This window comes from Pan paniscus, chromosome 12, assembly GCF_029289425.2.
Source record: "Pan paniscus chromosome 12, NHGRI_mPanPan1-v2.0_pri, whole genome shotgun sequence".
Lineage (NCBI taxonomy): Eukaryota > Metazoa > Chordata > Mammalia > Primates > Hominidae > Pan > Pan paniscus.
In genome coordinates this window covers 106,168,905-106,287,148 of record NC_073261.2, presented here as the reverse complement: position 1 = coordinate 106,287,148, position 118,244 = coordinate 106,168,905, and the positions used below count along the sequence as shown (strand labels likewise).

Genomic DNA, 118,244 nt, shown 5'->3' with positions numbered 1-118,244 from the left:
GGTGAAACCCCGTCTCTACTAAAAATACAAAAATTAGCCAGGCGTGGTGGCGTGCGGGTGTAATCCCAGCTACTCCGGAGGCTGAAGCAGGAGAATCGCTTGAACCCTGGAGGCGGAGGTTGCAGTGAGCCGAGATTGCGCCACTGTACTCCAGCCTGGGCAACAGAGCGAGAATCCATCTCAAAAACAACAACAACAAACAAAAAACAAAACAAAAACGCGCTTACTTCCTACTGGCTTTACAGTGGTGAGCATTACCTAAGCACCTAACTTCAGGCTTTGGGGTAGAGAGAAACACACAGTCTGGCCTTCCAACAACTCACAGTGTGGGTGGAGAAACGTAAGAAAACAAGCCATTGCAATAATTTGCCATCACCGCCATCATGACCTTGTGCCTGGAGGAGCTGTCCCTGGAATCTGTCTAGGGAAGCTCCAGGGCTGGCTCCAGGAGACGAGGAGGAACTGGCTGGCCAGAGACAGGGGCAGTAGGGTTGTCAGATTTAGCAAATAAAAACAGAATGCCCAGTTAAATTTGAATTTCAGATGAACTTTTTTTTTAGTATAAAATGTATAATTATGTCCTATGCAATGTTTGGGATTTATTTATACTAAAAAATTTAGTCGCCCCACCTGTGGCTTTAGGGCCGACTTGTTCAGGAAGGGAAGAGGAAGAGCACAAGAAGGTTTGGTGCAAGAAGATGGGTTCGGTTCCGGACATGTTTGGGGAAACGGGGCCAGTGGCCACGTGACTGGATATGTGGGATTCCAGGCTGCAGGATGTCAGGGCTCGGGCTTTAGGGGCGAGGCCTGGGGTCTGCGGTGGTAGGATGTTATGGGAAGTGCCCTGTGATGAGGCTGCAGGCGGTCGTACATGGCAGTTGAGTGGGATGGGTAGAGTTCTTTCCTTGTTCGAGAAGGCAGGGTGTGTCTGAGCAATCCCGTTTAGAAAGATCAACTCCAAGTAATTTAGACGAAGAAACTTCGGAGCTGGACGGATCCCCCAGGGTGCGCCGCGCCTGGACTGGGAAGGGCCCCCGGACCCGCGGCGCAGGGGAGGACCGGGCCGCCAGGGGGCGCTCTCGGCGGGCGGGGCGGGGGTCCCCCTTGGTGTCTCCCAGGCAGCTTCGCAACAGCCCTGCTGGATTAGGCCCCGATGAGCAAACTGAAGCCCGGGTGGGGAAAGGGTTGGGGGGGCTTGAGGGTGTCACCCAGGCGGGTCAGTTGCTTTTTTAAAAAAAATTATTTTTATTTTTTTTATAGGGAAGGCAGGGGCATCTCGCCATGTTTCCCAGGCTGGCCTCGAACTCCTGGACTCAAGCGAGCCTCCGCCTCGGCCTTCCAAAGTGCTGGGATCACCACCGCGCACAGCCAGTTTTGCAGCTTTCTAAGGCCGCCCCCAGGCCCTTGCCACCCTGCTGCGTGAGCCAGGCTTGGGCCTGTGGGGAGGGCTCTAGGTCACCTGGTGGCTGCCGTTGTGTCTACAGCTGCCTCTTCCTGTGACAAAGCTGCCTCTTTGTCTTCCAGGTCCCTTCTCTAGTTTTCTACCCTACTCTAGAAGAGGGTGGGTAATGGAATATAGATGAAGCTGTCACCCTTCCAAACTCTGGGGGGTGACCCCCTCCCTCCTCTGCTCACAGGTGCCTTCCAAGCCCAGACTCCAGTGCTCAAACCAGAACTGACTTTTGAAGGAGCAGGGCAGAAGAGGCCTCCCAGACACCCCTCCTCTTCTCCAGGGCGAGCCCATACAAGTGCTTTTGTCCTCATCCCTGCCATAGGAAGGGGCCCACCAGGTGTGACCCGGCTTTCCAAGGCTTCTGGCCATAAAAGGCCAGGGGTGGGAATAAAGGAAGAAAGAGATGAGACTCCGCCCGTGTCAGGGGGAGCCCCTCAGCTCTGTAACTGGCACTGCTACCTCCCCTGCCTCCAGTCCCTCTCTACTGCTGCTCTGCCAGCCTGTGCTGGGTCCTCCACACCACTGCACTTGTCACTCCCCTGCTCAAGAATCTGTGATGACCCCTATTGTTAACTGAAGCATTGCTTGTATCAAGAATCTCATTCTGTTTCTCCCGCCACTGGGGTGTGCGCCTCTTGAGGGCTGTATCCTCAGCAGCAAGAATACTTGACACAGGCCGGGCACGGTGGCTCATGCCTGTAATCTCAGCACTTTGGGAGGCCAAGGTGGGCGGATCACTTGAGGTCAGGAGTTCAAGACCAGCCTGGCCAACATGGTGAAACCCCGTCTCTACTAAAAATACAAAAATTAGGCTTAGGTGGGCATGGTGGGCCACGCCTATAATCCCAGCTACTTGGGAGGCTGAGGCAGCAGAATCGCTTGAACCTGGGAGGTGGAGGTTGCAGTGAGCCGAGATTGTGCCACTGAACTCTGCACTCTAGCCTGGGTGACAGAGCAAGACTCTATCTCAAAACAAACAAACAAAAAATGAAACCTGACGCAAAGTAGTTGCTCAATAAATAAGACTATGAAAATGCACTGGCTGCTGCACCCACCTTGCTCTCAATCCCCCAAAGCCATCCCCTCATCCTCTTCATTTTACCTTTCCCTTCCAAGCCCAAGGCACTGATTAGTTTTGAAATCTTGATTCCTGTCTAGATTTAAAGGCTTTGAGTTAGGAATTACTTTTTTTCCCCCCGCCTAGGACCTCATGCCTTCTCAAAAAATAGGTAAGACCAGCCAGACACAGTGGCTCATGCCTATGATCTCAGCACTCTGGGATGCTGAGGCAGGAGGATCACTTGAGTCCAGGAGTTTGAGACCAATTCAGGCAACATGACAAGACTCTGTCTTTACCAAGAAATTTAAAAATGAGCTGGGCATGGTGGTGCATGCCTATTGTCCCAGCTACTCAGGAGGCTGAGGTGGGAAGATCGCTTGAGCCTGGGAGGTTGAGGCTGCAGTGAGCTGTGATCACGTCAGCGCACTCCAGCCTGGACGACAGAGTGAGACCCTGTCTCAAAAAACAAAACAATACAAAAGATAAGACTGAATGTTCTCCATATGGTCCTATTTGGTCATGGAATGATTTGTGGTGGATTTTCCTCCACTCTTCAGCATTCCTTCCATAACCTGTTTCTGGCCATGAGCTACATGCTGTTTACACAAAAAAGATACGATCCTGAACTGGGTGGAAGGCTTCTGCTCAACTGCATGGGCACCAAAATGTGTGCTGAGGGAAATCACACATGATCTTCTCAAGCAGCTTTTGACTTCCCTCAGGATCCTAGATGGCCATGTTCATAAAGAATTATTGGCCAACATCCCATATCTTCTGACTATGAAGGTGAAAACGTGTGCTTTGCGTAGAGTTGGATGAGACCCTTGTTTCTGATTTCTAAATACCTACTGCTTTGAGGAAGCTTCCGTCATCCTAACTTCGTTGTCCAGGCAGAGGTTGAGAGGGAAAGGTTTAGAAGGCTAACAGGCAAATCTTTCTCAGTTCAATGCCTTCCTTGCTATAAGCCAAGTTGGCAGAGCTTTATTAAGGAGTGTCACTGTGGCTTCCCTCAAACTTGATGCATCAGTTGGATGGACCCTTATGGAGGGCTCTTCCTCACTTGGCTACAACTATGGCTCAACTCTCAAACAAAGCAGACATTTATAAATAATTGGACGTAGCTATTTATTTATTTATTTATTTTGAGATGGAGTGCAGTGGTGTGACACTCTGTTGCCCAGGCTGGAGTGCAGTGGTGTGATCTTGGCTCACTGCAACCTCCGCCTCCCGGGTTCAAGTGATTCTCCTGCCTCAGCTTCCTGAGTAGTTCGGATTACAGGCGCCTGCCACCTTGCCCAGCTGATTTTTGTATTTCTTTTCTGAGATGGAGTTTCACTCTTGTTGCCCAGGTTGCAGTGCAATGGCTCGATCTCAGCCCACCACAACCTCCATCTCCCGGGTTTAAGTGAGTCTCCTGCCTCAGCCTCCTGAGTAGCTGGGACAGGCATGCACCACCATGGCTGGCTATTTTTTTGTGTGTTTTTAGTAGAGACAGGATTTCTCCATGTTGGTCAGGTTGGTCTCAAACTCCCGACCTCAAGTGATCCGCCTGCCTTGGCCTCCCAAGGTGCTGGGATCACAGGTGTGAGCCACCACGCTCAGCCTAATTTTTGTATTTTTAATAAAGATGGGGTTTCACCATGTTGGCCAGGCTGATCTCGAACTCCTGACCCCAGGTGATCTGCCCACCTCAGCCTCCCAAAGTGCTGGGATTACAGGTGTGAGCCACTGCGCCCGGCCTGGAGGTAGCTCTTTAAATCAAACACTCAGCAAAGAATTGACTGATTTGCAGGCCTGTTCTTTTACTGAAGCATAACCATAGCATCAAGAGGCTTCCAAACTGGTGAAAATCATGCAAGGGATGGGGTAAGAAATGGCAGAGATCAGGTGATGGTCCCGAGCTACTCTGACCTCCACAAAACCTCAGCAGCTTCTAGGTCTCTAATATGCTTTTGTATGTGTTTGTGGGAGATATACCGAGATTTCCCATCACAATGTCTTCGATTTCCTTGCTCTTCTCTCCATCCTGGCAGCTTGTATACATCAGGGCAAATCTACACATGACTTAATGATTTATCTGCAACTTGAATCAAGAGTTTTGCTCATTTGCAGAAACATAAATGATCTCCAAACCATGTTTTGAGGCTGCATGTAACCGAATTTTAAAAATGAAAACTTATTTTAACCAAGTGATGCGCACGAGTTGCTTTAGTAGCTAACATGTACCAAGTACTTGCCAGGGCGCTTCAGGTCTATTCTCTTTAATCCTTACAATCTCAGCAGGTCACCATTTCCTTGACTTACACAAGGAAACTAAGGCTTAAAAGATGAAACCACTTACCTACTAGATATGAAGCTAGTGTTTGGCACCTGGGCAGTCTAATTCTAGAGCCCAAACTCTGAATCATTACTTTCTGATGCCCAAGAAAGTTTGAATCAATCTTTCTGTTGATCTTTCTGTTGTTGGGTTTTCCGGTAAAAACTGGAAAACCTGCTAGACAAATTCTAAAAGAGCTCTGACATTTGAATCCATTTTAATCCAGCCAATTGCTTTCCCTTAAACTACCAAATACAAGACTATTTCACCTGGTTTTAATTCTTGGTAAATATATTTTTTAAAAGTTCTATGGCACTTCCGCCTCCGCTGAGGTGGTGCCAGAGCCACAGTCATGAGTTGCTTCAAGTTTATCGGTAAAAGGAGCGTTTTCCCAACTCACTGGGTCGTTCTGATCGGTCCAGGGTGTTGCTCACCAAGGCCACAGGGCCCAGAACTTGAGCTCTCCGGCTTTGTAAGGGTTGAAAGGGCCACTCAGTGGAAGAGGGTGCGGGAAGGTTTCTGGGTGCTGGTAATGTTCTGGTTCTTGATCTAAATCCTGGATTCATGAGTATTTATTTGTGAAAATTAACAAGCCGTACAGTTATGATTTTTTTGTGCTCTTTTCAAAAAAAAAGTTCTGTGAATGGAACATAGCAGAAACTGGAGAAACTGCCTACAGGAGCTATCTTGGGCTGTCTTGTCCTATATTGTCTTAAGAGTTGGCCAGGTCTGGTGGCTCATGCCTGTAATCCCAGCACTTTGGGAGGCCGAGGCAGGTGGATTGCTTGAGCAGGAGTTTGAGATCAGCCTGGACGACATACAGACCCCATCTCTACAAAAAATAAAAAAAGTAGCCAGGCATTGTAGCATGAGCCTGTGGTCCCAGCTACTTTGGAGGCTGAGATGGGAAACTTGCTTGAACCTGGGAGGTTGAGGCTGCAGTGAGCAGTGATGGCACCACTGCACTCCAGCCTAGGTGAGAGCCAGATCTTGTCAAAAAATAAAAATAAAAACAACATACTCCTCAGCCACAAGGTTCTGTGGGAAAGTCAGGATAGGACCCTACAAGTAACAAAGGTCCAGCCCAGTCCTGGCCCCACTCCTTCCCTCTGCAGCGCAGCGCTTAGAACAGCCTCCTAGGGGTGAGCCCTGAAGCCTCAGCACTCTTTTCCTGCTCAGCTTCCTGTTCATAGACAAATTTTCTAATTTCTACCAGGCAATTCTACCAGGCATGTTAAGCTAGGTACTTTTAAGTGAGGTAGGGAAGATGGACAGTGAATATGGCTCCTTTAGGGGTTTCTTTGTCCCCTGCTGCTTTAAAATCTTCCAGAGAAAGTGTCATCGAGGGCATCTAGTCCCAGGTGAATTTAGGAAACTGCTTTCCTTAGGTTGGCAAGCCAGGGTGCGAAGATGTGGTTATTTCCTTGTTAAGACCTTTTAAATTTCAATACAATGTGAGGTAGTATGTCAATAATCCAAAAGGGTTGCTCAGAAGAGACCCAAACCAAGACAAAATTAAATTTCAGGAAATACAATGTGTATGATGACATTTCTTTTTCCCACTTAGCTTTATGTAGGTTTCCATTTTGGAGTCTATCAAATTGTTCTGGCTTTTTTTCTTTTTATAGCTGTAGAAAGAATGGGAAAAACAGAAATGGTATTAACAAGCAATTCATTAAGAATTAGGTTCCAGGCTGGGTGTGGTGGTTCACGCCAATAATCCCAGCACTTTCGGAGGCCACGGCGGGCAGATTACGAGGTCAGGAGCTCGAGACCAGCCTGGCCAATATGGTGAAACTCCATCTCTACTAAAAATACAAGTATCAGCCGGGTGTGGTGGTGTGCACCTGTAGTCCCAGCCACTCGGGAGGCTGAGGCAGAAGAATCACTTGAAGCTGGGAGGTAGAAGTTGCAGTGAGCCGAGATGGCGCCATCACACTCCAGCCTGGGCGACAATGCGAGACTCCGTCTCAAAAAAAAAAAAAAAAAAAAAGAATTAGGTTCTTGGCCAGGCATAGTGGCTCATGCCTGTAATCCCAGCACTTTGGGAGGCCAAAGTAAAAAGACCACTTGAGGCCAGAAGTTCAAGACCAACCTGACCAACATGGCAAGAATCCATCTCTTAAAAAGAAAAAAATAGGTTCTAGCCATCTTTTTGTATATTCTCCACTGTTAAAACTAATGAGTTAAGTAGAATTATCCCTTGATACAGACTAAGGGCTCAAGGTTTAGAAAAGTTCACAAGGTGTGTAAATAAGGTAAACTTTAAATCCACATCTGAACTTAAATTGTTTACCTTTAGACAACACTGCCTCCTCGAGTTCATGTGAAAACGGGCTAAAAGTTTTATCCTATGAAGTATGCAGTTATAGGTCCTAAATACTAATCAAAGGATGGAATTAATACCATCAGAGGAATCAGTGGCTCCAGAACAGCACCCGTGTGTTAAAAATGTATTTGTTTTCCTTACATCAGAGTAAACCTGAATGGGCAATCAATCTTAAGTTATAACTGAGGTACAGAGGGGTATTTTATCTAGAGAAAAACACAAGACCAGGTTTATTTCATACAATGTTATTCACACATTTTTCATTTTCTAATTTATACATAATATACAAAGAAGTGAAGTTAACATTATTTCATATGAACCAATAAGAGCCAGGACTTAGACAAACTGGTCCAGAAACAATCCCTATCAAAAGGAGACACTCAAGAATAAAGCCTAGGTAGTTTTGCCCAATTGTTTTATTCTGAAATGTGATTTTCAGATTTTACCAAAATTTCATGCCAACTTACTAAAAGGTAAAAATTGGGGTGGGCACCCAAAATGGCAGACTGTAAAATTTCTACAAGAACAGGTACTTTTGTAGAGCAGGCCTGAAAGTATTGGGAAGATTGGGTTGTCAGCACTGGGACAAATGGGAATGAGTATCAGGACCCCAGGAAGAGGGTTTAGTTTCTCAATGTAATATTCTCTGCTTGTCATTTTCTAAAATTGCAGAGATAATGCCTGTGCCAACAGAGAGCAAGGATGAAGGAAGACTAGGAATTCAACTGTACAAAGACAGGAAAGCCATTACCAATCTCCAACATGACAGCTTTGATCCTGAAACCATGGGCTGATACTGAGAACAAAAGTTCGACACGGGCCGAAATACTCTGAGGTTGGTAAAGTAGGAAAAAGTGAGACAGCGGCTTTGTGTGGGTTTAAAAAAAATGAAACAAACAAACACAAGGCGTTGCTGCAGTGACTGGGACATGCTGATGACCCAGAGTGACTATGAGAAGGAACGGTGACAAGTGTTTGGATTTAATGGTCTCACCAAGGAATGTTGGGTTAGAAAAGTAAAATAACTCAACACCAAACATGAAAAAGTATGCCTGGCATCCCCAAACTTTATGCCATTATTTTTAGGTTCATAATATGAACAACTAAGTGATAAAACCTTTAGATTCCATATTGTGCTCAGAAGATTGCGTTTCTTCTGCAGATCTCTAGTAAAAAAAGATCTCTTCCATATTCAGCTGACAGAATAGCATGTTCATTTTAGTTTTCAGCACTAAACATAAGTGGGTCAACATAAATGTTTATACAAAATACTGACTTCAACAAAATACAAAGCACTTTCTTTATCTTTCAGAAACTGAATATACACAGCAAGTTTTTTTCCAAAATATTTTCATAGGCAAAGGATTAAAAACGATTTTAATTATACACATATGGTCACAATTTTGCCTTAAAAAGATTGTTGGGAAATGTACATAAGGCCGCTTGTAAATGTACATCGTGTTACTGTTATGTCTTATGTCCAGAGGAAAAAATGTTATCATACAGATTTGCTCTTACTTGGGAGTAGGCTATTCAAAAATACAGTACTCTTCTGTACAAAGAAAAAAGTCACATCACATTTAATAAGATGAAAAAAGCATTGGCCTCCATGGTAACCAAATATCTCAGTCCAATACTTTCTATTATGCACAATACCCTGACTTCAATTGAAAGTGATCCAAATTCTAGCATGTCCATATTAACAGTCAACAACTATGTTATAAAACAAAATGATCTCACAATAATAAAAAGAAAGCTGGTTCATACTTCTGAAACCATATAAAGATAAAAAATTTTTAAAAAATCACTCTCGATTTGGAGAAATAAATTTACATTATACAACACTATATTGCCAGGTCAAAGGGCAGGGACGTAAATGTACACTAAAATGCAAATGTATCCCAAAGAGATAAAACAAATTCCATTTACAGCATGAAGGTTTACAAATGTACACCTGTACAACCAAGGAAAGCATCACTACTAAATTAGCAAGGCTTTTATAATAAACATTGAAACAAGATTTCCTTTCAAAGTGTAAACTTACATCTATTACTACACACACAATGCATATATTTATAGAAAGCAAAAAGAGCTATCTGAATATGTAATCATGCTTAAATGCTGAGCTATCAAATTCACTTTTCAGTGGCCCCTTTTCATCTCTATCTGGTTCCTACTTTCTGCCTCTATGAAAAAGCAAAATAAAGCTCAACACTTCCTCAACATGTCTGTAATTCTATAAGCAAAACAAAATACAAATTTCCACTCTTTCTCATTGCAAACCAAACTGAAAAGTTAATAAGTGACTTAACTTTTCATTTAGTGCACTTAATTGGAAGTGTCACCATGATTTTGTATTTAACTCTTACAACAATTACATATGTAAGTATATACAATATTTCTGTACATTGCCAGAGACATTTTAGGGCAGTAATTGTATTAAAACCACATCTACTGTAAATAATGTTAGGTTCTTTTCATCTCAAACCACTTTATTCTTGTCTACTTGCTCGTTATTTGCATGATAGTTTGTGAATTATCAAAATACAACTTAACTCTTTTTAAAATATTAATAATATTTATGCAGTTGATTGTTAATCTGTTATAAAAGGTTTCACGCAAAGGAAAAAAATAAGGACTATAATTCTATATACATCTCTATAAACCTGTTGTGCTATGGGGTTGTAGACCTACCAGACTGTGAGCCAGTTTATTAAAAGAATACTGTACTTTTTCCTTTAAAAACTATTTTTGTGACTTTACAAGGTAAAAATTTACAAAATATGTGACAGCTTTTTATTTTTGATACAGTTACATCATATACAGGCATTCTGTGCTTTGCCAGCAATCCAATCTGATAGGTCTCCACTCAGGGCTGAATATAATTTATAATTCATCCCCCACCCCCCAAATATACACAAGAACCTTAAAAAATTTACAAATGGATGAATAAAGTCAATAAATAGTTTTGCTTTAAAAAAAAATTGAAGATTCATAGTTGAGTTGTGTTTTGATAATTCACACACAAAAAAATTCTTCTCACATGGTTAAATTATCTTCTTTCTCTTGCTCCTGTAATTTACAGCATTCCATTTGGTGGTCCTCCAATAGGTCCTAGGTCCGGGCTATTCTTCAAATAATACTTTTCCAACTTGGCCAGTATATGCTTCCCGTATGTGTATTTGCGCAAAGTAGTAATGTGAGGTCGAATCTGAAAAACAAATAATCTGCTTAGAAAATCTAAGTCATTTTAGTTTCTGATTTCTTAAAAAAGCACCCCCAATTCTGGGTAATTTAGAGGAATAACTGCAATTAAAAAAAATTTAAATCCAAAGAAAGCTACTTTTTGCAAAAGCAGTTGTGATCTGCTCAATCCCTCCAAACATCTGTTCTCGAAATTGTTCAATGAATAAAACACTACATCTAACTATGTCACGTGGAAACAGGCAGAGGCCCCAAACATAGCAAGAAAGTTACCCAGTAATTCCACATCCAGGAATTTATTCCACCAAAAAAATTACAAAAAGACTTTTGTACAAAGCACTACTTATAACAATTAAACAATTAGGGAGGATCCAAATATAATAAATATGATACCAGTTAAATAACTAATGTAGCTGTTAAAAATGATTGCAATTTTTTATATTCATTAGTTTACAGCAGAAACACTGAATTAAAAGATAGGTAGACACTTAGAGGCCAGTACTTTGGGAGGGTAAGGTGGGAGGATCACCTGAGCCCAGGAGTTTGGGATCAGACTGGGCAACATAGCGAGACCGCATCTCTACAAAACATAAACAAAACTATAAGCATGCATGCCTGTAGTCTCAGCTACTAAGGAGACTAAAGTGGGAGGATGGCTTGAGCCAGGAAGTTGAGGCTAGAGTTAGCCGAGATTACACCACTGCACTCCAGCCTGTGCAACAGAGGCCCTGTCTTGAAAGAAAAAGAAAGGAAAACTTACATCAAGTTGAAGAATGAATTTTAAAAATCAGAAGGCCAAAACACTTTTACAGATGGAAGGAATCCTAAGATATCATTTTTCTCTCTGTATGAGGAGAGGACCAAAGGGGTTATGTAATTCATGTTTTGTAAATGAATTCATTAAGATCAAGAGTATTCAAAATAAGTGTTTTTTTCAGTGTTCTTTCAGTTTTCTTTATAAGTTTTCCTGCTGCAATTACTAATTTCTTAAAGGATTATTAGATTCTAGGAGGAGGATACAGAGAGGAAACAGCTTAAAGGGAATTTTATGAGTTAGTACTACCTCCCCACAACATAAACACAAAATTCTACTTAGAAAAATGTATTAGGTTAAAATCAATGTTCAACCCATGTATTATGGTAAATTAAATGTAGTTTGCCATCTGCATATGTGGATTCAACCACTGATCAAAACTATTTTTAAAAATGACAAAGTTTGTATTAAACAGATTTTTTACTTATCATTACAGTATGACTATTTACATAGCACTTACATTGTATTAGGTATCATAAGTAATCTTGAGATGAGTATATGGGAGGATATGTTTAGGTTATATGCAAATACTATACGCTATTTTATATAAGGGACTTGAGCATCTGTGAATTTTGGCACAGGAGTGGGTGGGTCCTGCAACCAATCCCCCAGTTACTGAGGGGCAACTGTACAGTTAAATAAGATGAAGGCAAAAAGAACAATGTAAAACATAAGTAACAGATGAGAAATGAATATGATTCCTTAAGAATTTCTTTTGAATGACTGATTTATTTTTTGAGACAGGGTCTTGCTCTGCTGCCCAGACTGGAGTGCACTGGCATGAACACAGCCCACTGTAGCCTCAATCTCTGGGACTCAGGCGATCCTCCCATCTCAGCTGCCTGAGTAGCTGGGACCACAGGCATGTATTGTCATACCCAGCTAATTTTTAAATTTTTTGTAGAGATGGGGGTCTATGTTGTCCAGACTGGTCTTGAACTCCTGGGCTCAAGCGGTCTCCCACCACAGCCTCCCAAGTAGCTGGGACTAAAGGGTTGCACCATGATGCTTGTCTAATTGTTGTTGTTTTTTTTTTTTTTGTAGAGGGAAGGTCTTGCCACATTGCTCAGGCTGGTCTCGAACTCCTGGCCTCAAGTGATCTTGTCACCTCAGCCTCCCAATCTGCTGGAATTATGGGCAAAAGCCACCGTGCCTGGCCGTGATAACCTTAAGCATAAAAATGGAAACCATACCAATATATCTGCCAAAGGATATCCATCGATTTTAATTTTTCCTCCAGTTATAACATACGGGAGGAAATGAAAGCCCAAGGAGGTTAAATGTGTAGCCTAAACACAAAGACAAACAGTTATCTGAGTGTTATATGCTGTATTACCTTGTGCATGATTATCTTTCTCTGAGCAGGTTCAGCCATATCAATCATCTTTTGAACCACGTAATTGGCATACTGGTCCTTCATCATGGTGTATAAGGCACTGTGAGGACCATCATTCTGGCAGCAAACCTCGTCAATCAGTAAAGCTCTCTCAGCACGGGAGGCATGAGTAACACACTTTTCTACTACATTGCTAAAAATTAAAGCAGATAAACAAAGATTTGTTATTTTTTTCTTCACAGCAAAATTTCCTTGACTTATAGAAAGAATCTTCTCCAATGAACAATAAAACAGAAGTCAGGATGGGATTCTCTTGTCTTATGATTACTTTTATTTTATTTTGTTCTTTTTTTTTTTGAGACAGGGTCTTGTTCTGTCACCCGGGCTGGAGTGCAGTGATGCTATCACCGCTCACTGCAGCCTTGACCTCCCTTGCTGAAGTGATTCTCCCACCTCAGCCTCCCCCATAGCTGAGACTACAGGCATGCCCCACCACGCCTGGATAATTTTTTGTAGAGAAAGGATCTCCCTCTATGTTGTCCAGGCTGATCTCGAATTCCTGGGCTCGACTGATCCTCCTGCCTCGATCTCCCAAAGTGCTGGCTGGGATTACACGTGTGAGACACTGTACCCAGCCAATTACTTTTATAACAGAAATTGGTATCTTGGAACAACCTACATCATTTTGACATCCACAAGTTTAATTACAGGTCTCTTAAAATTGTACTTCAAAAAAAGGAAACCAGATCATTAAAGCTGTGAGGCTTTCAAGAAACATGTACTAAATAAATCTGCATTTCCAGTGTCGGGAGTAATTATTTTCCAAATACAGATTTCATAAATGAACATATATGGGCAAAACAAATTTGTTATGTAGATTTTTTTAAAAAACAAAAGCAATGTTCCATAGGTGCATTTTAATGATACCAAAAAAAAAAAAAGACTACAGTTTAATGCTACATGCTACACGTATTTCTGTGATAACTAATAAAAGTCAATGAGTTGAAAGAATTGACCCTTAAAATTACAAAGTATTACAATACCTGGCAAATTTGTGTTGACTCAGGGCTAAAACCTTTCCCCTGATTTCGGAAACAATTTTGCTCTTGTCTTCAGGTCGACCGTGTTCCAGTACATGCTGAATAACGTAATTGCCATACTGATCCTAAGACAGATATTTAAAAATTACTTTCCCTAAGTCATTCCTTAAGAATGATATTCTTTAAAGACATGTTAATCATTTCATCTAAAAGTCCAGTAGGATAGTTAGGAGAATACAACAGGCTTTTGTCTCACTCTTTCTATAGTGTGTTTAGTAACAAATTGTATTTCTTTTAAAAATTAAAACAATTTCCAAAAATATATAAACATTTCAAATTATTAGGGAATTTATACCTGTACCAACTGCTCTGTATGTTGGTGGAGTTCTTCTAAGATAGGTAAGGTCTGTTCTGCAGTGCAATGCTCTAGGATGCGCTGAATTACTCTGCAGCCATAAGGATGAGTTGAAAGCACAAATACCTGAGGACAATTAGAAGAATTAAAATTTGTATTCTCTGACATTTTTGAACAGTTCTATGAAGCAGACTGGTTTTTTGTTTTTTTTTTTTGACAACACCTAAAAGCAGTTTGAAATAGAAGGGTGATTAACTCACATTTAATATGACTACCACCATGTTAGCAAAGACTGGAGAGTGGGGACAGGGAGCACTCCATTTAGGAGCTGAAGATATTTTGATCAAAAGGAACCTAACCAGAACTTTACCTGAACCTGAGGTTATGTAACAATGGGAATGAATGGGTGAAAAGAGAAAGGGTAGTTCAGCATTAAGAAATATTAATTACTATGTATTAGTTACAAATTGCTATGTGTTTTCTGTCTTATTATACAGTCTTACGTCTTTCTCCAAACCTCCTTCCCTTCTCTGAGTAAACCTGAAAACATCGTTGGGTATAAATAAAAAACAATTCTAACAGTGATTACCTTTACTTCTTAAAGTAATGTGATTAAACTATTTGTTTTGCAGCTTTAGAAAAATGAAGCTATCTACCGACTATGAAAGAGGAAGAAATTAATGTACATTTACTGTTCTGTATCCTATTTTTGTATACAAGTGCTGGGTATTATCTAGTGACTTATGAAAAACATGTTGATATTCAAAATTCTAAAATAATGCCCTGCTAACAAATTATAAGCCAAAACTCAAACATACTTGTCCCTTGAAAGCATCAATGATGAACTGTAGTGACTGTGGCTGAACACATTCGATACATTTTTGTACAACATGGTTTCCATTCTGATCTTTCACACATTTGAGCACATGACCATCCAGCTCCTTTACCATTTCACTCTGCAAAAGACAGGACGTCATTTAAATTATTACCTCAAACGAGAAAATACTAGTATATTTTATCTCAGTATTAAAAATTAAGAATATTAAAAATCTCAGTATATTTATCTCAGTATTAAAAATACTGAGATGGGAACAAAAATATATTCAAAAATATTATTTCCTGTTTGTCAAGGGTTTAAATTTTTTTCTCTTGTAGTATAATTAGCAGAAACCATTGAAAAGTGAAAATTACTAAAACACACTGCAGGATTATAATGTAAATGATATACGTTGAAACAACGTAGTGATGCTGAACTTGCTGTATTTAAACTGTCTTCACTGTGTAAATCATCCGCTAATATTTATCGGGCCGTAACTAACATGACTAATTCAGAATTCCACACTTTTGCCTTACTTAGTACCACCTCCACCACCAAAGGAATTATTTTTAATGGCTGAGTGAGTTTATCAAGTACATAGAAAAGGCTAAGAAGTTGATGACTACTTATGGGCTATGATTTTTACATATTATCTCAATAATTCCCTAAGGGAAGAATTAATGTCAGGTATCTTTGTTCTTTTATAAAATGCTCTTACAATAAAGTGCTTATAGCCAGGTGCGATGGCTCACACCTGTAATCCCAGCACTTTGGGAGCCTGAGGCTGGTGGATCACCTGAGCTCAGGAGTTTGAGACCAGCCCGGGCGACATGGCTCCGATTACTACCAAAAATACAAAAAACTAGCCAGACGTGGTGGCGCATGTCTGTAATCCCAGCTACTTCAGAGGCTGAGGCAGGAGAATCATTTGAACCCGGGAGGCAGAGGTTGCAGTGAGCCAAGATTGTGCCACTGCACTCCAGCCTGGGCGACACAGCAAGACTCCGTCTCAAAAAAAAAAAAAAAAAAGAAATCCAAACAATACTGTTATTCATTAACTGTTTCAACAAAGACTTACTGCTAATGCTTTTATTTTTAAATATCAAAGACATTTTAAAAATATCTATACCAGTTAGAAACTTGTGGCAGAGAAGTTTCTAAGCTTTTAAATAATTAAATGTGTTTATATTTCTCCATTGTGACACACATTAAAATTACTGTAAAACTCAGAATTTCCTCTGGAGGAATAATAGTATTTTCTCACAGATTTTAATGCAGTGATGAATATATACACATATATAGTCATCCATCCATATATTACTATTTATTGAAATTTTCTTTTATTGTATGAGTCAAAGATAATCTCTTTCCAAACTTAAACTACCATTACCTTTTAAGAAATAATTATTTCCTTCAGTCTTATGCTTTCATTGTAATACATAAATCATGTAGTCAGAAAACAGTATTGATTTGGGGCTATAAATTTCTTATTAAAAGTCTGTTTAATCTTATATACAATAACCCCACTAATTAGTGTTGCTTCACAGTGTATTTTAAAAATCTAGTGGATCAGCATTTATCTTCATCCCCTACTCTCAATATTCTTGTCTATTTCAAATGATTTTAAGCATTATTTTGATCAACAATTCCTTTATTAATGTGAAATATTTAGACTTTCCATCCAATAACACAGAATATTTCTCATTTAATTTATGTGTTCTTGTTTTTCTCAAAAAATTATAAATTTTTAAAGAGGATTCTTAAGTTACTTTTCTGCTGGGCTATATTTTTAAAAAAACATTTTCATATATGTAAATAAAACTGACATATAGTAATGCTATTGGTTCCAAAAATTTTCTTCTTATAATAGAAACATTAGACACCATCAAAATAAACACTGGAAAATAGTAACATGCATTCTCACATTGCAGAAAATCAAGTAAGCAAGTAGTAATAAAAACACTCATCATTTAACATTCTGCTTGCCACATAGGTGCTAAAATATCTTCATTTAGAAATTATCTACTTTGTGACTTCTAATTAGTAGTGTGCTATTTAGGACACAGTAACAACATTTTAGTCTAGTTGTGGAAATATTTAAGTCTTTTCACTTCAAGATTACTGTAAGATTAAAAACATGTAATAATTTAAAAATTGAATAAAATAATACAAAAATTTTGTCTTAACTTACAATTACCTGCTGGTCAGAAGAAATAGATTCTAATGCTTTCTGAATAACGCGGCAGCCATACATCTGCAAGGCTAAGGGTAGAACATGACCACGAATACGAGTAGCCAGGGCTAATTTTTGATCCAGACTCCCAAACTGACAGAAAAGATATAACATTAATAACAAGTGACCTTAATATTGCTTTGTTGAACTTGAGTAAGGCAGTGTTTGCAGTCTATTCATTCTATCAGTAACTATGTAGGGCAGGGGCTTTAAGGTAGAAGCTAATTAAGATAGACTGGGAAATGTTTGCAATAATAATTTTTTATTACTTCTTTGGGTTAAGTCTTACTAAAATTTCCTTGTTACTAATATGTTAACTACCTTTTAAAGAAACACTCTTTTAAAGTGAACATCTTTACAAAACCCTTCATCTTTAATATATAACTTTCTTAGCCATACGTTGACCACCAAAACTCTTCACCCAGATAATCATCAAACTACATTCTGATATGATTGAGGAAAAAAACTGTTAAAGTCATTAAGCTACAACACAGATGCTTATAAATTTAAAAATTGGCTAAACTGTAAAATAACACACATCTATAAATCCATAGACTATAGTGTTATTCATTAACTACTTTACCAAAGATTGACTACCAATGCTTTATATTTTCAAATATGAATCAGGATTAATAGCAAATTTTCATTTAAAGTGGTTCATGTTAAAATTTTTTTTGTGACAAACTGCCATTTGAACCATTTTTAGCTAGGTGATTGAGTAGCATTAATTATATTCACACTGTTGTGCAACCACCATCACTATTTGTTTCCAAATCTTTTCCGTGGCCTCAAACACAAATGCTGTATCCATTAAATGGTAACTTTCTAAACCCTTCTTCCTCTAGGCCCAGTAAGCCCTAATCTACTTTATGCCACTATTAGTTATTCTAGACATTTCATACTGGTAGATCACTATCAATGTTTGTCCTTTTGTGTGTGGCTTGTTTCACTTAAGTTAGTATTTTCAAGGTCCATCCATGTTGTAGTATGTATCAGAACGTCATTCCTTTTTATGGCTGAATAATATTCTATAATGTATACATATACCACTTGTATTTATCTACTCATCTGTTGACGGACACTTGGGCTGTTTCTGCCTTTTGGCTATCGTGAATAATGGTGCAATATATACTGGTGTTCAAGTTCCTGCTTTCAGTTCATTTGCTTTCAATTGTACCCCTAGGAGTACAATTGCTGGATTGTGTGGTGATTCAATATTTAATTTTGAGAAATTGCCAAACTGTTTTCCATAGCAGCTACACCATTTTACATTTCCACCAGCAATTTATGAGGGCTCTAATTTCTCCATATCCTCATCCACATTTGTTATTTTCCGATTTTATGTTTTCCGATTACAGCCATCTTAGTAGGTATAAAATGGTATCTCATTGTGAGATTGATCTGCATTCCCTGATTAGTAAGGATGTTGAGCATCTTTTCATGGCCTATTTGGCCTTTTGTATTATTTTACATAGAGAAATGTCTATGCAAGTCCTTTGTCCATTTGTCATTTGGGTTGTCTTTTTGTTGTTGACTTTTTAGGAGTTCATTACAATATATCCTGGATAAAATGTTTACTGCATATATAATTTGTAAATATCTTATCCCTGGCTTATTATCTTTTTTTATATGAAAATGACTTTACCCAACTTTCAGAGCTTTTCTTAGCATCAAGTATACAATAGCTGGATGGGCGGATATACAAATATGCATGAATCCTTACCTCAAAAAACTTCTGTATAACATAGTTGCCAAAAACATCAGTCATTAATTGATAGGCTGCTTGCAGAATTTCATTAAATACCATCTGTCGCTCAGCTGGAGTAGCTCTCTCTAGCTTTTGCTGTATGAATCTACATAGGGAACATTTTTAATATGACAATATGTTTTTTAATACACTTGAGTATTACACCCTACCCTTCCACATATATGCACTGCAAGTTATTTCCATAAATATTAACATACTTTATATAGTAGACAGCTAACTTACAGCAAAAAGGACAAAAGTTACGTAGCATTTCTTTATAACACCTTATCTAAAGATAGAGTGACAAAAAACCTGGATATAAAGATGTTTAATCTTTCTTAGGTTGGTTACATTATAATCAATAAGAAAATTACGTAAATTTTGCTGCTTGTTCATTTATTTTTCATAATATACAATGTATTACTAAACATCTAACTTTTAGAACATAATAAAGGAAACCCTTAGAAGTAAAATTCATCCAACATGAATGAATTCCTAAGCAAGAAAGCCATTCTGGGTGACACAAGGCTCATTTGTTACTCTGAAGGAACTGCCAACTACAGTCATGCACTGCTTAACCACATTTCAATTGACAACAAGCCACATATACAATGGTGGTCCCATAAGATTATAATGGAGATAAATTCCTATTGGGTAGGAACTGTCATAACATCATAGTGCAATACGTTACTCAGGTGTTCATGATGATGTAAACCTACTGCACTGTCAGTTTATAAAAGTATAGTATGGCCGGGTGCAGTGGCTCACGCATGTAATCTCAGCACTCTGGGAGGCCGAGGTGGGTGGATCACCTGAGGTCAGGAGTTCGAGACCAGCCTGGCCAACATGGTGAAACCCTGTCTCTACCAAAAATATAAAAATTAGTTGGGCACGGTGGCAGACGCCTGTAAGCCCAGCTACTCAGGAGGCTGAGGCAGGAGAATCACTTGAACCCAGGAGGCGGAGGTTGCAGTGAGCCGAGATCATGCCATTGCACTCCAGCCTAAGCGACAGAGTGAGACTCCGTCTCCAAAAAAAAAAAAAAGTGTAGTACATATAATTGTGTACGATGAGTATCTGATAATAAACAACTGAGTTACTGGTTTGTGTATTTAGTATACTTTTTATTGTTATTTTAGAGTGTATTCCACTTGTTTAAAAAAAAAAAAGTAAAACACCCTCAGGTAGATTTCAGAAGGTATTCCAGAAAAAGCACTGTTATCATAGGAGAGGACAGCTCCATAGGTGTTGCTGCTAAAGATCTCCTAGTGGAAGAAGACACGGAGTTAGAACAAAGTGAAACTGATGATCTTTACACTGTATAGGCTAATGTGTGTATTTGTGTCTTAGTTCTTAACAAAAAGTTTAAAAAATCTGTAAACAGAAAAAGTCTCATAGAATAAGCATACAAAGGAAATATTTTCGTACAGCTGTACAATGTGTTTCTGTTCTAAGCTAAGTGTTATTACAAGTCAGTAAGTTAAAAAAAATTAAAAAGCTCAAATGTTACAGTAAACTCAGCCTGGGCAACATAGTGAGACCCTGTCTCTACAAAAAAATTTTAAGTAATTAGCCAGGTGTGATGGTGCGTGCCTGTAGTCCCAGCTAGTCGGGAGGCTTAGGTGGGAGGACTGCTTGAGCCCAGGAGGTTGAGGTTGCAGTGAGTGATGATCATGCTACTGTATTCCAGCCTGGATAACAGAGTAAAACCCTGTCTCAAAGTGGGGAGAAGTTACATTAAGGTTAATTTATTATTGAAGAAAAAAGTTTTAAATAAATTCAGTGTAGTTGAAGTGTACAGTGTTTATAAAGTCTAGAGGAGTGTACAGTAATGTCCTATGCCTTCGCATATACTCACAACTCACTCACTCACCCGGAGCAACTTCCAGTCCTGCAAGCTCCATTCACGTTAAGTCCCCTACACACGCATATGATTTTTTAATCTTTTATACTATAGTTTAACTGTATCTTTTCTATTGTTTATTATGCGTAGGTATACAAATACCATTGTTACAAATGCCTACAGTATTCAGTACAGTGACATGCTGTACAGATTTGCAGCCTAGGCGCAATATACAGAGTAGGTGTGTAGTAGGCTATGCCATCTAGGTTTGCATAGGTACACTCTTTGATGTTCACACAACAACGTATTTTCTAGAATGTATCCCCGTCATTAAGTGATGCATGACTATATAGGGAGACAAAATTTGTACACCATCTAATCTAAAATGACTTAAAAACTTGAGGTTTACCTTAAAGCTATAAAGGGAGAAAATATCTTAAATTTATCAAATGTGTTACAATTCTATTTTCCTTTCTAAGCTATCTTTACAATGTTAATTCAGATGTATCTCTCATGTATTACATTCGTTTTAATGTAAAAAGGCACCAAATTTTCCTATAACAAATGTGAAATGTTTCAATCTAAGCCAAGTCACACTGAATACCAACCTATAATGCAACACAAAGGCATTTAACATTGTTTGCTATATTTTTTAAACACACCATGAGGGTCACTTAAGCCCACAAATGTAATACAGAGCTGATGTAATCAAAATAACCCAATGGAGGGGGCCCTGCTATATTCTCATCATAACAATATTCTCACTGTAAAAAACTGGAAAACTATAAAAAATTAAAACCTGTATTTTTATAATTTATCCTAACATGAAAGAAAAAACATATAATCCATATTGAATTTTAGCTCTTAAAAGCTTCCAACTTTAATGCAGACTAAAGCCCAGAAAAATTTAAGCTTTTATAAGGCAGCAATTTCCAAAGCAAAAATGAAGTGAGAAATATCATAATCACCTACCTAGAACCATGCTGGTCTTGAGAAAACTCAACTATATGTCCAATCAAGTCTCTAAGTTGAAGGTTTGGGAAGCGGTTGTTTCTGAAATCTTCCAATAATCTACTGCGGCCAGAAGGCATAATATCAGACCTATTATACCGAAGCCGGGAAGGAGGAAAGAGCTGGCTGCTGGAGCTAAATAGACTGGAAGTGCTTGAAGCACTTCGATATTTTGCTTCTGCTCCAGGTGCTGCAGAGATATATCGACCACTACCATTTGTCAGTCCTCCTACAACAAAGCAGCTATGGTCAGCAAGTATTTTTGACAAAGTTATTCCTCAAATAAAATTTACTTTAGCTACAAATTCAGTCAATAAAGAAATATTTCCCCCCACTAATTCCTACTTGTTATGACAGAAAATTAAAATTGGGAGGGGAAAATCTCACCCATATACCTCATGTATGTGGCTATATGATAAAGAGACTAGAAAACATGAGAAAAATGTGTGTATTTATTCTTCAGCAGCTTAGTTTAAAACTTAATTATATGATCTAGTGTCATATGCACTCATCAATGTCAGAACACTGAAACTACCAACAAAATTTTCAGTTACATTAACAAGCAGGTTTAAATTGCTAGCAAACTTACATTTTAAGCCACTGAAATAGACTGAAATTCATTATAGCATTATTAACACAATAACATTGAATGTTAAATCTCTAGTTTTTGCATTCGGTCATATATACTTCTATGTAAAAATAAATCAATTCTTAAACCACTGATGGTATGAACTTTAAAAAGCCACAATGTTAGGTAATAAATCTAAATTATACATTATTTTAAGATTTTAAAATTTTTATTTAAAATATTTGACATAAGGTTGGGCGTCGTGGCTCATGCCTGTAATCCCAGCACTTTGGATGGTCGAGGAGGGCGGATCACGAGGTCAGGAGTTTGAGACCAGCCTGGCCAACGTGGTGAAACCCTGTCTCTACTAAAAATACAAAAATTAGCCAGGCGTGGTGGCGGGCACCTGTAATCCCAGCTACTCAGGAGGCTGAGGCAGGAGAATCGCTTGAACCTGGGAGGCGGAGGTTGCAGTGAACCAAGATCACACTACTGCACTCCAGCCTGGGTGACACAGCAACACTCTGTCTCAAAAAAAAAAAAAAAAAAAAAAAAAAAAAAAAAAATATATATATATATATATATATATATATATATATATATATATATTTGACATAAATCCACTATTTCACAAACAATAGTATTAATAAACAGCAGTTATTATTCCTAGAGCCTTATCATTTTCAATAAATAAAAAACATTTTTAACTTACATTCCGTTCCAAGAAAGAAAATCAAAGAGCAGTCAATAGAAATAAAAATAAATACATGCAGGAAATTTTTTAAATTACAATTAACAGTTTAAAAGTACTTGACAGTGTCCTTTTAAAAAAGAAAAATGTATAGATAGTTGTAAAATACACATTAGTAGAGTTCAGAAAAACAAAATCCACTACCAGCATCATGCTATTATTATATGCAAAATCTATGCAGAGTAGTACTATATATACAATCCAGGCCACAGGGTAGAGATGGTCCCAAGGATACACCGTCAGTGCAAAGCTATACAGAGGTATTAAAGGTTGAAAAGGACTACAAGGACAGAGAGCAGTAAAACAGTCAAATCCTGGAGGGCAAATTGGGTTAGAACATTCCTCTTTCACTTTCTGTCCCTACTGTCCTAGCTTTACTTTTTTTCATTGAACTTCCTATTACATAGCATATCATGCGTTATTTATTTGAATCCCCAGCCCCATCTCCAATCCAAGAGCCATAAAATTAATTTACATGCTAGCTACCTGGTGCCTAGAACAATGTCTAGACCAGCCTGACCAACATGGTGAAATCCCACCTCTACTAAAAATACAAAAAAAAATTAGCTGGGCGCGGTGGCGTGCACCTGTAATCCCAGCTACTCAGGAGGCTGAGGCAGGAGAATCGCTTGAACCCGGAATACAGAGGTTGCAGTGAGCAGAGATTGCACCACCGCAGTCCAGCCTGGGCGCCAGAGCGAAACCGTCTCAAAAAAAAAAAAAAAGGCATGTAATTTAAGAAGCTATCTTACACACCAAAATCACTAAGATCAAATTCTTGTTTGGTCCAGTTATACATAACTATCTCAGCACCCATGCATGATATTCAAAACGTTCAAGAGTTCAGTGTTTCAATACTGTCTCACTACTGCCAGCCTTTACACTTCCATTATTTGTTTACGTATTTCTAACTGTTCGTAACAATAATTGATCACTAGCCCATCTGATTCTTTATAATTGAGTCCTTATCACATCCTGCACAGCCACTGGGTTTTCTCTAGCATCTTTGCCCTTTTAGAAGGGCAGGGGTGCTGCTTATCATTTCAATCTGGTTAAAAATTTTTTTCTTAATCAGCTGACTTTAAGATTCACCAATCCATTTTTATACACATCAATTGTATTTTTCCTTTCAAAGTCCATTTTTGATGATGTCACTTTATGATAAAAACCTACAGCATCCTGATAAGAGTACATGCTCTAAGATCTTCAACCTAGTTTTCAAGTCATTACTCCAAACCTATTTTTCACACAAATTTCTTAGTAGTACCCTAACTGTTCATACCCCCCACCCCACTTACTCGTTACTATTTCTTATCATTACCTCAAACATACCCTTAATGCATTAAAGATTTTCGACACCAAATTCAAAATAAGTACTCACCCCAGGAAATGAAGAAGCCGGTTTTATTTGGTACCTCCCAAATATCCTGCCAATAAGCAACAGGAATTTCTCCCATATCTAGGTATTCTTTTATTTATATTCTATCAGCTCCTAACAACAGAACTCCTGTGCACATCGTATACAATATCTAATAATATTACACTGCCTTGAATTTTAAAAAACCATAGACATTCAGTTCTAGAAGACTAAGTGGTCTTCTCATATATGAAATTTACAAATTTGGCCAGGCGCGGTGGCTCACGCCTATAATCCCAGCATTTTTGGGAGGCTGAGGAAGGCACATAGCTTGAGGTCATGAGTCTGAGACCAGCTTGGGCAACATGGCAAAACCCCATCTCTACAAAAAATACAAAAATTAGCCAGGAGTGGTGGTGTGTGCCTGTAGTCCCAGCTACTTGGGGAGGGTGAGGCTGCGAGGATTGCTTGAGCCTGGGAGGCAGAGGTTGCAATGAGATGAGATTGTGCCACTGCACTCCAGCCTGGACAACAGAGCAAGACCTTGTCTCAAAAATGAAACAAAACAAAACAACAACAACAACAACAACCCCCCCACCAAAAAAAAAAAAAAGAGAGAGAAAAAGAAAAAAATATTCTCCAGAAACTAATTCACTGAAAGGACGAACTATCACAAATTAATTTCACCCAGGGAAGCATACCTTTTCTCTCACAAATAAGTGTGTAAAACTCAATTTTTAACATAGACATTTTAAATTTTGTTATCTAAATATTGAAAGCAGGTCATCTAAAATATCTGGAGATTGAGACATTCTATGAAACAGGCCTATACCCTTTAAAAATGTCAAGGTCATAAAAAACAGAAACAGTTCAAGATTAAAGAAAAGAGCAGTGATGAAAGTAATCTGTGATCCTCAATTTGACAATGGGCCCCCATTGTCAATCTCCCTTTCTCTTTCTTATAAAGGTAATCAGTGTGATAAGTAGCAAAGTTTGAATAAAGTTGGTTGCTTTGATTAGTGGTTTATCAGTGTTAATTTCCTGACTTCAGAAATTGTGGTTATATGAAAACATATACTTATTGTCAAGAAACATACACTAATGTACTTTTGAGTAAGGGACATCATGCCTGCAACTTTTTTTTTTTTTTTTTTTTTTCAGACAGGTCTCACTCTGTCACCCAGGCTGTAGTGCAGTGATGCAATCTTGGCTCACTGCAATCTCCCCTTCCTGGGTTCAAGTGATTCTCCTGCCTCAGCCTCCCGAGTAGCTGGGATTACAGGTGCGTACCACCATGCCCGGCTAAGTTTGTATTTTTTTAGTAGAGACGGGGTTTCACCATGTTGGCTAGGCTGGTCTCAAACTCCTGACCTCAAGTGATCTGCCCGCCTCAGCCTCCAAAAGTGCTGAGATTACCGAGGTGAGCCACCACGCTGGCCCACTTGCAACTTCCTTTCAAAAGTAAACCCAAATAGTGTTGTGGATGAGGGGAAGAAGAGAGGGAGAGAGAATCATACAGCCAATGTGATAAAGCGGTAACATCTGGAAAACATGGGTGAAGGGTATAGTTTTGCAATTTTCCCATTAGTCTCAAATTATCCCAGAATTGGTTAAAAACAAACACATAAACAGGTCATCCATATTCATACTTCTGCTGCTGGTAGTCTAAAAGCAGCTATGTTCTGCACCAAAAGTATTAAAGAGATAAGGTCTTTTCATTTCGTCATTCAGTCCCCACTATCATTCATGACTGTTTAATCACTATCTGCCTAAGAGTGTATATAGGACATGTAGATCAGTACTATAATTTCACAGATGAGGTCACTATGGTCCAATGGTCCAAAAGGTATGGGACATGCAGCTAGTCAGCCAAGACCCTTAGGCCAGAGCTTATCTCATACGACAGTGTGCCAATCTTCTGTGCTATTTACATCTTTCATGTTCATTCATGAGAACTTTAATTGGTTCCAGGACCCACACAAGAAACCAAAAATCTGTGGAAGCTGAACTCCAGTAGTTTAGCCTTATGTAAACTATGGATACGAAAGGCAAGACCTCCGTATCCACAAGTTTCACCTTTATCCAAGGATGCAGAATCTGTGGAGATAAAGCAGGTCCTCCGCGGGGCAAGGGGTGCTGGGGGAGACCGTAAGTGAAACAACCACAAAATAAATAAATCTGTCTAGCCTTCATTTTTCATTATTTTCTACCCTCTGGGATTGGAATGACAGCTACTCAATCTATGAGGCCTGTTTAAGAATACAGATTCCTGGCCGGGCGCGGTGGCTCACGCTTGTAATCCCAGCACTTTGGGAGGCCGAGGCGGGCGGATCACGAGGTCAGGAGATCGAGACCATCCTGGCTAACACGGTGAAACCCCGTCTCTACTAAAAATACAAAAAAATTAGCCGGGCGTGATGGCGGGCGCCTGTAGTCCCAGCTACTTGGGAGGCTGAGGCAGGAGAATGGCATGAACCCGGGAGGCGGAGCTTGCAGTGAGCCGAGATTGCGCCACTGCACTCCCGCCTGGGCCACAGAGCGAGACTCCGTCTCAAAAAAAAAAAAAAAAGAATACAGATTCCTGACCCTTACTTAAGACATAGATAATTACTCCTTCTGGAAAATCCACCTGAAGGATATTCTGATAGAAGAGTATGGGGACTAATTAATTAGAATAAAAATAATTTAATGCTTCATTTTACAACAGATTTTCAACTACTAATTGCAAATAAAAATGAAAGTAAGTATGCCCCATGAGGTGGCTCAGGCCTGTAATCCCAGCACTTTGGGAGGCTGAGGTGGGCGGATCACTTGAGGTTAAGAGTTCAAGACCAGCCTGGCCAACACAGTGAAACCCCGTCTCCACTATATATATGTGTAAAAAAATTAGCTGGGTGTGGTGGCGTATGCCTGTAGTCCCAGCTACTTGGGAGGCTGAGACAGGAGAATTGCTTGAACCCAGGAGGCGAAGGTTACAGTGAGCAGAGACTGCACCACTGCACTCTAGCTTGGGCAATAGAGCAAGACCCTGTCTAAACAAACAAAACAAAACAAACAAAATATATATATATATCTATATATGTATGTATGTCAGATACATTTAATACAGCTCATGCACACAGGGTGAATGCTGAAATAAAAATATAAAACAGAAGTTACAGAAAGATAGCATTTCTTTCCAGATTAATATATAAATGACTCAAATGTGAGGGGCATTTTCATTTTTTTCCCTCAGAATTTAAAATTTTTTGTATGTCTATTGCATGTAAAGTATAAATCTTTTTTTATGTTTCTGAAATGTGGCAGGTGGTTGGACTATTATTTTATGATACATCATTTGTAACACTGCTGTCTGAGAATGCTATCCTCTTAATAGCCTATGAGGCAGACATATCTCCATTTTACTTGTGAGACAACAGCTTAGAGAATCTAAATAACTTATCCAAGAAAGCACAGCTAATAATTAGGCTGAATTTTTGTTTACCATTATGTCTAAAAAATTCATGTAAAGTTGTCAGTCATACTCTGCTATGCTTCCTAGAGAATGTTTAATCTCACATGCCATTCTGAAGTCTGCAAAATGACTGAAGCTACATAAGGTATAAACTGAATAAAATTTTAATAATAATAATAATTATTATTATTATTTTTGAGACGGAGTCCCACTCTGTCACCCAGGCTGGAGTGCAGTGGCACGGTCTCAGCTTACTGCAAGCTCCGCCTCCCAGGTTCACGCCATTCTCCTGCCTCAGCCTCCCGAGTAGCTGGGACTACAGGCACCCGCCACCACGCCCGGCTAATTTTTTTTATTTTTAGTAGAGACGGGGTTTCACCATGTTAGTCAGGATGGTCTTGATCTCCTGACCTTGTGATCCACCTGCCTTGGCCTCCCAAAGTGCTGGGATCACAGGTGTGAGAATACTTATAATAATTATACATTTGCCATATAAAGACACAACAATTTTATTGGAGGAAAGACTAAGACTACAATGAGTTTAAAAAAACAAAGTGGGCATATTTAAAAGTATAATCTTCCACATCATTTTAATAGGCTGATATAAAAATACACACATGTCAAACGTACTACCTTAAAACTGTTAATTTTATGACAATATGCAAGCGAACATTAGATGCAAATTACAAGCCAAGTGTTCTAAAATACAAAATAAAAATCTGTTGTTTCCGTTTCTATTGCTTGTGATTCTTTTCTATCAGCAATTTTAAAAAATCTTACCTTTTATTATAGTCTTTACTGGTTAAACTTAAAAAAATAAAGGGCAGACTATCACCATACAAGGTATTTAATAATCTTCCCTCATTCATCAAGGGGAATTTAAACAGACTAAGTAATAACATACTTAGTTAACATAACATACACAGTCTTCAGACTAGTTATGACATCATTTCCATCAATAACCCACCCTGTCAATTTCCATTACCCTATCAAAAGGGGGTAATGTATAGTTCCAAAAATTGCCTCAATTTTTTATCTTTAGTGAAAACTACCTCCTCTTGTGACTGATGGACACAAGAACATTTTAAAAAACTTACCCCTGACCCCGCAAAAGAGAAGTAGTAGTAGGGTGAGTTCGAGTAGCCTAATAGGAACTTGTTGGCTTTTCCCTGCATATGTCACATGACCCTGTCAGATTTGGCCTAAATTCTTTCCTTTGGTTAATACATTTGGTAATAAGTTAACAAACGAGCAAGCCATATCTGAATTTCCTTTTAAATATTCCAGCTGAGATTTCATGGCCAGTTGCCTTTCTGATTGGAGTGAAGAAAAATTATAGGAGCTGGGATTGTTTCTCTTAAACCATAATTACTAAGGATTTATGCAATCTTAAAGCTTGCTTCAAAAGTTGTGAATACCGGAATAAATTCTGATCCTACACAAACATTATGGGTACATTTATTGTCTCTCTTGATGGGGTCATTGTGGTGGTGGGAAGAGGGCTGAAGAACTGGGAAGGTAAAAAACAAATAAACACACACACACACAAAACAAAAACTCCACAACTGACTGTCAAAACTTCATTTTCATAATGCAATGTTTTAAAGAGTATGATCTTGGCACACTGAACAAAGAAAACACTGATTGAGAACAGCCAAATAATGCTTTAATATAGTAATCTATGTAGGATACCAAGTAATTTTTAAAAAGGAAGTGTCCTTACTCAATAATAAATTCATCAATAAAACAAAGAAACAAAACCACTCAAATTCAATTACCCAAACATTCAATGAAATCTGAGTATTTTTGGTTGTAGAAAAAGGCCTGGGCTTTCTTGTTTCTAATCTAGTGGAGAAAATAAACCTAGAAACAATTCCATTATAATCCAATGTGTGCTAATTTTGGTTCAAAAAACCCATAAAGGAAAATAATTCCAATGAAATCACCATGTTTCTACAGAATAAGATTATGAAATAAAGTGAAATAAGACAAGAACATTACAATCATTATATTGTAACTGCTGTTTTTATCTGTATTTACCACAAAGCTACAAACTCGATGACAGTGAATAAGGATGTTTTTTTCTCCTAGTCAAGCAGAGGCTGGCTTCAATATTGTATTGAACACAGATATTCAATATTGAATAAGTAAAAATTTTAATCACATAATTCTAAAAAGGAGTCTAATAAAACTATAGAAAAGATAAAGTAGCAATTACTTTCAGTAATTAGAAATAAAAACAAAACTTGCTATTTATATACTATTTACAGTATTTTAAAGTATTACAAACAAGATTCTTTTCTGTTTTTTTGAGACAGGGTCTCGATCTGTCACGCCCAGGCTGGAATGCAGTGGCATAACGTCGGCTTACTGCAACCTCCGTCTCCTGGGCTCAAGCGATTCTCCCACTTCAGCTTCTCAAGTGGCTGGGACTACAGGCACATGTCACCGCACCCGGCTAATTTTTGTATTTTTAATAGAGACAGGGTTTCGCCACATTGCCCAGGCTGGTCTCGAACTCCTGAGCTCAAGCAATACTCCCGCCTCAGCCTCCCAAAATGCTGGGATTACAAGCATGAGCCACTGTACATGATCAGTTTAACTTAAAATTAGTAATGAAATATTTAAAAGACCCTTAAAGTAAATAGCATTTAATGTGGATTAAAGATCAATTGTTAGCAAGTGAAAAACCACAAAAAAGCCAATAACATTGACATTCAAACTCACTTTTTCCACAAAGTCACAATAGGTTAAATTATATTTTACTACAATTTTATAAAAAGTTTACAAAGATGTGAAACATAGGAAACATGGTCCTTTTAATTTATTCGGATAGGTATTAGAAATAAAAGCATCCTGATCAGGCATGGTGGCTCACACCTGTAATCTCAGCACTTTGGGAGACCGAGGCAAGTGGATCACCTGAGGTCTGGAGTTCAAGACCAGCCTGACCAACATGGTGAAAACCCGTCTCTACTAAAAATACAGAAATTAGCTGGGCGTGCTGGCAGTCGCCTGTAATCCCCACTACTCAGGAGGCTGAGGCAGGAGAATCACTTGAACCTGGGAGACAGGCTGCAGTGAGCCAAAATCGCACCATTGCACTCCAGCCTGGGGGGCAGAGCAAGACTTCGTCAAATGAATGAATGAATGAATGAATACATAGAAAAGCATCCTTTGAGAAGCAGTACAACATCTGGAAGAAGCCAGATAAACGTGGGCTCAAAATTTTGGTTCTGCCTCTTACTAACTTCATGAATATAAGTCACGTAATTTCTTTGAGAATAAAGCGTGTTTGTGTGCATATGTGTATGTGTGGTGTGAAACAGAAGTCAAAGTTCATTCCCCCTCATTTGGATATTCAACTACTCCTGCCCAAGTCACTGAAACACCTGTTTTTCTCATATACACTGGAGTGGCAACTTGGTCATTAGGTATCTAAATGAGTAGGTCTATTTCTGGATGCACTACTCTGTTCCGCTGTTCTATTTATTTATCCTTGTGCCAATACCGTAGTTTTAGTTACTGTAGCTTTCTAAGTTCTGGTATCCAGCAGTATTAAGTTTTCTAACTTTGCTTTTCAAAACTGTCTTCACTACTTTTGGTTCTGCTTTTCCATTTTCATTTTTTGCATCAGCTTATCAATTTCTTTTTAAAACCTAATTTTATTGATAGCGTTCAATCTTTAGACCAACTAGAAGAAAGCTGGTATCTTTATAATAGGGAGTCTTTCAACCTCAAATATGGTATGTCCTTCCATTTATTTAAGTCATCTGTAACTTCCATCAGCATTTTATAGTTTATAATGTAAAAGATCTTGCACTTCTTCCGCTGGATCCATTCCTAGATATATCACAACAAAACCAACTCCAGTGAAAATATTCTCTACATATAAGAAACAATTTTTCAATGCCATTCTAAGAGATATATGCTACTTTCATTTTTATGTTATTTGGCTAACACTGCAAATCTCTCATGAAGCACATCTGCCTGTATTTTAAAGGCTACCTTTTGATCCTTAGGGTACCTTATAAGCATGGTGGAATGGTGTAAATTACAGGTGAATTCTTGGTAGATTAAAATAATCTCTGCCAGCTACAAATTATTTCAAGTCAGTGTCTCCATGTGGAGGCTACTGAAAATTTCAGTGGGACGAAACTATTTTTGTGCTGACTATGCAAAGTATAACATCTGGCTACCAGGCATTTAATGCCAATAGAATCCCCACAATCATTCTAACGAGCAAACACTGTTGCCACACATTTGCAAACTGTTCACATCCTTGTGAAGTCTACTACTAGGCATTTTAAACAAGTGGCCCGAGTGATTCTGATGCCAAAACACAGGATGGGATCAAGTATTTTCTAGTCTTCAGTTTGTGATTATCTTAACTAAGTAAATTAACTGGTGAAAACTCTCTCAGACATTAGAACCACAATGTCACTGATAATGTTATTAAAGGATAATAAATAAAAAATTAGTAATCTAAAACAAGTACAACCAAGATCAAGACATTTTTTACACAGAAAACCAAACATCACAAATTCTTCCATACAACTAGTAATGTAATTTCTTCATAACATTATTTCCTACTCATCAGCAAATAAATTACTTCTAGGTCTACCAGAGGGTTGTAGCTGTTTTTCAATTTATATTAACATGAGAACCTGTAAGTAAGATTCTGTTGAGAGTCGGGTGTGCTGCTCTATACACAGTCCCTAAATTGCCTGCCTTAGATTAACAAGTATTCTTATTACAAATAAGAAGTACAAATATAACATATGTGCTTAGACAAGTATTTTTATCTAAATCTCAAGAATAACTAAACTGAGAAAGGAACCTAAAAAGCTGGTAATCCTATACATACTTTAACCAAAGAAAAGCATAACTTATACCATAATGAGGTAATCATTAGATTCTGAGAGGCTAATTAGAATAAGTTATTTATATACTTTGTAAAATTGTTCAGTTCCTATAGAATAGCATAATGGAAAAACGAAGAATAGTATCACGAGTCAGAACTGGATGCTAGCCTTAATTCTGTTATTTACTGGTTTGGGAAAGTCTATTAATCAACTGATCTTTAATTTCTTCATCTTTAATCAACAAACCACTCTGACAGTCTATGCCAACAATTAGGATGAAATGAAATATGAATATGAAGGTGCTTTAAGAAAAAAACTATCGAATGCTATTCAGTTACAGAGAACTGTAACTGCTAAAGGATAACAGTATTTTCAGTGAATGCTTCAAATAATTCATATTGTTTTCTGCTTTCATTAATGACTGTATGTGAAACTCAGAAAAATGGCAGGTGGCCTTACTATCAACTTTGCTGTACTAATTTTACTTCTCTGAATATTTTATCATAAGAGAAGCACAAGACTAAGTCTGCCAAAGGCCAGCAATTTTAACAGAATGATTCTAAAAATTTATAATATCTTGCCTATTATTAAAATTTTCTGTAACTGGAAGACAGGTTATGAAATTTTATAATCCACAGCAAACTAAAGCACAGCCGTTTACTTGCTGAATACATGACATTCTTCAGACTTGATAGTCCCCTTTCAATAAATTTTACTGAGTTCAAAGCCCACATTACACTTTAGCACCCTTTTTGTTAAGAAAAAAATAGCTAGTTCAAAAATGAAGAGGTACAGGGCAAGAAGCCATTAGTTTGTCAAAACCTAAGTTAAATAACAAAAATACGAACACTGCTTTATACCTAGTAAGTTCCACATCAATCAAATTACTATGAGCATAAAGACTGGAGTTAAAAAAAATTATCAACACTATATTTAAAAAGTTTATTAGAAGAAGGAAAACAAGGAAAGAACTAGTCAGCTAGCTCCAGGTAGAAAAATAAGGCAATACTAGAAATATTTAATGTTCTTCACAAGGAGTGAAGTATCTCCAAAAAAAAAAAAAAAAAAAAAGATGCTTACTTCTATCCTAGACAATGATGTATAAAACAACTGTAGGTAGATTGCCCCCTCCTATAGATTAATACAACATGAGAAAATAACTCAATATTTAATATTGAACCTGAAGCCCAGAATTTTGCACTGTTCTCTGCATTTCAGAGTAAAAACTATTAATCTTAAAATTATTCTCTCTCCAAGTTGTTGTCAACAGGAGAATCAATATAAAGGGGCTCCAAGGGGCCAAAGAAGGTGTAATTTTAGAATCAAAAATAGATATAAAATTGATGTCTTACACTGCAATGAACTGAAACATATCAATTATCCCCAAAATCTACCCATTTGTAGATAACAATGAGGATAAAAACACGAGTCATCTTTAAAAGTTGCTAGGGCATCAATGTTATTCTGAAAGTAAAGGAAAGAATCTTGCATTATTCTGACTCTTACATGAACTGTCATCAGTTGTAAGCTTACAACTGATGAGGGATAGCTATTCTTCTTTATAGAAAAGTTCCAGGTAATAAATGAATAAAGAATGACACAATTAACAAATTATCATTTTGCAACCTCTGGAAAAAAAATTATCAAAGGCTGCTAAAACCATTAGGTGGATCAGGCTGGTCACCTCACAATGGAGACAACCAAACACGTGTCTCCCGATACAGTGCAACAAAAACTAACAGAACCCCATGTTGTCAAAATAAACCAACCAACCCATAAACTATCTGACCAAGCCTCTAGATCGAATTCCAGTTTAGAGGAAAGAGACATAGGAACATCTTAAATACTACTATGGGGAAGCAATCAGCAAGGTCAAGAGTGTGGGAAAATAAATAGGATAAAGTTTCTTCATCAAATAAATGGAAAGGGAAAAAAAAGATGAAGGAAAAACAATTACACATTAAGACATATCAAACAAATGCAATGTATGAACCTTATTTTGACTGTGATTCAAATGGAACAATTGTTAAAGACATTTAAGTCAATTAGGGAGATTAGAGTTAATAATAAATTATTTTAAAATGTATGATATACTGTAGTTATTGTTTTGAAATAGAACCTCAGATATTACACTATAAAAATGGAAGAATAAAATTATTTTTTCATGCATCTAACTTTAATATATTAGAATAAGCAACAGAGTTGCAAATTTGAACAAGTGTTTTAGATTTTTATAAAAAAATTAACACCCCAAAACTATGCACTGAAATTCTTATACTTCAACCCAAAAGTGATTACTAGTCATCCTGCTAAAAATACATGTGTTGGTTATAAGCCTATCTTAAAAAATGAAAACTTTTTTTTTTTGAAAGACAGCACAGACTGTTGCTACTGGGCATTTTCTGTGAATCTCAAATAACTAACACTAACAAAGGAACATACTTTGGGGACGCAGATCTCAAGCCTTACAGGTAACTGTAATGGTTGTAACATTCACATCTTAAAATAAAATCTCCCAGGAAAATAATCTGGAATTAATTCCAACCAATTCTAATGAGAATTGAGAGAACTTATCTCTATCTTATGATTTCATATTCTTGATATGTGAGCTCAGTAAAATTACTTTAAAAATATGCGAATTCCATTTCCATAGGTCTTTTATATTATCAGCCTTGAGACTTGATTCATAAAGAAATCCACTTCATGGGTACATAATTAAAATATTTTTCTTTTTTTTTGGACAGCCTTGCATCATGATCCATTCATAGGGAAGTGCAGAGTAGATTATTTCCATGAATAGTATGCAAAAAGAAAATTTATGAAATCCTTCAAGTTATTTTCAATCTGGTATGGGTCTAATTGTTGTTAACAATGTTGCCAGTCATACTACCACTAAAACTATGGGAAACTGGGGGTCACAAAACGAAAATAACACAGGTAATTGCTAATTCCAATCAGAGGTGTATTAAAATATCAGATTTCAAGCTGAAGCTATGTTAGTCTATAATGCAGAATGCTGGCCCAGTGGTGATTATTTCCCACAACTGACCAGAATTCCTTCCCTAAGCATCTATTAGGCTGCTTTCTTTACAACCTAAAGAAAGGTAGAGAAGCACATATCTAGATTGCTGTTTAATCATAGAGACATCTAAAAAGTCATTTATATCCGATTTCTAAGCAAGCTGTGTAGAACCTATTTACTGCCATTTATACAGGCACTAAAGCACAACACAGCAGTAAGAGCTGAACAAGAATCTGATCTGAAACTTACCTATGAAAAGATGACAGGACATGACAAAATCTTAACAATAAAACAAAAAACTATTATGATAAGTCTTAGATTTGTTGTGTTCCAAATTTTTGTGTCCATTTCATAGGCATGTCTTATGAAGGGAGGATGCCTGGGCAGTAATAACAGAAATCAGGAGCTGAGCAGCTCCTGCGACTAAGAATACATGATAAATGAAGAAAGGTATTAGGCTAAAGATAGGTAAATCTACACATCTAGTACTGCAAAGTGGATCTTAGGGCTCCATTTGAATACATTAATTGGCTGTATATGTTCAGTATCAATACCCCAAATGAGCAAAGGCCCAGAATTTGGGGTGGAAGACCAGAGTCTTTAAAAAAGAAATCTAGCCCAGTGTGTGTGCAATAATGTAAATCAAAATGAACACTGCAACAGATACCTTTGTTACATGGACATTTATTGTATTAGTAAGTTTTTTTGTTTGTTTTTGTTTTTTTCTTTTAAATAGCTATACCCATGTAATTGGAGGGGGTGGTCAAACATAATCACTAGCTTACAGTACATCTGCTTACAGTAGCAACATTACTTTTTAAAACACAAGCTGATTTAAATCTTTCCAATTACATAAAAGCTGGCAATAGAATCCCTCAGTTTCAGCTGAATAACTAGAATTATAAAAATTCAAAATAAAGTTTTAAAAAAATAATTTCTTTGACAAGATAGGGATTCATACACAGCCTCTGATATCCAAAGCCCTTCAAAACATATTATCTACATGGATAAATACTTCCTGGAGAGGGAAAAAAGGTAATCACCAATTTAATAATTTGGGGGTGGGAACAATTTTAATATACAAATATAAACAAAGTTCTCAACGCTCCAACTTCAGGGGTACAACAAGCCTAAAACATTTTTTTTTCTTTAACATATCCAAAAGAGAAGTATATGGCCCAAGCCTATAAGCTTCCTTAAGTGACAAATACACTAAATTCAAATTCACTGAAATAATTATCTGGTAAAATGGCCAGGCATAGAAAGACCAAAGCAAAAACCAGTGTACTAACCTAGTTCAGTAGCTATGTAACTAATGTTTTTCTTATGGTGTGCAAATCTTTTGATAGTGAAATTTCTCTTTCACTATTATGTTTAAATAGTTGACTTTTCAGATGCTCTAAAACACACAAATCAAAAGCACAGACAAGAAAAAACACACCATTATATTTCATAAAAAAAACATAAGAAACAATAGGGGGGTCTTTACCTTATTGTACATTAGACCCTCACTTTGAATTTTCAGGAAAGTAGAACTTTTTCAAAAGACTAATATCTAAAAGCAAAAGCAATTTGGCATGTTTTAACCAACATTAAATATTTTACATATATTATAAACACACACACAAACACACATACATGTATACATACAAATAAAAAGGGTTTTGGGTTTTTTTTTACCTAAATGCAAACTGGATGAGGATCCATGTGATGAAAGTGATGGCGGTGGCGTAAGTGAATGTCCTGGAGTTTGGCTTGGCAGAGGCATGCCTATTGGACTTGGAGAGGAGGAAAATCCCAGACTATTGTAAAATGGTTGCCCTATGGGTGCTAGGCTGCTACTAGATCTTTTGTACAAGTCAGAGCTAGTAGATAGAGACTCTCTCCTTGTGGCACTACTACTTGCAGAACTGCCAACTGAAGAAGAAATAAAAAAAACCCTAATTACATACAGTGTTAACTGAATAAAACCTATCCCCAACTCTCGCTGGGCAATAACAGAAGTGATCACAATAATTATTTTTAGAAACATTTTGGAGAAGATAATTACTGTGATAACTATATATACTAACTTATTAATCATAAAAGGGTATAAATGCACCCCAATAAAGAACCAAATACTTAACAGAGCAGTCATATGATTCATTATTTCACACATATTTACCACTGACACATCTGATTACTGTGCTTTAATACCCTGGTATGATTTATAAACCCTGGAATTGCAAGTTGTCTGCATTAGGACATGCTAGAGATTAAATTCCATTAAGTTTAAATTCTGATAGTATCCTAATCTCTGAAACCTGCTTCTTAGACTTTAACTCAATGCCAAGAAAAGATTATATGAATAAATAATTAGTACATTTCCTTCACCATTCATATTTAATTTGTCATCTAGCTGTGTTCAAAACATAGCCCTTTAAGTCCATATTGGCCCGAATATTGATCAGTTGTGAAATACAGTGAGCAGCTAACTCAACAGTATTTTTTACACTACACATTCTCCCTTGTTCTTTAACTACATTACAAAGTAACTCAACTTTTCTAAAATTAATAGCTCTCACTGTTATCAAACCAAAGACATACTTTCACTTATCCCACAGGACTCTTCTACTCCTAAGATGCTAGTACTACTGCCTCCTGAGCCCCTTACTCAAGGCTGATCAGGTTTTTGTCATTTGATAATAACACAATTTCTCTTACTTTACATCCCTTAATACACTGCATACCGAATTTTTACTTAACACCAAATGTAACTATTATCCTTCTAATCCTTTTTCCTTTTATAGTGCAGAAAATAAAGGCCATGTAGGCCCTGGTGAGCTATACATGCTCAGAAGAGCTAATCAAGATCTGGCTGTTAATCAACACCTGTCTGGATAATCAAATTCCACAGCATGCATCTCTAAGGGCTGTCCAAACTCTCAGTTCTCAAGTCTCACTTAAAGCCCATATATTCAAGTATGTTTCCTTCCTATTTCTAAGCACTAGCCTCTTTTAACTGAATAACTTTTACATCTAAGAAAATTTCAAACCACATTTCTGAACCTGCCAAATACATTTTTAAATGACAAGCTCTATATTCGGACCAATATGGCAATGCTTTTCAAGGGATCTAAGTTTCTATTAAATCTTATTTAAGCACAAGTCATATATAAATAGGTCATACAGGGTATAAAGAAAAAAATTAAGGAGAGTACATCATGGGTAGACCAAGGTAAGAGTATAATACAGATGGAAAACTTAATTACGTTGGTTTTGCCAAATTCAAAATTCTATAAAGGGGTAAAAAAACCAGGCTTATGCTACCATATTAGGCAAAAGATTATAATGCTATTCAACCTTTTATACCAGCCAATGCAGTTTCTGAGACTGATCATGTTTTGTTGAAAATTTTACATTTTAAGATATCATAGTAAGAAAATACTAGGTGTCTATATGCATTTTTATTGCAAAAGTGAATTATAAGCACATGTAATAAACAGTTATTCTTGAGTTGGTTTTGGTAAAACTGGCAATGTATGCTACATTAACTATGCTAATTTAAAAGGACACTGTCAAAGTGATTTTTCTAAAATATGGCTACATTTTAAATTCCTATTTATTTCAGAAAACAATTTAACTGACAATGAAAGACAACAGCTCTAATAAGAGCAGCATTATTCCCCTGACAAATAATCCAAGAAACCAGTTTTGACACATGCAATATTATTTTCCTCCAAAAAGGAAAAGTCAAGCCAAACATTTAAAAATAATTCAGAAATAACCTTAAATATAAAGAAGCTGGCTCTTTAAGTTTTACTATATGTCTAAATTATCTCCAACAGTATGACTATGAGATATGAAACAAAGTGTACCTAAAATATCTAAGAGGGTAGACAGACTGCTAATCATTCATCGACTGTGAAAAAAGGCTAAATTATAAACTTTCAATTGTAACAACACTTTAAAAAATAACAGGTCATAGAAAAGATGATTTAAATTATATGTTACGATGTTTAGGCTTCTTGGCCAAATATATCATAAAATGGGGTATTTAACACTGTTAAACATTAATAATTTCATCATAGAGGTAAGAGAAGGACTGTGTATGTTACTTGTATATGTGTATACAGGCACACAACCATATTATGTTTTAGAGCTCATGTAAGTATGTAATTGCCATAATGTGAAAAGGCAGTGCGCAAACTTGTAAGAGTCCATATGTATAGCACTTGAAAAAACTCCCACAAAATGCCCAAGAGGAGGGAGATGATGGACTCTTTACTGGCATTCAGGGGTGGCAATCACTAATGCTCTCTAAAGCAAGGTAAAATGAAGCTCTTACAGATTGGAGTCAGAATTGAGTAAGCCATGCTTGTAAATAACGGAGGTGTGAAGGTTAGTTTTGGGGAAACAGGGCATCTGTAGTGGACAAAATGTTCATGTCAATCAATTCCTGAAAGGGGGAAAACAGCCTTAACTAAGAAACAAATGGAAATTTGAAAGAATTGAGTAGGGGCCTAGAAATCTGAACCAGACCATCAGTGACATACTACGTGAGAAAGGAAACATGGGGTTTAATCAATGCTCTCTTTTTTCTGAATTATTTAGGGCCTACAATTTATAATTTAAAAACTATTTCCACAAGTTTGTTTTTTATGTTACTTGTTCTTCCAGTTTTCCTCAGAATATTTAGGATTCTTTGGAGAAAATGTCCCAATTGTGTTAGAAACAAGGAATGAGTCCTATGGGAGTGCGTGAGGTGGACAAAGAGATACACAACTCCAAAAGCAATGAAAAAACTCAAGTACAAAATTGAAAAGATTTAACAATCCCCATGTTCACTGGATTTTCCCTCAGAAATTCTTATGAGCAGTCTTCAGATTATTTTGTGTCAGTCCAATATGACATTCACTTATTGTATTTCATTACAATAAATGAAAAAAGATTCTGCCGTCTAAAAGTTTATGGCTGTTCTAGACCATCCTTCCTGTATATATGAATGATAAAAGTTCAGAAGACACTCCCTTAGAAAACTGGCAAGCATTGTTAATAATGCCTGGCATGTGTTAGTTCTGCCATTTTCCACACCAGAAAAGAATATAATTTGATGTGGTAAGAAAAGAGATGAGAAACAGATATTAAGGACTGTAGCAAGTTATGTTATAGAAACAGAAAATCTCCTGAGGTCCAAATAGTCCTATCCTTATGAAGTAAAAGCTGCCAGCTGCACCGATAGAACTGGGTCAGCTGTTTTTTCCCTAATGTTTCCTGAGTACTGTGGAAACCTCACAGAAAACACCAAGTGTATATCAACAAGAAGTCAACGTGGGCCTCTTCTGATTTCACTTAGTTCTTCCTCTACCACAGGATCCAGGAACCAGTTTGAGTGGGTCAATTATTTAGTGAAGCTATTTAAAATTTTGATTTGTTAAGTGTTATATTAAGCTAAGATACATGAATAGATACCCTTTTAAGTGAATTTTTAGTGACAAAGGCTAACTTATTTAATCTAAAAGATAACTATACTGGTAGCTTCTTAGGGGATTCTGTGTAGAACATTTCATTATTTATACACACACATATGTATTTTTTATATTAGGCCAAATTTAAAAACTGTAATAAACTACCAGCATTTAATAAGAATAAACCATCTAATAAGCACACAAAGATAACTGCTTTAAAATACCAAAAATTTAAGATGGCAAAATATTTGCCTCCACAAACGTTATGTAGTGAATGAAGATGAGCTAATAATTAGTGAATAATATATTGACCCAAATAAACCCTACTAAAACAAAAATTACAGTAATCAATTCCTAGAGCCAGGGAAAAAGGAAATGTATTATATACGAGTAAAGAACAGGCTGCCTATAGTGAGTTAAACATTGGTGAGTGTTGAAAAGATTTGCAGGATTTTTTTTTCCTACAAATTAAACCAGTAGTCCAATACTTTATTCCTGTCCTTCCTATCCTACATGCTATTATTGCTTATTTTAATGTTAAACACACTCATATACCTCTTCCACTTAGCAGAGTACACTCATCGTAAAAACAAACTTACCTGATGAACCAAATCCACTGAGGGCTGAGCCTATAGCAGCACCCAAAGAGTTACCACTTCCAAAGCCAAGAGATGTACTTCCAGGTTGACCAGGTCCATGAGAAAATAAAGAACTACTCTGGGAGCTATTAGTCAAAGAACTGCTTCCATAAAATGAATTAGATTGCAGATTAGTGCTTGGCTGCTGTTGCTGCTGCTGCTGTGGTGGCTGAGTGCCAATTGGCCGAAACAGACCATTTGTGCTGCCTGTAAGGCTACTTGCAGTTCCTCCAGCTGCTGCTGCTGCTGCTGTAAAATAAATTTCAGATACTTCTTTAAACCACCCAGAAAATTCTGTATTTTAAAAATGATATCTCAACACCAGAAAAATATTATCCTAAAAATGTCAGTTACACTTACCAGCTTGTGCTGCTGCTGAACTAATTAAAACAGGTGTTGGAGCCATTAACCGAACTGGAGCTCCAAGGCCAGTCCTTGCTCCAGGGCCAACCACTAAGGCACCAGTCTGATCATAATAGGCAGTTGGAGCTAGTACTTGATAGCCTAAATAAAATAAAGGTTTACTAATGAAAGCACTTATTACAAAAACATGCATATTTGTTTTCCCCTGCATTTGTATTTTTTCAACTAGACAACACAGCTATTTGTACCATTACTATAAAATCCTTAGTTAATATATGCAAAGCAACACATTTGACAAGGTCTTACTAAATATATGAAAAAGTAATAGACTGTCATTAAACATTTTTTCTCTAAATTTTACTCAGGGGCCACAAAATGAAGAGGTATTTTCCTTAATATAGAAACTACAGGCTATGAAGGAAGGGCTGATATTAGAAAAAAAAAATCACCATTTAGTCCTTCGAAGAGGAAGGATTAAAAAAACTGGGAGTAGCGAGGTAGAACACTGTATGAAATGTTTACTGTGCAATTTCATTGAAGTTCAAAATCAAGTGCCTCATTACCAGCATTCCGTTAGATTTTCATTTGTAACCATCTCTTTAAAAACTTAAGCCAAACATTCTATTTGTGAAGATTCTCAAGCTAGAGTTTAATTAAAAATCACACAGGCTTTAGTTTTATTGTAGCCTTAAGCACAAGGCAGGTAATCTTCACAACTAGTGGAGAATAAAGTTAACTTCTTAGCAGCCTTTCTCAATGGAGATTCTCTGTTGAACCAAAAACACAGAAAATGATTTAAGTAAGTATTTTGTTAATTCTCCTAAGGATGGTATATAACAAGCATCACTCTGGAATCACAGGAGAGAAGTTAACTATATACACTGTGGATACTTCAGAGCAGTAATAAGGCTTTATTCTTTTCTGGAACTCAGTTTAGAAAGGCTGCCTTATAAAGCGACAAAAAACTGAGGCCCAATAACCTTACAACTATCAGCAAAACATGCATTGGCAACTTTTTTTTCCCTTAAAGAGTGCTGTCTTGCTCTGTTGTCTAGGCTGGAGCACAGTGGCATAATCATAGCTCACTGCTGCCTCAAACTCCTGGGCTTACATGATCCTCCCGCCTCAGCATCCTAAGTGGCTGGGACTACAGGTACATGCCACCAGGTCCGGATAATTTATTTTTATTTTCTACAGAAATAGGACCTCACTACGTTGCCTAGCCTAGTCTTTAACTCCTGGGCCAGCGATCCTCCCGCCTCAGCCTCCCAACTGTGTCTGGCCCTTTAAGAAGTTTTTAAAAACACAGACTATACTGAAATACATTCCAACATCAATTTTTAAGTCTTATTTTGTTAATACTATGCAGAAGTGAGAGTTACAGTAAAATTAGTGATAATGCAGCATGAACATTTTATTGCCTTTAAACACAGTAGGCTAAATTCAGCTCAAATATAATAAACAGTGCTCAGATAAACACTTCACCTGTAAGACACACATGCATAGGTTGTTTTTAGTAAATACAGTAATTCTGATCAAGAATAAGCATTAGCACGCTGCTAATAAAACATCCACATTACTAGTAAATTTCAAGCTGTACATACCAGTCAATAGTCTTAACTGGTATGTGTGGTCTAGTCCTAAATCCAAGGCACACAGAAAACATTCTTGTTCAAAAACATTGTCATTTACTTAACATCTGAATTTGAATTAAAAATAAAAGTAAATCCATTTGGACATTTGGCTATAAACACTCTACTGACAAATCAAACAGCACTTAACTGCTCCTTAACTAAATTTTGCATATATAAATTCCCAGAGAGGAAATAACCCACAGTCAACTCAACTCTGAAGTCCTGTTCATTTACCTTCTAAATCTTTCTCAAATCCATCCATTCTCTTGATGGCTACTTTCCTATCCAACCAGATTATATGGTCTGCCCTTGCTCTTTTGTCCCATGTCTGTAACACATTCTCCAGAGACTGTGGTCTGAGATTGATATAAAAAGATATCAATCCACACTCTTGCTCCAAACCTCCAAAGGGTTTGAAATGAAAAGCAAAGCTCTGAATATGGCCCACAACATGATCTGGTTGGTTCCTGGCTGTCTTTCTAGTTTTACCTGGTACTCATGTACCTTTTACGTATTGGGAAAAATGGGGGTTCAAACTCCTCAGAGGCACCACGATTCCCCTCAGCACAGGAGTTTGGTGCATTCTGTTCCTTTGTCACAGCATGATATTTTTTCCCACTCTCATTCTCTACTTAGCTTAATTTTTCATGAATTCATCCATTTGACAAATATTTATCAAGTGGCTACCACATGCCAGCCACTATTCTAGGTACTGGGATAAAGCAGGGAAAAATAAGGAAAAATATCCTTAAAGGAGATCATTTTCTGCTTCAAGTGAGATAAATGAAAAATAAGTGAAAAGGTATGTTAGACAGTTTTACATATTAAAAGGAGAGAAAAATCAGACAGGGAAAGTGGATAGAAGTTATTGGGCAGTGACAATAGTGTTAATTCAAAGCTGAGAATCATGAAGAATCTCCATAACAAGATGACATATGAGGAAAAATCTAAAGAAACTGGGAGAACTAGTCACGCAGATATCTGTAGGAAGACATCTCCAAATAGAAGACACAGAAAGTAAGCCAGTACGACTGAAAGAGAGATGGAGCAAAGAGTAAGACAGGCAACAAGGGGCCAGATCCTTACAGGTCACTGTTAATAACTTGAGCTTTTACTCTGACTTCAGGCAGGAAACCATTAGAGTTTTGAGGAGAGGAGTGAATTACTTCGACTTTTCTTACACCCAAGTTACTATGTAGAGAGAGGACTCCATAGGGGAGAAAAGAGGGACAAGAAGATGTGAGAACCCAGATGGAAAGCTAATCCAGAGGAGAAGTAATGAGGACCAAGTCAAAATAGAAGTGACAGTAGAAAGGTAGTTGAATTCGGAGAACCCTAGAGATTTGCTGAGATTAGACGTGGGATGTGAGGAAAAAAGGAGTCAAGGATTCCCCTTATTTTTTGGCCTAAGAATTATAAGAACAGAATTTCTATTTATGATAAAGATGGACATCATAATTTATCTAGTCAACATTTTCTAATTTACTAACATGAGATTGTTCCCAACAGCTAATGATTAATTTTCCTGTTATTGGTTATTTATGCCTTCTCTGTTTTGATGAGTCTCTGAGGTTATCAACTTTATTGTCTTTTCAAAGAGGTGGTCAACTTCATTGTCTTCAAAGTAATTTCCGGGATAATTATTTTGTTTATTACTTTTCATTCATATCAGCTCCTATTTTTATTATTTGCTTCCTTCTACATTCTTTGGTTTTATTCTCTCTCTTTTTTTTAGAGTTTCTGGATAAATGCTTAACTCATTCATTTCCAGCCTAATTTTCTAATGTAATCATTAAAATCTATATATTCTCTATGCTATGTTTTTGTTCTAATCCACAAGTTTAAATATGCAGCATTTTCACTGTAATTCTGTTCAAAAGTTGCTAATTTCCATTCTTTTTGTCTATGGCCATACAACTCTGATCGTGCCTGATCTCATCTGAATTATCTTTTTGCTACTGAGAAAGTCTGTGACTGGTTAGATGAATGTATGAAGAGTGGGAAAAGGAAAAAAAAAAACGACGTAGGGAAGAAGGAAGACAAGACATGGGGAATTGAAAAACAAAAACAAAAAAACATGGTCCTCGTACTCAAGAATTATGCAATCTAGCACAGGAGGAAACACACCCCTTCTTAATTCTAAAATGCCATTTACTTTAACATATGACATAGATCTAACAACTTCCCTTCAGAGAAACAAAACTCTCTAAGACATTTCCCATCTACAACCACATTAAAATAAGAGTTGTAGAATGGTGAAAATAAACCACAAATAGCTAAATGAAATGCAAGGCACACAGAAGTACTAAAAGAAGATGCGAGTAATATACCAAAGAGAGCAGACAAGGGAGTAATTATCAATGAATGAGCACTGGGAAAGATTGAGGAAAGCTTCATGAAAGGGACCATATTAAAAGATGAGAAGGATAGTTAATCACAAAATGTTTATGGGCTGAAATTTTAAAAAGCAAGAACTATATACACCAATTTTGTTTAAAATTTATAAAGGGGTATTTTAAGCTAGAAAAAAAAAGAACATGAGCTAGGACTAGAGGCACAGAAGTGCATGGTATGTTTGGGTAACGGTATATGGTCTAGTGCATTAAAGCACAGGACTATGAAGGAAGTTGAGAGATTTGGTAGGCCTATAATCTCAGCACTTTGGGAGGCCAAGGCAGGAAAACTGCTTGAGGCCAGGAGTTCAAGACCAGTCTGGCAACATAGACACTGTCTCCATAAAAATAAAAATGACCATGAGACAGAATGGTAGAGAATTGGCAAGTTATTGGATGTGGAGGCACAGAAGAAAACCAATAGTTAAAGATAACTTTGAAGTTGCAGCCAAGAGTTTCTAGTTCTAGACAAAGTAAAGTGAAACAAGGTAAACAGTAGACAGGAAAATTTGGAAATGTGAGTTCATTTTCCGACATTTTCAATTTGAGGAGTGCCTGCAACATAAAAGTAGAAATGTCTGGTATAAGGACAGACATGTATTAGGTGTTCAGAAAAGAATCCAAGATGCAGATGTAAATTCACAGGGATAATAGTTGAAAGGATTAATGCAAATATACTCTCCTGAGGAATAAGTCTAAAGTATCTCCACTTTTCCTATCTGAAACGAAAATTCAAAACGGAAAATAACTTGGGCACGGTTACACAATAGCTATGTGGTGGAAATACAGCAAATCTGACTCTGAAGAAGGCAGCCATTAAGCCAGACTGTCTTTTATATTTAAGGATATACATAGAGGAAGTAGAGACTGATAAAAAAGCAATGAGAGGTGAAAAGGCTATGAGTGAAATATCACTCCGCAGAAAAGAGTTACAAAGAGTTGGACACAGTCAACAGGGTGAACTGCGACAAACTGAGCATAAAAAAAGATACAGAGGAAATTATACTTTGTAACTGTCACTAAGTTATATTAGAGACACTGCAAAGGAATTATAGAGGCAGAATTTAAAAGTTATGGGATAGAGTATAAATTTTGACAAATAGTCCATGAGGGAAGCAGAGCAGAGATAAAGCTTTTTAGGATGAACAGGCAGAATAGCACAGTGAGGTTGAAAGGAAGGATTGGGAGAGGGAAAGACTAAAGATTCAAGACGGAAAAACAATAGCACACAGGATATAAAGCAGAAGAGTTAAGAATAGAACAGTAACTAGGGATCTGATAAAGTACTGAAGAAAGCTAGAAAGAAGAGCTAAAGTATGAGCCCTGAAGGAACATCGATTTTCTCAAGTGAGCCCTTTTTAGTATACACATTAGCTTTATAACTATGTAACTATTTGGATATGGAAAATGAGAATTATTTCATCATCATAGTCTGGGCACAATGAAGTAAAGAAGGCATCAAAGAAAGTTTTAGTGTGAGGGGATCATGTGAACAGCCCAAAAGTCACTGAAACATACAAATACAAATCCTAGTAACGCCCTTCTTATGAGAGTGGTTTTTTCGTTTGTATTTCTAAAAAGGCTAAAAAGTTGTGGCTCAAAAGATTAAGTAATCCACTTTAAGACATGTTGTGTGGCTGGGCGTGGTGGCTCACATCTGTAATCCCAGCACTTTGGGAGGCCAAGGTGGGTGGATCATGAGGTCAGGAGTTCAAGACCAGCTGGCCAATATGGTGAAGCCCCGTCTCTACTAAAAATACAAAAGAAAAAAAAAAGTTGGGTGTGGTGGCACGTGCCTAAGAAATGAGTAATAGGGCCAGCATCAAGAGCCTAGGAGGATCAATGAGTTACAGGACACAGCAAACACATGCAGGCCGGAGGCACTCTGCTTAATTCCAGGTTCCACGGAGAAACTAGTTAAGCAGGAAAAATTGTTGTACTCCATAACTCCTCTCCCCGTTCTACATATAGCTAAAACCTAAGAAGAACCCAAAATAGTCTCAGTGCCCCTCAAAAACTCCCAGCTCACTTCTTTTCAGCCCAATGTCCATGTGCCCAAAACAACTTCAGCTTCACAGTCCATTTCTCAAAAGTCTGCTTTTGCCAAGGTCTCTAATCCACAATGACTCCATGACAGTAGAGTCCAGGAAGCAAAAATATATGGCTGGGGTATAAAAAATAAAATAATGAGAATGCCACCCACTCTACTATCATTTCTACTTCAGGGACAGCAGGATGAAAATCTCTTTATCCCGTGAACCAGACAAGATGATAAATTCAGATCTTAAAATTCCAGAGAGAAAGAATAAATGTAATTGAAATAGAAATCCTTCAAACAACAAACCAAAGTATTTACAAGTACTTAATATATAAAAGAAACCCTCAATCATGCAAGTCATTATTTTTTCCAATACACTGAACACATTTCCTAAATGATCTGAATAGAAAAGTAAACTGCATTATGATTAAATGGAAATTGGAACTCAAATATCATTAGTAAGTAACCCATATACGGACAACCACTGATATAAAAGTGAAAAAAAGCATACTTAAATCTTCAAAAGGGAATGGCAAGTTATGCCTTATCTACTGATATTCAAATATAGCTTTAAAGTTTAAAAACAAGTGCTGCATTTTTTTTTTACTTAGAAAACAACCGTTCTTCCTCCATTATTATTAGTGATCATTTCACAAAAAAGTACTTTGTTGCCCTTTCCCAAAAGTTGTACAGTAGCAATGGGTAGAAATTTTATACTGTAATTTTTTATACTAGGCTTTCAAAGACATTATCGACACTGTTGCTATTAAGTTATAAATAATAGTTTTAAACGCTATAAATGGGCTAAACAAGATTAAACAGGGTTCAAAGTAAGAAACATTAGCGGCAAACTCTTCTGCTATTAACTAAAAGATTATTCTTATAAAGCAGGAGTGGCAAATAGGTTCTGTCTTGCATACCAACTCTCAATAACTGTTTTACTTCTTGAAGCAATATATTAAAAATTCTGGGTTAGGATTAGATAGATGCTATAAAAAAATGGCTGTGTTGAGAATTCTGATACATATTTACCATTCCTGTCATTGAGTCTCACAATCAATACTGATTTCAATTATTAGCATCTGAGTTCTAAATATTTTGTTACAAGGTAGGCAAGATTTTAAATACAGTTTGATTTTTTTCACTCTTCAGTGTGAGTACCTACACTTAACATCTGAAATCTATTCAAATTTCCACAAATGACCAATTGTATACCTGGCATGCCAGTAGCAAGACCCTGACCAAAAGCCAATGTTGGATTTGCTGCTGCAGCTGCCGCAAGTGATTCTGCTTGCTGCCCTTGCTGACCCTGATTGGGAGTAAGAGGACGCTGACCTGCTCCAGCACGGAGAACCTACAAAGGTAAAATGATTTTCTTAAAATCAATATCAAATAATAGATAAGTAAATTTATCTTGGACAACTGCGTATTTATTACAAACAGCCTTTGGATATTTTTTAAACATTTACATGCAAGGAAATGTAGATTTAGCATGAAAAATCACAAAATACATTAACATCAAAAACACAATCACTAGCTCTTAACAGCTAGAACAATCTATAAAGCAACATGGAGGTTACAGAAAATCTTTGGTTAAAAACTATTTCTAATATTTGTGCTCTTTAACAAGGTAGTTTAAAAAAAAAAAAAATGAGCTTTTATTATTCTCAATAACAGAGAAGACTCCAGCCTGACATCTACTGGAACTGAGTCCACACTGTGGAAGGCACAAGCTGTGGCAGGGCCTGGAAGACACGCCTTAGAGATTCCCTCAGTCCCGCCACCTTGTGGAAGATATTTCAAAAGAATGAATGGTAAACTCATGTGACCAGCAGGGAGGACAACATCGAAGAAACTTTCCTGCCTAAAATCAGCCTCTGTCCAGAGCTAGTACATGGAAGGAGATACTTCTCCTGGGGTCACATCTTCACTGGAAGGCAGGTGGGAGCTCACTGCTGTGACCCACATATCCTCCTCGCTCGGCGTCTCTATTCTGGTACTTTATCCGACCGACTGCATATTCCTCTGTTCCTTGGCTACAGTGTTGAATTCTTGAGAAGAGAATGTTGAACAAGTCAAGTCCTTGTCACCCTTAGTCAGAACTCTCATTTGACTTGGAAGATTTGTACTTCCATTTTTTTCTTCTTTTTCTTTTCTTTCTTCCTTTTCTTTCCTCTTCTTTTTCTTGTGTTTCTCTTTACTTCAGAGGAACTGGAGCTGCTCCCATCTTCATCCAAGATAGAATCCTCCAATAACTGTTTTAACTGCTGTATCCTTATATCCTTTTCATGTCTTTTATTGCCTCACATGCTGCCATATATGGGATCTTCATGTGCTACTCTGAACTGCTCTTTCAGTTACCTTTGATAAATAAAGGGCATTGTTTGTCGCCCATTTGGTGACCATACCGTTTGCAACGCCAACCCAAGCATCCTTTAATCTTGTTGCTTTAGGAATGAATTTTCCATCACCAAGAAATTATGAAGCAATCCAATGAAAAGTAAGTGCTTAACTTTGACTTCTTTCCCCAGTGGCATCCAAAGTCCTTTAGTTGGTGTGTGAGCCAGAAATTCCCTGGCATGCTCATTGCCTGGTACATCTGGTATGCAGTCTTCTGGCTTAGTGTCATCTTCCTTGATAAGCCCAGGAGGAGGTTTTTTCATAAAAGGACTCCAGGTGCATGAGCTGCATCATGCTGCTTTTGCTCCCGGCGCCACTGCCCTGCAACTTGCCTGGGAGGTGGCCAAAATCCTGGCCTCCGCTACTTGATCCCCGCCTCCCTGTGGCTGGCCCCACGTCAGTGCACGGAGCCCCAGAGCTTAGCGCCGTCAGGCCCATGGCTGACAGTTGGTAGTTTTTTTTTTTTTTTTTTTCCCCAAAGATTTGTTTGGGAGTAGGAGGAATGGCAAAATCTTAAGACTTTAAAATTAGATTTTTTTCTGAGACGAAGTCTCGCTCTATCACACAGGCTGGAGTGCAATGGCATGATCTCAGCTCACTGCAACCTCTACCTCCTGGATTCAAGTGCTTCTCCCACCTCAGCCTCCCCAGTAGCTAGGACAACAGGCGCACGCCACCACGCCTGGCTAAGTTTTTGTATTTTTAGTAGAGACGGGGTTTCACCATTTTGGCCAGGCTGGTCTCTAACTCCTGACCTCAAGTGATCCACTGCACCCGGCCTAAAATTAGATTTTATTAAAATTATTTTCTAGGCTGGGCGCAGTGGCTCACACCTGTAATCCCAGCACTTTGGGAGGCCAAGGCAGGTGGATCACCTGAGGTCGGGAGTTCAAGACCAGCCTGACCAACATGGAGAAACCCTGTTCTCTACTAAAAATACAAAATTAGCCAGGCATGATGGCACGTGCCTGTCATCCCAGCTACTTGGGAGGCTGAGGCAAGAGAATTGCTGCTGGGAGGCAGAGGTTGTGGTGAGCTGAGATCACTCCATTGCACTCCAGTCTGGGCAACAAGAGCAAAACTCCATCTCAAACAAAACAAAACAAAACAAAACAAAACAAAACAAAACAAAACAAAACACCACTAAGGCTGAAAAAGGAAATACGGAAAGATTCGGCAAATAAATTCGCATTTGTTACGAGACTGATGCAGACCAAACCAAGTTTTCAGGATTCAGAAGCCTTAATAAGAGTAAAAGCTGCTTTTAAACATAATATTTTAAAAAGAACACAGGATTATATATCAAAACAAGGTGAAAACTTAGTCTGGTCAAGGTTTACTATTCCGCAATACATAGCTGTTGTAGCAATCATACACAAGCATGATAAATTTAATCATTAATTTTAAACAACTCAGGACAAGTGGGAGTCGTAAGTCCTTCTCTGTAAGTAAGCATCAAACACAGGTGTGTATATTTTAAGCTAATGTGACATTACATTTGTCCAAAGATACAGATTACAAAATAATTTATTAAACAATGAAGTGATATGATGTCAAAGGACTGAGCCAAAAACAGCTTCAACAGAGCATCTATGTAGAATCAAAATATATTACCTGAGAGCGGTGGCTCATGCTTATAATCCCGGCACTTTGAGAGGTCGAGGTGGGTGGATTACTTGAGGCCAGGAGTTCAAGACCAGCCTGGCCAACATGGTGAAACCCCGTCTCTAATAAAAATAGAAAAAATTAGCTGGGTGTGGTGGTGCACACCTGCAATCCCAGCTACTTGGAAGACTGAGGTATAAGAGTCACTTGAACCTGGGGTGGAAGTTGCAGTGAGCCAAGATCGTGCCACTGCACTCCAGCCTAGGTGACAGAGTAAGACTTCTCAAAAAAAATAAATAAATAAATAAAATAAAAAATAAAATATATTAAAGGAAATTCAGAATAAAGTTTAACTGCCAAGTAAGCAATACCATGGTGCTTCTTCGGTATAAATACAATGAATGTGACAGTCAGAATTCTGTTATTTATTATAGTGTTTTTAGATTTATCAAGTTAGTTCTTTTGAAAAAAGCTGAAATTTTAAAGATATAAACATCTTTCTTTTTCCAGAAATTAAAGCTAAACTTTAGTGAAAATATTTTATCATTTCTTGCTTAAAAATAAAAAATACCTACTAATCCCTTTTTACTGGTCAGAAACACATTAACATTTAAAATTGTAATTTAAATACCTGGAAAAATATGAAGGAATAATTATTTTGATAGGAACATTATTAACACACTAACATGAAGTGATGAAAAGAAATTTAGAAACTGCTAGAGATTTCAAGATCGCAAAATAACAGAAACACAGAAACTGAATATAACCAAATCTTTTAAATTCATATAATACTGATTAGGAAAAAAAAATCCCATGCATAAATACTTGCGTATCAACTGTATGCCAGGAGTCGTGTTACACAGTGAGGAAACATAAGTCGAAAAACACAAATCTTAAACATTAGGAGCTCAAAGAATTTCAAAGAATACTTGGTATTACTTAATAGAAAGAAGGCCTACCTGTTGCTGTCCAGGCTGAGCTTGTGATGCTGCTTGCTGACTGGCTGTGTTATTTGCCGCAGCTGCAGCTTGCTGCTGAAATAAGTTGGCTGGATACACCCCCCATGGAACGCCGTAATACTGAGGTGGAACCACTGCTGGACCTAAACCCCACACCCGACCCCCGGATAAAAAGTTACTAGATTTTACATAGACATGAGGTTAGCTACCTATCATCAGATTATAAAAGGGGGCAGGAAGAAGACTTGGAGAAGAACATGTCTTTATAATAAAAGACAAAGTATTGATGGGTGACAGCAATGGTCTTAAAGGGAAAAGATGAGAATCCAACCTCAAGGAATCCAACCTCAAGGCTACCAATAAACTGATAGGACACTTAACCATCTATTCAACATTTAATGAATGCCAATTTTTGGGTCTGACACTATACAGATAATATATTCAGCGAACACAGATTCCATAAAACTAAGATTTTTTAAATGCTCATTCATCGTTTCTCTCAGAGAATTTTGACTACTGAGATGGATTACAAGATACTTTTTAAATATTTTACTTTCCAATCTATAACACAAAACTGGGGAACATTCTGGTACCAAGCATGCTACAATGGTATTTGAGTTGAAAACCTTAAATTTTAAAATATTTTTCATATTTCACAGTCACGATTCTCACAGAACAACTGCAAATTATAAGAAAACAAATGAGACATCAGCATTTATGTGGTTAGGAAAATGAAACTGAGTCAAGACAAGAAAGCACTAGATAACATAAGCAGAAAGAAAAATAGAAGGCAAACTAGGAAAATAAGAATAAATTGTTCCTGCTCTAGTCTACTTTATTCAAGATAATATTTGATTCCTGGAAAGTAAATAGTTTTATGCACAATAAGCTTCACCATTAAAGTAATGAATAAAATGTCATGATTCCTGACTTACATAACAAACATGTCCTAAAATGTTATCAGTGGAATTTTAGGACATCTTTATTTGTATTAATGTATTTTTAAAAGTCAAACTCTCGGTTTCACGTTGCATTCAAAGGGGAAAAAAGCCCAGTATATTTGACTGAATCACTAAAATAAAAAGCTTTTATTTCTACAGATAGCCAGGTAAGCTGAACCTGAAAGGAGGACTATTAAAACACTGAATAGAGTTTACCAAAAAAAGGGTACATTGTAAAAATAAAACAATAAAAAGATACATTGTAAAAATAATAAAAAGGGTACACCGTAAAAATAAAACAATGAAAAGGATACATCGTAAAAATAAAATAAAAAGGACACATTGTAAAAATGAAAGGATATGTTATAAAAAATATAAGTTTTGTAAACTCTATTCATAACATCTACCTAGAAACTCATCCAACCTAGCCAGGAGCCTGAATTTATTAACATGCTGAAATTACTATATTTTGGATATGTTGGGACAAATTAAAGAGTATTATTGAAATTAATTTTATTGCTTTTTACTTTTATATTGTGACTACTACAAAATCTTAAACTACGTTTTCTGGCTCACATTGTATTTCTACTGGACAATGCTGGTCCTAGAAAACTTAAGTCCAAAATACATAGAATGCTTATACACAAACTAAATGACCTCTTCAAGTTACTTCTATCAGACCCACAGTTTAGTGGTTCTCTGTATTATACCAACACTTTACATAGTAACATCCAGTTAAATGGCACCAGAAAAGCTCACATCCTTATAGAATCACATCCAAGTCCACACCAAAAGCTAATGACAGCTTAGTTTCATTGTGGTAGCTAAGATATCAAATATAAATCTGAAATTTCTTCCCCGTTTTTTAAAACAAGATCTTGACTTTAAAAATCAGTCTTGGCCGGGCGCGGTGGCTCACGCCTGTAATCCCAGCACTTTGGGAGGCCGAGGCAGGCGGATCACAAGGTCAGGAAATGGAGACCATCCTGGCTAACACAGTGAAATCCCGTCTCTACGAAAAATACAAAAAATTAGCCAGGCGTGGTGGTGGGCGCCTGTAGTCCCAGCTACTCGGGAGGCTGAGGCAGGAGAATGGCGTGAACCCGGGAGGCGGAGCTTGCAGTGAGCCGAGATCGTGCCACTGCACTCCAGCCTGGGCAACAGAGCGAGACTCTGTCTCAAAAAAAAAAAAAAAAAAAAAAGTCAGTCTCCTAGGAAAATACTGACTGTCAGAAGTGGGTTTCAAACTGATTAGTGACAATATTTCAGTCAAGATATCGCTCAAAGCCCCCCCCCAAAAAAACAGGGACAGCCTCAAGTTTTGAAAGTCAGCCCATTAGCAGACTCATTCCAATAAACAAAATTCTAAGGCAGACATCAACCTATTCTTGCCTGTATAATCAATATAAACAATGCCTCAGACTAACTCATTTCTGTCTTTGTAGCCACCTCAACCTAAAACGAACTCTTCCCAAGAACCCCAACTAAGATCAGCAAATTGCTTTGTTCAAATAAGACTGTGCCTGATCAGCACACAACTTTTCCTTACTTATACAGACAATAAATACAGCTTTTTTGTTGTTGTTTTCATTTTTAGACAGTCTCACTCTGTCACCCAGGCCAGGCGCTTCGGCATCCCAAAGAGCTAGGATTACAGGTGTGAGCCACTGCACCTGGCCAGCTTTGGCTTTTATTTCAGATTCTGGGTGGTAGTCTCAGGCTGGGCAGTTTTTAGTACGTTCTTTCCAACTTGATCCAAACTTTTTGTCCCCCACCTTGTTTGTACATTTTAGCATTGCTCAAGAAATTTTAGATACATATTTTCTCAGAATTACTGTATCTGTTTATCTTACTCTATTCTATCCCTGACCTGTGTATGCAGGTCACCTACCTCTATTTTATTTTCTGAGAAGTAATTTTACTTTGCATTGTCTCTGCGGGTAATGGGGTTTGTCATTAAAATGGAGATTCATGGTTGACAATAGATTTCTAAAACTATAAAGCTGAAATGTAAGCCAATTACGTATATGAGGAAAAGTTATTGCTTAAGCTTTTCCCTGTAGCATTACAGTTGAAAAATAGTACTAACTTCCTGGAAACTTTAGTTCATTCTGGATAATGTTTCAGTTTTTCTTAGGAATTTCAAATTGCCCAAATAGAGAAAAATAAAGCTTACACCCAAAACTAAATACATTAAAAAGCAACCATAATAAAGATGAACAAATAGTATGTTACCTGCTAATGTAGCTGCTGCAGCCAATCCTGCTGCAGTATACGGATCGGTCCCTGGAGGAGCAGCACTAATAATGTATGGATTTGGCACAAATGCAGCTGGAGCAAGGCCTGCTGAGAATACACCAGCTATATTTTAAAAGGGGAGAAATAATAAACAACAATGTAAAGTATGATTTTTTTCATTAGATAAAAACATTTCTACTCTGAATCTGGGGTGGTATGGGGGTGGGGAGGAGAGTGTGCATAATGGTTCAAATTTTTACTAAGTGACCTTGGGCATGTACCGCTAACTCTAAATTAGTTTTCATTTAAGAAACAGCTGTTTTGCAGAATTGCTGTGAGAATTAAATGTAATACCGATTATGACATAACTGTACTGTCTCGAGGTATGTTATAGAAAATAAAAATATAAATTCAAAAATAAATGACTGCACAGTATGTATTAGCACGAGACTGGCATAAAATAAATGTGAGAGCCAGAACTGCTACTGGTAAATAGTAGTTTTTCACTCAATATTATAAAGTCACATTATGAGCTAGGGATTCAGTGAGGCAGGAATATACAATTTGCCCTCACAAAGCACTCCATCTGGTGAGAAAAACAGGTATATTAAGAAATACAATATAGCATATTAAGTGCTCTGGGCACAGAGAGGAGGAACATCTAATAAACTTTGGAAGGGGTGAGTAAAATGAATGAGGTATAGTGTAAGATAAAATAAAACTGGAGGTATAACCATCATGAAGACCAAGGAAGAGCTTCCTGGTTCATGCTAAGTAGTTTGGACTTTACCCTCCAGTCAATAGGGAAACAAGAAAGAGCTTAAAGGCCAGTTACACTCACTTCTGAGTAACATATGTCCATATGAATTTAGTAAAGGCTGAAAAAGACCTAAAAATATACATTTGCAGTACTCATTAAAGAGAGAAGAAACTCTCAGATGTTGAGGAATCACTGTACAGGTCTTTCAACCATAGCTACTGGAAAAAATTACTTCACGAGACCCTGTCTCAAAAATAAATAAAAAAATAATAGGCCGGGCATGGTGGCTCATGCATGTAATCCCAGCACTTTGGGAGGCCGAGGCAGGTGGAATACCTGAGGTCAGGAGTTCAAGACCAGCCTGGCCAACATGGTGAAACCCTGTCTCTGCTAAAAATACAAAAAAATTAGCTGGGAGTGGTGGCAAACGCTGGTAATCCCAGCTAGTCAGGAGACTGAGGTTGGAGTGAGCCAAGATAGCGCCACTGCACTCCAGCCTGGGCAAGAGGGCGAGACTCCGTCTCAAAATAATAACAATAACAACAATAATAATAATGATAATAGTAATATTTTTAAAAAGCATTCAAAAGGAAAATATATCTTACTAGGCCTTAAAATCAAAATTCAGGTTCCTGAAGGGTGGCACACCCAGGGAGGGCATGGAAGCTCCGCACCCCTTCCTCCATGCCTCACCCTACCCAGCAGCTCTGCACACCTGTATCCTTAACAGTATCTTTCATAATAAACCAGTAAAAGTAAGTGTTCTATGAGGCACTCCAGCAAATCAAACCCAAAGAGGGGCTTGTGGGAACTCCAACTTGAAGCCAGTCGGTCAGAAGTTCTGGAGGCCCAGACTTGTGACCAGTGTGTGTTGGGGGTGGAAAGCAGTCCTGAAGACTGAGGCCTCAACTTCTGGGATCCGACATTGTCTCTGGGTAGACAGTGTTGGAACTGAATTAGAGGACACCCAGCTGGTGTCTCCTGCTTGGTGTGTGGAGAAAACCGCCCACACATTTGGTCACAGAAGTAGTCTGTGTTGTCATGGCATGAGAGTAGAGGAAAAACAAGGTTTTAGGCCAGGCATAGTGGCTCATGCCTGTGATCCCAGGACTTTGGGAGGCCAAGGTAGGCGGATCACTTGAGGCCAGGAGTTCAAGACCGTCTCTGCTAAAAATATAAAAATTAGCTGGGTGTGGTAGCACATGCCTGTAATCCCAGCTACTCGGGAGGCTGAGGCATGAGAATTGCTTGAACCCAGGAGGTGGAGGTTGCAGTGAGCCAAGATCACACCACTGCAGTCCAGCCTAGGCAACAGAGTAAGACTCTGTCTCCTAAATAAATAACAACAACATGGTTTTAGAGAGTTTTCCCTATACACAATCATTTTTTATAGCCTATTTAATTTTAAAAAATACAAGCCTCAACACTGATTTCTTGTCTAGGCACAACACAGTCATTTAAGAAATCTGCTTTTATCTATGAAAAGCGTCAAACTCGGTAAATTATTTGAAGAGATTTATTCTGAGCCAAATATAAGGGCCATAGGTACATTTTAAAATTTTCTGGTTGATAAATTGGTTGAGTTTATCTAAAGACCTGGGATCAATAGAAAGGAAATGCTTGGGTTGCGATAAGAGGTTGTGGAAACAACAGTTTTATCATACAGATGAATCCTCCAGATAGCAGGCTTCAGAGAGAATAGACTCTGTTCCTTAACAGACTTAAGGTCTGCGTTGATGTTAATGCTGGAGAGGTATAATGAAGCATGTCCAACCCCTAATTCCCATCACAGCCTGAACCAGTCCTTCAGGTTAATTTTTTTTTTTTTTTTTTTGAGACGGAGTTTCGCTCTTGTTGCCCAGGTTGGAGTACAGTAGCACGATCTTGGCTCAACACAACCTCCGCCTCCCAGGTTCCAGTGATTCTCCTGCCTCAGCCTCCCAAGTAGCTGGGATTACAGGCATGCGCTGCCACGCCTGGCTAATTTTGTATTTTTAGTAGAGACGGGGTTTCTCCATGTTGGTCAGGCTGGTTGTGAACTCCCGACCTCAGGTGATCCGCCCGCCTTGGCCTCCCAAAGTGCTGGGATTACAGGCGTGAGCCATAGCACCCGGCCTCAAGTTAAATTTTAAGAGCACCGTGGCCAAGGAAGAAGTCCATTCAGATGGTTGCTGGGGGCCTTAGAATTTTATTTTGGTTTATACTTTCTGTGAAGAAAATATGAATTAAACTATGAGTTCAATAAAATCCTTTCATTTTAAAGCCATTCGTTGAGTCCTATTTTTAGCTATGCCCTAGGTCAAAAAGGTTACAAGATTCCACTCAGGTTAGTGAAAGGAAAATAAATCTCCCAAAAATCACCAAGCCAAAAAGAAAAGTTAAGCTGGGAACTGCACTGGGCAAATCCTGCCTCCCATTCTATTCCTAAATAAGATAGCTAGAAAGATTGAAAGAGAAAAAAAAAAAAAAAAAAAGCTACGTATCTGCCTTACAGCTTGCCCTCAAGGAAATTCCTTATGGACAAAGGACAGGCAGAGCTCAAAGTCATCCCTCTGCTCACATGAGAAAAAAGCGTATCTGATTTCTTCACTAAGCCAGACTAACACACAACTGATTATTCCCGTAAATTGTGCATTCAGTGAAAAGCTAATCAGAAACTCAAAAGAATGCAATCATTTGTCTCTTATTTACCTACGACCTGGTAGCCCCCTCCCAGCTTCCAGTTGTCCCATATTTCCGGACCAAACCAATGTACATCTTATGCATATTGACTGATATCTCAAGTCTTCTTAAAATGTATAAAACTAAGTTGTGCCCCAACCACCTTGGGCACATGTTGTCAGGACTTCCTGAGGCTGCGACATGGGCATGTCCTTAAACTTGGCAAAATAAACTTTCTAAACTGATTGAGACCTGTCTCGGTTGTCTTTTGGTTTGCAACTTCATCTATCATGAATTATCTTTATCACAAAAGTAGAAAACAATGTATTAGGGTTCCTAAAGTGAAAATCCTCATGTAACCTTTCCTGATATGTATACATACTTTTAAATGCATACATACTCATTCATTTTGTATTCTAATCTATAACTGTACTTTAATACACTTTTTCACCTATCAATTAATCATAAATCTCTGTCTACAGATACAAACCTAGCTCATCCTTTTTTTTTTTTTTGAGACAAGGTCTTGCTCTGTTGCCCAGGCTTGGGGTGCAGTGGCATGATCATGGCTAATTTCAGCCTTCACCTCCCAGGCTCAAGTGATCCTCCCACCTCAGCCTCCTGAGTAGCTGGGACTACAGGTACGCACTACCATACCTGGCTGATTTTTGTAGAGACAGGGTTTTGCCTATTGCTTAGGCTGGTCTCAAACTCCTGGGCTCAAGCAATCCACCCAACTTGACCTCCCCACAGTGCTGGGATTACAGGCGTGAGCCACTGTGCCCAGCCACTCATTCTTTTTAATGGCTACATAATATGTAGTCTTCTGTATAGAAGGAACATGATATAATCAATCTACTACTTTTATATATTTAGATGGTTCATAATCTTTTGCTATAAATAAATAATGCTATTATTCTCTTTAGATACACAGGTCTTTACATTACTATATCCTTAAAAAAAATTTACTTCAACAGACAAAAACATAAATTCTCTTTTTAAGAGACAATGTCTCACTATATTGCAGAGTTCAGGCTGGTCTCGACCTCCTAGGCTCAACTGATGTTCCCGCCTCAACCTCCAGTAGCGGAGAATAAAGGCAGGTGCCAACACACCTGACTTTTCTGTTTCTGTCATATAAATTCTTGATCCACATTTCTAGATTATTTTCCAGGAAAACTGTACCAGTTTACATTCCAAAAGCATGAGTGCCACTTACACTCCTGCCAAAACAGGACATTATTAAACATTCTGAAGACTCGCCAACCTAATAGGTAAATTAAAAATTTAAAAAAAATTTTGTTTTAATCCATGGTTGTTTGGCTATCAACAAGGAAATTGTATCAAATCTTTTATGCTTTTGTTTTTCTCATTAAAAATTTCAATCCATTAGGAATGAGACCCAATAACCGCCCCCACCCCCCAAGTTATTTTCCAAATAATCATTCTTTTGGCATTGATTTGAAATTCATCTCATCACTCTACCCTAAACAAGCATGCATGCACACATGGATCTATTTCAAAGTAATCTTGTTCAATGATCTACTCATACATTTTGAGTCCAGTACCACACTATTTTAATTGTCATAATAATTGTTTTAAAAAACTGAAACTGTGCTCCAAAAAGTTAAAGAAAGCAGTAACTAATGAAAATTCTTGAGTTTGCAGGATGGCAGATATGAAAAGAAAGAATCTGCAGAAAGAAATGCAGAAACTCTGTTCAAATTTGCAGAAAGAAATGCAGAAACTCTCTGTTTATAAGATAACAAAACTGGCTGAAATCGGTTAAAACCAATATGGACTGCAGTCTGTGCAGAACAAGCTTGCTGACATCACAGCCCAAATTTCCACCACGCTTCATACTAACTCTCCCGCAATTTGCACATGCGACCCATCAGGTGGCATGAAGAGATAGCTGTGCATGCTGAGGACTTCCCAGGCCTCCCCTTTTCTTCCACCAATTACTTAATAATCTCAAAATCCATTCCCCAAGTCCTTTCTAATAAAAATTACTCCCTTAAAGCCAGCACAGGGAGATAGACTTGAGCTGGATTCCTGTCTCCTTGTTGGTTGACCTACAAAAAAAGCTTTTCTTTTCTCAAAAACCTGGTGCCATAGCATTGGCTTCTACTGCATCAGGCAGTGAGTGCTTCTGCTCGGAAACAATATGGTTGAGCAAGCCCTCCTCCTCCGCTTTAATTTTAGTTTTCCATTAATTTTCTGGTTTTTCTGGGAGCACTGCTTGAGCCTGGGAGGTTGAGGCTGCAATTAGCCATAGGCCACTGCACTCCATGCCTGGGTGACAGAAAAGTACCATTTACTTTTCTGAGACAAACATCAAAATCAAGCTTTCAAGTTTTTTTTTTTTTTTAAAGAGAAAAAAAAAAACCTGCTGGGATTCTGACCAAGCGTATATTTAATACACACATTAATTTAGGGAGAACTGACATTTTTATAATGCTGAGTTTTGCCCAGAAAAATCACGTCTCCATTTATTCAAGACTTCTGGAAAAGTTTACAGTTTTCTTTACAAATGCTTTGTACATCCTTACTTACTCCCTAACTCATTCCATAGCTTTTCATTTCTCCTTTATATTTCCCATGTCTTGATTACTATAGGGAATTTCAGTGTTCTGGGCGACCATCTACGTTTTATATCCTAATTCATTTAGCGGTAGGTGATAGCCAATTATGCAGCTCACCTAGAACTATTTTTTCAATGACTTATTTACAAGACCATGAAATGGCTCCTTTTCACAGCAATCTGTTGTTTTACGACTTCTGATAATCTCTGATGGCTCACACCCTTTATCTCTTAAGGTTCTGAAAATACCCTTACATTCTTTGCACAACTTTAAAGTTCCCTTCCATAACTTAGAACTCTGCGACATGTTTTCTGGCTGATCCTTCTTCTTTGTACTGTCATTTTTGTTTGAAACATTATCTTACATGAGAGTTTCTCTTGCACTCACTTGTTCATTATGTGGTATCAGAATTATTGCCTAAACTACATACTATAGGGTCAAATCTCAAAACCAGGTCTTTTATTAGTAGCTGGGGGAGCTCTTACATGGTTACTATAACTCAACCCCCAAAGCCTGAACTGTATAGGCCCCTTTTTGTTTGTTTATTCCTCTTCTAGCCATCTGTAGGTCACCTGGCTTTATTCCCAATTTACCCCCCTATGGATTCTCCCTCAACTCCTTGTACTCTAGGAACTCTCCAATCAACTACATAACCCTGTCTTTTTGTTTTCATTCTATCCTATCTATTATTTCTGTCTGGCCAAGTACATGGGTTAAGCCTGCGTCTTACCTATTTTTGTACAAACTAGCTAAGAATAGTTTTAATATTTTTAAATGGTTCAAAAAAATAAAATTCAAACACATGAAAATTATTTGAAATTCCTATTTCAGCACCCATAAGTAAAGTTTTACTGGAACATAGCAATATTTATGCATCATCTAATAACCATTTTCATGCTTTACCAGCACAGTGGAGTGGTCGTGATCGAACCCATATGGGATGCAAAGCTTTAAATAGTCAACAGCCCTTTGTACAGAAGACATTTGTCAACTCGCACTCTAAAAATTTTCCACATATAGTCACTGTGCATTTAAAACGTGACTAGTTTGAGATCAGCTATATTCAAAGCTGACTTGAGATCAGCTATATTTCAAAAACAATATAAAGAAAAGAATGCAAAAATTCTCATTAGTAAGTTCCATATTGACTACATTTTGCAATATTTTGGATATGAGCTAAATAAAATATTCAAATTACTTTCACCTATTTTTTAATTTTTAAAAATGTGATTACTAAATAACCGCAAATTATATGGTACATATTATACATATGTCTGTCGACTAGTCCTTTTCTTTTTTTTTTTTTTTTTTTTTTTGAGACGGAGTCTCGCTCTGTCGCCCAGGCTGGAGTGCAGTGGCGCGATCTCGGCTCACTGCAAGCTCCGCCTCCCGGGTTCACGCCATTCTCCTGCCTCAGCCTCCCGAGTAGCTGGGACTACAGGCGCCCGCTACCACGCCCGGCTAATTTTTTGTATTTTTAGTAGAGACGGGGTTTCACCGTGTTAGCCAGGATGGTCTCGATCTCCTGACCTCGTGATCCGCCCGCCTCGGCCTCCCAAAGTGCTGGGATTACAGGCGTGAGCCACCGCGCCCGGCCGACTAGTCCTTTTCTAAATGAGCTATTGGCCAGCTAAGAGGTGACCAGGCAAACTTGGATAAAAAAGATTGTCAACAATGAATTTGCTTAACTGTGGAATTGAGTTAAAATGTGGGGTCAATTTTGATACACTATGCTTTCTAGGTTTTCAAATTTATTTATATTAGGTTTCTCACACACGAAAGTTCTGCCACATCTTTAAAGATTACATAAGTCCAATATTATTAAAATACTCTAAGGCATTAAAATAAGAAAGAAATGGCTGGGCGCAGTGGCTCATGTCTATAATCCCAGCACTTTGGGAGGCTGAGTCAGGTGGATTACTTGAGCCCAGGAGTTCGAGACCAGCCTGGACAATAGGGTGAATCCCCGTCTCTACAAAAAATTCACTGGGCATCATGGCTCGAGCCTATAGTCCCAAGCTACGTGGGAGGCTGAGATGAAAGGATTGCTTCAGCCTGGGAAGCTGAGGCTGTACCACTGCACTCCAGTCTGGGTGACAGACTAAGACCCTGTCTTTGGAAAAAAAAAAAAAAAGACCTATCTAAAATTATTTTTGTGAAGCAAGAATGCTGACACTAAAAAACGTGAAAAAACTGCAGATACACAGAGACTAATTTCACCTAACTATATAGATGCAAAAATCCTAAATGAAATACTAGCAAATTGAAAGAGTATGTTAAAAGAAATAATTGTTATATACAAGTCTTTTTTATTCCAAGAATGGGAAGATGATTCAACTATTTTAAAATATCATTCATGAAATCTGATATATGGTACTCGAGTTTTCATAGATAACACTTTAAAGCTACAATGAAAGACAGGAAGAAAGCCATTTACAATAACAAAACATAAAATACATAAAATAAACTTAGAATGAAATATGAGAAACCCTATGAGAAAAATTTTAAAGCAACTCAAATGACACTACAGTAAACTTGAACAAAAATAAAGACACATCACACCCTGGACAAGAATACTTGATGTCAGCAGGGCACGGTGGCTCATGCCTGTAATCCCAGCACTTTGGGAGGCTGAGGTGGGTGGATCACTTGAGCTCAGGACCAGCCTGGGCAACATGGTGAAACCCTGTCTCTACAAAAAATTAGCCAGGTGTGGTGGCGTGCACCTGTGGTCCCAGCTACTCGGGAGGCTGCGGCGAGAGGATCACTTGAGCCTGGGAGGCAGCAGTTGCAGTGAGCCAAGACTGCACCACTGCACTCCAGCCTGGGTCAAACAACAAGACCTCCTTGTCAAAGAAACAACAACAAAAACAATAACAACAAAAAAAACCTGATGCTTGATGGCATAAAGATGTCAAATTTCCCTAAGTAAATTACAACATTTAATCCTATCTTCTGGAAGTAGATAAGCTAATTTTGAAGTTCATACAAAAAAGCAAATAAGCAAGAACCAAAAACTTAAAACTCCAAAAAAGAAGAGTAATAGATGTATTAGCCTGCCAAATATTATAACATAAAGCCTCAAGAAATAAAAACCGTTGTGCTGTCCATGAATAGACAGGTAGCAGTACATTTCTAACATAAGAGGACAAACGAGGGATAAAGGGGGTAGGGAAAAAAGGAAAGAGAGGCAAAAAGAGGAAAGAAACGGGGCCAGAGTACATGCTGCGACTGGCACTCACCTATAAATGTGGACTTTTTTTTTTTTTCTTGAGCGGAGTCTCTCTCTGTCACCCAGGCTGGAGTGCAGTGGTGCAATCTTGCTTCACTGCAGTCTCCGTCTCCCAGGTTCAAGCGATTCTCTGCCTCAGACACCCAAGTAGACGGGATTACAGACCCCCACTGCTAAGCCCAGCTAATTTTTGTATTTTTGTAGAGACGGGGTTTCACCATGTCGGCCAGGATGGTCTCAAACTCCTGACCTCAGGTGATCCACCTGCCTCAGCCTCCCAAAGTGCTGGGATTTCAGGATGGCGCCACTGTGCAGCCTGACATTTTTGATGAAAACAAAAAATAGGCCAGACGCGGTGGCTCACACCTGCAATCCCAGCACTTTGGGAGGCCGAGGGGGGGCTGATCACCTGAGATCTGGAGCTCAAGACCAGCCTGGCCAACATGGTAAAACCCCCGTCTCTACTAAAAATACAAAAATTAGCCAGATGTGGTGGCAGACGCCTGTGATCCCAGCTACTCAGAAGGCTGAGGCAGGAGAATCTCTTGAACCCAGAAGGCGGAGGCTGAAGTGAGCCAAGATCGCCCCACTGTACTCCAGCCTGGGTGAGAGTGAGACTCTCTCTCCAAAATAAACAAACAAAAAAACTGAAAAATAAAAATTAGGGCTTAGGAAGCCTTATTGCACTAACACAGAACAATATGACGTTAAGGAAAGACAACCCCCTTCCATAGACTCTGATGTTAATAGTCTTCATACAAACTTAGACAAAATCAGACAGGCATAAAAATGTTTACACAAATCTACACCTGATAAAATAAAATAAAACTATACATACATACTGCATCAATATCATATTACTGTTTTTGATACTGTACTGTAATTATTTAAGTGTAGCCATTAGGGGGAACTGGGTAAAGGGTATAGGGAAGTTATTCCCATATTATTATTGTGGGATGTAGTGGGGAGACCTAGTACAGACAACATCATGTACCAAGCTTGAATTCTAGCAGATTAAAAGTCAAAGACCAAATAACTTCATGGAAAAAAATATTTTACGAAAAAATTTAAATGAACATACTGACTTGATAATGGACACAAATAAGTAAATTTGAATTTCCAAGTGTCTGACTTTCTCAACTTCACATTGGAGAAAAACTTACGTGATGACAACTTTTATCGAATTACAGATTTTTATTTAATTTAACCAGTGATGCAAGTAATAATCAGAAACAATTCCCTAGTTAATAAACACCTTTGTCATACAACCTATTACTTGTTGATCTCAGATGTTTCAAAAAGTAACAAAACCTCACCTATCAGTAAACGAAAAGTGAAACATCCTAGACATTTTAACAAGACTTTGGTCAAAATGAGAACGTATGAAGACTCACCTATATGTGGCTGCTGAGCTGCTGCTAATGCATATTGCTGCTGTTGAGCTGCAGTTAACTGCTGAACTGTTAGTGCATTAGTCCTCTGAAAGAGCTATTAGGGAAAATATTTAACACAAAGATTAGTGTCAAAATCTTTCATTTCTAATCAGAAATCTGAATAAAACATTTTAAACATTTTTTTTTGGGGAGGACTTTCTCAAATACAAGGACACTTTAATCAATAAAACATTTAGTACTCAAAAACCCCTACCATTCTTTTCAATGCCACATAGCACTTCAGGCTAAACCAGTATACGGTTAAGAGGACCTTCTTAAAGAAAGAACATGCTTTTACCTGCTGCTGGGAATTGTAGTCAAAAAGGCCTACAGTAGCTCCTGAAGAGTCCATTGGTACCTGATTACCAGGATAGTCAAACTGTAAGGATTCCAGACCAACTTGTTCCATGGCATCCAGATTCTGAGTTTCAGGATTTGAAAATTCTTCAACAAGTGGTTTATTAGCTGTAGGATTAGGAAGAGGCCCCAGTCCTTCTGAGGGATTAGTATTGGGGCCCAAGCGCTCAACTACTTCAGTTGGAGAGGCTTGACGACTTCCAGGAGTACGACTACATAAAGAAAATAGAAAAGCATTATGAATAAAAGTAACAAGTCAAATGGCGAAATGGGAAAATAGAAAAATCATGAAAAACAAATGGTCATAAAACACAGTGAATAAGGCATTCTGGGTCACTATGCCACCTTATCACATTTTTTTCTATTTAATATAACTTTCCTCTTAGCAGCTGGCATGATTTGAGGATTTTAAAAATATTATTAATGATTACTCCCTTCAATCTGAATAACATAAAGATATAATGCAATTTTACACATTAGAAAAACTGGCCAGTATCACAACTTAGGCTTATACTACCTGAAATCTCTGTCTCAAGTCACAGTCACAAAGAACAGTGTATTAACAGCAGGTTATTAAGTGGCAAATATGAAAAAGCTCAAAACCAAAACCCACTTACCATACTGCTGTCCTGCCCTGCCAACACATAATTTTGCCATAACATCCTGTTTAATAATACTTAAGAAAAAAATCTGGCCATAAGAGATCATAATGGTCTTATTATTTAAGGGGCCAAAATGTGGGATGCAACAGGAAAAGAGTACTGTACATGATAAGTCAAAAGGCTGACTTCTGACTTTGTCTTTTAAATATGATTTTGAGCAAGTCATGTCATCTTTCAAGCTGCAGTTTTCTTATTGAGGAGACTTAAGAGATGACCTTTTGATTCCAACTAATAAGAACAAAAGCAACTATTTATGAAAGCCCTCTATGAAAGCCCTCCGAAGACCATGCTTATTATACCAAATAGTTCAGCTGAAACCATCAGAAAGAAATCGAAATGTATGACATTTATCAAAACTTAAGTATACACAGCAAGAAAAGGATCTTTCTACATTAAAAAAAAAAAAAAAAAAAAAAAAAAGGACCTTACTACTATACAGCCTCTTTAATTTTCACAAGGAATTCATTAACACTGGACTAAATTTTAAGCACTGGCTTCTCTTTTTATTAACACCTTCATGGTCTAAACTTACATTTCTAGCCCATTATCAATCCTCATTTATAGCTTATCTTATAAATAAATGTTTTATATAGGATCCTTTCCTTTGTAAGAAAGAGTTTATTGTTCAGAGTAACTATGCATTCACAGGATATTCAAACTTGAGTACATTAAGTAAATGGCAGTAACTGTTCTACCTGGCTTTTAATGCCAGTTGCTACAGCTAACTCTTTTCAGAGTGGTCTGAATGGGAATAAATTTGCTAACATATAGAGTAGTTTACAAAGCAATTTCTTGATTACAAGAATTGTTCTCTGTAGATATGTAAGCAAACTTACACTTCACTTAAACATCAATCATTTTGTCCTTGCAAAATCAGAAGATTTCAAACTCCTTTCCCTTTAAGCCACACCTAATTTTGTACGTGAACATCCCAAAGGCTCTTTTTTCATTTGGAACATATGGAATGAAAAGATAAAACTAAAAGCATTTTCTTTAAAATCAGCCAATTTTTCTTTAAAAAATAAGTGTCCAATCGTTCTTTTACTCATTTCTGTTCTACTCCAATAATGTATATATTGATGACATATTAGTTAATGTAGAAATTAATGATGTGCTGGCATAGTGACCGTATGACCACAGCTGTTGATTGTGTTAACACATTTTAATACTGTCAAGTAGTAACTAATACTCTATCTAAAATAATTAGTAATTTAAAAGATACCTAAAAACTTAATGGAATAAAATTAGAATGCTAATAAATGTAAAGTCCACATTAATATTTCAGGGGAGAAGTATAACCTCTCACACAAAGTAACTCATATATAGCAAAAATAGAGGACATTAGGAAAAGAAGTAATGCTATCAGTGGTGCTATTTTCTTGCTATAGTTAATGGTGTATTAACACTTCAATTATAAATGTATACTCTGAAGGGTTTATCATCTACTTAATTTTACATGCATTTCCTTTACTAAAACTTAGATTAGGTAATAGTGAAGAACAAACTCGAAATAAATTTCTAAATCTGAATAACATTAAATGTATTTCTTGTTAAAAGAGGTTTACTGGTTTTGGATGCTTTTTTGCACTCAGAACAGATAGAAATGGCACTGTTTTTAAGAAGCATTGTTACTTTGCTTTTGATAATTAAAGGCAATAAATGTAAAAGTATACCACCCACCATATACCTAATACTTTTTTATGTAAGATTCCATGGTCATAAGACCTCAAAGAAACAACTCATTTTCAGATACAAGCTCCAAAGCACCTCATTATTGAAATATTACAGAAAATCAATACAAAGAAACAACTCCCTAATATGTAGATAAATGTATACTGTCTAATCTAAGACCAAAGGCTAAAGTATTCATTTAACTGCCATAAAAAGACAACAAAAGGCTACAATGTAAAAAATTATGAGCTTAAAGCTAACTTTTAGAAGTCTCTAATATGTTCCCTATTTGCTATTTGCAGGAATAATCTTAAGTATTAGCACAAACTCATATATTGTAAGAAAGATTACTGCTCCTAAGCTAATTTTGTCTCCTCTTAAAAGTTAAATGGGAGGCAGGGCATATATACTCAGAAGGAAGAAAACTCCACTGAAAGGTGCTCAAAAGCACTCCCAAGAGGGGAAAAAAAAAAATCAGAGTAAACCTACAGTTCACTAAAATTTAACAGAGAGGAAAAAGTTCAAATTTAGACTATTATATTACCAGAAAAGTAAGCACAGCTTCTAACATTACTCCTTTAACAGAATGCACTGTTTCAGAGGCTGGTTTGAAGATTATTTTTTTAAATGGTTCATAATCACAAATTTTCTTTATAGTAAAAAACTAAAATTTGTCCAGATTAACACAAAGTTCAAAGGAAATAAACCTAAATGATGAAAATGTCTAAATCAGTCACATCAACTAATAGTAATAATCCCTAAAAAGATACGCTTTTCTTCTTGAGAAAGTTAAAATCTTACTTAAAATCTTTGCAATCGGCATCCATTCCATTTGGCAAACCTCTGCCATTTATTTTAGAATCATCATCATCTCCTTGTTTAAGATCTCTGTTTTGGTCCTCCTCAAATGGAGAAGCCTTGCCTTTTTGATCTCCTTTCTCAGGTCCATCTGTTTCAGCATCTCTAGTGCCCTGAGGAAAAAGAATCTGTTTGATTCTGAATATTTAATAGAACACAAAAAAAAGGCACCATAAGGTGACCTAACACTACACTACAGTGCATGTAAACAATAAAAGCATTGAATCTTATTTAATTTCGTAGTCAATTAATTTATCAAAGGCCAAAAAATTGCGTACAAACTAGTGATTTATAACAGAAGGGCTAAGGCAACCTTAACTATAGCGGTGCTGGAAAAGCAGTTAACACCACAAACTAGATTAAAATTTTCTTTAATTCGTAGACGATTTTGTTTAGTTACTTTCAGATCAAGCACTACCAGGAATAAGCAATTTTAATTTTACAGATTATGTTTTAAAATTAGTATGATTTGACTTTTGTAACATGGTTCAGATTATACATATTTCCAATGGTTCTATCATCTCACGTTTTTCAAGTGGCTAAGCAGAAGAATAGCAATAATAGTTACAAAATTTCTCTTAGCTATAGCAAGGGCACAGAAAAACAAATTGAATTAAAAATAAAAGTAACGTAACCAAATAACTCTCAAGCAAATATTAAATATTTCTTTATTCAAAATACTTACAAAATTTCCCTTCCTAAATCGAGAATCCAATTTATCAGCAGGAGAAGAACTTAATACATATTCTACCATGCTCACACCAAGGCCTCCACTTTCTGATCGCGGAGACAGTATTGCATTTACTTCACTGTTTCCATGAAAACCCTGTCCAGATCTTCTCTGTACCATAATAGGCTGGGACATTGAATGGTCTGTTTGGAAGAAAAAACACAATTATATACTTATAAGTTAAACAAAATGTAGTTAAACAAATTAATATACTGAAGTAAGAAAAATCAGCACATTGTTTTATTTTGAATGTTATTACTATAATCTTTATATAAAGCTCTTCATAGGACACAAACAAATGGAAGAACATTCCATGCTCATAGATAGGAATAATCAATATCATGAAAATGGCCATACTACCCAAGGTAATTTACAGATTCAATGCTATCCCCATCAAGCTACCACTGACTTTCTTCACAGAATTAGATAAAATTACTTTAAATTTCATATGGAACCAAAAAAGAGTCCGCATAGCGAAGACAATCCTAAGCAAAAAGAACAAAGTTGGAGACATCACACTACTTGATTTCAAACTATAATACAAGGCTACAGTATCCAAGACAGCATGGTACTGGTACCAAAACAGATATATAGATCAATGGAACAGAACAGAGGCCTCAGAAATAACACATCTATAGCCACCTGATCTTTGACAAACCTGAGAAAAACAAGCAATGGGGAAAGGATTCCCTATTTAATAAATGGTGCTGGGAAAACTGGCTAGCCATATGTAGAAAGCTGAAACTGGATCCCTTCCTTACACCTTATACAAAAATTAACTCAAGATGGATTAAAGACTTAAATGTAAGACCTAAAACCATAAAAACCCTAGAAGGAAACCTAGGCAATACCATTCAGGACATAGGCATGGGCAAGGACTTCATGACTAAAACACCAAAAGCAATGGCAACAAAAGCCAAAATTGGCAAATGGGATCTAATTAAAGAGCTTCCACACAGCAATATAAACTATCATCAGAGTGAACAGGCAACCTACAGAATTTGGGAGAAAACTTTTGGTTGAGACTAACTGGCTGGAGCACACATCTTGAAAATACAGACGGAAAGCGCCATTTGGCAATAAACATATAAAAACCTATGTTAAGAACAGTACAACCAAAAAGGTCAATAAAGGTAGAAATAGTATGCAAAGCATACTACCTGAAGGATCAGTTGCTTATAAACATCATTTTAAAAAGTTAACCTCCTTTTGACAATTTATAACGTAACAATTCATAATATAAACCTTCAGGGATAAAACCTAGAAGAGGCTGGACAGCAGGGGCTCATACGTGCTATCCCAGCACTTCAGGAGGCTGAGGAGGATCACTTGAGCAGAGGAGCTTGAGACTAGCATGGGAAACATGATGAGTTCCCATCTCTACAAAAAGTTTAAAAATTAGCCAAGCATGGCAGCACAGGTCTGTAGTCCCAGCTACTCAGGAGGTGAGAGCTGAGGGGGGAAGATTACTTGAACTCAGGAGGTTGAAGCTGCAGTGAACCATGTTCACACCACTGTACTCCACTCTGGGTGACAGAGTGAGATCCTGTCTCAAAAAAAAAAAAAAAAAAAAAAAGGCCAGGGGCAGTGACTCACTCCTGTAATCCCAGTACTTTGACAGACTGAGGCGGGTGGACTGCTTGACCTCAGGAGTTCAAGACCAGCCTGGGCAAAAAGGCGAAACCTCATCTCTACGAAGAATACAAAAATTAGCTGGACATGGTGACGGGCACTTATAGTCCCAGCTACTAAGGAGGTTGATGAGGTGGAAGGATCACCTGAGCCCGGGAGGTCAAGGCTTTGGTGAGCCATGATTGTGCCACTGCACTCCAGCCTGGGTGACATGAGACCCTGCTCCCCACTGCAAATAAATAAATTAAAATAACAATAAAATAAAATAAACCTTCAATTTGGCAGAAACACTTCTCAAGTTCACAGTTACGCACTGGATAGATCAGAACTCACGACTATAACGCTATAATCACAAATGAGTAAGTCCAGAAAAATCGGTGATACCACAGAATTTTCTATTCTTGGTTAAAAAAAAAACTAAATTATCTTCTATCTTAAAATTTTTCAATTTATTTTAAAACAAAATTATTCATTTGATATATTTTTTCTCCATACTTTTGGAATGAAAAGTAAAGGTAGTATTTAAGATCTGAGAGTTAATGGAATGCAAATATAGTAACACATTTGAGGCAACATTCAAATAGTTTTTGCTGGAAACTTTTTTGAAAGAACCGGTAAGCTACCAGCTACCTCTGGCTTGTTTGTGACAGGTATAAATACTCAATATTTAAACTATTGAGGCTGAAATGTCATACTGGTAGCCAGTTATCATTTTATTAACTGTAATAATTTTGAAATGATTGCCAGGTTTGTTAAACCAAATCAAAACATTTCCATTTCAGTATGTGCATCCAGGAGATTAGTCATTACATCCTTTCTTTCAGTCATGTATCCATTCATTACACAGTTGAAATATTGATTCATTCTCTTGTATGCTAAGCAATGAGCTATACATGAGGAATCCGAGAACAACACAGTTTGTCCTCAAGAGTATAGGTTTAATAAAAGGCAATTAGAATAGAATAAAAGCGCTTTAACAAAAATATAATCCATGATACTATGAAATCTGAAAGATGGGCATTCAAGTCCAACAGAGCTTAAAGGAAAAAGTAAAATTTAAGGGAAAAAAAAAAAGCAAAAGTACGAAAGATGGGCATCAATCCTTCCAAGTCTTCAAATCAATGCCACCAAAGGAAGTGTGCTTCTTCTTTTTTTTTTTTTGGTGGGAAGGTGCAGGGTCTCACTATATTGCCCAGCTGGTCTCAAACTCCTGGCCTCAAGTATCTGCCAGCCTTGACCTCCTAAAGTGCTGCAATTACAGATGGAAGTGATATTTCAGCTGATAAGGGTTAAAAAAAAGGTAACCAATGGGGAGGTGAGGGTGATAGGACATTTCAGTTACAGAAACCGGCATGTTCAAATGCCAAGAAGTGCTGGAGAACATAATGAACCTGATAATCACAAGTAATGTGGTTCTGCTGAGAGGAAGTATGTCAAGTCTCCTGCAGTCATGGAAAGAGACTCTCTTAGAATGACAATTCCTTTAGAACAAGAAGGTGTTATGCATATTTTTATGTGTCTGGCATTCAATAAATGTTTGTTAGGTAAACAAAATTCCATTCATTTCTAATTTTCTCATGGTTTCTAGTAAAAGACAAACACTCATCTTCAAAATGTTATGAGAGTTGGGAAAGGAGTGGTACAAAAAATTGACTGAAATAATAAATTTCACGGTTTCTCTATCATCCATCTTGAAATAATCTCTCTCTGTCATCGTGTGCTCAAGATGCTTTGCTTTTCAACACCTCAAAAAATCTTTGGTTGGCTGGGCATAGTGGCGCATACCTTTAATTCCAGCACTTCGGGAGGCTGAGGCAGGTGGATTGTTTGAGCTCAGGGGTTTGAGACAAGCCTTGGCAACATGGTGAAACCCCATCTCTACCAAAAATACAAAAATTAGCCAGTCTTATAAACTGGTCTCAAAAAAAAAAAAAAAAAAAGATAAAAACTTTTTTAAATCTTTGGTTCTGATTCTGGTAAATAAATTGTGCATTCAACTTTCAAATCATGTCCATCAACCAAGTTATCAAGCACACATGCTCTCAGCAAGAAATATGCCTTTTGTAGGGAAGATGTATCCCAGTCCAAATTACTAAATATTTAAAATTATGAGTCTAACCTAATATAGGTTAATTCTAATTCAGAAAAACAAAAATTCCTTGAGGACAAGGGTCATATAATTTATCTTTATATTCTCCAAACCTGGCATATTACGTATCACATATTAGTTGAACTCAAAGGAAATTTATAATGTTTTAAGAAAATTTTTGTCTAAATTACTTGTTGCCAACATTTGCAACCTACTTTGTTGAAATCACCAACATTTTCCAGACTTCCTAACCTTTTAGATTTTAGCTTTTTGGCAATTATTTTATTTTAACAATGAAATTAAACATTATATAGAAGCATTAAATCTTCTAATATATTTTAATGATTTAGCGAATAAGAAAATATCTCATGATTAACACTGGAAAAATAATGATAATTGGCTAATTATCATCCAAAAATTTGTTTTCATTATTACTTTGGTTATTCTGCAGAGCTTAAGCAAACTGTATTAACTTAAAAAAAAAGAAAATATTTGTAAAATATATGATCTAGCTGTACGCCTCTCAGATTTTACTAACTGGAAACATTTTAAAATATAATCAGTAAAATGATATGCTAACTACTTTAATACAACTATGGGCCGAACAAGGTGGCTCACGCCTGAGGCAGGAGGATCACTTGAGGGCAGAAGTTCCGAGACCAGCCTGGGCAACATAGTGAGACCCCCATCTCTAAAAGAAAGTTTTAAAAATTAGCCAGACACGGCCAGGCATGGTGGCTCATGCCCTAATCCCAGCACTTTGGGAGACTGAGGCGGGCAGATCACCTGAGGTAAGATTTCGAGACCAGCCTGGCTAACATGGCGAAACTCCATCTTTACGAAAAATATGAAAATTAGCAGGCTGTGGTAGCGGGCACCTATTATCCCAGCTACTCAGGAGGCTGAGGCAGGAGAATCACTTGAACCTGGGAGGCGGAGGTTGCAGTGAGCCAAGACTGGGCCACTGCACTCCAGCCTGGGCCACAGAGCGAGACTCTGTCTCAGGGGAAAAAAAAAAATTAGCCAGATGTGATGGTGTGAGCCTGTAGTCCTAGCTACTCAGGAAGAGGAGGCAGAAGGATCTTTTTAGCCCAAAAGCTTGAGACTGCAGTGAGCTAAGATCATGCCACTGCACACCAGCCTAGGCAACAGAGCAACACCCTCTTAAAAAGGAAAAAAAAAAAAAAGCATTTAACTATGATCTTTAATTTGCCAACACTGTCACTCCTGCATGTTATACTCCTTATACACCAGTTAATTTTCCCTTAACAGTTTCTTAGACCTAAGTCTCTCCCCACTACTTATGAAGTTGAAATCAAAACATTTAAAGATCTGCTCCCTTTCTGGGAGCTCTATCTTACCAAGACAGTCTACTTCCTTCCTGGGTGTGGCAAATATCTAATAAAGCTAGGCTGAGCTGCAATTAGATAAATCAGTCACGATCATCTAGTACAATTTAAGACTAAAAATTTCGATGGTTAAATTAATCTATCCCCCATTTTAAATGAAAATACAGAATTTTATTATTTTTAAACTTTTATTCTAGATTGGGGGGGGTACATGTGCAGGTTTGTTATATAGGTAAATTCATGTCACAGGGGTTTGGTGTACAGATTATTTCATTACTCAGGCACTAAAAAAAGTACCTGATGGGTATTTTTTCTGATCCTCTCCCTCCTCCCACCCTCTACCCTCAAGGAGGCCCCTATGTCTGTTGTTCCCCTCTTTGTGTCCCTGTGTTCTCGTCATAAGTGAGAACATTCAGTATTTGGTTTTCCGTTCCTGTGTTTGCTAAAGGTAATAGTCTCCAGCCCCATCCATGTTGCTGCAAAGGACATTATCTCAATCTTTTTTTCATGGCTGCATAGTGTTCCATGGTGCATATGTACCACATTTTCTTTATCCACCCTAGTATTGATGGGCATTTAGGTTTTTCCATGGTTTTGCTATTATGGAATAATGCTGCTGCAAACATACACGTGTGTGTCTTATGGTAGCACAATTTATATTCCTTGGGGTATATACCCAATAATGGGATTGCTGGATTGAATGATAATTCTGTTTTTACTTCTCTGAGGAACTGACACAATGCTTTCCACAATGGCTGAACTAATTTACATTTCCACTAGTAGTGTATAAGTGGTCCTTTTTCACCACAACCTCACCAGCATCTTATTTTTTAATAATAGCCACAGAATTTTACAATCAATTAAAAAAAAACCCTTGATTAAATCTTACTGTGACAAACACTTCTAAAATTACATTTCTTAGCTGCCATTAAGAAAATGTGCATAGGGCTGGGTGTGGTGGCTCACGCCTACCATCCCAGCACTTTGGGAGGCCAAGGCAGGAGGATTGCATGAGCTCAGTTATTTGAGACCAGCCTGGGCAACAGCGCAAAACTATACAAAAAATGCAAAAATTTGGAGACTCACTCTAAAAAAAAAGGTGCATTATGACTTATAAAATGCTAAATATATTCACAATTCTCACACATATACCAGTAACTTACGAGAAGTTCCCCATGCAGTCTCTCTCCATTCATCATCCCCAAGAAATATGCCTTTTTGTCCATCTTTTGTTGAATCATCAGGTTCCCAAAACTTTTTGGTAGGCAAAAGCTATTTGGAGGAAAAATTACAGTTAAATTTTATCCTACTTACAAAGAATTAATATATAAGAAGTCTCAAACATATCACTGCTATGTATACATTAGTTTTCAATGCTAATGAAAATTCAGAGTGACCTATTTTCTAAGCTGTTTTGTTAATAGTAAATTAACTCCCCATTTATTTTTGTGTGCTGGTGCTAATAATTCTAGACCTTAAACAAAAATCAAAATCTACTTCTGACTTTTCTTCACTTTTCATACATTTTTATTACAATGTAAATTTATTCAAAAGGCTTATTAAATTCCTTACTCAATAACAGATTTAATAAGCATATCCATAGGAATGATTGAACTTTTCCCTTCACTTCCAAGTCCTCTCCCTAGACCACCTCCTATCATATCTTCTAGAATAGAAAATACTTTTTCATTTTTAACTCAGTTATTCAATGGAAGTGAAATTCACACCTCTTACTAGCTGCTGAGTACTATCTGTCAAATCCATAACAAAAAGCTATGGATGGTAGAAAACATGCATAGAAAAGAAACAATCTCAAGGCCCTGTGCTCTATCCTATACTGTGACATGCATAGCACATAAAAATTGTGTTAATACAATCATTCACTGATTACTCAAAATGAACATTTTGGACAATTCTTATTCTTTAATATTCATTCATATCTCCCTACTGTCCCTGTCGCTTAGGAGGTGGCCAACTTGGATATGTTTGTTTGAGAAGAACAGACTGGTTTTCTGAGAAGTGAACTTAGCATTTTAAAGAAGCATTCATAAGACACCATCACTCTCAACTCTTAAGTAGGTGTCCAGTCTTTTCAGTGCTAACAATAAAACCTGTGTATACTTCTATTAAACTAATCACACTCAATTACCTATATGTTTACCTCTTAAGGGCATGGTCTGCTCACCTTTAGAGAGCTCACAAACATATAAACTGTAATAAATATAACTCAGTAATACCTGAAATTGGTCTGAGATAAGATGTGTGTGTTTGTGTGTGTGACATAGTAAACCACTAATAAACACAAAACTTGAGAAAATGCACAGTGTGTAGAATAGGGTGTGAGATGAAACATGTGGGAAGGTCAAAAGTTCATGCTAGCAAAGCTAACAGATGCTGGCAGATCAGATTATGAAGACCCTTAAAGACATGCTAAGGAAGTTAGATTTCTACTGAAGCAACAGGGAATAGAGAAGAGTTAGCAAGGGTGACACTATGTACTACAAAAAACTCAAGTTGTAAGTTTTAAGAATAACAAATAGAAAGAACAAGGAGATCAATTTTGGCAATTTACAATAAGAGGGCCAAGAGAGCAAGAACTAAAAGAGGGTACTGGGCCAGGAGAGGTGGCTCACACCTGTAATCCCAGCACTTTGGGAGGCCTAGACAGGTGGATCACGAGGTCAGGAGTTCAAGACCAGCCTGGCCAAGACGGTGAAACCTTGTCTCTACTAAAAATACAAAAATTAGCCAGGCGTGGTTGCCAGTGCCTGTAATCCCAGCTACCTGGGAGGCTGAGGCAGAGAAGTGCTTGAACCCAGGAGGTGGAGGTTGCGCCACTGCACTCCAGCCTGGGTGACAGAGTGAGACTGTCTCAAAAAACAAAAAACAAACAAACAAAAAAGAGGATACTAGCAGAGAAAGCTGAGAAAATAAAATGGATCTGAGACACCTTGGAGTCAAAAGGATCTGAATACAAATGGTGGGGAAGATAAGTAAAAAGAATAACCTGTTTAATAACTTAAACAGCTAAAAAGGTAAATGGTACTGCTATTGACCACAATAGGAAAACAACAACAAACCAGGAGAGGCAGCTTTAAAGGGAAGAGAAAAAATTCAATTTGAGCATGTTCCTGAATTAAAGATCTTTTGCTAAACTAAACTAAATGTTTTAATTAAAAAATGTTAATTAAAATGTTTAAATGTTTTAATTAAAAAAAACAACTCCATTTTTAAAAAAAAGTTTTTAAATGCTAGGATGGCCCTGGGCTGTAAATGACTGGTATTTATAAAGAGCAGACATTTTAAACAATAATCTGCTCTAACAAAGATCCCAGTAAGTAAACTATAACTTGTATTCCTTCTATTTTAAAAATCTCATAAAAGATTCACGTATTCAACAAAACATAAATCTAGTAATATGAATACTAAAGCATACTTGATATATTTAAATAATAGAACATTCACAGTTAAAACCCAAGTTAATCCCTTAAAAATACTGTATAAGCCATTCCAAGCAGATGAAAATAATTCCTTAAAGAATAAAGCAATGTTTTTATCCCATACTTCATGAAGAAAAAAGTCTCAGTATCAAAATAATAACAAATAAGTAATCTAAAGTTGTAATAACTAATAAAGCATTTATCACAGACAAAGAAGTGGCTAAAATAGACTAATCTTATGAGGTAGTAAAAGTAATAGCACCCCTTTGAGACTATTCTGAAGTCTTTTGGGATTAAAGTTCTGGGAGTGCCTTCAAAATGCTTTAAAATGCAAATTGCAGCACACATCTGCAGTCCCAGCTACTCAGGAGGCTGGGCAAGAAAATTGCTTGAATCTGGGAGGCTGAGGTTGCAGTGAGCCGAGATCGTGCCACTGCACTCCAGCCTGGCGACAGAGCGAGACTCTGTCTCAAAAAAAGAAAAAAGAAAAAGAAAAAACGCAAATTGTTTACCTGGGCTGGGAAGCAGCGGGGAGGGGAGTCTGTAAACCACTTACCAAGTGTGTCTACTATGGCCAAGCACTATACTATGAGTATCTTCATTTTCGAACATTTAGAAGTTTTTATGCACAGGAAAATTTAATAGTTGAAATTAACACTCTACCAAAGGCCTTCACTGATATTCTAAAAACTATTTGCTCTGACAGTTTAAGATACTGACTCAAATACTTTTAGGGGATCTACTAGCTGGTGACTAAGAATAGGTTAAAGTGAACTAAATGTAGGGGAAGGCAACAATTCAGTATAGAACACAGTTAAAGAGGAAAAAAAAAGGTTAAACAATGCATTGATTAGAACAGCAATAAAAATAGGAGATTTGCCCCTGGAGAATCTTTTACTGTAGTAGAAAGAGCAACCATACAACATTACAGAAAACAAAATTAAGAAACTGTTAAGATCTATAAAATGTGTTATCCAATACCACTTCATATTAGTTCCCTACTTCACAAACTCTAAAAGAAGGTCAGGCAACTCAGTGTTTCTTATCAATCTGCTCTTCTATCCTAACTCCAATGTTTGAGGGAATATACAGTGTCTTTTCCTTCAAATGTATGGCTTGCTTTCCCCATTTCCAAAGAAACCTATCAGCACCCAGGCATACTGCATCAAAAAAAAAATAAAATACACTCCCACTCGGGCATTTACATGAGTATACCTATACTTCAGACTTTTTAAATTGTTATGGAAAACCCCTAAACTAACCAAATAAACATAATCCCAAGACTTAAAAGGATTTAAAATGTAAATTATGTTTTAAATTAAGTTATTTATATAATTTATCATCCCAAATGGGATACTTTTGTGAAAAAAGATGCTATTAATAATTATGCCATGAGAAGATATAGATGTGAGCTGTCCTGGGCAAATCAGAATGTAAAGTCACTCTACTTATAATGGAAGTTCAAAAGAGGTAAGAACAGATCCTCAAAACTAAGTTGTAACAGGGAGCAGAGACTCATGCCTGTAATCCCAGCACTGAGGGAGGTGAGAAGATAGTTTGAGCCCAGGAGCTACAGACCAGCCTGTCCAACACTGTGACATCCTGTCTCTTTTAAAAAATAAAATAATTATAAATAAATAAATATAAAATAAATTAGCCGGGTGTGGTGGCATGCACCTCTAGTCCCAGCTATTTAGGAGCCTGAGATGGGAGGATAGAATGAGCCTGGGAGGTCGAGGCTGCAGCGAGCTATAATTAGCTGAGGCAGGCAGACTGCTTGAGCTCAGGAGTTCAAGACCAGCCTGGGCAACATGGCGAAACAATGTCTCTACAAAAAATATAAAAATTAGCCAGGCGTGGTGGCGTGCACCTGCAGTCCCAGACACTGGGGAGGCTGATGTGGGAGGATCACTTTAGGCCAGGGGTCAGAGGTTGCAGTAAGTTGAGACAATGCCACTGCACTCCAGCTTGGGCCACAGAGCAAGATCCTGCCTCCAAAACAAAAAACAAAAACCAAACAAAACAAACAAACAACAACAACAACAAATGAAACATAGAGAACAAAACACAAAGTAACTCCACAGAACACAAAAATGGTGCTTTTCCAGACTTTAATCTTTTCTGTTAATGAAAGATATTAACACTTTCATTTTCTCAAATCCTTGGTATCAACAGCAAACATTACTAAATGTCATCACTTCCAACAGGAAGTAGTACTGTACAGAAGTAGTACTGTAAACACTCAAGACTTCCCTGGGTTCAAACTGCTCTTTGAGTACTATTACGTGGCCTTGGACTAGTTTTAATTAACCTTTTCTGCGCTTCAGTTTCCTCATCTATAAACTGCACGGAATTACATCTAGGGCCAGGTGTGGTGGCTCACATCTGTAATCCTAGCACTGTGGGAGGCCGAAGTGGGCGGATCACGAGGTCAGGAAATTGAGATCATCCTGGCTAACACTGTGAAACTCTGTCTCTACTAAAAATACAAAAAATTAGCCAGGCGGAGTGGCACACGCCTGTGGTCCCAGCTACTCGGGAGGCTGAGGCAGGAGAATAACTTGAACCTGGGAGGTGGAGATTGCAGTGAGCCAAGATTGCGCCACTGCACTCCAGCCTAGGCGACAGAGCGAGACTCCATCTCAAAAAAAAAAAAAAAAAAAAAGAATGGCATATAGTACACAGCAAACACATAAATATTAGGTATCTTCACTACCAACAGTATGAATCCTTTACTGTTATCAAACATGACTTAACTTACTGACCCACAACATTCAACTGATTTCAAATATTATATTATTCACTTTAACGATTTTGTCCATAGCTGTTTGACTTCTCTTGAGTCAGTCTGACTATCCTAGGGGGATGATGAAAACCCACTACTTAGGAAGAACAGTTTACTACTACAGTCACATTCTGCATAAGGAAAACTGACCAAGGTTACACATAAGCTGGTAAATGTTAACAAGGGGATCTGAACCCATATCTACTTAATTCTAAGACCCTTCTCTTCACATTTAACTACCATAAAAGATAGTTCTTTTCAATCATATTTTAATTCATCATGATTTCTGAAAATTTCAAGTATTATTCTAGAGATACGGACTAGCAAAAAAAAAAAAAAATCCAGTATCAGATCACCACTGGGAATAAGGAAAAAATAAAAATGCTTAAAATATTATCATGATAGTCTTCCTATTACAGTGGGTAAAGTTTAAGATAGAATTAAGATAGAGATTATCTAGACAAACTATGACCAGCTATTTAAACACTATTTGAAATGGCTGGTTTCCATTCCAGTTATCCCTAAGAGCTTATATTAAAGCAAGAGCGTTTCAGAGATACATGTGATTCATACAAAAGGTTATTCTTATTATTATTTTTAAAGTCAGTCAGTCTTACTCAAGGTCATAACACTAGGGAGAGATCTAGGAGAAAATACAAGTCTCCTTCCTCCCCTACCTAGTAAGTCTTCCACTTCACCACACTACATAGAATCTTAGTACACAGGCTTTCTTTAATGCTTTCTTTATATATTATTGTGTTGGAAAGACAGGAGAGAGCACTGCTTATCATACTAAGCTATAAAGATATTCTCAAAATAAAAGATATTAATTCAGTGATTTAAAGTTAGATTCTGGATTTTCTGAAGAATTTCAGACAGGGCCCTCTTTCCTGTTATTTAAAAAATAAGCAGAAACCCAGCTATACGTGCCCCAACAACCTAGAGACGCTAATAGGTATGAGCCTACGCAGTGTGTCTGACTTAACACTACACTAATAAAGCAGAGTTCAATCTCCTATAGATTAGTTTTGCTCTTTTTAAGCCACATGACATAATGCAAATCAGTAGGTCTTTCGACAGAAACATGCTATCAGTGTAAAAACAGAGAGGGTAAGTTTATGAATAGGTGAATACAAATCTCTTATTTGTGGATGCCTTCTGATGATGGCTCAGTAAAGACATCATGATCTACAAAACACAGTAAATTTGAAATTAGTCCTACATGTAGATGTAAAACTTTGTACATTAGAGATTTACAACACTTAAGACAACAGTAAGCAAAAACTATTTTTAAAGAAAGTCAAGACGAGGGCAATCTATTTTAAAAACAGTTTTGCATTAAAAAAAAAAAAAAGCATTTTTAGAAAACTTAAGAGCCAGAAACTCAAGGCTGCTTTTAATTTATTCCAATGAATGAATTCTGGGATATAACAAAAACAAAAAAACCTCACCTGTCAGGAAAGGAGAAGACTGGTGAGAGAGAGAGGCAAAGAAGGAAATCCCAGAAGGTTCCTTGCTGCCTGTGAGATGAGGAAAGATAGAAAGGCTTGTGGGAGAGAGAACCCAGAGACAGAAATCTCAGTAGGTTTTTCTTAGCTATCTCTTTGAGGTGACAGTGTTAGTGCTTAAACTGTTAGGAAATAAAACTAATGAGAGCATCTTAAAATATATTTTTACTGGATGAAGGTTACAGATACACTGACATGCTGCTATCCACCAGGTAGCAGGAAACCGTGGTCACTTTTACTCTCCATATCTGACATGTCCAATAAGAAAGTCTGGATTTAAGCTTTTTTCTTTTAACATACCATTCAACCCAGCTACTCTTTCCCCCAAATAACTAAACCCTTTCAACCACTGTTTCAGATCATGACTTTTTTTTGATCTGCAAAGATAACTTTAGAATTATTAAATATTATTTAGAAAGAGTGAAAAAACACCAGTTTGAAAACATATATACAATATACATCTAAGAAGTGATAAAGGGAGTCTAAAATTAATGTAGGAGTATGACTCCCTTGTTCTTTTTTTTTTTTGAGACGGAGTCTCGGTTTGTCCCCCAGGCCAGAGAGCAGTGGTGCAATCTCGGCTCACTGCAAGCTCCGCCTCCCGGGTTCACGCCATTCTCCTGCCTCAGCCTCCCGAGTAGCTGGGACTACAGGCGCTTGCCGCCACGCCCGGCTAATTTTTTGTATTTTTAGTAGAGATGGGGTTTCACCGTATTAGCCAGGATGGTCTCTATCTCCTGACCTTGTGATCCACCCACCTTGGACTCCCAAAGTGCTGGGATTACAGGCGTGAGCCACTGTGCCCAGCCTGACTCTCTTGCTCTTAAAGAATTATCAGCAAGTTCAAGTTTGTCATAGACAAGAAGGTTGAAGCACTGTTCAACCCTGCTTTTAATATATGTTATTCTGCTTTTTAAAGACCAAAGAAAACTAGTGGCCCGGAAAGAACAAAAGCCCTTTTCATCTGCCTCTTATTTGCCAATAGCATAAATAATGCCTAACCAGATATTGCACTGCAGTGAAGCTACAGATTTTGTTTACAAAAAAAATTCAATTTCTTCAATTTCTCTTAGGGCTGAGAATTTTACCTTATGCACTGGTCTAACAAATTTATTTTGGCAATACTTAAGCTTAAGCACCTTAACTCACCCTTAAATCAGTCCTCTGAAAATGACATACTCTTTGGAAAACGCTGTTCTGAAGAAGGGGAGGGTTAGCTAGCTGCAGGGTGCCCTCTTGTGGCCCAAAGGAGAGACTTGGACTCTTTTCTGCATCTGAAGAGCACAGCATTGGATGGAGTGAGTCTCATGAAGGTCTCTATTCTACCGAGGTAAAATAATCTCCAGGAGCAAGCAGTTAATTACACATCTTAGGTCTGTTCACTGTTATCTTCTATTATCAAAGTCTACGTTAGTAGTACAGAACATGACAAAATACAGATGTCACCACAAGAGTTTCCATAATCAAAGTTCTCTAAGTATTCATTAGCTATATGAAAAACTAAGTATTTGATGCCTTAAAATATATAATGATGAGGTTAACTTTGGTGCTCCAAAGAAAATCATAGATTAACGAGAATGATAAAATCCATTAAGAAATGCGAAGTGCCTACTATGCTAGGCATTCGAAGCTAATAATTTACAGGGGAGACAAGTGTAAAACAAACTAACCAGCAATATAATAAAAGTCTGTATAAAGAACTAGAAGCCAGATGAAGGGCTTAATTCTATGGCAGATAGCAACTAGACAATAGATACATCCCAGTCGAGTCTTGTAGAAGATTAGAAGTTTGTTAAGTAAACAGTTTTGGGTGAACAAGAGATTTTTGGAAGGGAGAATAGTAAAACCAGTATGGCTAAAGCAAACACAGCATACATATATAAAACAGCAGAACAAGGCTAAAGAGTTTTTTTTCGAGCAAAGCTAATTATAGTTCATTACCAAAATATAAGAAATTATCTCACCAAGTCAATCAAATCACCTAGACACAAATAATCACACTAAAAATTACTGCTAAAAGCTTTTTTTTTTAAGCTAAAAATCACAACAGAATTGTACAATCTGAAATTTAAACCCCTCCATATAGTTTGGAAGATATGACCACTATTTCCAGGAAGGGAGATGGTTAAAAAAAAAAAATAAGTTACAATGGCTCAAAATAAAGTGAGGTGTAAGTTCTTAGTATTTGTAAACATTTACCTCTCCCATTCCCCGAGATTCTAATGCAAGAGCTTGAAAATCATGATTCATTTCATCCACAGATCAAACCTGTTGAATAACAAAAACAAAAATTAGTACAAAGAAATGTTTAAACAGACTTCTTCAACTATTTTTATATTATATTGCTGCTATGACTAATATTAGCATGATCTGAGAAAGGGAAGCACTGATTTCTGTAGGGAAGACAGGTTTTCCCACAGTTTATGACAGCAATCTACCTTAAAACCTGTAGAAAAACATTAGGTCAAGGGTTCTTGAATTATTCTGTGTGCCAACAACTATGTGAAGGCAATGAAAAACAATTAAAGCCCAGAAACTGGAGAATAGTCTACACTTTAAAGAAAGGAGTAGCACAGAGTAAGGTTTTTTGTTTGGTTGTTTGTTTTTTTAAAATGGCATTTCTGCCCGAGGGAAGGCCTAGATGTGGAAGTAGGGTCCTTAAATTCCTTTAAGAATCCAGCCTTAATGGCCTGAAGAAACCAAAGGACACAGTCTAGAGCAACCAGAGCTGCTGGAAAGTAAGAAAGGGAATCCCAGAGAGGACACGCCATGTCTGGTGTATAAATTACACTGGGATTTTCAGATGACGCCTGAACTGCACATATGTGAGACAGACTCCAAGGAGCTCAATTAACGCTAAAAGAATTGAGCAGAAATTTCTGCTGCTGACCACCACAAAAGTCACAGAAATTTGGAGGCTGAGTCCCAACAAAACCCAACATTTGGCTAGGTGTGGTGGCTCACGACTATAATCTCAGCACTTTGGGAGACCGAGGTGGGTGATCACTTGAGGTCAAGAGTTTGAGACCAGCCTGGCCAACATGGTGAAACCCCGTCTCTACCAAAAATACAAAAAAATCAGCTGGGTGCGGTGGCACGCGTTTGTAGTCCCAGCTATTCGGGTGGCAGAAGAATTGCTTGAATCTGGGAGGCAGAGGTTACAATGAGCCAAAATCGTGCCATTGCACTCCAGCCTGGGCATCGCAGAGAGACTCTGTCTCAAAACAGACAAACAAAAAAAACACAAACACACAACCTCCACATTCTCCAAAGAAACAACAGAATCTAGAGCATCTTCAATACATCAATCATGAAGTCTGGAATATAATCTGTAATTACTAGACAGGTGAGAAAAAAGGAAAATGTGACCTAAAGGAAAAAAGGCAATTAATAACCACTCCAAGATGACCCAGGTTAGAATTAGCGGACAGCAATCCTAAAGCAACAACCATAGCTGTGTTCAAAGATATAAAGAAAAACATGCTCCTAAAGAATGAACAAATGCAAAATTTCAGCAGAGAAAGAAAAACTACAAAAATAACCAATGCTAAAACTGAAAAAAATATTTAAAAATTACACTGGATGCACTTAGCAGATTATAAAACAACAAAAGAAAGGGTCAGTGAACTTGAAAATATATCAACAAGATTTCTAATTTGAAGAATAGGAAAACAGTGGAAAAAAAATGAACAGAGCTTCAGGGACCTATAAAATGTCAAAGCCAAATAAAACAAAGATGACTCTCTAAATTGAAAATGTTGTATTTAGGAAGCAAGAATCTAATTTGGGTGCGGTGGCTCATGCCTATAATCCCAGCACTTTGGGAAGCCGAGGTGGGTGGATTACTTGAGCCCAGGAATTGAGACCAGCCTGGGCAACATGGCGACACTCCATTTTTACAAGAAATTTAAAAATTAGCTTGGCACATTGGTGCATGCCTGTGGTCCCAGCTACTCGGGAGGCTGAGGTGGGAATATCACTTGAGCCTGGAAGGTCAAGGCTACAGCAGTAAACCATGATTGTGCCATTGCACTCCAGCCTGGGCGACAGAGCAAGACCCTGTCTCCAAAAAAAAAAAAAAAAAAAAGATAAGATCTAATGTTCTCCATATGGTCCTATTTGGTCATAGGATGACCAACATGGTAAAAACAATGTCTCTACAAAAAGAACACAAAAATTAGCCTGTTTCGGTAGGGCATGCCTATAGCCACAGCTACTCGGGAGGCTGAGGTGGGAGGATCGCTTGAGCCCAGGAAGTGAAGGCTACAATGAGCCATGAGCGTACCACTGCACTCCAGCCTGGGTAACAGAACGAGAGCCCCCTCATCTCAAAAAAAAAAGAAAAGACAAAGAAAAAGAAAGGAAAATAATGTAATTTGGAGCATATATATACGGACTGGACGGTCTTGGGTATGTCTGAAGAACAAAGAGAAGGCTGGAAGTTATTAGAGAAACGTTACAGACTGTTCTGACAGATTGGTACTAGAGCAGCTTTTGAGAAATGGCAAGCTCTGACTAGATGAAGCTCGTCTCAGAGTAGTGGCAAGTTGTTTCCAGTGCTACTAGGTAAAATAGGTCTTAGGGTTACAGCGGGCCATTTCTACAGCTGGGCTTGCTGAAAATTTAATTTTTGGATCAGATGTTAAGTGCTCAAGTGCCTTTTCCCCCTGGACCCTAGATTCTGATTTAGTTGGGTGTTACAAGAATGACCTAACGTGTATAATTTTCACAGGAACAATACCAAAAAGTGTAACTTACATGTAACTGGAGTTCCAGGAATGAACAGGATGGTAAAAATATTGAAGAAACAATGGCCAGAAATTCCCCCAAATTTAGTGAGAGTCAAATTTACAGATTCAAGAAGCCCCATGGACACCAGAGGAAAGATAAATAAGAAAAAAAAAAATTCCACACTTACAGTCATTATAAAAACCCTGAAAATCAAAGAGAAAAAGTCCTGAAGATTGCCAGAAAAAAAAGCCAACATATTACATAAAGAGGAACAATGATATATGAATGACTGCTAACTTGGACCAGAAATAACGGGGCCCAGAACATACAGGACAAGATTTTAAAGTGCTGAAAGGAGTGCCAATCCAGACTTTTACACCTGCGGAAAATATCACCTTAGAATAAAGGCTGAAAATGTAATACCGTAAAATGTATTTTTGGCCTTTGTCCATGTCCTGGCAAAAAGCTCCTAAAACCCCTGGAATCACTGGAGTGATGAGTGTCTTCTGCATGCTAATGAGCTGACTGACTGGGGGCTGGTTGCCAGGGGAACCATCTTTTTGATTAGAGAGTTTGAACTTTCAGTTCCCCCTCCTGCTTCCAGAGACGGACTGAAAACTTAGTTGATCACGAAGATTTTAATGCCTATGTAATGAGGTGAGGCTTCTGCAAAATTCCAAAAGGTCTGAGTTCTGGGAGCTTACAGATAGCTGAACTCTTGGAGGTTCCTGGAGAGTGGCCTGCCCCATTCTCCCATACATCATCCTAATGCATCTCTTCCATCTGGCTATTCTCAACGGTATTCTTTGTAATATCCTTTATAATAAATGGGTAAATTTAAGTAATGTGCTTCCCTGAGTTCTGTGAACTGTTCTAGCAAATTAATTGACCAAAGAAGGTCAGAGGAACACCTGATTTACAGCTGGTCAGTAAGAAGTCTATGTGACAACCTACGACTTGCAACTGGCATCTGAAGTAGGGCCCAAGCCCTCAATCTGTGTGTGGGAGCTGATGCTCTCTCCAGGGAGATAGGGTCAGAAATGAGTTAGACCATGCCCAGCTGGTGTCCACTGGAGAATTTGCTGCAGGACTGATTGCTTGATACAGCATATCAAGCAATACATGTGGGATCATAGAAGTGTTCTGTGTTGTAAGGGTACAGTAGGATAAACTGTATTTTTATCCTATAGCCTTACATTTGGTGTCAGAAGTGGCATTTGCTAACACAGCCCTGGCACACAGAAACGTGGTTTGGTTCAGACAACTTGGGGACAGGAAAAAAAAAAAAAAAAAACCACACGCGTTGTTTGGGAATAGAAAGAATGAAAGGGTAGGGGATGAGAAATGGGAATAGAAAGAACGAAAGGGTAGGGGATGAGAAACTTTTGATTCTTTGGTGGCCACGTGGTCACTCACTGTATGGAACAGGAGCTGTGCTGTGCTCAGTTACCAAAGGTAAACGTTACCAATGGAATTTAAAGATGGACCTAACTCTCACAAAGTAAATGTCTAAGAAAATGCAAACTAATTTTAAGGAGAAATATTCAATCCCTTGGTTACTGTTATCCGTAATAGCTAAAATAAAGTGCTAGGTCAGACCTTAATACAAGACCAACCTCAGATTTCAGTGACTGAGCTTCGGCCAGTAGCCTTAAAGCTGTCGTCCCAAGAGAAAAATTATGCAGAGACAACATTAAGTACTTCTAATCTACGAGCCATGGTTACCAAGAAGGTAGTCAATGTGGGGAAAGGGCAAACCCAAGAAACTGTTAAAACCAGTATCGAAAGCAGAAAAAAAAAAAAAAAGAAAGAAAGAAAAGGAAAAGAAAAACTATCAGTAGTAGACATGAATTTTTCTCAAGAGTCAAAGTAAGCACTAGAGCTTTACCTTTTTTGCTTACTTTCAGGTTTTTATCAGTGGTCCAAATAGATGAGGTCACATAAGTTAAAGAACCTCTGGATAATTTTGAGAGGTCTCTTAGCTCTTTGAATCCATTCTTACTGTTGGGATAAATCATACCCCTAGTGTAGGAGTCAACATTTTAGGCTTTGCAGGCCATATGATCTCTGCTGCAGCTACTCAACTATGCCTCTGTAGCACGAAAGCACCTATAGACAATACCAAAATGAATGAGCACAGATATGTCCCAATAAAACTTGATAAACTGTAAAATTTGAGTTTCACGTGGTTTTCATGTATCACAAATTATTCTTTTAAAATTTTTTCCAACAATCAAAAAATGTAAAAGCCATTCCCATAGAGCAGGCCATGCAAAAACAGGTGATGGGTCAGATTTGGCCTGCAGGCCATAGTTTGCAGACCTCTGGTCTCGTTCACTTTCTCTCTTGACTGCTCCCCAAAACTCAAATACACAAAATCCACTTCCAAATATGAGTATACTGAAAGTTAAGCATTAGGGCTTTGCTTTCAACTTTTTCACTTATACTACTAGAGTGTGTGTGTGTGTGTGTGTGTGTGTGTTTTTAAACGAATGGGGGTTTCAGATCATATCTAAATGGAGGTAATTTTATTATCTTTCAATAATCAGGGTAGTAGAGTAAAAAGACTTAAAAAAAAAAAAAACCCACCCCCACCAGCACGACTTAAGCTCAGCTTTTCAGTTTGGGGTGTTACTGTTTATTTCAATTACGAGAAAGAGAATGAAGGAGAAATTGGGCAAGACAATGGGAGACAAATAACTTTTCCAACTCTCAGGCAATACCATATAGACTATAATAAAGTTGAAGAGATGGGGAGACAGCTGCCCATATGCTACTAAGTGGGACTCCAAAATTTCTAAAGTATGTCAATCTGCTGTCTCTTAAACAGCTACCAATGCTGGTGTCATCTGATGGTAATAAAAAAGTTGGAATTTGGACATAAATTTAGTGACTTTATCCAAATGATTAAATCTTAGGGAGGAAAGATCTTTTCTAACAAGCAATAGGACCTACTAGCAACTGGTTATATACTATTTCACTGTTTATTTGAAAAAAATGTATTCAGGAGTATGGCACCATGTACTGCTTAGGGTATAAATTCTATCTTCAATTTTTTTTGTCTGCATTATTAAGGCTCAAATCTCCAATATTATTTTCTTTAATAAATAATGAGAACTTACCAACACAGAAATATACGACAGAAACTTTTCTTTGGCCAAGACCCAGTATAATCTTATATTTGAATTAAAAAGTCATTTTTGAGGTTATGACTGTTTCCTAGCAAAAGAAAAGAAATGACAGTATCTTATTTTGCTCATTCTAAATTTTAACAATATTAGCTAATTTTTCAGTAGGCAGATTATTACTAATGATGTGAGGAAAAACAGGTGAAGCATTCAAATAACAACTTGATTTAGCTCAGTGATAGTTTTCCTATTTACTAGTGCATAATCCAAAATGTCAACAACTGAGCACAGTGGCTCATGCCTGTAATCCTAACACATTATTGAGGCTATGGTGGGAGGATCGCTTGAGGCCAGGAATTCAAGACCATCCTTGGCAACATAGGGAGACCTAGCTCTACAAAAAATTAAAAAATTAGCCGGGCACTATGGTGCACACCTGTGGTCTCAGCTACCCGAGAGGCTGAGATGAGAGGATCGCTTGAGCCCAGGAGGTTGAGGGTGCAGAGAGCCATGGCCACAGTAAGACCCTGTCTCAAAAAAAAGAAAAGCAACAACAACAAAAACAAAAGCCAAAAAATTGACAAATAGCTTGTGTAAAGAAGCAAGAAAATGCATTAATATAGGACATTTACATTATTAAAAGTATTTGTTTTGGCTAGGCATGATGGTTCACGCCTGTAATCTCAGCACTTTGGGAGGCCAATATAAAAAGATCACTTGAGCCCAGGAGTTCAAGACCAGCCCTTGCAACATAGCGAGACCCTGAGATATGGTTTGGATCTGTGTCCCCACCCAAATCTCATGTCAAAACGTAAACCCCAGTGTTAGGGATGGGGCCTAGTGGAGGGTGACTGGATCATGGGGGCAGAGTTCTCATGAATGGATTATTGCCATCCCCTCAGTGCTACTCTTGTGATAGTTTTTCTAAGATCTAGTTGTTTAAAAGTATGTAACACCTTCCCCTCTCTCTTCCTCCTGCTACAGCCACGTAAGAGGTGCCTGCTTTCACTTCACCTTCTGTCATGATTCTAAGTTTCCCGAGGCCTCCCCAGAAGTAGAAGCCACTATGCTTTCTGTACAGCCTGTAGAACCATGAGACAATTCAACCTCTTTTCTTTCTAAATTACCCAGTCTCAGACATTTTTAAATACACCCTGTTTCTACAAAAAAAAAAATTTTTTTTTAAATTAGCCAGGCATGGTGACATGCACCTGTAGTCCCAGCTACTCAGGAGGCTGAGGTGGGAAGACTGCTTGAGTCTGGGAGGTCAAGACTGCAGTGAGCCATGGTCCGCTCCACTGCACTCCAGCTTGGGTGACAAAGCAAGACTCTGTCTCAAAAAAATTTTTTTAATTAAAAATATTATTTCTTCCTGGATATCTGGTTCAATTTCTTACCATATGCCTACATTAAAAACAGGGTGGGGAAAGCATTTGGAGATACAATAAATGGTATTAAAGCACTCTACTGCCACATGGTACTAATCACACTTTTATAATCTTGTAATTATAAATTAACACCATAGTAGAAATTAACCTCTGGGGTCAAAGGGATTAGTGACTGTCTTAGCTATGTAAATGTTCAACATTTAATGAATGAAAAGAACCATATTTTATGAAATGTGAATTCTGACCATAAAATCAATTAGTATCTGGATAGTGACTAAGTATTTACATATCTTCATATATTAATATACAATGCTTATTTTAACATAAGGACAATGAACAAGGCTTTCGCTTAGACTTTCTGTACTGCTGAAGACATTTACCAACACAAAATGACTAATGATTGCAACTTCACACAGGCACTACTTCTCCAAGTCTGTCATCTACAGCCTGGAGACTGTACCTTCCTTTTGCATCAATTACAAAGACAACAAAATTACATAAAAACCTAGTTGAGTCACAAATAAGTCAATACACAGAGTGACTTAAGCTTCTTAGGACATATTCTCCGTAATCATCCTCCTTGGACTGTTTTGTTTTTTTTGAGACAAGGTCTCACTCTATCACCGAAGCTAGAGTACAGTGGGGCAATCATAGCTCTCTGCATCCTCTCACCTCAGTCTCCGGGAGTATCTGGGACTAAAGGTGCATGCCACCACCCCCAGCAAATTTTTGTATTTTTTGTAGAGACAGGGGTCTCCCTATGTTGCCTAGGCTGGTCTCAAACTCCTGGGCTCAAGCAGCCCTCCTGCCTCAGCCCCTCAAAGTGCTAGGATTAAAGGTGTGAGCCACTGCACCCAGCTGGACTGATTTTAATGAACATAATCATTGAACATCCGTGGTATCTACGGCAAACAAACAAGTGCTGAATTCCTAAAGAATACTTTCTTCTGCTCAGCAAATTAAATCACTTTATTGCAAATCTGCCAACAAACTTTTTTTGTTTAGCAATGCCTTTTCTCATTCACATGACAAAAGTAAATCTAAATCCAGGTTTAGGTATTTATAGGAGACCATTAGCCTTTAAAGATTTAACAAAGTTTCTACTATTCAAACCAACTCTTGGTAATTTCTTATTTTTCTGAGGGCATAAATTGAATCATACAGTTTTTCAGTGACGATGAACAAGTCACTTAGCTAGTGGGTCAACCAAGAGCTAAATCAACAGTCTGTTTTCTAGTTTGTCCAAATACTTTCATGGGGGAGTTACCTCTGCTGGCTTTACTAGCAAGGCAAAAAAACTCTATAACAAAGAATAGTATTACTGACTCAATTATAATAAGGAAAAGTAAAGTTTTATGTTTTGAATGAAATTTGGCATAAAAATTAGTGTTGTCAACATACAGACTTACAGAAGCCAAAAATCTCCTTCAAAGACCCTATTAGCACAAAGCTCAAATCTTTTAATGTTTTATTCCAAACCCATCATTTAGACAAATCTATATATCTGCAAACATAAGATTTTTGTTCCATTAAAATTCTCTGAAAGGGGAATCACCATATATTTGGGTCCTTACAAAAGTTTCTCCTCTTATAAGGCATCCTCTCAACTGACTTATTTGGAGAATCAAAATACTGCTGAAGAAAAGTTGCCTTATTTTGAAAAATATACTACTTAGATAAGATCTACACACTAAACAGCCTCAATCTATGCTGGGTTTTGATGCTTTAGGTATTGTCTGAGAGAAGCAGGTCAAATAATTTAGATGGAAATGAAGATGACAAGCTTTAGAAAACTGTTTACATAACACAAAAAGTGTTTTTTTGTTTTTTTGTTTGTTTTTTTTGAGGCAGGGTCTCACTATTGCCCAGGCTGGAGTGCAGTGGCATTGATTATGGCTCACTACAGCCTTGACCTCCCAGGCTAGTGATCCTTCTATTCAGTATCCTAAGGAGCTGGGACTACAAATGCATACCACTATGCCCAACTAATTTTTGTATTTTTTTAGAGACAGGGTTTTGCCATGTTGCCCAGGCTGGTCTTGAACTCCTGAACTCAAGTGATCTGCACCTTGCCTTGGCCTCCCAAAATGCTAGCATTACAGGAATGAGCAAATGTGCCTGGCCTAAAAAGTGGTTCTAAAGTTAAAGATATATTATAATTTTTTTTTTTTAAAGAGACAGGGTCTTGCTCTGTTGCCCAAGATGGAGCACAGTGACGTAATCAGGGTTCACTGCAGCCTTGACCTCCCAGGCTCAAGGGAACCTCCCAACTCCGCCTTCTGAGTAACTGGGACGACAGGTGCCACCAGGCCTGGCTAATTTGTGTGTGTGTGTGTGTGTGTGTGTGTGTGTGTGTGGTACAGATGGGGTCTCACCATGTTGCCCAGGCTGATCTGGAACTCATGAGTTCAAGTAATCCTTCCACCTCGGCCTCCCAAAGTGCTGGGATTACAGGCATAAGTCACCACACCTGGCCTAGTATTCCTAAGTTATTTTCTGTGATTTAAAATGTGACATCATCCTAATAGTGGAGTAAGACATTATATGACTCATAATGTAATATGAAACAGTACCACCACATATGAAGAACTGCCTTCAAAAAACACTAAGCTTCAATTTGTCTAATATAATATTACTGATATTTGTCTAATATAAAACTGTCTAATATATTACTGTCAATTTGTCTAATATAAAACTACTGATCTAAATACATATTTATGACATAAAATTTTGAAGGGGGGGGAAGCAGATTACACAGACTGTGGTATAGGCCTAAATGTCAAAAAAAAAACTGTGTAAGCCTTGTTTGAATCCTGCTTCTCACAAACCAACTATAAAGACTTTTTTGAGAAAAATCAGCGAAACTCAAATATAGAATGAGTATTAGATAACAGTAAGGAATTCTATTAGTTATGATACTAGCAAGAGGATTGGGTTTGTTTTTTGTAAGTCCTCATCAGTAAGAGCATTTATGCTTGAAATGGCATATTGTTTGGGATTTACTTTGAAATACTCCTTCAAAAAGTAAAATATGGGTATAAATAAGATTTCACACAATGTTGAACAAGGATGGTAGCTATCAAGGGTTCACAATACTTACTATTCTCTCTACATGTTTGAAAGTTTTCATAATAAAGTTTAATAAATGAAAAGGCTAGGTGGTTAGAAAAAAATTAAGTTTAATAAAATACATATAGCAGTCTGACAGAAAGCCACATAAAGCAGGTGGTATTTAAGCTGGGCCTTGAAGGTCAGTTACACAATTCGGACAAAAATATTTTTAAAACATTTATAAACTGCAGTTTTTAATTCACTTAGGGTCCAAGCCTTCATATGAACTTAATTTGGCTTATTACTTCCTCAAACATACTTTTGACTAGTGTATGAAAAATTTTCCTAAAAACTGATTTCCAAAAGGGTACAAATTTTGGAGACTAATTTTTAATCAGATAACCTTCCCCCAAAGAGAATAACAACAGAAATTTTATTGAGCACCCCATTTTATGCCACAGATTATACCAGGCACATTATATATAATTCTCACTATAATCCAGCAAAGTCAATACTGCATCATTACTTTGCAAATAGGAAAACTGGCCACAATTTCCCTAACCTAATATACAAAGCTACTAAAATGGTAGAGAACATAATACTATCAAAATTCCAAAAAGCCCATGCTCTTTCCCATACCAACCAAGCATAAGCCATCACTCAAGCTAATGCCAATTACGCTACTCTCTAAAAGACGTGGTGGCTCACGCCTGTAATCCCAGCACTTTAGGAGGCTGAGGCAGGTGGATCACCTGAGCTCAGGAATTCGAGACCAGCCTGGCCAACATGGTAAAACCCTGTCTCTACTACAAATACAAAAATTAGCCAGGTATGGCAGCGTGTGCCTGTAATCTCAGCTACTCAGGAGGCTGAGGCAAGAGAATCGCTTGAACCCAGAAGGCGGAGGTTGCAGTGAGCCGAGACTGCACCACTGCACTCCAGCCTGGGCAACAGAGCAAGACTCTGTCTCAAAAAACAAAACAAAAACAACACCTGGATAATTGTTTACCACTTATCCCTTCATGCGCAAATCCCACAAATTCCTCAAAGTTTGGCTCAAATGCAGCTTTCCCTAAAGCTGACCCCAAACAATCTTTCTCTTAATTCCCACAGAATTTAATTGGTATGTTGCAGTATTACTAATACATCTTGCCCACTAAATTTTAAAACTTCTCTAAATCAGAACCAGGAAAGAAAAAAATCCCACACAATCTTATCAACTGTTCTGGTTATACCAGTGTTCCATGAAATGCTACTAGTTATGAGGGAAGTCAAAGGAATACTAAGGATATAGTAATAGGGAAGGGAAATGATATAATACAAATATTCCAGGTTATTACATGAAAAGGCAAAGTGAAAACCAATCTATGCTCCTATCATCCTAGTTTTGTAAAAACAGGATGCAAGCATAAGTCACACTTAACCATTAATAGTGGTCGCACCTAGAAAAAGGATATGCATGATTTTTACATTACATTTTATAGTTCTTAACTCCTAGAATGTTTTCCACACACTAGTTATATCTTTAGAAATATTTAAAATATATATTTAAAATAAAATTTTAAAATATAAAATCACACACTTATATAGTTCTTACAGTCATGTTAACTTGGAAATCAATGGCTTTATATATGGAAGGACCCAAATATTTAATAAATTAGTTAATAATATGCCACATCTAAGCACTAAAAAATAAGTTATTTCTATAGCTTATTTCAAAAAAAAATGTTTACTACAATGTATGAGCAAGACTAGATTTTTCCTAAATTAAATATACTTACATGCAGAATATGTATCATGACTTGCAAATAAATTACAGTTATGTAATTCTGCATGCAAGGTGGTACATATCTGTAATCTCAGCTACTTGGGAGATTGAGGTGGCAAGAATCACTTGAGACCAGGAGTGGGAAAATGACCAAGGTTAACCCATCTCAAGAGAAAAAAAAAAAATGTACAATAAAACATCTAAACGAAGCATCACTTAAAAGAAAAATATTTTCATTTTAGTCTTGTTTGTAAGTTTCCAACCATTTTAGAAGCAACATAAAAGAATGTACGTGTACACTCAATGCCTACTATAGTAAATATCTTTAGCCTTACTTTTAATACACCAGGTTTTTAAAAAGCAAAGCTCAGTTTGTAGATGTAAATATTCTCTCACCATCTGATTTAAAAGAAAAAAGAAAAGCAGGCCAGGCATGGTGGCTCATGCCTGTAAGCCCAGCACTTTGGGAGGCCGAGGCGGGTGGACCACCTGAGGTCAGGAGTTCAAGACCAGCCTAGCAGACATGGTGAAACCCTGTCTCTACTAAAAATATAAAACTTAGCCAACTGTGGGGGCACACGCCTGTAATCCCATCCTCTTGGGAGGCTGAAGCAGGAGAATCACTTGAACCTGAAAGGCGGAGGTTACAGTGAGCCGAGATCATGTGAGCCGAGATCGTGCCACTGTACTCCAGCCTGGGCGATGAGTGAAACTCCATCTCAAAAAATAATAAATAAAAGAAAAACACAGGATAAGTATTTATAAACGTCATTTCATCTAGATTAGTTCTATCCTACTCTTGATAAATTCCTCAATGTAAAAAAAAAAACGGCCAACTAAATCATATATTTAATTTAAAGCCAATATATTTGACAGTATGCTGTGATAAACATGATTTATATATTTCTAGCTTTCAAAGTATTTTAGTATCGTCCTTTGCTTTGTAATGTATTCTTTAACAGGTTAGGGAAGGAACAAGTGAACTGGTTTAAAAAAAAATCTGTCATTACTCCTGTCATCCAAGACTACTGTTGATATGAATTCAGAAAATACCAATGGAGGTGAAAATATGCCAGTTCTATAGAATGCTACGTTTCACTCCAACAGCAATGTAAGATAGGACTAATCACAAAAGAAAGCTAACTCTTTGGTGCCAAAGTTTAACTACCTGGGTAAAATACACAACAGTAAGATGTGGGATGGATCAGAGTTCTACCTTTCTCAGTACATATATGGTGAGGACCTGATAACTGATTCCCAGAAGACTTAAATGCACTAACGGATGTAGTTTGGAAACTCTTCAGGTACCCCTCAGGGATGGGAGCACCCCAATTTTGAGATCACTAGTTCTCAAACACTTACAACACACATCAGAGTCCAGGTAAGAGGATTTTATAAACTACAGTTGCTCAGGTCTCACCTACCCAAGGCTGGCTTGAATTAGTCTGGGCAGCAAGACAGGCGGATTTTTATTAGTATTTTTTAGGCTCTCCAGGTGATGCTTTCCCTGTGCAGATAGGGTTGAAACACTCATACATCACCATATGGCTAAGGAATATATCCACAAACACCCTAGAAGTTTCCCAACTAAAAAATTTTGTTAGTATCAGTCATCATGGTGTAACAGAAATCAGAATCAAAAGACCAAGAATACAGTTCCAGGTTGGCCACTAACTAGCTAAATGAACTCAATCTCATTTGTCCATTTGCAAATGGAAACAACAATGCCTCCCTCACAGGGCTGTTGCAAAGATTAAGTGAGGTAATAAATGAAATTGAAATGCAAGTGCTTTCTAGAGTATTAATGACACATCAAACTGAACTTTTTGTTTATTTGTTTAAAAATCAATATAAAATTCTCTGGACTGGGCACAGTGGCTCATGCCTATAATCCCAACACTTTGGTTGGCCAAGGCAGGAGGAATACTTGAGTCCAGGAGTTCAAGACCAGCGTAGGCAACATAGCAGGGGCCACAGCTCTTACCTGCACTCTGCACAGCCCCCCTCTCTCCCTGCCCCGCAAAAAAAGAAAATATTTTGACCCAGAAGTTTCTCTTTTGGAAATTTACCTTAAACAAACAGCACCAACACAAATGAATTAACTATATAAAGATGTTTACTGCAGCACCACTTATATGGTGGTACAAAATTAAAAAAATAAGCCAAACTCAACAACAGAAAAAAGTTAAAACAATGAGCCAGTACAAAAATTACAAGTAATTAAAGTTATATGTAAAATGTCCATGATATTAAGTAAAAATACAAAGTTGCCTAATGTGTATCATATGATCCAATTTTTGTTCAAAAAAGGAGGGGGGCAATGTACGACTACATATGTTTGTGGGAAGTACGAAAAAATAAACATCTCACTCAACTTTGGTAAAGAAGGTACTGTTGGCTTTATCTTTGTATTTCTTCATATTGTAAGACTTACTGAGGTTAGCAAAATAAATTTCTTAATGTCCTATATAAACATAGCTTAACTGCATTACAGTTTGGAAACTATCAAAGTACAAAAGTTATTGTGTTACTTTTTGTTCCTATTAGTACTAGGCTGAAAGTCCAACAAATGAAGACTTGTCTCACACGGCTATCTTAGTAATTTTCAATTGTTACATGCTATCAATTAGAATTAATATCTCACCAAGGAAAAACAACTTAAGAAATGTTAACTAGAGGCCTAGCATGGTTGCTCACGCCTGTAATCCCAGCACTTTGGGAGGCTGAGACAGGTGGATCACTTGCGGTCATGAGTTCGAGACCAGGGTGGCCAACATGGTGAAAGGCCGTCTCTACTAAAATATAAAAATTAGCCAGGTGTGGTGGCAGGCGCCTGTGATCCCAGCTACTAGGGAGGCTGAGGCAGGAGAATCTCTTAAACCCAGGAGGTGGTGGTTGCAGTGAGCGGAGATTGCGCCACTACACTCCAGCCTGGGCAACAGAGTTAGACTCTGTCTCAAAAAAAAAAAAAAAAAAAAGAAAGAAAGAAAAAGAAATGTTAACTAAATTGTAACAGAGAACTAAAGGAAGAAATCTGAATGCATGGTCTGAGACAACTGGAGAAAAATAACAATTTTAAGAAGCAGACTTTAACGCAGTTTATTTGGAATTTTCCTAAGTGTGCTCCTTATTCACCAACTCAGTGTTCTCAGAAATAAGTGATCCCTTGTCCAATACATTTCAGGTATGCTGCTAAGTAGCACCCACTTGCTCCTTTGCAAGCTCTGAGTACATGTTCAATCTTTCCTTCCTTCTGTTACTGGCTCCAAGAAATTCTACAATTAAAACTGTTTAACCTTAACCCAGTATTACCATAACTTTTCTGTAAATGTTAACACAAGTACATTTTATGTAGTGTTTCTAGTCATTTCCAAGACAACTTAAAGAAAAATGAATGTGAGGTATGAAATATATTCAATTTTCTCATAAGACTGGGTAGAATAGAGATTTAATTTTTGTCTAGGAAAACCCTAACTTACGGTTAAAAGCTTTAAAATATATTTAGCTTATTATGACTTATGAATAGTCTAAGAAATATATATGAATTGTATAAATCTTTGAAGTAAAAGGAATCATTTAGGTGATTAGTATGAATTGCGGTTTTTGAAGTTCCTCAAGTAATCAAGAACAAGCTTTGAATTGGTTAACTTTAAAGTGAGATGAAATGACCAAGCTAATTTCCTAAAGATACTTAAGTTTTAAAAAGGCAAGTTATTACATCAAAAACACCACCAAACATCTAGGTAGAAATGTATGGAGAGAAACCAAATCTGTGTTAGTTTCAAGGATTAAGTATTAAATCATATATATATTTACAGACAGGGTCTTACTCTGTCACCCAGGCTAGAGTGCAGTGGTGCCTTCACAGCCTCCAAACCTGGGCTCAAGCAATCCTCCTGCCTCAACCTCTAGGGTTACAGTAGTGCCACACTATGCCCAGCTAAATTACATATTTTTAAAAGAGTCTGTGTTTAAAAAAAATTTGAGTATAATTTAAATAAACTTACTTTATTCACTTAAGCAAATGTTTGGAAGACGGCAGACTATCTTAAAGGAAATATACAATAAAACAAACAAAAAAATTAGCTGGGTGTACTGGTACATGCCTGTGGTCCCAGCTACTCAAGAGGCTGAGGTGGGAGGATCACTAGAGCGAGGGAGGTCAAGGCTGCAGTGAGTCATGTTCACACCACTCCACTCCAGCCTGGGTGACACCACTGCACTCCAGCCTGGATGACAGAGACCCTGCCTCAAATTAAAAAAAAGTTTCTAAATAAAAATAACTAAGTAATTTATTAAATAAAATAGCAAATAAACTAGTAGGTTTAATGCTAACCAGTTGTGCTAGTAATTGTACAAACAGTAGGTATGTACAATTCTCATTAGCCAGAGAAAGAAATCATACCAAACCCTTGGATGCAACCTTATTCCTAACACTAAGCTTTAAAAGAAATTTCTGTTGGGCATGGTGGCTTGGACCTATAATCCCAGCACTTTAGGAGGCCAAGACAGGAGGATTGCTTTAGTCCAGGAATTCGAGACCACATGGGGCAACAAATTCGAGACTAGCCAAGGCAACATAGTGAGACCTTGTCTCTACAAATAATAACAAAATAACTAGTTGGGTATGATGTTGTGCGCCTGTAATGCCAGCTCCTCAGGAGGCTGAAGTCAGAGAACTGCTTGAGACTGGGCAGTTGAGGCTGCAGTGAGCAGTGACTGCACCACTGCACTCCAGCCCCGGCAACACGATGAGACACCTGCCCTCATCCCAGTATCAAAGAGAAAAAAAAAAGCAATTTCTTAGATGGAGCATTATTGAGGCAACAGAGTTGTAATAGAAAATATCTTCAACATTACCATTAACAGATACAAGGTTTCATAGTATCATTTTACTTTATTTTATTTTATTTTACTTTATTTTATTTTTTGAGACAGGGCCTCACTCTGTTGCCCATGCTGCAGTGCAGTGGCTCGATCTTGGCTCACTGCAATCTCTACCTCTTGGGATCAAGAGATCCTCGCGCCTCAGCCTCCCAGGTAGCTGGGACTACAGACGCGAGCCACCATGCCCAGCTAATTTTTGCATTTCTTATAGAGATGGGGTTTCACCACGTTGCCCAGGCTGGTCTCAAATGCCTGAGCTCAAGCAGTCCACCTGCCACGGCCTCCCAAAGCGTTAGGCGCCCAGCCTCATAGTCTTTCTTACAGTCAGTTCCTCAAGGAAAAGTCAAATACCTAACTCCTAATATAATCCAGGAAAACTAACTACACAGTAATTCTCTAAGGCTTTCAAGGACACCATGATTGTCTATATCTTCCTAAATTATAATCCTGGACTGTCCATATTAGATAAAGGACTTCAATCTGGTGGGCTTCTACCTATCTCTCCTATCTCTCTTTTGTCACCCTCCTCCCTATAACTGCACCTTAAACTCTTGTCATTCTACCCTATCAGGATTACTACGGCTATTAATCCCTCTGGTTGAATGCCACCTCACCCATCTCGGGACTAAATTAACTTCTATAACATTTTAAGATTCCGCAGCTGGGCACAGTGGCTCACACCTGTAATCCCAGCACTTTGGGAGGCTGAGGCCGGCGGATCACGAGGTCAGGAGATGGAGACCATCCTGGCTAACATGGTGAAACCCTGTCTCTACTAAAAATACAAAAAAAATAGCAGGGCTTCGTGGCGGGCGCCTGTAGTCCCAGCTACTCAGGAGGCTGAGGCAGGAGAAGGGCGTGAACCCGAGAGGCGGAGCTTGCAGTGAGTTGTGATAGTGCCACTGCACTCCAGCCAGAGCAACGGAGGGAGACTGTCTCAAAAAAAAAAAAAAAAAAAGAAAGAAAAGAAAAGAAGATTCCGCTTTACCTCTTGTGGAAAGCTTTTCCTGTCCCTGCAGTCTCTACCTACATGTGTCCACAGCACTTTTTTCTTTTTTTTTTTTTTTGCGGCAGGGCGGGGGAGACAGGGCCTCCCTCTGTCGCCCAGTCCGGAGTGCAGCGGCACGATCACAACTCACTGCAGCCTCAATCTCCTGGATTCAAGTGACCTTCCCACCTCATTCCCACCTCAGCCTCCCAAATAGCTTGGACTGTAAGTGCGTGCCACCATGCCAGACCAGTTTTTTAATTTTTTGTAGAGACAAGGTCTCCCTATGCTGGCCAGGCTGGTCTTGAATTCCTGGACTCAAGTGATCGTCCCGCCTCAGTCTCCCAAAGTGTTGAGATTACAGGCATGGGCCACGTGCCCACACCACAGCACTTTTATAATACCACCTCAGTGGCAGGCTAGCATGCTGCACTGTAATCACAAGTTCAATCTTCTCTCCACTTTCCTATAAAGGTCTTAAAAACAAGGACCACATATCACCGTATCACCAGCATCTAAGGACAGTGTGGCACGATACATCTGCAACGCTCAAAAAAAAATGTGTGGGGCGAGGCACAGTGGCTCACGCCTGTAATCCCAGCATTTTGGGAGGATGAAGCAGGTGGATCACTTGAGGTCAGGAGTTCAAGACCGGCCTGGCCAACAGTGAAACCCCATCTCTTCCAAAAATACAAAAATTAGCCGGGCGTGGTGGTGGGCGCCTGTAATCCCAGCTTCTTGGGAGGCTGAGGCAGGAGAATCGGTTGAACCTGGGAGGCGGAGGTTGCAGTGAGCCGAGTTCACGCCATTGTACTCCAGCCTGGGCAACAAGAGCGAAACTCTGTCTCCAAAAAACTTGTGCAGGTATTTTAGCGTGATGAAAAGACACAATTTTAATATTCAGACTACAAATGGACTGAATGTCCATACTCCATGAGTATTTTCTCAACCACGATTCTGAAGAACTGGCAAACAATTTACCTTTAGCAAGAGCGTAGAGCACTCCTATTCTTGCTAGTGTAGGATGCACATAATTTAGATATTAAGACGAGGGCACCTAAGACTCTCCTTTGGAAAAAAAGTAATAAATTACACTTCCATTGAAAGGTGGTCCAAGAAAACACCTATAGGCAAAACCTGGAGCCATTATCCTCACAACTTCAAAACATAATTCTGTTCATGTTGAATTGGTTTTAAAGATTCAAGTTTTATCATAGATAACTGAATGTTTTTGCATGTAATCATGCTAAAACTACCGATAAGCTACTATGGAGATGTTCTTAATAAACTAACTTAAAAATGACATGGTCAAGAAAATGGAAGATACAAGTAGTTCCAATCTGTATACATTTTTGGTATTTATAAAATCATACAATACAATCCACATTTTTTTCTTCCTACAGTTTGCTTCATTTGACTGCCTAATAAAGACCTATACTTAGGGGTACTCTCCCTCTAACACTCATTTGCCTTATTTCATGTCTGAATGAATAAGACCAATTGCATCTTTCTCTCACTGTTCTTAAGTTTTTCAGAAACTGCCTAAAGTCAGGGATCACCACTTTGAGATCCAGAACTTCTTACTCTTGTCATAAGATGGCTACTACAATAAGATAGATCAAAGAGCTGTCCTCAAACCAGGTTTCCTCCATTAGTGTATTTTTCCCCAGAACTAAAAAAATGTAAACAATCCTTCCCTACCACCCCGCCATGACCACATTGTATGTGTGTTGGCAGCCAGCTACAGGTTCCATTTCCCTGGGCAGTATTGACTAAGTGGTTTTCAGTACAATTTCATAGCCAATTGTACCAAGTCCCTTCCAGGAAACATTTTAGGGGGCTTCTGTGGTCCCAACATATTTAGCTCCAAATAGGTGATGACTACCTTTTTTTTCCTGTCCCATTTGCAGTCAGTCAAACCATCTAACACTTCAATTACCTCCCTTCTCCTTTTACACTTCATGCTACTTCTTTTTTTGCACTTGCCAGCTACAGTGATATGCATACAAGGTGTGTACATTTGGATATTTCCCAGTACTCTATTCTAAAATCTTTTATTCCTCCACAAGAGAACAGTGAGAGAGTAAGATGTGAAAACCAACAATATGCAATACGCAACCTGAAAATGGTTGGGATCCAGTAGCTAAACTTGCAGAATGGAACTTACTAATGAAACTATGCTTTTGCCAACAGCTTAAATAAACAATCTGTTTAAAAATTCTCTAAAGCACTTAAGACTATAAAAAGGAACCAGCCAAAGGTCAAATAAAACTTTAAATACTTGTGTTTAATTAGGCATGTCTTGATTTTTCATTTAAAAAGATAACTCTCGAGTTATTTGAAGAAAAAGTCACTAAGGAAAAAAAACACTAACATGTCTCTAAACATAATGCTACATGAAACTCAAAGAAAAAGCATTTATCACGCACCTACCTAATAATTCTATACAGCGTTTCACTCACTGGAAAAGCTTGAAAATAGAAAACTTCCACTTTTTCAACTACAAAAGCAATTAAGTTTTAAATAAAAACTGTCTCCTGTCTATATATATTGCCAAATATAAAAATCACTATTAAAATATTAGCTCCTAAATGATAGGGTTTGAGGAAACCTTTTTCCACAACAGAATTCCGAACTGACTGAAAGACACAGTAGTTGGACTTGTGTTAAACCAAAGATTTCCTTTACTACTGATAAAACCACAGTGGAGGCATAATTTAGACCTAGGCCAAGTGGGCTTCCAAACACACTCCATAATTATTCTAACCCAGTCACAAGTAGCACTGGACAACTACTGTCCTCTGGAAATGGGGAGTCTAACTTTGGTAGTCTCATGAAAAAGCAGGGCAAATTAAGTGCTTTCTGCAGGGAGAAGACTCCCAGAGAGAAAGCGAGGAAGGGGCTCTGCCATATTTCATCAGCGTTCCCTCTTACAAACTCATCAAAGCGAAGTGAGGAGGCAGGACAAAAGGAACAAGTCAGACTATTTTAATGCATTTCCTAAAAACAGCAAGGGTCTGGCACCGGGGCTCATGCTTTTAATACCAACATTTTGGGAGGCCAAGGCGGGAGAACTGCTTGAGCCCAGGAGTTTGAGACCAGCCTGGGCAACATAGCAAGACCTCACCTATATTAAAAATTAATAATAATAATAATAAAGAAAAAAGCAAGAAATCTACTTAATATGCCACAAACCAATTTACCTGGCTATAAGTGTAATTTTTATCTTAATCACACCTGTTAGTAAAATGGTCTCAAGCTGTGATTGCAGCCATGTAGACAAAGCCATGTGAGACTCAAATATTCGGATATTTTAAATATCTGTAAATTTTAAGAATATGAAAAAATACAAGTATTTCCATATCCTGGAAACCCAACAAGGTATTTAAGTTAGGACGTATGTAGAACTTGAGTTTAGGAGACAGGAATCAACCTCCACTTAAAACTATGCAGATCATGTTAGGGTCTATAAAAAGGAGACAGCTTGGTCACTGAGAAAATTGGCTGTGGATTTCACACCTGGCCCAAATCTCTGGTCATAATTACTTTTGTTAACTAAGATAAGTACCTACTCCGGAAGGCAAATTATCTTTCCACACCAGAAAGGTTTATAAACAAGCCGGGTGCGGTGGCTCACGCCTGTAATCCCGGCACTCTGGGAGGGCGAGGCGGGAGGATCGCTTGAGATCGGAGTTCAGCCCAGGAAACACAGTGAGACCCTGTCTCTACAAAAAATGCAAAAATTAGCCGGGCGTGGTGGCGTGCGCCTGTACCCCCAGCTACAGTTACTCGGAAGGCTCAGGTGGAAGAACAGTTGCAGCCCGGGACGCGGAGGCTGCAGTGAGCCCAGATCTCACCACCTGCACTGCAGTCTGGGCGACAGAACCAGACCCTGTCTCAAACAAGAAAAAAAGATTCATAAACAAGTATGGAATGCTTAAGAGAAACAAAATCCAAGTATTATTTGGTAATTTATATACAGTATTTGTAATGCCTGAGAATTTATTCTAAAGTGACAGCTTTGTAAGAGCAAAGTAAATGTCAGTAATTAATTTAGGCTCTTTTAAGAAGTTGAAATCTTGCTAAATGCTGAAACACCTAAGAGAACTTTGGACTCAAATTAAGGAAAGCATGTGTTAAACACAGCTTAAATTGCTGGAAAATGCTTAAGTTACTGGCAATTATAACTCAAAATAGCTAGACCTGTAAACAGAATTTAAAAACTGGACTTAAATCCTCAAGAACCAGGTTTCTGAAATAAAATTTTATTTTTAAGATTATCGTAAACCTTTTCTGCATACAAAAACTGCCCTCATGCACACCAAGAAAATTATACACAATGCAATTTCACCAAAAATCGGAATTTTAAAGAAATTCTTGCAGCACGGAAAATGCCATCATTTTTATTCATAATGATTGAGCAAATGAAGTAAATCATTGTTTAAAAGGAGGCTAGGAAGAGAAACAAATTGAAAATACTCATTTTTGTTTTTTTTTTTTTATTTACAGGATTCCTTAAGTCATCTTCCAATACTCCAGGTCACATGGTGAAGAGTCACCTATTAAACACGAAATCTAACCATTAAACAAGCTTTTAAAATCCTTCGGTAACTCCTTTTATTAAAATTGTTTTCTTGACATACAGTACCTTTACAGGTATTACATTTCTCTTCACCGTTTACAAGCATTTTTCTCGTTTTCCTTCACCAAAACATCTGCCCCGTTTTCTCAACAAGTAAAAATCTCAAAGTACTAAGTCCTAACACGATGTCTTATTGCACCTAATATGCTGGCAATACACTCCTCTCTTCAAAAGTTTACGTATGTTAGAATAAAAAGCTAAGTTAAGTAGGTTTTCTCTGGCTGTGTTTTCAGAAACAACACTAACTTTTACACGTGTTTGGGCATGAAACTTTAAACATTTTCCCCAAAACCTGACCCAATTCAGATACAAAACTACTGCTCAAATAGTAGAAGCCGCTAATCTTGCCTTTGGTTTTAATTTACATATTTTTCTGAATATCGAAATCCGTTCCTATAACCTAAACAAGGCGAATCCAAGTCACGGCTTCATACCCACATCTGTCCACGGCAAGCTTTTCCCGGACACACTCGGGCCTTTGAAAATGCCCACACTTGTTTTCATAAACCCACTCCTTCCTCTTCACCCACTTGCAATCCGCATGCTTCTCTGGGGCCACCCGGCCTCTCCCCTCTTTCCGAACCCTAGGGCCGACAGCTCGGTCTCTAACCTCCAGCGCGCCGAATCGGAGGGAGAACCGGGTTGGCGCCCCAGGCCCCAGAGGCGGCGGCCCAGCGGAGGGAAGGAAGCGGGAAAGCGGCCGGCGCGGCGCCCCCTCCCCCGCGCGCGCACACCCCCTTCCGGCACCCCTCCCCCTGCATTGTGCGAGCGGGCCCCAGGCCGCACCGGCCCGGGCACTCAGCAGGCCCTATCCGCCCTTCCGCTGGCGATCGGCTCCCGCCGAGGCCGCCGCACAAAGCCTGGGGAGCCATCCTCGGCGGCGCCAAAGGACCGGAGAAAGAGCGAACGCGGACTGACTTACAGGGCTGCTGCGGCCGCGCTGCCTCAGCCGGGGACACCGACCGTTGGGCACACGGCGGCGTCGCTCTTGGCGGTCCTCCCCCTCCTCCGCCTTCGGTGGCGGCAATGTCTTCTTTCTCCACCTACCACCCTCCCCCCCCACCCCACCTCCTCCTTCTCCTCCCCCTCCTCCTCCGAACCACCGAAGTACCGAGGGTGAGACACAGAGACTCACAACAACATGGCTGCCACCGCCGCCTCCCCTCCCCTCCCCCCCGCCCACCGGGCGCGCGCAATGCACCCCGGGAGAAAGGGGAGGGGGAGCGCTCACCGAGGCGCGGCTCCTTTCAATGCCTTGCGTCCCTGCTCCCGCGCTCCCGCCGCGCGGGCCGGGGGCGCCCTGCGCGTGCGCACGTTCTCCGCGCTCTCACGTGTTTGGCCGCCTCTCCGGCGTGCCCTACCCCGCCCTCACCTTGCGGGCTCGCGCTTCCCTCCTGGGCTCCGCCGCGGCGCGGGGAGCGCGCGCCGGGCTCGGACAGCGTAGGCGTGCTGTTGCCAAACGCTGTGTTCGACTGTCTTCCCGTGTTGGGCCTCGACTTCTGTATCTTCTTACCCTCGGCTTCCTACCCGGTTGCTCATTGTTTTCCCCCAACTGGGTGTGCGGGTGTCTGCGCCCGCGCCGCCCACCTTGGGGTACTCCTGGCATTTCGCTTCCGGAGTGCTGGCGCCCACAAGAGCCGGACGTTAATTCAGGCCTTTAGCTTTCACTCTGTACCTCCCCACAACCAGACGAGGGAGATGCATCTGGGGGTGGAAGATTGTACCCTGCGAGAGGGCTGTCACTCTTCTCGTGGTTGCACCCCAGGCAGGTGGAGCCAGCTCTCAGCAAATTGTTGGCCCCCAGTGCTTGGTCCCGGTGCACACAAAGGAAACTCCGGTCGTTCTCCAGCTGGGCCAGTGATTCTCACTCGTTGGCTGTTTCTTTTTCTCGCGTACTAAGCGCTCTCTCCTTCCCGGTTTACAGGCTAGTTGGAAACTCCAAATCTGCCTTGCTGTCCTGGACCCCCATGCAAAGCAGTGGTGATTCCAGGATTCTAACCTAACCGGCTCCAGGTCACACAGCTGTAACAGGCACCGTGTCCGATTTGTTCTTGATGGTTTGTTTGCACAGCTCCTGGCTCTCCTGACATGCTGCACTTCGTAAATATTCAGGGCCTCCCGTATAGTTTGCTTAATGTATGTCTTCCCTAGGCGACTGTGAGCTCCACGAGGGCAAGGACCTTGTGTTTTGTTTCACACTGTGCCAAGTGCCTGTTGAATACATGGGCTCTTCGGTTTTTAACTATTACTGAAAAATGCCTGACATTGAAATCCATCCCAAGCCCCTACCTTAGGCTCATATTTCAGGCTTCTAGATATTTTCACTTGAATATTCTTGTCACCAAGCATGTTAAAAACTGAAGTCACACCCATCCCCTACCCCCCACTCTTGTACTGTGTCTGTAATTGGCAGTGTCACCACCTATTCATTCCCCAAATTACACCTCTGAGAACCATCCTTGTCTCTTCCTCTTACCCCCACTCCAAATATAAATAACTTACCAAGCCTCGCAGATTTTTACTTCCCAAGTAATTCTGGAGACAGTCTTCCTCTGCCTCCTCACTAATACTAGCCTTGCTTCCCAGGTCTGGATTTCTGTAGCTGGCTCTTAATCAGCTTTCCTGTCTCCAGTCTCACTCCCTCCAATCAGTTCTGCTCACTGCTATCTAAAATGCAAATCCAATTCCTGGCGCTCAGGCCTCTGCTTCAACCATCTCATTGCTCCCCATCACCCACAACAGCATTTCCCTAGTGTGCTGTGTTCAGTGTTAATAGATGTTCCTTTAAGAAATGTCTCACGATCAAGTAAGAATGGGAGATACTGGGGTGTACACATTTTGCCTTCCTTCTCCTTTCCCCTCCGTTGAGCTGATAATAGCAGAAGGGTCTTTATATACAGTTGCTTAGTGTGGGTGAAACTAGATAAATCCATCACAGGCCCTCCCTTAGAATATGGAATTGGGACTAAGAGACCCCAACCTCGAAAGTCTCTTGGACCTGGGATCCCTTGGGCAGACTAGTTCCATCCTGTAAGACAGGGAACCTGTAGAGAAGAGTGGAGTTGAGAGAGAAAAGGAGAGTGCTGACAATGTCTCTCTTTCACATGTTTCTGTGCCTGGCTGGCTGCCTCTACCCTTGGAGTCTGAGCCGCATTCCTGGATCCTTATGGTAAATTCTGCTTCTTTGCTTAAGCTAGATGAAGTGAATTTCTGTTACAACCAAGAGTCCTACTAAAAGCCACGTGTAAGCTATAGTTATTTGTTTGGTACTAACAACATGCAAGCACCAAAGCACTTTCCATACATTGTCTCATTTAATGTTCCAGATATCCCCATGAACAAGGCCAGCTTCAGCACAGGCACGTGACCTGTGCAGTTGAACAAGGCCTGGGGGGTGCCTAAAAAGATTCTACGATTGGTTTAATGCTCTTATGTCACCATCTAGAAAGTCTTAGTGGTTTTTGACAAAAGGGCCCCTCATTTTCATTTTGAACTGAGCTCCACAAATTACCTATGAGGTATTATCTCTATGTGACAAAAGGTTTATTTTCTGCCAGACTTATTAGTGCCTTTAAAATCAAAATATGCATTGTAAATATCCAAGTGAGGGACATAATATGCAATGTGTCCCAACCAAATTTGACCCTAGGAGGCGTTTCTTCATGGAGAATCTCTTACAGGTTTGGTGCTCTGCAAGACGCAGATTAAAGCCCCACCCTTTAGTGATCTGCCTATGTCCCTATCTCCTCTGGAGCTCATGATTCCCTATGCACAGTGAGCAGTTTCTTGCTTCTGTGCCTTCACATATGCTTTGCAATCTGCCATGCTCATTAAGCACTTCTGATTATAATTGGCTTCTCTTTAGATTTACCTACAAGGAAAGAATATACTCCTCAAGCTAATGTAAATATCTCGTGTGCTTGGTAGTTGAGGTGGATATTGTAATTGACACCCCAACAGCCATTCTCGTCACCTGGGAGCTTGTTAGAAATGCAGAATCTTGGCCCCATGCCAGATCAGCTTAATCAGAATCTGCATTTTAACAAGATTCCCGGGCAATTCCTATGCACAACAAAGTTTGAGAAACATTAGTAAGCCAATCACAATAATTCCACTCCGCTTGCTAGAAACTGGTTCTGTAATGGGCGTGCCTTATCCATTTTGAGCCAGTGAGACACAAAGAGGTGCTAACTCAGAGCTTCTGGAGGAAGAAAAGCCAGTCCAGTCTCTCTCCCCTGAGTGTAAACAAGAAAACATGTTGCCACAGTTCCCGCTGACAGGCATCTTATGACCACAAGGGAAATCAGACTGCCAGTAGCCTATGCAGTGTTCTCTCTCCCCTTCTACCTTAACAACTGGTCCTGGTGTGTATGCCCGTATGGACTGGAGGAGGCACAGAATGGAGTGTCTTGAATTTCCAGCAACAAGCATTGCGTTTGGGAATGTGTCTCGTTGGCCTGTTGAGTCCAGTGGTTCTCAACCAGAGTTGCACATCAGAATCACCTGGGGAACATTTAAAATATATTAATTCCCAAGCCCTACCACCAGAGATTTGGATTTAATGGGTCTTAGCTGAAGCGTGGACATGGGTACTTTTTAAAAGCTCCTTACAGCCGGGCATGGTGGCTCACGCCTGTAATCCCAGCACTTTGGGAGGCTGAGGTGGGCGGGTCACCTAAGGTCAGGAGTTCGAGACCAGCCTGGCCAACATGGTGAAACCCCATCTCTACTAAAAATACAAAAATTAGCCGGGTGTAGTGGTGGGCACCTGTAATCCCAGCTACTAGGGAGGCTGAGGCAGGAGAATCACTTGAACCCGGGAGGTGGAGGTTGCAGTGAGCCAAGATCGCGTCATTGCACTCCAGCCTGGGCGACAAGAGCAAAACTCCATCTCAAAAACAAACAACAACAACAACAACAACAACAACAAAAACACAACTCCTCAGTAGTTATAATGTATAGCCATGACTGAGAACCACCAATTTAGACAGATCACATCTTAGAGCATAAATCTTTGAGCATTTTAATATTCCTTATGCAAATGCTCTTTTCCACTGAGACTGTTTGTGAAACCCCTAGTAAACTCTTTTTGTAAGCTTGTCAATTTGATAAAAATAATATAAGCTTGGTTGGGCACAGAGGTCCACACCTGTAATCCCAGCACTTTGGGAGGCCAAGATGGGAGGATCACTTGAGGGCAGGAGTTCAAAACCAGCCTGGGAAACATAGTGAGACCCCCGTCTGTACAAAAAAATTAAAAATACAAGCCCTTTATAAAATTTTTCAGAAATGCAAAACGGTTTAAATCATCCCAATTTTAGTATCACAGAAAACTATTCACATTTGGTGAACACCATTATTATAGGCATAAATACAGATTTAAGGATGAACAGAGAAATATGCAGCTAGAGTAACATTAACAATAATAGGTTCTTTCTCCACATATTATTTTTAAAACAAAGTATTTTTTAAAATACAGTATTGAATTTGTTTTCATTTGAATTTGACAAAAGAGAAAAACAGAAGGAACTGATCAGATAACTGTTACTTCATCTCAAGAGAAAATGATTCATAAAACATTTCTCAAAGGCTAAAAATTTATTTATTTATTTATTTATTTATTTATTTAAAAGTGGGCGTCTTCCTGAGGCTGGAATGCAGTGGCTGAACTGCATAGCTGCGGCCTTGAACTGGAATGATTCACATGATCCTTCCACCTCAGCCTCTGTAGTAGCTGAGACTACAGGCATAAGCCACTGTGCTCAACCTCAAAGGTTAAAATTATAAATATCATTAATAGGACATTGTAATTTTTCAAACTGTATGTTTCAGTATTGATCAGTGCTGAATTCCTTTCCATTGAAGATAGATTAACAGTCTGACTTTTGCTGGGCGCGGTGGCTCACGCCTGTAATCCCAGCACTTTGGGATGCCAAGGTGGGTGGATCACGAGGTCAGGAGTTTGAGACCAGCCTGGCCAACATACTGAAACCCCACCTCTACTAAAAATACAAAAATTGGCTGGGCATGGTGGTGTGCGCCTGTGGTCCCAGCTACTTGGGAGGCTGAGGCAGGAGAATCACTTGAACCCAGGAGGTGGAGGTTGTGGTGAGCCAAGATCGTGCCACTGCACTCCAGCCTGGGCAACAGAGAGAGACTCTGTCTCAAAAATAAAAAAACAGTCTGACTTTCTACCACCTCTTCCCTGTCCTTCCTAATTTTTTGCTTATAATTTTTTATTATATTAATACTTTGTCAAAAAATACTTTGTCAGGTTTTATGATATTTACATTCTATTTTATCCATGATTTCCCTGTTGATTTGTCTTAATTTCAGTATTTAAGTATATTCATTGTTCACTGCTCTATTTCTGACCTGTTCATTTTGATTTGCTTATATAGATTTCATCATGTATCAGTTAGCATTTACTTGTGTTACAAACTACCCCCAACGATCATTTGTTTATTCGATCACAACCTGTGGGTTGGTGAATTTGGCTGGGTTCAACTGGGAGGTTTTGTGGATCTTCCTGGCTCACTTATGCAATAACAGTCAGCTGGTGGCTTAACTTAATGGCTGAGGTTTGGTGATCAGCCAAGGCACCTTGTAGTCTCTCCAACAGGCTAGCTCAGGCTTGTTCACATGGTAGCAGACTAAGAATGGAAGCTGCAAGGCCTCTTGAGAGGGCTCAGCTTGGAACTCAAATAGTATCCCTTCCACCACAATTTATTGGTGAAAACAAATCATAAGGCCAGCCCAGATTCAAAAGACTTTATCTTTTGATGGGAGGAATTACAAAAAAATTTTTGTTCATTCCATGATATCCTCATATTGCAAGTTATTTCATGTTTAAAAATGACTTCCTGGCCAGGCACAGTGGCTCATGCCTGTAATCCCAGCACTTTGGGGGGCCAAGGAGGGCGGATCGCTTGAGCTCACATATTTGAGACCAGTCTAGGCAACATGGTGAAACCCCATCTGTACAAAAAATACAAAAAAATTAGCTGGGCATGGCGGTGTGCGCCTGTAGTCCCAGCTACTTGGGAGACTGAGATGGCAGGATGGTTTAGCCTGGGAGACAGAGGTTGCAGTGAGCTGAGATCACACCACTGTGCTCCAGTGGGCGAGAGAGCTGGACCTTGTCTCAAAACAACAACAACAACAAAAAACTAAAAATAAAAATGCTTTCCTCTTTTGTTAAACTTAAATAACACCTATCCTCGGGTTTTGCTTTTTTCTTCTTTTATGTATTTCTTTTAATTTTATAAAAATGTGAATGGCCAGGCACAGTGACTCACGCCTGTAATCCCAGCATTTTGGGAAGCTGAGGCAGGAGGATCACTTGAGCCCAGGAGTTCAAGACCAGCCTGAGCAACATAGCAAGAACCCATCTCTACAAAAAAAATTTAAAAGTATTAGCCAGGCATAGTGGCATGCCCACGTGGTCCCAGACACTCTGGAGGCTGAGGCAGGATGATCACTTGAGTCCAGCAATTCAAGACCAGCCTGGGCAACATAACGAGATCCTGTTCAAAAAAAAAAAAAAAAAATTATAGAAGAAATCTGCAAACTACACCTCTTAACAGCTAGCTCTCTGTTAGGCTCTGCAAATAGTGGGCAACTGGAAAAAGATTAGAAGGCAGAAGAAGGCCAGGCACGGTGGCAAAAAGATAGAAGGCAGAAGAAGGCCGGGCGCGGTGGCTCACCCCTGTAATCCCAGCAATTTGGGAGGCCAAGGTGGGCAGATAACCTGAGGTCGGGAGTTTGAGACCAGCCCCACCAACATGGAGAAACCTGGTCTCTACTAAAAAAAAAAAAATATATATATATATATATTTAAAAAAATGTAAAAAATATATATATTTTAAAAAATGTAAAATATATATATATAAAAAAATATAAAGTATATATATAAATATAAAGCCAGGCGTGGTGGTGCATGCCTGTAATCCCAGCTACTCAGGAGGCTGAGGTAGGAGAATCACCTGAACCTGGGAGGCGGAGGTTGCGGTGAGCCAAGATGGTGCCATTGCACTCCAGCCTGGGCGACAAGAGTGAAACTCCATCTCAAGAAAAAAAAGAAGAAGGCAGAAGAAAGGAGAAGTCTTTCGCTCCTTCCTGTTCACATGTAATTTTTGTCAGAATGACCCCAGAACAGTATGTCAGCCCAACTGCAGCAGCTGGTTCCAGTTTCCAATTTCCCTTGCATTCTCCGATTAGAATAGAATTAGCCTTGTTTTACCCCCTCGGAGGAATAAGCAGCAGCTGGACCGTACCCCTCCCTAGAGGCCTAAGACCCAGCTCCACGGGGCCTCTTCTTCGAACTCAGGAGCATCCAGGGTACCCCTTCCTCAGAGGTCCATGTCCCAACTCTTTGGGGCTTCTCCTCTACATAGAAGGTTCAGATAACATCCACCTCTCTCCTTTATTTCCCTTTATTCCTTTATTTCCCCAGGGGTGGTGGCTGCTTACTGCAGTTACTCACTCTGTGTTACCTCACTAACCCTTTTTGTTTTGCCATCTCTTGAGTGCCTATTTAACCAATTCCCTATGTTAAATTCTCTCTGTTGAAATAATCGATGTGGTTTCTGTTTTTCTGACCAGACCTTAATCGATGCATCATCTTCTGGAACTTATTTTATTGAAGTCATGTTATTATATTCTTTTCTAGCATCAGCGGTTTCAGAAAATGCGACTTTATGTCTTTCTGTAAAACATCTTTGCCCATGCCTTGTCAGATTTTCTGCGTCTTCTTTTTTTGTGTTTAAATGAGTTTGTTTTAGATAACATTGTTAGTTCTTACATTTTAAACAGATTTATTGCGATATAATTCACACACTATACAATTTAACATGTACAATTCTATGGTTTTTAGTATATTCACAAATATATGCAACCATCACCACATTCAATTATAGAATATTTTTATTAATCTTATTTTTGCAATCTTTTATTGAATGGTGCTGCTCCTTGTGGAGCAGGGCTAATTCATAGGTTATGCACCCAGCGTCTATATAGAATATTTTTATCATTTATTTTCTTTTTTTCTTTCTTTTTTTTGAGACGGAGTCTTGCTCTGTCGCCCAGGTTGGAGTGCAGTGGCGTGATCTGGGCCCACTTTAAGCTCCGCCTCCTGGGTTCACGCCATTCTCCTGCCTCAGCCTCCCAAGTAGCTGGGACTACAGGCCCCCACCATCACGCCCGGCTAATTTTTTTTTTTTTTTTTTGTATTTTTAGTACAGATGGGGTTTCACTGTGTTAGCCAGGATGGTCTCAATCTCCTGACCTCGTGATCCACCCGCCTCGGCCTCCCAAAGTGCTGGGATTATAGGCATAAGCCACTGCGCCCAGTCCTCTTTCTTTTTTTCTGAGACAAGGTCTTGCTCTGTTGCTCAGGCTGGACTGCAGTGGCACAATCGCGGCTCACTGCAGCCTCAACCTCGCAGGATCAAGTTATCGTGCTACCTCAGCCTACAGAGTAGCTGGGACTACACTTGTGTACCACCATGCCTGGATAATTTCTGCATTATTTTTTAGAGATGGGCTTCCACTATGTTATCTAGGCTGTACTCAAAATCCTGGACTCAAGCTCCGAAACTCCTGGGATTACAGGCGTGCACTACCACGCTGGCCTGTTTTTATCATCTCAAAAAGAAACTGCATACACTTAGGCTGTC

The 118,244-nt window shown here is 38.4% G+C and overlaps 1 protein-coding gene and 1 non-coding gene across 31 annotated transcripts; both read right to left on the bottom strand.

The window, feature by feature from the left end:
* Positions 1–4,976: 4,976 nt before the first annotated feature.
* LOC112438958 (U7 small nuclear RNA) lies at positions 4,977–5,038 on the bottom strand. The gene has a single exon (XR_003027270.1). It is a non-coding gene; the product is annotated as a U7 small nuclear RNA (small nuclear RNA).
* A 2,350-nt stretch (positions 5,039–7,388) lies between these two features.
* On the bottom strand, positions 7,389–109,895 carry PUM2 (pumilio RNA binding family member 2). 30 transcript variants are annotated; one of them, XM_055108196.3, is made up of 24 exons: positions 109,490–109,743; positions 107,494–107,650; positions 91,838–91,934; positions 90,604–90,824; positions 86,184–86,252; positions 77,415–77,523; positions 71,137–71,324; positions 70,395–70,564; positions 67,202–67,472; positions 66,865–66,958; positions 56,230–56,355; positions 53,054–53,196; positions 49,305–49,443; positions 42,022–42,165; positions 41,623–41,910; positions 37,257–37,493; positions 21,521–21,788; positions 18,682–18,811; positions 16,923–17,051; positions 14,727–14,864; positions 13,909–14,034; positions 13,557–13,678; positions 12,514–12,706; positions 7,389–10,370 (listed from the first exon to the last, which is right to left on the bottom strand). In XM_055108196.3, the coding sequence occupies exons 5-24, from the start codon at positions 86,232–86,234 to the stop codon at positions 10,239–10,241; spliced, it is 3,198 nt and encodes a 1,065-aa protein (XP_054964171.1). In that variant the 5' UTR covers positions 86,235–86,252; positions 90,604–90,824; positions 91,838–91,934; positions 107,494–107,650; positions 109,490–109,743; the 3' UTR covers positions 7,389–10,238. The 30 variants fall into 30 exon arrangements, with proteins under 30 accessions (XP_054964171.1, XP_054964172.1, XP_054964170.1 ...); XM_055108197.3 differs by lacking the exon at positions 107,494–107,650 and having other exon boundaries at positions 109,490–109,748; XM_055108195.3 differs by lacking the exon at positions 107,494–107,650 and having other exon boundaries at positions 16,917–17,051; positions 109,703–109,744.
* Between the last annotated feature and the right edge of the window lie 8,349 nt (positions 109,896–118,244).

Coding starts and splice junctions, on each gene's coding strand:
- PUM2 (XM_008952362.6), bottom strand. CDS start 86,234: ATGAATCATGATTTTCAAGCTCTTGCATTAGAATCTCGGGGAATGGGA. Junction 77,524..86,183: donor AATCTCGGGGAATGGGAGAG/GTAAATGTTTAC, acceptor TCCTCCAAATAG/CTTTTGCCTACCAAAAAGTT. Junction 13,679..13,908: donor ATACAGAGCAGTTGGTACAG/GTATAAATTCCC, acceptor TATCTGTCTTAG/GATCAGTATGGCAATTACGT.